Consider the following 144,179-nt stretch of genomic DNA (forward strand, 5'->3'; position numbering starts at 1 on the left):
TTTTTTCTTTCAATATTTTTACACCATTGTTTTATTTAGTTGCTTTTTTTTTTTTAGATTTTTTTGTAAAGTCACAGCAAACAGAGCTTTTTTCCTTTTTTTAATTTTAGATAGCAAACATTTTTAAACCAGGTGAATAATATAATTGCATTCCAAGAAATTCTTACCCATAGCTGCTTTTAGTGTTTTGTTCAATTAAGTGAAAAGATGAAAGCTTACAGTTTCTTACAAGTGTAAACATTATACTTTTTCCTTTTCTAATAAATCCAGACCAACAAAATTACTGTTTCTCTCAAAACATCATTACTGAGCAAGAACCCCTTGTGACAGATGAACAAAGAGAAGCACATGACAGAAATGTCCTAAATGCACAGCAAGTGCTCTTTGGAGCTGACTTGCTTGTGGTGGGAGGGATTGAAAATGTAATTAACAAATTGATTAAATCTTAGTAAATGAGTACCAGAACTCTCCTAAAATGCAGAAGCTATCACAGACAATTAAAAAACCCCATTCATATACACAGTTAGCTCCATTCACCACAGTATGTAAGATAATAAAAAAATCAAAAGTTAATTCTATGAAAGATGGGGTGAAAAGTAGAGGTCAATGAAGTCAGGCCCACCACAGGTCTTTGAAAAAGCATGCAAGAGAGGCCCTGTCCAAGTTCAGGAGTGGGGTGTGATCTCTAAAGTTAATTCTTCATTGAATTTCATGAAGCAGTATAGTAATAGCATAAAGATCATGACTGGCAATGCTGTTACGGGTAATACCATCATTTAAATGGAGTGTCCTTTACACTCAGATATTGAATCTTTATAATAATCAATAACAAACCATTCTCCTAGAAATCTGTGCTGATCAACAGCATTCATCGTTAATGTACATGGTACATTTTTGATGACTGTTACTAAACTAATTGTATAGTATTATGATTAGCACAGTTACATTAGTTCCACAGGCAGGAAAGACATTAAGGGCAAGAGGAGCTAATGGAGGAGTTCATTGCTGTGTTACACCCAGGCGTGATTACCATTTAAAAGGGAATGGATGGAACATGCATTACAATACCTCAGAATAGCCAGACTGGGTTTTTAATATTCCTGTAGCAGCAAAAAATGAATGAACATTTTAAGATCAGCTGTAACTGCCTAATTGTTATTAAAGTAAAACAAATGCTTGAGCCATCACAAACTTACTTGGGGAGATTTAAGGCTTGATTCTAATTTCATTTAGAGTAGAACCAAATGACTGTAACTTCCCTGACTGCAGTGAAATTGCTCCTGATTCACAAAAGTGGCATAAGTTAGATTAGTCTCAGGACCACTGCTGTACTTAGATTTTTCTACCAAAGCAGAGGTACAAACCATTTCAGATATTGTCAGAAAATCAGAAAATCTGTTCCCATCCACTCAAAAAAATTGAAATTTGACCTCTATAAGAAAGTAGACAAAGCAGAATTGTAGAAATAGTACAGCTATTCTGCCAAACATTTTTCCTATAACTTTCAAGACTATGTATTTCAAAAGCAATTTTAAATGAATGACTATGAGCCCAGCAAACATGCTTGTTTTCACAATACATTTCCATCTGCCTTTTCTGCCATAGTCATTCTGAGTTATTCTTAATGACTTAAAAGGTATAGTAATAAATAAAACAGCATTGCTACAGATAGATACCTAAAAAAAAGAAGACATTAGACATAAATCAAAAACTCCAACAATTGACAAACAGCATTAAATAGGCCTCAGGAGCCCACATTTAAAGGGCCCTAAAGCAGTATAAATACCACCCTCATAAAAATTAGGAGTGAAAACATATACCTATTAAACAAAAATATCCTAACAATGTAAAATTGAAATAAATTATAAGAAAAGAAAGTAAAATGAGGTCATAGTTCACTACATTGTGAAACTTAATACCAGACATAATGGTGAATCATACAGACCAGCACATATTTTCATTTTGGTGGCCTTTACACCTTCTTTAAATTCAGATTTGCAAACCTTTACAATGTAACAAGATTTTTTTTTTATTGGGATAAAACTTCTGAGACAAAAAATCCAAACTGTCTTAAATGACAGAAGTGTTGTTCTGCTGCAAGTAGTCTAGAGAAGGAAAGGAAGGGGGAAAGGAAGAGAGAGAGGAAGGAGGAAAGGAAAGAAGGAAAGGAAAGGGAAGGGACTTATTTTAGCTTATTGCTTATTCTATCTTTTTTCAAGATCTTGTGAGGATTGAGAATGTAGGTTACACCCTTGTAAATATTAGGCAATCAACATTTAAAATCCCATTTTCTGTCATAATCAATAGGTTAATTTTACCACCAGGGTGCCCCTCCCCCCCACCCCCAAAAAGGTATTGTCAGTTGACTATTTTCAATAAATCTTACCTCAATATCCATTCTCACTAGAACCTTAAACAACATTATTAATTTATCTTACAAAACTACTAAAAAAATTTCCTTCACCTGAAAAAATTTTCTTTGCATTTTCCTGTAAATGAAAACTTTTGTTAAATATCTATTAAAAGTTCACACAGCACTAAAAAAAAAAAGGTTTCTGTACATTTGTTCCCATATTTACTCTTAAATTAAACAAATGAAGTAATGTAAGACAAAGGAAGGTTGAATACTGTACAGACTCGCAGGTAACCTTTTTCATCATCCTGAATGTTTCCCTGCTTTGCCACTCTGATACTGGACACCACTTCAATCTTGCTTCCACAGTACAAAAGACGCTTTCAAAAAAAAATGCTCATCTTGCCTTGTTGAGCTGCCCTGGTGCATCAATGAATTGTTCACAGAACTAACATATGTAATTCATAGCACCAAGCCATTTGACAAGTCAGATAGGTTTCTAGTACCACATATGCACGCTCACAATTCTTTACTGGTGTAACTATGATCCTACACAGATGTTTTATAAATTTGCTGTTTCAACATTAAAAAACAAGTGCATCAAGTTTCTTTGTACATTCAAGTCACTTTCTAAGGCAAACTGTCTACTGTATGTACTCCCAACTGCTTTGGTATTTTGCTTCAGTTAATTGACAGTGGATATGGGTGTTTAAGCATGTGGACTGGTCAGTTCTGACTGGAGTGAGTGGATTTTTACTGGGAGCATGCCTTAGACCAACAGTTCTGTGTGTTGAAAGAAAGGTTTTAGAATTCTGAATGGGGTTCAGACTATGAGCATATTTGGCCTACAATTGTTATGGTATGTCAGTATGCAGAGTTCGGACATTGTACATCCCTTCCTAGCCACATTCTGCTTCTTATTTTCCAGCTAACTTAATTCTGTAAAGTAAGGACCTCCTTTGCGATAGCTCAGATGATTAATACAAATTTAAAACCTCCTTTTCATGTGAGTGCATAAACAGACTGCAGTAAGCAATACAGCTATTGCCATGAGACTACTGGAGATCTAATTATTTATTATCTTCTCCTCCTATCCCCCCTCTCTCTTTGTATTTCTTTAGAGGGCAAATACCTCTATCTGGCAGAAGTCAGTTGGGGTTGCTAGTACATGATTTCCAAACGTTCAGCAGAGATGAAGCTGGATCTGTATTTTCGCAGTAATTTGAACCCTACTATGGGAATGACTGAAAAATATTAGTGACTTGCATTAATGTGATACAGTATAGCATTTTGCAGGTATACAGTTCAGCAGTTGAAATAGATGGGTTGAATTTTTAAAAAAGGTGTTTTCAAACTGAAGAATTTCTGGAAACAAAGTTAAATCTTGTGGTGCATGGTCTCGTTCTTACAGTTCAATCTTGCATGCGGGAAAAGATTCATCTTGCATAACAACAGTGCTGCTGCTTGCCAAAACCATGATGTTGAGGTCCTGCTGTTTCTCATGGGTCTCTTGGTACCATTCCCTCATCACTTCAGAGTCATGAGTTGGGATTAAGGTCACCTGCAACACAAAACAGGAGAACTCCTGAGGAATGGCCAACAGAAACAACTGATAAGAAAAATGTCTTTGTAAGAAGTCCTGGCCAACAAGTATGATTCCCTTTTGGAAAGAGTGGATCTTTATGCAATAAATACTTAAATAAATGGATGGATAAAAGGAAATAAATAAACATATAGATAAGATGACTGTAAAGAAGCAGTTTATCAAAATAAAACCTCGGTTCTCTAAGGTGCTGAGATGCAACTTTACAGAGAAGTAGCAGTCTGTAGTCTGCACTGATAGCTCTTCAGATTATGGCCAAATATTTTGTTTACTTATTTATTGTGTTGGAAAGGCACATGAAGTTTCAAAGTGTATGTGATTACCATATAAACCATGAAATATTCACTTTTCCTTCCTACTTATAAACTGCAAGATTTCCAAACTTGGATCATATATGGTATAGCAACAAGATGAAATAGCCAAATGGCCCTGTAAACCAGTTCCCAACTGTTTTATTCTCCAGAGGTAGGTCAGAAGGGCCAGAAATGGGGGAGCAGCTGAGTATGGTGCATATCTGTGCTTCACTTGGGTGCCCTCTCACATCACTGGTGAAACAAGGTACCCAGGCTGGGAGCTCCTGTCCCCAGCAGTCGTCGCCCACTCCAGAGATGCTCTGGCTTCCTGTAGTTGCTTTCCAGAGAAGATTAAATTTCCAGGTAGAAATACTAGTGAAGAGCCTACCTGCATGTTACTCTCCCACTGGGCCTTGCCCTCCAGTAGGGAGTCCAGAACAGACCTGCTTGGCTCCTCAGCTGCAGAATCATTCCCGCTCACCACATAGTAGGATGACCGCACCCTCTTGAAAAACTCAACATCAACATTCTTGCAATTGCTGTGGTTGGGAATGTACACCAGATCCAAATACACTGGAGGTCCTGGAGGCACTGATGTAGATTTTGCTGACTTACTATTCCCAGGTCCTTTGGAAATCAAACAACAAAAGAATATATCACAGGCTGATTAAAAACATGCATTTATTAATTACCATTATAACCACTGAGATGATATTCTTAAAATTGCTAGTATTGGTTAAGCATTACATAGCTACAATTGTACTTCTGTGTCCCCTGAAACAATTATGGCATTACACTCTTACATCTAATGACACATTCCAGCTTTGTTGTATGCCAATTATGATTGTACTAGGGGGAAAAAAATGGAATAAAAGTAACTTACTATATAATACAATAAAAACTTGCTACCACATAACCAACATTTGACTGAATCTTTCCCAGTAATATACTACTATTATCCAACAATTACTATGCAGGGCTTTGATTACTGAATTGCCATTCAATAAAAGCAGTATTATTTTCCAAGCTAAGAAGTAAAGCTTTTCAAAAGTCTCAGGTATGCATGATTTTAAAAGCTAGGGTCACATAGGGAGCTCTGCAGAAGTGGTCTTGAGATTTGGAGTATCAGCACATACCAAGCCATAGTAGCTGTTGATATGCTCAGACTGTCTTGCAGGTGCATCAGGAAGCTACTATGTGAGCAGAAAGAGGGGCAAAGAGGAACTTGGGAGAAAAGAGAAACTTCCTAAAGCAATTACTTCAGGAAACAGAACAACTGTTTGTTTGCCTGCTTGATACTTATTTGCATATACAAACTAGCCACTTATCACAAAAAGTAAAGGGAAGCATGTTTTTGCTGCTATACATAGTGTAGTATTAAATCTGGCATGGGAAATCAAGGACAACAAGAAGGGCTTCTTCAAGTACATCAGCAGCAAAAGAAAGACTAGGGAAAATGTGGGCCTGCTGCTGAGTGAGGTGGGTGCCCTGGTGATGGAGGATATGGAGAAGGTGGAGTTACTGAATGCCTTCTTTGCTTCAGTCTTTACTGATAAGGCTGGCCGCCTATGAGGACATGACTGGCTGGGTAGATGAGGGGAGAGCAGTAGATGTTGTCTACCTTGACTTCAGCAAGGCTTTTGACACTGTCTCCCACAACATCCTCATAGGGAAGATCAGGGGGTGTGGCTTAGATGAGTGGACAGTGAGGTGGACTGAGAACTGGCTGAACGACAGAGCCCAGAGGGTTGTGATCAGCGGTGCTGAGTCTAGTTGGAGGCCTGTGGCTAGTGGTGTTCCCCCAGGGGTCAGTACTGGGTCCAGTCCTGTTTAACTTATTCATCAATGATCTGGATGAAGGGACAGAGTGCACCCTCGGCAAGTTTGCTGATGACACAAAACTGGGAGGAGTGGCCGATACACCAGAAGGCTGTGCTGCCATTCAGTGAGACCTGGACAGGCTGGAGAGCTGGGCAGAGAGGACCCTCATGAAGTTCAACAAAGGCAAGTGTAGGGTCCTGCACCTAGGGAGGAATAACCCCATGTACCAGTACAGGTTGGGGGTTGACCGGCTGGAAAGCAGCTCTGCAGAGAAGGACCTGGGAGTTCTGGTGGACAAGTTCACCATGAGCCAGCAATGTGCCCTTGTGGCCAGGAAGGCCAATGGTATCCTGGGGTGCATTAGGAAGAATGTGGCCAACAGGTCAAGGGAGGTTCTCCTGCCCCTCTACACGGCCCTAGTGAGGCCACAGCTGGAGTAACTGTGTGCAGTTCTGGGCCCCCCAGTTCAAGAAAGACAAGGAACAACTGGAGAGAGTCCAGCAGAGGGGTACAAAGATGATCAGAGGACTGGAGCATCTCTCTTATGAGGAGAGGCTGAGGGAGCTGGGTCTGTTTAGCCTGGAGAAGAGAAGACTGAGAGGGGATCTTATCAATACTTACAAATACCTTAAGGGCAGGTGTCAAGAGGAGGGGGCCAGATTCTTCTCAGTGGTGCCCAGTGACAGGACAAGGGGCAACGGGCACAAACTGAAACACGGGAAGTTCCATCTGAATATGAGGAGGAACTTCTTTACTTTGAGAGTGACAGAGCCCTGGCACAGGCTGCCCAGGGAGGGGGGGAGTCTCCTTCTCTGGAGATATTCAAAACCCACCTGGATATGACCCTGTGCAACATGCTCTAGGTGAACCTGCTTTGGCAGGGGGTTGGACTAGATGATCTCCAGAGGTCCCTTCCAACCCCAACCAGTCTGGGATTCTGTGATCTGTTCTAAGAAGAGGTTCAGTCAAAAGGAAGTTCAAAGTTTAAACACTCACATTAAAAATACTACCAAAAAAACCTGCTTTTGCTACATACTGGATCACGGTGTGAACTGACAATCAGGATTCAACCAGTAATTGCATCCAGATGATCACCATTTATGTTTTATTGGCCTTCTCATGATGTTACAGAGGATGAAGTTTGGTAAACTAAATTATCTGAGCAATGCACTCTATTTAGGATCACATATTGTAAAGCCAGAAAAGTCCAATACAATTGTCTAATGTGACCTGCCGTTCATCATAGGGCAATATGCCGAATAAGCATCATAATATAAGATTTCCTGAATTAGAGATTTTTTAACTATTGGGTATGTTACAAAATCTTTTATCATCTTTCATCATAAAAAAATCTGTGATACATCTTTCTGAATTGTGGATACCAACACTGGATAAAATATTATACATTACATTTTACACTTAAGTGTCATTATCAAATAAAGCCTTGTCTTCAGCTCTATTGTATACTTGAGAAGTATGCTTCAATGAAGAAGACTCTAATATAAAGCTAAAGTGCTAGAGAAATGTACAGCATGAGGAACAGTATTGCTGCTTTGAAAAGCATCTACTAAAAGAAAGGAACAGTGGATCACTTAAACTGGGGAAGCTAGAGATAGCTGAATGCTGGTTTGCTTGTACTGAATCCTAGACCTGCTCCTTGTAAAAAGCTTTCAATACAACATTATTCATGACAATAGCAAAATCGAAGTATCCCCAAAACACTCTCTAACAAGATCTGCTGGAAACAACATATTAGCACAATGTCTCCTTCAGTAATCTAATTCATATTTTACTACTACTTAGAATATGCAACAGTCATTCAAAATGACATTAATTTGCTGTATGTTTAGTTATCACTGATGGCATAAGACTTTAACTGGATTATGTGATATACATGCTCAGCTCACTGAAAGTGCTCTTACTACTGTTATCATTTTTTTAAAATACTCTTTTTAAAAGTAATCCAGCAAAGTAATAAAAGCATCCAATGTCTGATAGTACCTTTGCCTCTCACAATATTCAATTGCAGTATTTTATGTTAAGAGCATTATGCCTATATAATTCTTACAATGAATAAAGTGGTTCACTTTACTACTGATTTCACTTCACCTACAAAAGTGGTACTTTTAATTCTATTAGCTGATTAACAATTCAGACAGGTAATATTAAGTTCTTTATATTTGATGTACTCTCTAAGTCTTTACATCTGAGCAAACTGACACCTAAAGTTTCTCAGATTGCAGAAGTTAATTCAGTGAATTTCTTTCATTTAAATGTTGCCTTAACATGCCAGATTTATATTTAAAACATGGACTTTCTTTGGGGGTTTACTACAAACCACATGCTCAGCTGATATAAAGGCAACCTAACTTCACTGCAACAACTAAGAAAAATCTTAACGTTAGGGAACTCCTATCTGTCTTTACCTGTGGTTGCAGTCTTTGTTGACTTGGATGTTGTTGTATTTGCTGCATTCTTGGTGCCCTTATCTTTGTCTTCCACGCGAGACTTTACTTCTGGATTAGAGATATTTTTGTTTGCCTTCTCCACAGACGACTCCTTTTTTGGAGAAGCTGTTTTGGAAATTTTGTCTAAAGATTCTTTTACAGATGGCTTTAGTGAAGCCACTTGTTTTGATTTACCATCACTTTTTTTAACAGGAGAAGATGACTTGGTCTTAGTACCCTGCTTTTTTGTCTTTGTCTTTTCTTTGAGGTCCTTCTTCAAAGGTTTACCCAAATTCTGATCAATGGGCAAAGTCTCAGGATCAACCATGGAGACATCAGAGTGCCTAGGGGAAGGGCTGTGATCCTGTATCGGGACAGGTGGTGGGTCAATTTGTTTGTACGTAATTGTCTTGTCTGTCGGAATGGTTTCTGACTCATCTTCTGAGTCAATGTTAGCATCTGCAGTGATGGAAGGGCATTCCTCAGTCTCTGGGGGAACATCTGAATCAGTCTGAGATGGGGCAGACTCACTCACGGATGTGGGAGGGGTTTCATCACACTGCGGCCCTTGCTGCTTTCCCCCAGAAGGTGGCTGGGCTCCCCCAGATTGAGTTAATGGCTTCTCTTGATCTTGAGACTGTTCATCACTTGCAAACCACTCAAGGGGATTTGGGTTGATAAATGAGGGTGAAAGTTCAGTTTTAGGATGTTTATATTCGCAGGAGGACACAAGACATAAGTCGACATCTTGACGGGATTCTGCTAACGATTTTCCTGGAGTAAAATGTGCACTTGCTTCATAGGAATAGCTAGTAGCTTTGGATGACCTGGTGGTTTTCCCAGTTGTCTCAAATGAGTAATCTGTGGTTTCAGGTGAGCTGGTGGCTTTCCCTGTTGTCTCATAGGAGTAATCCATAGCATCAGGTGATCTGGTAGCTTTCCCAATTCTCTCATAAGAATAATCTGTGACCTCAAATGATTTGGTGGTTTTCCCAATTATCTCACAGGAATAATCTGTGACTCCTGGTGACCTTGTGGTTTTCCCTGTCATCTCATAAGAATAATCTGTGGCCCTAGGTGACCTAGTAGCTTTCCCTGTTATCTCATAGGAATAATCTGTGGCCTGAGGTGATCTAGATTTTGCAACTGCCTCATAGGAGTAGCTAATATCCTCTGGTGACCTAGTAGTTTTCTCTGTGACCTTGTAAGAATAACTAAGTTCTTCTGGTGACCTGCTGCTTTTCTCTGAATCTTCTATTTCTGGGCTGATTAAAGGTTCTGGACTGTGCTTTGTTAGGGGTTCCTGGTAACCAAATGCTTTGACAGAGGACACTTGCAGCGACAATGATGATGTGTGACTAGCTGACACCACTTCTGTGATTGCAGGAGGTGAATGTGGAAAACTAGGAGAGTACAGAGGAGAAGATTTCCTTGGAGTTAATGGAGATGATAGGTCAGACTTTGGTGACAGCTTTTCTCCTAGGCTCTGCACCTTTTCTGAGGTAAAAGAAGAATGTAGTGACATATCTCTGTGTGGAACAGCACCTGAAAAAGTTTCTTCTGGCAGTGGCGAAGTTAACTGTGAAGGTGTATGAGCTGATGAAGTTGAGGATGAAGCTTCAATTTGAGAAATTGAAATAATTTCTGAAATATCCTTCTCCTGAGAGTAAGATGACTGCTCCACAGGGAAAATCTTCTGTGCAAAAGTAGGCTCCTGTATATCTGAAGGGCTATAATCTACTTCTGTCGGTCCATTTTCAGATATATGGTGTATACTAGTGCCTACAGTAGGATAGTCTGGAGATTGCCTACTAAAGTCCATTGCTAAAGACTGCTCAGGGGACTCCTGACCAAATTCTATTGACATAGTTGACTGCTCAGGAGATCTGTGATCGTGTACTGGGGTTCTTGATTTTGTGGTTTTAGGTGAGAAATCTGGTGGAGAAATTGACATGGGCCTTGGGCACTCTTCCTTAGATGGAGACATGTCTGTTTCCTGAAATGTTGTTGGTGTTTGTACAACTGACACTGAAAGGGAATCATCAACTTCAGTAGAGTGGGGGGATCCAACCTCAGCATGCAAAGAAGGAGATACATCATCAGCAGTTGGTTCTGGAAATGAACTAGTAGCAACAGATGCTGTAGAGACAGAAGCTACTCCTTCTATATGGGAATAGGTATCTTCTGCTACAACCTCATCAACTGGAGTTGCAGACTTGTCAGAAACAGTGCCTTCAGAAATTGACATTTTGGTGTCTTCTTTTAAGGAACTGAACTGACCAATATCTATTTGAGTAGGTGAGAGATCACCTGCTAACTTCCGCTCATCCAAGACCAATGAAGACTGGGAGCTGCTGGGTTCTGTATCCTCCATTTTCCTTTCTAGGCTGAAGCCTTCCTTAATTACCATAAACTCCATGCTTTTTTCATCTTGTTTTTCTTGGAAAAGGCCCACAGAGCTGGCTTCAGAAGCTGGGCTCATCTGAACAGGTGATTTTTCTTTTTCAGGTTTCCCCTCAGAAGGACTTCCATAATCTCTGGTGGGAGACTTTACATCAGCACTCAAAAATGTATCATAAGTGGTCTCTGAACCTATCAGTGGTGGACTCCGTAGAGGCGAGAGAACCTTTTCAATAGGAGATTCTGAATCTGGCACAGGCTCGTCCATAGGGCTTATTCTGGGTTTTGCAGACTCATATTTGACTTCACTGAGTTCAAAGCTAACAGGAGCTTCTGTTGACTTTTCACTGGTTTCAGAGGGAAGCTGACTGGATTTTTCATCAGTGGGAGACTGATAATAAGGTGTGTGGCCAGCACTACCAGCAGCAGACTGTGAGGGAAATACTACTTCTAACGTTTTATCTTCAGGGCTTGCACAGTGCTCTTCGGCAACTTCTTGATGTACATCAGGCAATGTAGCAATGGAGACAGGCTCAGCCGAGACCTTGATCTCATTGGGAGTGAGCAAAAAGTTCACACTACGTTCACTCAGTGGTGTTTTGGCAAGGGGTGATGGAGGGGACAAACTCTCAGCTCGACTCTTGGCTGGACTATGTTTTCCACCATCTTCTGGATAGGGTTCTTTGATTTCTAATTTGGCAGTGTCTTGGATTTCACTTCCTTTTTGCCAATATACATCTTGGAATGCAGGTTTGCAGAATTTGTCTTCCTCTAATGAAGAAGGTGGTGAGATGGTAGAAGCTGAGGCGCTATAGTCTTTACCTTCTGTGGCCTCTGTTTTGGATCCTTCTGATAATCCATTAAAGGCATCTGGAAGTGGAGAAAGTTTAGGTCTAGCAAATTCTTGAGAGTACAGTGATGTCTCATACTTGGTAATGTTCATATACTCCTGAGAAGGTGACTCACTTTCATCATTGTTAGTTTCATCACTCATGACATCCCGGGGTGTAGACATTTCATCCATTGGAGTTGGTTCACTGGATATTTCGATGGTAGACTGTGTATAACCTGAAGTAGCAGTGAATTCCTCAGGTTGATCTTCTCTATCTTCATCAGAAACAGTGGCTTCACTTTCTGAACCACCAGGTACTGTTTCATCATGGATAGAAGAAGCCGGTTCAACTGCTGGAGACTGAGGCTCTGAGCATTTTGTTGGTGTAATTATGAGTAGGCCATATTTATCTTCAACTTCACCAGCTTCTGCATCTTTGTCTACCACAGCCATCACATAATCTTCAGCTTCTATTTTTTCAGTCTCCTCTTCATCTCTGATGTCTTCTGCTTTGTCTTCCTCCTCTTCTTCAGTCTCTTCAGTTTCTGCCTTTTCTACTGCTTCTTCCCTGTCTTCCTCAGCCCGTTCATCTGATGCCTCATCATCTGCCTTTTCAATATATTTTTCAGCTTTAATGTTAGCATCTGCTTCAGCCATTATTTCTTCTGAACTCTCTTTCATTTTTCTTGCTTCCTCCAGATATGGTTTTGTGGTGTCCAGTGGTGTCTTTTCTTCCTCATCTTCACCTTGTTCTTCAGCTGCTTCTGTCTCTGCCTTTTCCTCATGATCTGCTTCATATGATTCTTCCAAGCCAGTTCCCTCATCTTCAAACTTTTCATTGTCATCAACCGTGTGCTTTTCCACAGGTTCCAATTCTTCGGGTGTTTGTTCACACTCACCCTCAGCCTCTGTGGTAATTATGCCTTCATCAGAGGACTCGGCAGGTCCTTCATTATCTAATTTTTCTTTTTGGACTTCAAAGGCCTCTTTTTGTTCTGTGCTAGTGAGTTTCAGTTCATCTTCTATAAGTGCAACTTGAGGTTTTGTTTCTTTTATTGTTTCTACTTCTTCAGCTTTTAATTCCTCAAAATCCTTTGTTAAATCCTCTGGTGAAGACATAAGGGATCTCTCCACTTCAAGTTCTTTTCCACTATCTGTAATTTCTGGAGCTGCTACAGTTGTGGCAGTGGCTCCAACTGCTGCACGGGCAGCCTGCGCTCCACTGACTTTGATCTTCACAGTCTTAATTTTTCCTTTTTCCCTTGGCTTTCCAGCAGGTACTGCTTCTTTTTTAGCAGGTTCCTCCTTTCGTAGTTTAGGCTTTGCTGCTGGATTTTTGACTTCAGTTGAAGGAGCAGCTGTCTTCTTTGTTTCTTTAGGAATCTTTTTGATGTCCTTTTTGACTTCTTTTTCTTCCTTCTTAATTTCCTTCTTCTCTTCTTTTTTACCTTCTTTTTTAGCTTCCTTTGGTGGAGCTTCTTTCTTTACTTCCTTCTTAGTTTCCTTCTTCTCTTCCTTTTTCACCTCTTTTTTAACTTCTTGCTTGATCTCTTCTTTTTTGGGTTTTTCCTCTTTTTTGATGGGTGCTTTCTCCTCTTTTTTAGAAACCTCTTTCTTTGTTTTTTCTTTTTCCTCTTTCTTTTCTTCAGGTTTTGCTTTGACTTCCTTTTTCACTGGCTTCTCCTTTACCACTTTTGGTTTTACATCTGTAGCTTGTTTTTCAGGAGCTTCAGTTTTTATTAATTGCTCTTCTTTACTTGTTATGTCTTTTTCTGCCACTATAGGTTTGGTCTCCACTTTTGCTGGTTTCTCTTTTTTAACCTGAACTTCTTCTTTGCTTTCCAGTTTCCAAAGCTTTTCCAGTGCTGGACTAGGCTTTGCAGGCTCTGGTGTTTCTTCTTTAGATTCCTTTCTGACAGGCTTGCTTGGTGGTGTCTTTGCAGCAGGCTTCAGACTCTCCTTGCTGTCTGTTCGTTGTTTTAACTTTGCTTGTTTCACAGCTGGACTAGCAATGTTCCCAGTTAGGTCTTTTTGTGTAACCATTGGTTGTTTAAGGAAGTCTAAGTGTTTGAGTTTTTCTAGTCCTTCTAAAATATTATATTGGGTGCTATTTCCAGGAAACAGAACTCGGATTATTTTTTCTGCAGGATTAGCTGGATGCCACACGATCAGGGATGAGACAGAGGTGAAATAGGATAATGGAATATCTAGTTCTTGGCCATTTGGTAGCAGGAATTCAGCTTTATCTTTGCTAGTACCACTCCACTGTTGCATAAAATATTGTATCTCTTTGCTATTTTTGACAGGATTAAGCACATACATCTCAAGTTTGCCAACTCCCATTTTCTGAAATAAAATGATGGGGTCAATGTTATTTCCTGCATTTCTGAAAAGAGGTTCTGGTTTCATAGACAATTTATTTAAATACTGGAGAGTAATACAAGCTTCTTCTACACTCCTTTTTACTCTAAAGTTAGGATCCAGGTTCTTCAGGTTCTCAGGTACATTAAGGAATACAACTCCTAAATCAGGTGAGATCAGATTTTTCATCCAGTCGCTGTTGGTAGTAGACCCTTGGGACTGTTCCTCTTCTAATTCAGCTATCTTTCGCTGAAGCATGCTATTGATTCCTGGAAGGTTATCATCTCCGATGTGAGTGAGTAGAATGGAATCTACCCTGTCCAAGTGCCGGATAAGTTTCCAAAAGCAAGATTTTCTTTCGGATCCTCCATTTATAAGCATGTTGAATCCATTTACTGCAAACAACGCAGAGTCCCCTCTTCCACCTGGGAAAATATAACAGCAGGGTTTGGAGAGTTTCAAAAAGCCTCCTGAAGTTGGAGGCTCCAAAATGTCAAAGGGTGATGGCACTTCTACTGATTCTGACAGATACTCTGTGAATTCAGACAGTCCTTCCATTTCAGGCAATATGGAAGCTGAGTTGAGTTTAATGTTAATAAAGTCTTGAAGGTTGTGTCTGTCAAGGTTGGAATTTTTCCAGTCTCCTTCCTCAAGGCAGAAGAGAGTTAAGCTGGCTTTGTTGGCAGGGTGTGTGGTGCTCAATAATTCACCAATCTATGGTTGTAAAGCAAAAACACAAAAAGATGCATGTAAATTCATTTTTAAATGACAATTAATGTCAGAACATCATATTTCCTGATCAGATAGGCAGATCAGATTAGCAGGTCGAGGGAAGTTATCCTCCCCCTCTACACGGCCCTAGTGAGGCCACAGCTGGAGTACTGTGTGCAGTTCTGGACCCCCCAGTTCAAGAAAGACAAGGAACTACTGGAGAGAGTCCAGCGAAGGGCTACAAAGATGATCAGAAGTCTGGAGCATCTCTCTCATGAGGAGAGGCTGAGGGAGCTGGGGCTGTTTAGCCTGGAGAAGAGAAGCTTGAGAGGGGATCTTATCAGTACTTACAAATACCTTAGGGGCAGGTGTCAAGAGGAGGGGGCCAGACTCTTCTCAGTGGTGCCCAGTGACAGGACAAGGGGCAACGGGCACAAACTGAAACATGGGAAGTTCCATCTGAATATGAGGAAAAACTTCTTTACTTTGAGGGTGACAGAGCCCTGGCACAGGCTGCCCAGGGAGATTGTGAAGTCTCCTTCTCTGGAGATATTCAAAACCCACCTGGACACGACCCTGTGCAACATGCTCTAGGTGAACCTGCTTTGGCAGGGGGTTGGACTAGATGATCTCCAGAGGTCCCTTCCAACCCCAACCATTCTGTGATTCTGTGATAGATAAAACCTTTTTCATTTGCTTCTGCACTTGTGAATACCTGTCCCAGAAGCTAAAGGAACCTGTTAGCACAACTAGTTTACTGCTGTATTTTTTTAAATACAAAGGAGTAGCTTATGAGGAAAGGTCCCTTCCTCATTGCCCAAAGAAGAAAAGTACCCCAAGGTTCCCCCTTCCCTCCTCTACCCTTTATAGGACAGTACAAGCTTTTATATTTAGAGGGGATGAGGACTACGAGGCTAACGCTGCCAGAGCTGCCACTATCTCTGCCATTGGCTCATGAGTCTCCCTGCTGTCCCTGCCCATCCAGAAGAGCCAGACAAATATCTAAGGGAAACAGCACATCCTCTTAACAGGCAGAGAATAACTGCAGCACAGAGGAGGCCAGTATCCTTCTGGGGCAGCTTCCTTCCTCACCCCCTCTTCACACAGGATGTATTCCATGATACCATCATTACTACAGTTCTTTCTGCAGGCTGGCTCCTGACTCCCAGATTAGCATGAGTGACTGCAGGACAGTTTTCCAGAACACTAAGAAATGATTTATTGCATCAAAAAATCCAAACAGTTGCAAGTTTTGTATTTGTGAGATTGTGAGGTACATATATTTATATATGTTATATTGTGCTGGTTTTGGCTGGGATAGAGTTAAATTTCTTCATAGTAGCTGGTATGGGGAATTGTTTTGGATTTGTGCTGAAAAGTGTTGATGATACAAGGATGTTTTAGTTACTGCTGAGCAGTGCTTACACAGTCAAGACCTTTTCTGCTCCTCACACCACCCTACCAGCAAGTAGGCTGGGGGTGCACAAGAAGTTGGGAGGGGACACAGCTGGGACAGCTGACCCCAACTGACCACAGGGATATTCCATAATATATGACATCATGCTCAGCATATAAAGCTGGGGGAAGAAGGAGGAAGGGGGGGGACATTCAGAGTGATGGCATTTGCCTTCCCAAGTCACCATTACGCGTGATGGAGCCCTGCTTTCCTGGAGATGGCTGAACACCTGCCTGCCCATGGGAAGCAGTGAATGAATTCCTGGGTTTGCTTTGCTTGCACGCGTGGCTTTTGCTTTCCCTATTAAACTGTCTTTATCTCAACCCCTGAGTTTTCTCACTTTTACCCTTCTGATTCTCTCCCCCATCCCAAGCAGGGCAGTGAGTGAGTGGCTGTGTGGTGCTTAGTTGCCAGCTGGGGTTAAACCACAACAAATATATATAAAAATACATATTATATCATATTATGCAATATATTATATATTTATAATGCTTTTTATATATATATTTTATAAATAAAAATATAAACTCAGGGCCAAAGAGCCAGAAAAAATAATGTTAAAATTGTGTGTGTTAAAAATGCTCTTGTCATTATTTTGTTTTTAAACTCATGGACCACAAAAGTGAAAAATCTGGAATAACTCCATTAAGTTTGACAGTGTTTGATAACATGCTAGTACTAAAACCAGCTACTGAAATAAAGACACAGAAAACAAAAAGTTCTGTGTAATAGCATGAAGAGCTACTGTTCTGTTCCAATCTGAACTAAAACCCAATATTTGGTGGTTCCAGATTAGTACACAAACAAACATGAAAAAGTATGATATATTTTATACCTTCTCCCAGTTCCACGGACACTTTCATTGGATTTTTTTTTTTAACAGGAAATTATGTTAAATGTAGCCCATTTCTGTTCTATTTGCTCTTAACAAAGAGACTATGGAATTATGTAAACTTTAAAGAAGTAAAATTCAGACATAAAAGGTCAGTGTAAAATATGCCGACACAGTATCATGCAAAATACCACAACCTTCTTTGCAGAGACTCAATTGTTAGTTCAAGTTATAGGAACAGTTTTCATAAAGATGATGTAGATTAGGCTACAGCTGAATAATTTGGAAGTCTTGGACCACAAGTCGAATCAGCAGAAGAAATGGATATATAAAAAATTAATGATGTTTGATTGCAGTAGATCTCTGTGCGCCTCTGTGTGTGTATGTATCGCTTTCTTTCTTTGTGTTACATAATTCATTTTCAGCATTTACCAAAAATAAAATGCAACAAAGATTCAAGTGCTATTATATAAACAAAAATAATCCAGTCAATACCTAAATAAAGCAGAAAATACATATTTTCTATCTTTCTTTGATGGCCTTACTTTGTATTCAAACCATTTCACAGAATCACAGAATCACAGAATGTTCGGGATTGGAAGGGACCTCGAAAGATCATCTAGTCCAATCCCCCTGCCGGAGCAGGATTGCCTAGACCATATCACACAGGAACGCATCCAGGCGGGTTTTGAATGTCTCCAGAGAAGGAGACTCCACAACCTCTCTGGGCAGCCTGTGCCAGTGTTCGGTCACCCTCACCGTAAAGAAGTTTTTCCTCGTATTTATGTGGAACCTCCTGTGTTCCAGCTTGCACCCATTGCCCCTTGTCCTGTCAAGGGATGTCACTGAGAAGAGCCTGGCTCCATCCTCATGACACTTGCCCTTTACATATTTATAAACATTAATGAGGTCACCCCTCAGTCTCCTCTTCTCTAAGCTAAAGAGACCCAGCTCCCTCAGCCTCTCCTCATAAGGGAGATGTTCCACCCCCTTAATCATCTTCGTGGCTCTGCGCTGGACTCTCTCTAGCAGTTCCCTGTCCTTCTTGAACTGAGGGGCCCAGAACTGGACACAATATTCCAGATGCGGCCTCACCAGGGCAGAGTAGAGGGGGAGGAGAACCTCTCTCGACCTGCTGACCACACCCCTTCTAATACACCCCAGGATGCCATTGGCCTTCTTGGCCACAAGGCACACTGCTGGCTCATGGTCATCCTGCTGTCCACTAGGACCCCCAGGTCCCTTTCCCCTACGCTGGTCTCCAACAGGTCTGTCCCCAACTTGTACTGGTACATGGGGTTGTTCTTGCCCAGATGCAGGACTCTACACTTGCCCTTGTTATATTTCATTAAATTTCTCCCCGCCCAACTCTCCAGCCTGTCCAGGTCTCTCTGAATGGCTGCGCAGCCTTCCGGCATCTCAGCCACTCCTCCCAGTTTGGTGTCATCAGCGAACTTGCTGACAGCGCACTCTATTCCCTCATCCAAGTCATTAATGAATATATTGAATAGAACTGGTCCCAGTACCGACCCTTGAGGGACTCCACTAGACACAGGCCTCCAACTGGACTCTGTCCCATTGACCACCACTCTCTGGCTTCTTTCCTTCAGCCAGTTCACAATCCACCTCACTACCCGATCATCCAGCCCACACTTCCCCAGTTTAGCTGCGAGGATGCTGTGGGAGACCGTGTCAAACGCTTTACTGAAATCGAGATAGACCACATCCACAGCTTTACCATCATCTAGCCACCGGGTTACGTCCTCATAAAAGGCTATCAAGTTGGTTGAGCATGACTTCCCCTTGGTGAAGCCATGCTGAGTGCCCCTAATGATCCCCCTATCTTTGATGTGCCTAGAGACAGCACCAAGGACAAGTTGTTCCATCACCTTTCCGGGGATGGAGGTGAGGCTGACCGGTCTATAGTTACCCGGGTCCTCCTTCTTGCCCTTTTTGAAGACTGGAGTGACATTCGCTTTCCTCCCGTCCTCAGGCACCTCTCCCGTTGCCCACGACTTAGCAAAGATGATGGAGAGTGGCCTAGCAATGACTTCCGCCAGCTCCCTCAGCACCCGCGGGTGCATCCCATCAGGGCCCATGGATTTACGGACGTCCAGATTGCTTAATTGGTCCCTGACCCAGCCCTCATCAACCAAGACAGATTCCTCCTCTATCCTGACTTCTTCTGGGGCCTCAGGGGTCCGGGGCTCCTCAGGACAGCCTCCAGCAGTATAGACAGAGGCAAAGAAGGCATTCAGTAACTCCGCCTTCTTTTTATCCTCTGTCTCCAGGGCCCCCACCTCATTCATCAGTGGGCCTACATTGCCTCTAGTGTTGGCTTTACCTGCAATGTATTTGAAGAAGCCCTTTCTGTTGTCCTTGACCTCTCTTGCAAGGTTTAATTCCAAGGAGGCCTTAGCTTTCCTAGTTGCCTCCCTACATCCTCTGACAACAGACTTATATTCCTCCCAAGTGGCCAGCCCCTCCTTCCATGATCTGTACACTCTCTTCTTCCACTTGAGTTTGCCCAGCAGTTCCCTGTTTAACCATGCAGGTCTCCTGGTACCCTTCCTTGACTTCCTACCTGCTGGGATGCTCTGATCTTGAGCTCGGAAGAAGCAGTCCTTGAATGCTAACCATCTTGGGCCCCCTTACCTTCTAGTACCCTGTCCCATGGGATTTCCCCTAGCAATTGCTTGAAAAGGCCAAAGTTGGCCCTCCTGAAGTCCAGGGTTGTGATTCTGCTAGCTATTCTGTTCCTGCCACATGAGATCCTGAACTCTACCATCTCATGGTCACTACAACCAAGGCTGCCCTCAACCTTCACCTCTTCAACCAGACCCTCCTTGTTAGTGAGGACAAGATCCAGCAGCGCTCCTCTCCTAGTTGGCTCATCCACCATTTGCATCAGAAAGTTATCATCAATGCACTGGAGGAACCTCCTGGACTGAGGATGGCTGGCTGAGTAGGCCTCCCAGCAAATATCAGGGTAGTTGAAATCCCCCACAACAACCAGGCCCTGTAATTGAGAGACTGCTCTCAGCTGCCTGTAGAAGGCCTCATCACCCTCCTCATCCTGATCCGGTGGCCTGTAATAGACACCCACAACAGTATCACCCCTGCCAGCCTGCCCCTTAATTCGCACCCACAAACTCTCAACTTGCTCCTGATCCGCCCCTGGACAGAACTCAATACATTCTAGCTGCCCACTCACATAAAGAGCAACTCCACCACCTCTCCTTAGCGGCCTGTCTTTCCTGAACAGGACATAGCCATCCATGACCACATTCCAGTCATGCGAGGCATCCCACCAAGTCTCTGTGATTGCCACTAGATCATAGCCCCCCGACCGAACACGGATTTCCAACTCCTCCTGTTTATTCCCCATGCTGCGTGCATTGGTGTACAGGCATGTCAGGGAGCGAGCTGGGCACACTGATTTCACCCCAGGGGGATGGGAGGCCTCCTGGTCTGCCTCAACACTAGAGTGTTGCCCCAGTGGTGCAAGCCCAGCTACTACCCCATCCCCCTTCGAATCTAGTTTAAAGCTCTCCGAATGAGCCCTGCTAATTCCTGTCCCAGAACCCTTTTGCCCCTACGACATAAACCTTTCCCATGTATTACCGTCAGGTCTGGTGAAGGGTCTGGAGGGTCTGACCTACGAGGAACGGCTGAGGGAGCTGGGGTTGTTTAGCCTGGAGAAGAGGAGGCTCAGAGGTGACCTTAGTGCAGTCTCCAACTACCTGAAGGGAGGTTGTAGTGAAGTGGGAGTCGGCCTCTTCTCCCGTGCAACTAGCGATAGGACAAGAGGACACAGCCTCAAGCTTCACCAGGGGAGGTTCAGGTTGGACATTAGGAAGAATTTCTTCTCAGAAAGGGTCATTAGCCATTGGAAGGGGCTGCCCAGGGAGGTGGTGGAGTCACCATCTCTGGATGTGTTTAAGAAAAGACTGGACATGGCACTTAGTGCCCTGGTCTAGTTGACATGGTGGTGTCAGGGCAATGGTTGGACTCGATGATCCCTGAGGTCTCTTCCAACCTGATTGATTCTGTGATTCTGTGTGATTGATATTGCAAATGCATGTTTCTCTATTCCTTTGGCAGTGGAGTGTGGGCAACAGTTTGCCTTCACCTGGAGGGGCATCCAGTACATGTGAAATTGATTGCCCCAGGGGTGGAAACATAGCCCCACCATTTGCGATGGACTGGTCCAGACTGCACTGCAGAAGGGTGGAGCTCCAGAACACCTGCAGTACATTGATGACATCATTGTATGGGGTGATACAGCAGGAGAAGTTTTTGAGAAAGGGGAAAAAGTCATTCGAATCCTTCTAGAAGCTGGTTTTGCCACCAAATGCAGAAAGGTCAAAAGATCTGCAAGAGATCCAGTTTTTAGGGATCAAGTGGCAAGATGGCCACCGTCAGATCCCAATGAATGTGATCAACAAAATAACAGCCATGTCTCTGCCAACTAACAAAAAGGAGACACAAGCTTTCCTAGGCGTAGTAGGCTTCTGGAGGATGCACATTCCCCATTACAGTCAGGTTGTGAGCCCTCTCTATGAAGTAACTCGAAAGAAGAATGACTTTAAATGGGGCCCTGAGCAACAACAGGCTTTTGAGCAAATTAAACAAGAGATAGTCCATGCAGTGGCCCTTGGACAAGTCCAGATGGGACCAGAAGTAAAGAATGTCCTCTATACCGCAGCCGGGGAGAACGGTCCTACCTGGAGCCTCTGGCAAAAGGCACCGGGGGAGACTCGAGGTCGACCCCTGGGGTTTTGGAGCCGGAGGATACAGAGGATCAGAGGACCGTTATACTCCAACAGACAAAGATACTGGCAGCCTATGAAGGAGTTCCACCTGCCTCAGAAGTAATTGGCACTGAGGCACAGCTCCTCCTGGCACCCAGATTGCCAGTGTTGAACTGGATGTTTAAAGGACAGACCCCCTCTACACATCATGCAACTGATGCTATGTGGAGTAAGTGGGTTGCATTGATTACTCAGCGGGCCCAAATAGGGAACCTCAATCACCCAGGAATTTTGGAAGTAATCATGGACTGGCTGGAAAGCAAAGATTTTGGAATGGTGCCAGAGGAGGAGGTCATGTGCGCTGAAGAGGCCCCACCATACAATAGACTATCAGAGAATGAGAAGCATCATGCCTTGTTCACTGATGGACCACTGAGGAACAGCAAAACAACCAGCAGGTGGATCAAGCTGCGAAGATCAAAATGTCCCAAGTAGATCTGGACTGGCAGCATAAAGGTGAACTATTTTTAGCTTGGTGCGCCCATAATCATAGAATCATTGAATGGTTTTGGTAGGAAGGGACCTTAAAGATCATCTAGTTCCAACCGCCCTGCTACAGGCAGAGACACCTTTCCACTAGACCAGGTTGCTCAAAGCCTCCTCCAATCTGGCCTTAAACACTGCCAGGGAGGGGGCAGCCACAGCTTCTCTGGGTAACCTGTTCCAGTGTCTCACTACCCTCATGGTAAAGAATAATACATTGGGCCATCAAGTCAGTGGTGCAACATATAGATGGGCCTGTGACCGAGGGGTGGATTTGACCATGGACACCATCGCACAGGTCATCCACGTATGTGAAACTTGTGCTGCAATTAAACAAGCCAAATGGCTGAAACCCCTGTGGTATGGAGGACGATGGCTGAAATGTAAGTATAGGGAGGCCTGGCAGATGGATTGCATCTCGCTTCCACGAACCCACCAAGGCAAGTGCCATGTGCTCACGATGGTGGAAGCAAGTACCGGCTGGTTGGAAACATACCCCGTGCCTCACGCCACTGCCCGTAACACTATTGTGGGCCTTGAAAAGCAGATTTTGTGGCGACGTGGCACTGCGGAAAGAATAGAGTCAGACAATGGGACTCATTTCCGAAATAGCCTCATAGACACCTGGGGTAAAGAGCCTGGTATTGAAGGGATCTATCACATCCCCTACCATGCACCAGCCGCCGGGAAAGTGGAACGATGTAATGGGCTGTTGAAGACTACCCTGAAAGCAATGGGTGATGGGACTTTCATAAACTGGGATGAGCACTTAGCAAAGGCCACCTGGTTAGTTAATACCAGGGGATCTGTCAACAGGGCTGGTCCTGCTCAATCCGAGCTGTTGAGCACTGCAGAGGGGAAGAAAGTCCCTGTGGTTCATGTGAGAAATATGTTGGGGAAAACAGTTTGGATTACTCCTGCCTCAAGCAAAGGCAAACCTGTGTGTGGAATTGCTTTTGCTCAAGGGCCTGGATGCACCTGGTGGATGATGCAGGAGGATGGGGAAGTTAAAAGTGTCTTTTATTATAGTAAGAATCACCCCAGACCCTGAACATGGGCTGCAGCAGGTACATGCACTGCAAGATCAAGACGTGATACACCATCCTGCTGTGCCCAGCTTCAACAGTCCATGACACCGTATTAAGGCCTGGTGCCGATCTGCCAACTGAGTGAATCCCGCAACAATGTTTTTTCCTGCCCTGAGAAATATTATGAGAAATAAAACCCATGGATTTGGACTGAATTGATTCAATGGACTTCTTGGAGAGATGGTCCATGGACTGGAGAGAATATCTGTGTGTGGATGTGTATGTATGTTGAGGGATGGGGAAAATAGTAGTGACTTGATGTATATCATGTAGAACAAGGGGTGGAATCCTGTCCTGGTTTCATTGGGATTTAGTTTCAGTTTGTGGCCAGCCATGGTGATCAGGGCCCTCAGCAGTTAAATCCAGGGCAGCTGACCCTGGCTGGCCCACAGGTGTATTCTAGATCATTAATAATCAAGTTCACTATAAATGGAGGGCTTGCTGGGGAGAGACAGGGCTCTTTCTGCTCTCCTTGCCTTTCTTTCACCCTCATTTCCCGTGATTATGATTCCTGGAGCAACTTGTTGGTGCTCTGTGGATAAGTATAGTTTTGTCTGTTTTGTGTTGTCATTTATATTGATTTCTTTATTTCATTAAATCTGTTTAACTTCAAGGTACAAGTCTCCCTCCTTTTCCCAATTCCCTTCCTCATTTGGGGAAGGGACATTGGGTGATAGAAAAACTGTTTATTGCTTAGCCCTGGGTGCAGGCTAAACATAGCCAATATTTTAAACACAACAGTATCTCCTTCCATTGTCAAAATGTTCCTTGGTTTTCCATTTCTCAAAGGTACAATTTAATTCCCCAAATTAAATTATAATTCCTTTGTTAAGCAATTTATATCATAACTAAAGTAAATTAAATAAACATCTTGAAAGAAAGCTATAATGAAGAATAAAGAGCATCAGCATTAGTTAGCCAATGGTAACTCTAACAGCACAGAGGGTCATTTTTAGTCTTCTGAAAACCTGTGCCGTCACATGACAACGTATGGAAGAATTTTCTGAACACACCTCTTGATCTGTGAAGATCTCAATGAAGTTCTGGAAGGAGAAGGTCCCTGACTGAAGAATGAGTTCTCCTGTGTTTTCAAAGCACTGTCCAGTAAGTACAAGGAGCTTGTGTCTTGCAGCATCTGTGATCATTAAGCGCACCTAGAGTGAAGGAGAGAAACACATCAATAATGGGAGTTACTACATGTTTGTACATTCCTCTGAGAACATACAGTTTACCTCGTCTAATTTAAAACATTTTGCACCAGAGTCTCCCAGGACTGTCAAAACATTTTAAAGTTATAGTGCTGTTTACAAAAGACAAGAAGAAAGGAGCAAAAGGGGAAAAAAGCAGCACAAGAAGAGATTAAACAGAAAAACTGATGAATAAGCTAAACTAATGACACGAGAGAAAAAAGAGCAAGGAGCAGAAGAGAACAAAATTTGAATGAAAAAATTTTTTCAATGAACAAATACATTTCTTGTATAACTCTTGTTGAATTTTAAAAGCACTGTGTCAGGACAGCCTTGGCCAACTGTGTCCCACATGCTAATGAGGGACAACTACATGTATCAGACTGTTTTTGGAAGGCCGATCTTCTTTTCCCAGTGTACAGCATTACTTGTCATTCAGTTGCAAAAATGTCACTAAAAAGTAACAGCCATAAATCACTCATAAAAGTGGCATATTTAGACTGTCATTCTGTTGTAACTTGAATCATCTACAAAGTTAAAGGATGTTGCTGTTTCACCATAATCATAATCAAGCACTCAGATACAGTCACATGCACCATTTACATCTCATGATGTCACTATGGACACTGTAACTTTAAGTGTGCCAGCACAAGACCTTTTTTAATACACAGTAATAAATTATGTAGATGCCTGATGTCTCAAAGCAGCTTGCTACTGAGAAATAAACTTCTGCATTTTGAAATAAATTAACTATTTTAAACTAGATCCTCTTACTTTACTTCACCCTCACTACAGCTAGTAATAATTCCTGTTTCCCCCACAGGGGTAGATTTACTTGCATGCTAAGGAAAATCCATATATTCAGTATATTTCTGTTGGCTGAATTCAACTTAAATTGAAGAGCAAAACTAAAGAAAACCTTTGTAAGATTCTGTACTGTTGAGTAAACTTTTTGCAAATGTGGTGGGTTGACCTTGGTGCTCACCAAGCCACTCTCTCACTCCCCCTCCTCAGCAGAACAAGGGGGGAGAAAATAAGATGGAAAAAACTCATGGGTTGAGATACAGGCAGTTTAACAAAGAAAAGCAAAGGCTGTGCGCAGAAGCAAAGGAAAACAACAAAAAAAAAAAGATTAGTTCTCTGCTTCCTATCAGCAGGCAATGTCCAGCCAGTTCCTGGGAAGTAGGGCCTCAGTACACATAGCAGTTGCTTCAGAAGACAAGCACCTTAATAATAAATGCCCTCCCTCCTCCTCCGTTCTCTTAGCTTTAGCATGACATCATATGGTATGGAATATCCCTTTGGTCACTTTGGGTCAGCTGTCCTGGCTCTGTCCCCTCCCAACCTCTTGCCCACCCCCAGCCTACTGGCCTTTGGGGCGGGGGTTGGAGAGAGCCTTGATGCTGTGGGAGCACTGCTCAGCAGTAGCCAAAACACTGGGGTGTTATCAACACCTTTCTAGCTACAAAGCACAGCACTAGGAGGGCTGCTATGGGAAAAGTTAACTCCATCCCAGCCAGACCCAATACAGCAAATATTTCAAAAGTCTTGTCCAACACTGAAAAATCAATTCAAATTAATCTAAGTGCACTAATTCCTCTGTTCAGGGAGAATTAAGTTAAACCAGAATAGTGATTCCAGAATAAGGCTATCCACGTATTAAACTAAATGAGCAGAGTTCATCTGGAACAACTCCACATGTAGATATTGCATCCAAACTCCATCTCTATAGAGATGACATAATCACTTCAGCTGTCCTAGCAAGCTATTCTTTCAAATTTTTATACTGATTAAGCAATCAGTTGTTCTAAACAATTCCCACTCACACCAGGGAGGCTGAGGCAGGAAGGCTTGACCTAAAGCTCTGCTGAACAACTCATGTTTTCAGTACAAGTAGAAAAGAGCCACTGAAGAGTATCTATCTGAAAGAAGATCCCAACTCTACCACATCTTCTTTGTTATTTTATTAACTAAGTGGCCTTGACTTTGAGCAGCAGAAAGTTCCTTTAATTAAATGTAGGACTAATGCTGGTCTGTCAGTAATTGCACTAAATGATTATAAATTGAGCAATATCCTTGCTGGATCAAGTGTATTCATTTTTATTTCATACAAAAACATAGATAAGTGCAGCTGGCTGGCTGATGTGTGGCTGAAATAGTCTGGTTTAGTTGTATGCAAACTGTAAAAGAACTGGCTTCCTCTTCTATGTTTTCTCTCATTGCTGGCAGCAGTTCTCAGCAGTCTGTCAACTTACGTATAAACTCACCAGGTTTTCCAACAGCAAAATTATTTCCTGACTTATGAATCACTGATATGTAACTGTCACATAATTCCCCTTCAACCTATTTTATTAATTGATGGTGAAACAGGTTCTGCAGAGCTAGAAAACTATGGCAGGCAAAAAAAAAGTAAATAAAGGCTTGCAGATTACAGAGCATGATGTACAATACACATGAAAGAACTTTGACAGACACATAAATTCTGTGTCTGGGTATAATCAAGGCTTCCTGAGGGACCACCAGAATTTTATCTGCTGATTTCAAGACCACTACAGAAATATTGCAAGGTGATGATTCTGTTCAGCTTTACCCTTGGTTGAAGTCCCAAATTGTCTGAAGAAAGTCAACAACAATACTTAGCCTCAGTCAAAACAGAGTTAAAGATGGAGTGTGAACTGGGACAGGAGCATAAGCAGATCAGCAGTTTCCAAGACTTACAGTACAAACACAGGAGTGTTAGAGCAATGGAGTGGGATCTTCTAAGAAGGAAGTAACTGCTGGTGGGGTTTTCAGAAACTTGTTTTCTTTGGGCAACTGCAGTCTCTCTCCCTTTGGGCTTCTCTCTTTTGGTAGGTATTTGGCAGCTGACAGAACACAATAGGAGCTTTGGGCAGAACTATGCTCAGACTACCACCAGTATGGTTATTACCAGCCAGATTAGCAGGGATTTGTTTTAATATCTTTTGCCTTTGTTTTTCCTGAACTGATAAATTCAGTTTCCTCTTGTATTGAAAGTCAGAGCTCCATGGCATATCACTGTCTCCCCAGATGCAACCTGGAAATCTCTTGATATGTAGAACTAAGTTTTCTATTTGCCTTAATGGGCAAAGCATGTCTATTCCTACCTCCAATTTAATTCTTCTGCTTCTTTCTTATCATCTTGTTCTGGCTTTTGTCCAGTGAGAGTCTCGCTTAGCCAGCCAAGGTAAATCTCAGTTTGTAACTTCTGGCTGTGACCAGTCTGGCAAGATGAAAGCAAAGAGATTGCCTCTCACAGTCTAGCAAGAGGAAATAAACAGTAACATAGCCAAGCATCTTCCAGAGCCAAAGGAGTAAAGCCGGGGTCAGAATGCATTAATTGGCCTCAGACCATGTTCTTCCATGTGGTCATCCATCAAAGGAATGACAAGCAACAGTGACAGAAGCAGCATTTCCCTACTTTTGGCAATTCCTTCAGCTCTCCCCCCCCATCCTTTATAGCTTTTTACTTTGAAAGTCTGAGTATATTAAAGACAACCCTAAGAGCTGCTACCTAGCTGATACCCTTGTTCCTTACCAAGTACCTCTAATAAGAGATTTTCACATATAACTTCTTAGTGCATGAGTTGCCATTAACTAAGTTTACTTACTTTTTTTTTTAAACTTTTAACACTTAAGGTTGGTAACAAAATAGATTTTTCACAAAGTACTGCAAGCAGAGCCACTTCATTTCCCAAAGGAACTTGTTCTATGTCAGTGCTTCCCAGCACTGGCTAGCAATGTAGTTATCTCTATTTTTTACAACCTTCAGTCTCACTAGCTAAATTCATCAATTTTGTCTTTGAGCTACATGCTTAGTTCTTTGACTTGTTCATGAGGAATTGACAGTCCTCTTCTGGGGAACTCTCCAGAGTCCATTGATGATGTCATGTGCTTTTTGAAGGACAAATCACATAGATCAACCTAGAGTCACCACCGCATCAATGGTAATTCTTCTCGAAGACCTAAATTTATCTCAGGGCACCTGGTTTCTTTTCAGGCACTTTTTCATATGTAAAATAGGCATCCAGAGCTACCAAACAACAGAGGAGCAGAAGAAAAGCATATGCAGTTTCACCACAGCTGCCTTCACTTCATCAAGAAGGGAATTTGGTGTGTTATGAGGAAATGAGGGCTGGGATAAGTAGTGTGTTTCTGTCTTATACCTTTGACACTTTATTAGGAGTCTGGGAAACCAAGAAGAAAATCAAGGTATGGCTAATGTTTTTGATGATATTTGCTCCTAACATGTCCTTTCATCCACAGTTAGGAGCTGCTCTCAACCTGTCCACTTAATGGAGCTTTTATAACACATCCAGTGAAGTATTTCTGACTGACTTACCTCAGTACTAACTGCTTCATCTGAGGGATTGATCAGGACTACAGTTTCTAAGACATCACTTCTGTGGTGAAGAATCTTCTGACCTGCAAGCACAGAGAGAAGAAAAAAAAAAAACCCCACCAACATTAAATTCAATCAGCATGGTTTAAACGAGTGCTTTCCCTGAGCTAGTTATATATTCCACTGTGCAACAGCCCTGTGGTTACCCCAGTGTCTCCATTTAGCCCACACCCAGGGCTAAACAATAACAGTTATTCTCTCACCCAATGTCCCTTCCCCAACCGAGAAAGGGAATTAGGAAAAGGAGGGAAACTCATGGGTTAAAATTTATACAGTTTTAATAAAATAAGAAAAGCAATATCAATGCTAATACAAAACACACAAAATTATACTTAGCCCACAGAGTGGTAGCAAGTCCCTTGAGGAATAGCAATTGTTAAGAAGAGGGGAGAAGGAGAGAAAGAAGAAGAAAGCAGAGAAGAGAAGAAGAAGAAAAAAAAACAAAACAAAAAAAACAACACCAAACAAAACAAAACCTTTCCCACCAGCTTTCCCTTTTATAGTGAACCTGACATTAATGCTATAGAATACACCTGTGGGCCAGCCTGGGGCAGCTGCCCTGGGTTTAGCTGCTGAGGGCCTTGATCACCATGGCTGGCCACAAACTGAAACCAAATGTAACAGAAACTTGATTCTATAAATTTTATCCCTGCAAAACCAGGACACCAGGGCAGCACACACCAGCCACAGCAACTACTATGTTGGCTCATGTCTTCAGAAATACCTATGGCATGTGATCCTATGGGCCAGAAACACCACTCCAGAAAATTCAAGATAATGAAAAGAAACTGGCAACAGCACTGGGGCCTGTCTCTTCGCCCTGGCAGGAGGAGTCCCTGTTACTCACCTTGGTCTTACTGAGCTGGTGTGGATCAGGGACTGGAGTAACCGTCACCAGCTGAGTATCTGGCCTGAATTTTCATGGACATATCTACACCACAGATACAGCTGAAGTTACACAGTCCTGTAACATGCCTAGATAGTTTTAAATGAGCTTTTCCAGGAACTATTGGTAGCTTTGCTGCAGCAGGAGGAAAGTTAGCATGGGCTGCAAATTTCCCCTGCAAGAAGCAAAGTGAATACTTGGGCCATATGCTGGCACTGCCCATCACGGCTAACAAGCACATTTTGTGATACAAGCAAAGGAGCCCAGGGATGTCCCCGTTCCCCACCACCACCAGCACTGTCCTGCACAGCACACATGTGCTCCCCGTCACACACTGTGGGAGCGCTCTCAAGCCAGGCAGCACCTCACGCAGACCACAGGTCCATGGCTGCACCAAACGAATCAGGTGAAAGCTGGGACCCACCCTTCCAAAACTCCCCGTTCAGCCTTCTACTAATGTTGATTAACACTGGGGGGACACTGTGAGAAATTCCCTATCAGGATGGTCGAACACTTTCCATGCTGCCCTGCTTCATCTTTCTCCTGCTTGCAAAAACTATAGCAAGCAATGTTAGGCAACAAGAGTGAACAGACGTACAAAATATAGCTAGCTCCTGAACGAATAACGTCTGGGCAATTTTGGAGCAGCCTCACAGTCCATTGGCTTTCATACTTAGTAGTTAGTCTGTTCTCTGTATTTAATAGTGATCTGACTGGCAGTGGATGCCAGAAAAACACAACAGGACTCTTGATTTTTTTTCCTATGGTAATTAGCAAGTTCTTATCAGTGTCTCTTTCTGTAAGAACTGCAGTGAGATTAATTAAAGTTCTTGGTGCTGTCTCTAGGCACATCAAGGATAGGGGGATCATTAGGGGCACTCAGCATGGCTTCACCAACGGGAAGTCTTGCTCAACCAACTTGATAGCCTTTTATGAGGATGTTACCCGGTGGCTAGATGATGGTAAAGCTGTGGATGTGGTCTATCTCGATTTCAGTAAAGCGTTTGACACGGTCTCCCACAGCATCCTCGCAGCTAAACTGAGGAAGTGTGGTCTGGATGATCGGGTAGTGAGGTGGATTGTGAACTGGCTGAAGGAAAGAAGCCAGAGAGTAGTGGTCAGCGGGACAGAGTCCAGTTGGAGGTCTGTGTCTAGCGGAGTTCCGCAAGGGTCGGTTCTGGGACCAGTTCTATTCAATATATTCATTAATGACTTGGATGAGGGATTGGAGTGCGCTGTCAGCAAGTTCGCTGATGACACAAAACTGGGAGGAGTGGCTGAGATGCCGGAAGGCTGCGCAGCCATTCAGAGAGACCTGGACAGGCTGGAGAGTTGGGCGGGGAGAAATTTAATGAAATATAACAAGGGCAAGTGTAGAGTCCTGCATCTGGGCAAGAACAACCCCATGTACCAGTACAAGTTGGGGACAGAGCTGTTGGAGAGCAGTGTAGGGGAAAGGGACCTGGGGGTCCTAGTGGACAACAGGATGACCATGAGCCAGCAGTGTGCCCTTGTGGCCAAGAAGGCCAATGGCATCCTGGGGTGTATTAGAAGGGGTGTGGTTAGTAGGTCAAGAGAGGTTCTCCTCCCCCTCTACTCTGCCCTGGTGAGGCCGCATCTGGAGTATTGTGTCCAGTTCTGGGCCCCTCAGTTCAAGAAGGACAGGGAACTGCTAGAGAGAGTCCAGCGCAGAGCCACAAAGATGATTAAGGGGGTGGAACATCTCCCTTATGAGGAGAGGCTGAGGGAGCTGGGTCTCTTTAGCTTGGAGAAGAGGAGACTGAGGGGTGACCTCATTAATGTTTATAAATATGTAAAGGGCAAGTGTCATGAGGATGGAGCCAGGCTCTTCTCAGTGACATCCCTTGACAGGACAAGGGGCAATGGGTGCAAGCTGGAGCACAGGAGGTTCCACTTAAATTTGAGGAAAAACTTCTTTACTGTAAGGGTGACTGAACACTGGAACAGGCTGCCCAGAGAGGTTGTGGAGTCTCCTTCTCTGGAGACATTCAAAACCCGCCTGGACGCGTTCCTGTGTGATATGGTCTAGGCAATCCTGCCCCGGCAGGGGGATTGGACTAGATGATCTTTCGAGGTCCCTTCCAATCCCTAACATTCTGTGATTCTGTGATTCTGTGATTCTGTGATTCTGTAATTAGCAGTCATATTGTCATTCAAAAATCCAGACTGGTAATTAGTCGAAAAACCAGAAGAGCTGTCCTTCTGAGCAAACTATAATATTAATCAATTCAAATAATTAATTGCGCTTAAAAGGAAGTATGAGGGACACAAAACAAGTCACCTATTTGCCAACTTAGAAAAATTACCCTGTAAAGAGGTGAGGATGAGAATGGCAATGGTGAAAAGAGCTCTGCATTCCTGAAAACACAAGAGTTGCATGGAGGCAGTCTGGGAGGATGGGTAGCCAGCCTTTCCCACACTGCCCTGGCCTCCAGGCAGGCTTGCTGCTGCCCCAGGCCCTTCCCCAGGCAGCAGGCCCCAGGAAGCATAAGAGCTTTTAATCAAATGGTGGAAATTGAAGGAGAAGGAAAAAAAGAATATTCTCGGGTAAAATGAGAGATGGGGTTGTAGTTTACTCTCTTGTGCATGGAAATGCCTAGAGACTTGTGGATAATAATCTAATTCATTTGAAGAAACCTAGTTTTCTTAACACATATTCTTTTTGCTGTACTTACTTGAAAGAAGGAGACAGACTGTATATTATGAAAGGGAAGGAGGGCATGTCTCTCTCTGCAGCATTCAGTTCTGGCATTACCCTTTGTAATTCAATTTAATAGCTCTGCTTCCTTGCCTAACAGGAATGCATATATAAGACTACATTCAATAAAACATCCAGATGGCTCTGTTACCACAGACTCCTTCAGAAGATGCCCTGTGATCTGATATTTTAGTTATTCTGCAGGTTTCCCTCAAATGAAGACATTAGGCAGAGTTTATTGAATCTAGTCTTTAGCATTGGGAAGGAAACAAAAGAAATTATAATCCTTCAGTTGCCACAGAAATTTCTCGCTTAATAGTTGGTGACACAAAACACACACTTTGCTTCAGGTCAGACTAAGCCTCATATATGATTAGATATTAACACATTAAACAGAGATAGAAAAGAAATGCAATTATCCACATGCAAAGTTAGACAAAGATGCATAGTGTCCACCTGACTCAAAGCATCTACTTTGGACTTTACTGAAGCTGCTCCAAGTTGTGTAGCTGGGAGGGATTTGACCTGTGGAGTTACAACTCTCGCTGACCAGCACCAATGGTGGTTACTTACATCCTACGCTCCCGTGGCCAGATGCCCAGCTCCAGTGGTTGCATGGTTTCGTGCAACTTGAGATTGTTTTCCAGAGGCAAGTGTAGCAGTCTGTACCATGTGCACATGCCTGTTTAGAGCTGCATGTGTGACTGCCTCCCTCTTCAACTCCTTGGCATCAACAAGTGTTATTGCTTATCTTACAGAGCAGGGACCCAGCGCTGGTAGGGTGTGAGTCACTATGAGGGCTCCCATCCCATGTAAAACTTCAGAAGGGTCTCTACTTGCATGGTCCTATGTCAACTGCTTGAGAAACAAACAAAAAAAACCAACACACCCTCATTTATTAAAACTGTTGACAATTTTGTAAGAGCAACACAGGCTTACTGCTCAGGTTGATACTCAGGTCATCAGCTAGAATGAAGGAAAGTCTCCCACAGGAAGAGTTTTATCAAACAGAAATGAAGTATCACAGTGTGGGAGCAGAAAGCAGCAACAGCATTTTACAAACTGGCAAAAGACTTCAACTTAAACTACAGATGAAGTGGGAGAAGCTGAGATTTGTGTAGAAGATCTAGAGTTGCTCTAAATTAACTCTACCAGATTTTTACAGCATACCTCTATGCATTGGACAGAACATTTTTGTGACATGTCAGAGGAGGAAAGGAAGAAACTTCCAGGTTGCACAGAAGTGGTTGGGTAGATAGATTTTATCCACTTCTAGTTTCTGGAAAGTAGGTCAAAACCTATCTAAAGACTTCTGGAAATAAATATTTATCCTGTTTGGGAGAAATCTAAATATCTGCTCATCCTTGATTTTATTAAGTAAAACTTCAAATTAAAACCAGGTATGAATAAAGAGTCTTGGCAACTGCTTGATTCAGAATCGGTCCAATAGAGAGAAGTAAACACCATGTGACAGTTGCTTAAAGGGTGATTTCCACGTGCATCATCCTAGTTCCTATGGCCATAGAATCCCATTACTCACCTACTCAGGAAAATATTGATGACATTTATGGTAGAATTATTGACATTGGGATGGTGTCAGTAACATTTTCTAGAGAAGTGACTGAACAGGTTTCTAACTTACACAGTTGATCTTTCCAGGTCAATCAAGCAGCATGATCATGGGGTCCACTTTTATGGTGATTATATTGCAGTTAATTTTGTCCAAAAATGAAATGTAAATGAATAGCAAGGGAAAGAAAGCAAGCCCTGCTTCAAGTCTTGTTTAACCAAGGATCACTACTGACGCACTTCTCCTTACTGGGTATGCTTGTGCAACACCAGCCCATGGGGATGTATGCTGTAGGCAACAAGCTACTCAACAGAGGGATTCCCATCAGCCCTTCCTGCCACCCTGGATGGACACCAGTGCTCACTCGCTTCCCATCAATGCCATTCCCACACAAATTAAAATTCAGAATAACCTATCTGCAGAGGAAGCAGATGATGTGGTGTGATGTGATAATTCTGTCAGAAAGGGCGAAGGGAGAATACCTTCTCTCTGAAGACTGAAGGGGAAATTCAAACAACCTTCCTTTCTAATGGAAGACTAGCATTGGCCCTAATAGCACAGCTGAGCTCTGAAGATGAATTTTCCACATAAACATGCAGTTTACACATTTCAGAAATCCTGTCTGCTTCTGAGATCTCAATCCTTCTTTGCCAATGGGCCAGTCTAGGTGACTTGTCTAGGTCTCTACCAGATTGCCCTTCTTCCTTGAGGCTGCATCTCAGGATCTGAGTGGTAAGAATACATGTCCCTTTAAGGCAGATTAGATCAGAATTGTCTATTATGGGGCTTTAGTGGTTTTTTTTTTTGGTGGTGTTTGTTTTAGGTCAGACCATTGTCTGAGATGATAACCTGCCGAGGCAAATGAGAACTCACATAAACAGCTAGGAGAGTCCTGAGGGCTCTGTACATTTTTGAGTTCAATTCTTTTGTTTCAACATGGTGCCATATTGAAGCCATAAAAATAAATGCACTGCAATGGGGGAATACTCCAGCATAGGAATCATGATTACATATGGTAGCCCTCCATGGTATCTCATACCAGATGGAGTTGCCTGAACAATGGTGTGTGATCAACAAATGGTTAGGCAGTGTTCTCTTCTAATTTTCAAATTTTTCCTCTTCCTTTCATAGCCTTAATGATAAGCATCCAAATTTTGTATATCTCTTATCAAGGATATCCCCCTCCCCCCCCCCCGCTCCTCCCTCTCCCCACCCCAGCTTAACCTTGATGAAATGGTGTTGCTCCGAGCCTCCAATAAACTCTGGTAAGCATGAATTGCACATTTTACTGGGCTGTAACCTTAACTGTCAGTTGTATGGACCACACATAAATGCCACTGACAACTTCTTCACTGTGGCTGTTGATTATTTTTTTTTTAATTATTTTTTATTTTTTCAGAATCATGTTCCAAACATACCTATCCCAGAATCTCAAAGCCCTCCAACTCCAAGCCTTCAGATTCAGTAAAGATGCTGTTGTTTTTCTGGCTGGTGCCAAGGCCATTAGAACTTGTATGAGTCATCAATAGCTAGCAGGAGAGCATAAGCACCAGCTCAGTAGCTGGGTAAATAAGTGAAGGCCTGTTCCACTGACCTCATTGCCCATTTTTCATGTTTCAGCCCTTTGCCACTCTGAAGGCTGTGCCCATTTAGGGGAAGCTGCCACGGGGTTTCTGTTCTGCTGCACCCAGAGGAGCGAAGATATCCAGCTGTGGCCCCCGATGCAAGCAACTGCACATGGCCTTGCCACTGCACACTTCCAGAGCATTACCAGTGGGGTGGGGGACAGCAGGCAGAAGATTGGCTTTACCTGTGGTCTCCCTCCACAAATTACTTAATCCAGTGTTGGCTTCCACCTAAAACCCTGGGAAACTGCACAGTCTCCTAAATGGCACTCTCGGGTAGGCCTTGCTTGGCTTCAGGTCTGGGTGTGAAGAGACTTTTGCTAGGGGAATATCTGCAGCAATGACATACATACACAAGCAGTCTCATACCTATCCCATCTTCCTCCTGGAAAGCATGCTAAACCCTTCTCCTTGTCAGGGGCACTGGTGCAGAGCTCACCCTGCTCCGCTCTGAACACAAGATGCATGCTGAATATGCATTTCTTAAACTGAAAGCATCCTTTACATTGCTGGGAAACAATGCAGACATCGTAAGAACATGAGTGGTTAGGTTTTAGTGAATTGTTGAAATAAAAGCAAAATGGCTTTTTGCCTCTGTTTTGTAACATGCAATGTCCCGGCGCTGCTGTTGGGTCCCCGCTGCCAAACACTTCTGAGTTCTGGAATTCACCCAGTTCCCTTTCGGCTTCTGAAACACTTTGTGCAAGCACCTAGGATCCACTAAGGAGGACTGTGAGTTGCATGAGCAGTAAAGGTATGAAGAAAAGGACAGAAATGCTTTTAAAAGACTGAAAAGTCAATAATGAAATGCATTAGGGGAGCATCAAAATGTTCATTCCCAACGGGCCTTTGTTTTTATTTTGGTGAGGGTTTGAAATGTGCTTGGCCTTCCAAAGGAAAGTTGAGGTCCTCCAGAATAAACTTCTAATCACAGGCAGCTTATGGTTTTCCATCACTGCTTTCCTGATACAGCTGCAGTGAATTGCAAAGCATTTCACAGATGCCAAGCCCCTGTGATTCAACCCTTTTGCCTGACAGTCTTCAGACAAATACGTTCATTTTCAATAAAGGTCATAAGTTAAAGGGAAGCAGAAGAGCTATAAAATTAAAACGTATGCTATCTGAAACACTGTAACAGAAAAAAATATAGAGCAGATACTGGTAATGCAATGTAAACATTGGATGCAAGCCCAGTAACAAAGCTAGAAAAGCAGCATTTCAGTTAGCACAACTCTGAAAGAAGAACTGGAACTATGGGAAAGAGTTTTAAGCTTGTCAGCCTCTGTTTTGCCCCACTGGTTTGAAATTGCAGCATCAGGGGTTCTTGCTGAGAAAGGACATCTTTCATCTCCATGCTGCCAGGGACAGTGAAAGGCATCACACGCATATTTTTTTCCATGGACATTTTGAACAGTGAGGCAAATCAGAAGGGAAGGTGTAGCAAGGACCTTTGTGAAAGTAAGGGTGAAATGATGTGGGATAATAGGTAGTGAGCTGGAAATGGGCTTGCAGGCCACTCTGCGCAGAGCCAGACCTGCTTTCATTTGTTGCTGCTTTGTGCTGGAGGGCCATTTCTCTGGGGAAATGTCATGCGTGCGCGCATGTGTGTGTGTGTCTGACTATGGCCTTGCTTTTCTTACTCAGCTTTCCCAGGAGTAGCCCACAGACGACAGCTGAAAGCCCCTGGTGGAGATCCTGGTTAACAGCCCCAATTTTGATTGGGGATGCTCACTTGCCAAGTTTAGAGTTTATTTAAAGTTTATTCTAGAAGTTCTTTGCTACTTATTAAGGGTTAGGCACTATGATGGATTTGGGCTCAGTTGCAAAAGTTCAGTGTAGAATTATTAATTGTCCTTGGTTTGTTGGAAAATATTGGTAAATTTTCAATTTTATCTCTCCAAATGAATAGTAATTGTGTCTGCTGTGTTTTAGTTGGGATTTGTGCTTTCATCCAAAATAAATCTGAAATAGCTTCACTCTTTGGGTGCTTAAATGTTTGCCCAATTTCAGTAGTGTCAATTATTGTTCATATTTTGGATGAAAACAGAGCCTCCCCCTTGAAGGGGAAATTCAAATTGTAACTGCTCAGCAGTGGTAGTTTGTGACTGAGGAATGATCTGGCACAGAGTGCAAGAAGGCCCAACTGCAGAAGGGGTTAAACTGGCTGGAAGCGGGGATGCCAGAGACAGCAGGGCTCCCTTCAAGGGAGTGAAGTTTCCCTTGGTGATGAGATAAGGAAAAGCTGCAGCATTGTCTTGCAGCCATCCTGGAATGGGAGCTCTCAGGGGCCACCTTTGGGGCTGGGCTGAGGTGCCCCATGCAACTGCTCACAGGATTGGTGCTGGTGCAAGTGGGTATAAGGCATCAGCTCATGACACATCTTTGCAGACTCCTTGTAGAATCGCTTCTGGTGGTAGGACCCTGTCCAATGTAGTGTTCTTTTTTATATATATATATATATATATATTTTAAGCACAAATGTGTGTTTAATTCTCCTCAAGGGGTACCATAAAAATTCCACAACACCCTCTTCTTATTTTTGCACATTTATGTCTCTGAATTTGAGCTAGTGAGTGGTAAAGGTCAAAATGCCTGTTTTCTTGTGTTGCTCCTGAGGGCTGTGTTGATGATTATTTAAATGCCCTCTTATTAGCAAATGTCTTCTTATGTTGAGCAAGTAAACATCAGCTTTATTAAACAAAATTTCCTCTACAGATTTTGGCAATTAGAAAGTCATTAGAAAGCATAGACAGCAAAAAGTAAGTTAAAAAGCTCATTTAGCAGAATGGGAATATGAAAATTAAGGTGTAGATCATTAAAAAATGGGGAGAAGGAGGTTTGGTCAATTTTGAAAGTCCCTGATTCGTCACAAATGTTTTTATGCTCACATTCTCCCTACAGTAAGCATGCAAAGTAATAGATAGAGGTTGGAAAAGGCAGTGTAGACAGTATGTAGGGCCGTTAAAAAATGCATCTCGGAAGTGTCTAGTTAGGAAAAAGAAAAGGGGGAAGAGAGGAAAACAGCATTGAGAGAAACTGAAAGATGGATTGAACAAAGTAAAAATCAAGCATAGCAAGACAGAAGAAAGCAGCAGAGATGGGGAAGGTGGCATTTACAAACACAAAACCTGAGGCTTTTCTGCAGGCAGAGGACATCTAGGAGGCTGCTGGAGTAGGGGAGGGTATCCCTGCACTCTGTCACAGACCTCACCTACATATTTATATGCAAGCAGTAGACTCCGCTCCTCTCCTGTTGTTAAGCGATGAGCAGGGGATCCAGCTCCCACCGCTCACCCAAAACCCAGGACTGTTCTAGTATTGTGTTCCCTGTAGTCTTTTGGACCTTGGTATTTTTTCCCAGCCTGGCTTTTAAAGGAGATTTTTTTTTTTTTTTTTTTGTCATGGAGGAATACCTTGGGGAAAGAATAGTGTCAGGGGCAGGACATCCTTAATTGCTTATAGCTAACACAAAAAAAAGGAAGCAACATGTTTGTGGCCTCATAACTTGTGGGACCCTTGTGAAGCCAAAAGGGTGCTATGGAGGGTAAATTAGCAAAAATATAGATGGGACCAATTCTGAAATGAAATAACAAACATATGGGGCCTGAATTATTCAACTGTATGTTTTGCCTTCAAAAATCATAGCAAAGCATCATGTTTGCTTACAAAAAAACTAAAGCTATGAGCGCATGAACAGAGAGCTGAGATATGATGTGCTCTTGAAGTCAATTCACTTTCGCTGTGGATCAGTCCAGGCGATTGGAAGCAAGCCTAGGCTACTGCATTTGTCATTTGCAGGGCTGGGACACCCTAATATGTCTATGACTCTTCCTGCTCACTCATAAAAATTCCCCAACAAGATGATGACTGTTTCACACCTGAGCTGACTGTGGGAATATAACGGAGGATTGGTGAGGAGGACTGTAAACACGCTCAAGTGACTTGCACCTGGGGTGTCAAAAAACATGTATATCATACTAGTAACTGTTGTTTACGTTGTGTGCTGGACAAGCTGCGTTTAGATAACATAGGCCTGTGATAGACTCAGAAGCACCTTATTGAACATGCTTGAGATTCCTGCCCTGCTGTGTGAAAGATCAAAGCACAGTGGAAAACTACGCCTGCAAGAAACCCCCAATATACAGGCGAAAGCAGCAGGTTTGAAATCTCTCGCCCTCTCTCTATCAAGGACCGAGCTTTGTGGTGCCTATGTCCCCGCTTGTGTGCCTTTGCCCCAGGTGCTGCTTCGGAGGTCCCCCGGTTTGCGAGGTAACGGGAATAAATTTGCTCTTTGCATTTTATCCGAGGTCTTGTGGCTGTTCCTGCGTCCTGCCCGTGTCGGCTCACACATTTTGGCATAGTCGGCAAGATCCAGGAACAGCCACGCCAAGGCTGAAAAAGAAGTCGGGGACTGGGGAGGCCGTGACGGTGACTCCCCGCATTCCGGGATGGCCCAGTACTGAGGACTGGGCCCCCGTGGCCACTTTCCTGGCTACATTGACTCTGCTGGAATCATGGCCTGAAATAGATGATGGGGCAGTGATTACCCCCCAGGCAACTGAAACAGCTATGTGCGGGTTGCCATGGAAAGCAGCATCAGATTCTTCTCGTAAATTAGCGGGGAGACTGGGATGGTTGTTAGCTACTGGTCTTAGAGCTTCTCACCGTGAAAATGTTGCATTACGGAGTAGAGTGAGGGAATTAGAGAAGGAAGTCAGGACTTTACAGGATGCAAAGGTGATCACGCAATAACTAATTACTGCTCAAGCAGAGCGGTGCTGTGGGCTGCAAGATAATGTAGAGTGGTTGGTAGCGCGTATTGCTAATAAATGAAGGGATAAATATGGAAAAAGTAAGGTTTCAATTTCTCAAGTTCGTGCTCTCACCACAAAACAGTCATGGGATCCCGAGGAGTGGGATGGAAATATTCAGAATGAATCCTTGGACTCTGAGATTGAGTTTGAATTTGATCCGGACTTAAAAGGCAGGGAGGTGGTGGAAGCACAACCCCTCATACAAATGATGGGGCAGCAGGAACAAGCGGACGGGGGAGTGCAGGTCACACGTACTTACACTCCGAAAGAGTTAAGGGAATTTTTAGACATCTATCAGCAGAAGAGCGGGGAAGGCATACTGGCATGGATTTTGTGAGCTTGGGACAGTGGAGCTGCATCTATTCATTTATTAGCAGGTGAAAAAGATTTATTGAGCCCTATAGCCCATGATGATCAGATGCAGCGGGGATGTGCTCAGTTGCAAAGTGTCAGGGGCCCTGATGGGCGAACCATTATTGCACCTCCGCTGTATCAGTGGTTGTGTGCAGCAGTTTTAACAGCACGTGCAGAACCTGCTGAATTAGTGTCATCCCTTGTAAGCTGGTGCACATGGGAAGAAGGTATTAATTTGGTGTGGCAGATGGGGATGGCTCAGGCGTTGGTTGCAGGATCCAATGCGGACAGTGCACCCGTAACGAGAAGTATCAAAATGCCGTTTTTGAGAGGAGCGCCTGCCTCACTAAAGCCCCTCGTTATATCATCAGTGACAAATGCTACGAGTAATACAGGCGCCCTAGCAGATACCTGAAGGGAAATTGGGGCTGTAATTTCAGGGCCATCTATTCGGGTGGTGAATAAAGGAAAGCCGGCAAAAGCAAAGGGGGGTTACAGCGTGGGTGACAAGAAAACAAATGGGGAATGATCTTATACAAGCCGGTATCCCACGATCAGAAATAGACGGGATCACAACATCAGAAATGTTTCGCCGATGGCAAAAGTTAGTGTTTACGTGAAAAAGCCGACCACCCCCAGCCCCACCACCAACTCCGCGCCCACCCTCCGCCCCGCCTGCCACCGCAATGCAAGACACTACCTGGCAAATGCCAAAACAGCAGAACTGAAGGTTTGGCAGGTCCCCCAAAATCACCGCCACTGCAGCCTCTCACCATGAGGGGGACCAACACCCTTCTGTTCCTTTAACTACAGAGTGGCGGTCTGGGGGTGGGGTTTACATGTATTAGCTCTGGTGGATACTGGAGCTGAAGTTACTGTATTGCATAGTAATATTCATAATAAAGATGCCACATCACAGATCTGTGGACTGGGGGAAATCCAGTCCCTGCCCTCCAAGATAAGGTGACCTTAACAATAGGAAATGCTAGACCATTTACTGGGACAGTGTTAATTGCCCCAATTACAGAATATATCTTGGGTATTGATGTGCTGGCAGGACGAACAGTTGAAACTTTAAATGGTCACTTCTGCTTCGGAACTTCGCAAGCATGATTTGCTATTCGATCTATAACTGTCTTGCGCGGATTCCCGAAGTGGGATCCTGTTGTGCTGCCTGTGCCTGCCAAAGTGATAACAGTAAAAACAGTATCGTATCCCGGGGGGGAGGAGGAAATTACTCAAACCATTCAGGCACTTCAACAAGCAGGAATCGTTAGGGAAACTATGACTGCTTTTAATAATCCTATTTGGCCTGTTCGAAAACCAGACGGCACTTGGAGAATGACCGTAGATTATAGAGAACTAAATAAAGTCGTGTCCCCCCCGCCTTGCAGTTACGGTACCAGACATGGTTACTCTTATAGAAAAAATCAGCAAAGATTTACAGCCCTGGAAGGTGGTGATAGATCTTGCTAATGCTTTCTTTTCAATAGCCATTGCCTCAGAAAGCCAAGACCAGTTTGCCTTTACCTGGCAACAAAAGCAATATACTTTCCAGGTCTTGCCTCAGGGATACAAACACAGTCCCTCCATCTGCCACCAAATGATAGCAGCTGATGTTGCCCTATGGTCGGGCACTGTTACTGTTTATCATTATATTGATAATCTATTGATTATGGCAGAGTCACAACAAGAAATTGCAGCAGCTGCTGAATCGCTGAAAATACACCCACAGGACCGAGGCTGGGCAATTAATCCAAAGAAAATACAGGGTCCTAGTACTACCGTACAATTTTTGGGATAGTTTGGCATGGACAGGTTAGAGAAATACCAGATAAAGTACAGCAAACAGTTGAGCGATTTCCTGTACCAACCACAGTGAAACAGTTACAGACCTTTTTGGGACTTTTAGGGTACTGGAGAACTTTTATCCCACATCTGTCAGTGTTAGTGAGCCCTCTGCAGAAATTAACTAAGAAGAAAGTTGTTTGGCAAAGGACCAAGCAGCAACAAGAAGCCTTTGATGCCTGCAAAAAATGCTTTGATTGAGCATGCACAATTATACACTCCTAGGCGAGGATATCCTTTTGAATTAGAAGTAACAATCCTAGATGATATAGTCTCGTGGGGATTGTGGCAGATGACAGGGCCAAAAAATCAGAAAGAACCTGTAGGATTTGGGTCCAAAGCATTACAAGGCTCCGCTATACATTATACCCCAATGGAAAAACAAATTTTAGCTGTAGTTTGGGCACTACAAGAATCTGACAGAATCACAGGCCAAGAGAGTGTAACTGTACACACGCCTATACCTATCCATGGCTGGGTCACTGATGATTCTGTTAGGGCCCATGCAGGTGTAGCGCAGGCAGCCACACATTGGAAACGGAAGCATTATTTACAGCAACGATTTCTACCAGGAAAACCACATGTAACCACTCCACACACCACCCTTCTGGGAACTGTATCATTTAATCATATGGCCACACTAGGGGAAACTCTCCCCCTTGGAGATATCCCCACATCTCCTGTGGAAGAGGCTCCCCCTTATGACGAGTTAATAGAAGAGCACAGAAAAGATGCCTGGTTTACCGACGGCAGGGCAACATACACAGCAACTGGACAAAGACAATGGAGAGCAGTTGCATATGCCCCGCTACCAGGAATTATATTATGGCAAACAGGCGTACAGGCATCTAGTCAGTGGGCTGAACTGATTGCAGCATCTCTTGCTATCCTGGAAGGGAAGGCACATTACCTATACACTGACAGTTGGGTTGTATACAAAAGTCTCACAATGTGGTTACCCCGCTGGGCCCAGGAAGATTGGCATGTACAAAGATACCCTATATGGGGGGCAGATATCTGGCAACAAATTTGGCAATATGTACAAATGAATCCTTTAAAAGTAAGGCATGTCCCAGCTCATCAGAAGGATGACTCACTTGAGTCGCAAAATAATAATGAAGTGGATGAGATGACCTCCGCCGAAGTACATGCTCAAGCTGTAAATGCACATATAGCTTGTGGACATCTATCGGCACACACTGCACGTGCATGGGACATTGCTCACAATCAAACCCCTTTGCCATTACATATTTACAAAGCATGTGCACATAATTGTACTACTTGTACGCAGTTACATTTAAGGGCATTACATAGGCCATGGGGAAGCATAAAACGGGGTCAATAGGCCTTGAATACCTGGCAGGTCGATTACATAGGTCCCCTGCCCCTGTCAAGGGGGTGGCAATATGTCTTTACTGCTGTGGATACAGTGTCAGGACTGCTTTTTGCTAAGCCCACCAAATATGCTAATCAACATAACACAATTGAAGCATTAGAACAACTCATCCATCAATACGGACCTCCTCACCAAATACAAAGTGACCAAGGAACACACTTTAGTGGCCATAGTGTCCAAGATTGGGCTCAAGGGCTAGGCATAGATTGGATATTCCACACTGCCTACCATCCCCAGGCTAACGGCTTGATTGAAAGAATGAATGGGATGCTGAAGGAACAATTAAAAAAGCTAACGGGTACTAAAACTTTACAACATTGGAGTTCACATCTTACTAAAGCAGTTTTTTTGTTAAACAGCCGCAATATCCATAATCAAACACCCTATGAGCGTATCACAACACCTCCAGTAAAAAATGTGGTGAGGATTGAGATTCTTCCAGATGGTATCTCTCCCAAAATATTAACTACGGGTGAAATGGAATTGTTCACACCAATGGATTGCGTGGTGGGGCCACAACCTATTAGCCTAGATGTGAAGATTCATGTAATAACCCCTGAGAATACCGTATGGTTTTGCACCCCAACTTCTCCTCTTATTTTACATCCTTTGTTGATATCAGATTCTTGAGTTCTTCTGTTTCAGGTATCTTCAATGAATACCTGTGCCTTATCTAGAGGAGACAGCATTGGAACAGTGTTATTGGTGTTGCAAACCCAATATCAAATTGAAGTTCAATCTTAAAAAGCACAAGCCATAGCCCTCCAATCTGTGTGGGCAATTACCCCACATCAGGTTATCAAACCCAGAATAATATTAGCTGAAGGAGCTGGAGCAATGGCATATGTATTACTGGAAGGAGATGACACTCCTGTTTTCCTCCCCTATCACAAGTTGGATCGTCGTGCTTTATAGTCTTACACCACAAGCACATGCCCTGGATACATTTCTGCAAGACCAACACGTAAATACTTAGATTTGGTCAGCCTCCACTGTAACTAACTCATCTGCTTTTTACATTAAGGGAAGATTAACAGCTGCAGATCTTCTGACAACGTGTTTCATTGGCATGCCAACCCCAGTAGCTGTATTACACAATTATGATAAGTGATTTTGATATTAATGTTTCTCATTGCTATTTTTTCTGAGTAGGTAACGGCTGTACGCCAATGAACGTTACAACATTGATTGACGGTGGACTATTTCCTCCTTTGACACCATAAATGCTGCTTTGATTTTGAAGGCATATGTTGCTTCAACATAACTGATGAATCAGCCAGTGTAGAGGACAACATTCAACATTTCCAGGACTTCATGCATCAAATGGAACAATCTACTGATGGTGCCTGGCTGGCTGAGTGGTTTCATTCCCTGATGGGATGAATGGGATACCTGATTCAAAGTATTATTGTAGAGATATGTTTATTCCCTTTTCTATATGTATTTATTGCGTGCCTCTGTAAATTAAATTGTGATACACCCCACAAGCCCAAATAGACACCTCCAGCTTTGCCCTCCCCAGCAGAAGTGGTCTCTTGAGCGAGGGGGTGGAATATGGAAATATAACGGAAGATTGGCGAGGAGGATTATAAACACGCTCAAGTGACTTGCACCTGGGGTGTCAAAAAACACATATATCATACTAGTAACTGTTGTTTAGTCGTGTGTGCTGGACAAGTAGAGCATCTGCATTCAGATAACATAGGCCTGTGATAAGACTCAGAGCACCTAATTGTTTATGCCTGAGATTCCTGCCCTGCTGTGAGAAAGATCAAAGCACAGTGGAAAACTGCCGCCTGCAAGAAACCCCTGATATACAGGCGAAAGCAGAAGGTTCGAAATCTCTCACCCTGTCTCTAGCAAGAACCAAGCTCCATGGTGTCTGCGTCCCTGCTTGCGTGCCTTTGCCCCAGGTGCTGCTTCAGAGATCCCCTGGTTTGCGAGGTAACGGGAATAAATTTACTCTTGGCTTCTTCAAGTACATCAGCAGCAAAAGGAAGACTAGGGAAAATGTGGGCCCACTGCTGACTGAGGAGGGTGCCCTGGTGATGTAGGATACAGAGAAAGCCGGAGTTACTGAATGCCACCTTTGCCGCAGTCTTTACTGCTAAGGCTGTCGTTCAGGAATCCCAGACCCTGGAGGTATGAGAGAAAGTCTGGAGAAAGGAAGACTTTCCCTTGGTCGAGGAGGATCAAGTTAGGGATCATTTAGACAAACTGGACACCCACAAATCCATGGGCGGTGATGGAACAGCTCATTCCGGATGCCATCTCTAAGCATGTGGAGGAAAAGGAAGTTATCAGGAGTAGTCAACATGGATTCACCAAGGGGAAATCATGCTTGACCAATCTGATGGCCTTCTATGAGGACATGACTGGCTGGGTAGATGAGGGGAGAGCAGTGGATGTTGTCTACCTTGACTTCAGCAAGGCTTTTGACACTGTCTCCCACAACATCCTCATAGGGAAGATCAGGGGGTGTGGCTTAGATGACTGGACAGTGAGGTGGATTGAGAACTGGCTGGATGGCAGAGCTCAGAGGGTTGTGATCAGCGGTGCTGAGTCTAGTTGGAGGCCTGTGGCTAGTGGTGTTCCCCAGGGGTCAGTACTGGGTCCAGTCCTGTTCAATTTATTCATCAATGACCTGGATGAAGGGACAGAGTGCACCCTCGGCAAGTTTTCTGATGACACAAAACTGGGAGGAGTGGCCGATACACCAGAAGGTTGTGCTGCCATTCAGTGAGACCTGGACAGGCTGGACAGTCGGGCAGAGAGGACCCTCATGCAGCTCTGCAGAGAAGGACCTGGGAGTCCTGGTGGACAAGTTCACCATGAGCCAATAATGTGTCTTTGTGACCAGGAAGGCCAATGGTATCCTGGGGTGCATTAGGAAGAGTGTGGCCAGAAGGTCAAGGGAGGTTCTCCTCCCCCTCTGCACTGCCCTAGTGAGGCCACACCTGGAGTACTGTGTCCAGTTCTGGGCCCTCCAGTTCAAGAAAGACAAGGAACTGCTGGAGAGAGTCCAGCAGAGGGGTACAAAGACGATTACCAGGCAGTCTGGTGAAGTTCCCAACGACTGGAAAAGGGGAAACATAACCCCCATCTTCAAGAAGGGGAAAAAGGAAGACCCGGGGAACTACAGGCCAGTCAGTCTCAGCTCTGTGCCTGGCAAGATCATGGAGCAGATCCTCCTGGAAACTATACTGAGGCACACAGAAATCAAGGGGGTGATTGGTGACAGCCAACATGGCTTCACTAAGGGCAAATCATGCCTGACAAATTTGGTGGCCTTCTACGACAGGGTTAGAGTACTGGTGGATAGGGGACGAGCAACTGATGTCATCTACGTGGACTTGTGCAAAGCATTTGACGCTGTCCTGCATGACATCCTTGTCTCTAGATTGGAGAGACATGGACTTGACGGATGGACCACTCGGTGGATAAGGAATTGGCTGGATGGTCACACTCAAAGAGTTATGGTCAACGGCTCAATGTCCAAGTGGACACCAGTGACGAGTGGCGTTCCTCAGGGGTCGGTATTGGGACCGGTCCCGTTTAACATCTTTATTGGCGACATGGAGAGTGGGATTGAGTGCACCCTCAGCAAGTTTGCCGACGACACCAAGCTGTGTGGTGTGGTCGACACGCTGGAGGGAAGGGATGCCACCCAGAGGGATCTGGACAGTCTGGAGAGCTGGGCCTGTGCAAACCGCATGAAGTTCAACAAGGCCAAGTGCAAGGTCCTGCATGGAGGTCGGGGCAATCCCAAGCAGAAATACAGGCTGGGCAGAGAATGGATTGAGAGCAGCCCTGAGGAGAAGGACTTGGGGGTGATGGTTGATGAGAAGCTCAACATGAGCCGGCAATGTGCATGCTTGCAGTCCAGAAAGCCAACCGCATCCTGGGCTGCATCCCCAGCAGCGTGGCCAGCAGGTTGAGGGAGGTGATTCTGCCCCTTTACTACGCTCTCGTGAGACCCCACCTGGAGTACTGCGTTCAGCTCCAGGGCCCCCAACATAAGAAGGACATGGAACTGTTGGAGTGAGTCCAGGGGAGGCCACGAAGATGATCAGAGGGCTGGAGCCCCTCTGCTATGGAGACAGGCTGAGAGAGTTGGGGCTCTTCAGCCTGGAGAAGAGAAGGCTCCGGGGAGACCTTCTAGCACCTTCCAGTGCCTGAAGGGGCTACAGGAAAGCGGGAGAGGGGCTTTTTACAAGGACAAGTAGTGACAGGATGAGGGGGAATGGTTTTAAACTGAAAGAGGGGAGATTTAGATTAGATATTAGGAAGGAATTCTTTACTGTGAGGGTGGTGAGAGCCTGGCCCAGGTTGCCCAGAGCAGCTGTGGCTGCCCCCTCCCTGGCAGTGCTCAAGGCCAGGTTGGATGGGGCTGGGAGCAACCTGATCTAGTGGAAGGTGTCCCTGCCTGTGGTAGGGGGGTTGGAAATAGATGATCTTTAAGGTCCCTTCCAACCCAAACCATTCGATGATTCTGTGATTCTATGATTAACACACTAATTGTATCAACTTTTCACATTAACTATTGATTTATTGCACAATTTGCCAACTTCACGTGAAATCTAATTTGCTGTGATACTACAGCCGTTTATCAATCAGAAGCAAACTGCTGGTCTTTCACTGCTATCTTTTAGTGTCAGGGCAAAATACTACCCTCAGCTTTCATTCCTCACCTTCAGAAACAGTATTTTTCACATAATTCTTCATGTTTTACAATTTCATGGCTCTATGAATGACTGCTAAAGCACTAAAAATCTCTTCTGAACAAATTAGTACTACAAAAAGTACTCCTGAAAAAAAATTGAAGCAAATCAGTCTAAAGCACAACAACAATAAAAGTTTATATATCATATTTTTAATGCCTACTAAAATAAGTTTATCTGCCAAAAAGGGGATATGCCACAGAAACTAAACCAAGTCCCCTAGGGATTTCATTATTGATTTCACTGAGATTCTGGACAGCAGTGAAATTTAAAACCAAGATTGCTGAAGACCTCAATAAAATCAGAGTCAAACAGAACAAGAATACACCTCCTGTTTGTATACTGTACTTGCAACAGTAGTGGAATCCAGTGCTCCTGATAAATGGGTTCACCCTTGACTTTGCTTAAGGAAAAATATATCCAGTAGTCAGTCAACAGTACCAATCTGTTCAATGAGTTCAGCTGCAAGTTATTGCTATCTAGCATTAAAATTCGCTACCGACATGAAAAAAGACAAGTCTCTTCCTGAAGAAAGCAGCTTTTCTTTTGTCATTTTTTTTTAAATCAATATTTTTGGCAAAGAACATTTAAGTATTTTAAGGAGCAACTGAAGACAAAGAGGTTGCTCAGAGGGTATGTGACTGTCTTTAATTATTGGAATACTTCTTTGATTATGAAACCAAACATTCCTTATCATCCTAGGATAACCAATTATTCCCAATACCTAAGATTTCATATTTCCTGGGGAACTACCCAATATACCAACCAGTTGTTGCAGAGATAGCAGGTTTCTGGCAGCAGTCTTTACTTTCTCATTTGATGCCTAATTGTTGCTGTAGTCAGGCATGGCTGTCTCTGAACTCTGACACTTCTATTCTTTCATTGACCTGAGTCATTCACAATCCACATGGTGGATAAAGCTCAAATCCTGGAAGCCTTGTCTATGACTATTTGGCAGCGCTGTAAATTCAGTGAGAGGATGGCAAGCAAAGGATGTAAATATGAACTGGCACAGCTGGAATTATGCTTTTCAAACAGGTGAGTGCAGCTTCATGCCTACTCCAAATTATCTCCTGTAATTTTAGGAAGGAAAAAAAAAAAGAGCAGGGCAATTTCATATCTGGGCAGAGAGGGAAGAGTGATGGCTGTTTACCAGAGGGCTATGCAATGTCCCTAGTCACAAGAACTGCCTTGTGCAATAGTATGATTGTAATCAGTATAGCTTTAAGAAGCCAACACCCCATCCCATCCCAAGTTTCCGACATGGGCTTTCACTAACAATTCATGTTCCTTAAGTCACCATCTCCCTCAGGAATCACCCTTCCAACCTTGAAAGGAGAGGTTTCAGAGACAGCTAGAAGACTGCAGCACTCACCAACATGGAAATCTTCATATGCATCTTTATGTCTTATTCTTCAATTGTTTTGCCCTTAAAGCCTTTTTATATAAATTGCATAGTCTTTTCCATTATTTTCAAGACAATAGGTAGCACTTATTAATGCTCCATATAAACAAAACTTAGGCTTTTCCTCCAAAATATTCACAGTTCAGAGTGGCTTCCTGAAATGCATATTTTAATCTTGTTTAGGAATATTTCCACATATTGGTTTTGTAGATTAGAATTTTAGAGACACTGTGATCTCTGAACAACTACTTTCACAATTAATTTTATCATCTTTAGAACACATCTGATAGGTGTGAAAGGATTTTAAGCCCATAAAATAGAGATAAGTAAAAAATTTCCAAGGTCATACAGAAACAGAACCCTGAATCTTTAGAAGCCAAGCAGAGTACTGTAGCTACACAACCCTTTTGGTTCTGCTAGGTACATCACTATGTTGTGCATTAGAAAATACTGAATACTTAGAAATCTATGGATAATGGATTATTTTTTATGAAAGGACTCCCTAAGTCACCTTTAACTACTTTCCATGGTTGAAATTCCATAAACTACTCACCTGACTATTAAGATATCTATTTTATTTAAGAAATAATAATTTTATCACTCCAGACCTTGAAACTAGCTACAAATGACAACAGAAAAGAGAAACCAGCACCCACTGGAGTTAGCGAGAAATTTGTCCGGGACTATCTAGCATAAGCAAAACAATCTTTTCCTCTCTTATTTTTTGTATTTCATAAATTTGAAGCAGACAGGTAGACAAATGTGAGATTCTCTGTAAGCAGTTGTCTTGAGTTATACATCTCCATTACAAGTAATCATCTTAAAAAGCTGTTAATAGCAAGTTAATAAATTAATGTCACATATACTATGGTCAGCCCTATATTTTTCGGCTGTAATCCTTCCATTGTCACATGCTAATCTCTCTCCTGCACTTAAATCTTAAATGCATAGAAAATGGCAAGGGCAACTCTACAATACGCTGCAGAACTGATCCGTGGATCTGGAGTTTTAGTTTTCAGCTGCACAACACATTGCCCTAGTACTGCATAGATATTGGCAGCCAACATGCATCATGATAGGAGATTACAGTGATGCAGAGCTGACTCATCAGTCCTGAAGGTCACTGAAAGTCCTCCTCTGAGCCTGCATTTGGGAGTATTACTAACCAGGAAAAAGAAAGAGAACTGCACAACATCAAGGCTAAGTGCTGGGTCCTGCACTTGGGACACATGCAACGCTACAGGCTTGGGGAAGAGTGCCTGGAAAGCTGCCTATCGGAAAAGGACCTGGGGGTGTTGGTCAATGGCCAGCTGAATATGAGCCAGCAGTGTGCCCAGGTGGCCAAGGTGGCCAACAGCATCCTGGCTTGTATCAGCAATACAGTGGCCAGTAGGACTAGGGAAGTGATTGTCCCCCTGTACTCGGCACTGGTGAGGCCGCACCTCAAATACTGTGTTCAGTTTGGGGCCCCTCACTACAAGACAGACATTGAGGTGCTGGAGAGAGTCCAGAGAAGGGCAACGAAGCTGGTGAAGGGTCTAGAGAACAAGTCTTATGAGGAGCGTCTGAGGGAACTGGGGTAGTTTAGTCTGGAGAAAAGGAGGCTGAGGGGAGACCTTATCGCTCTCTACAACTACATGAAAGGAGGTTGTAGCGAGGTGGGTGTCGGTCTCTTCTCCCAAGTAAGAAGTGATAGGACAAGAGGAAATGGCCTCAAGTTGTGCCAGGGGAGGTTTAGATTGGATATCAGGAAAAAATTCTTCATGAAAGGATTATCAAACATTGGAAGAAGCTACCCAGGGAAGTGGTTGAATCACCATCCCTGGAGGTATTTAGAAGACATGTAGATGTGTTGCTTAGGGACATGGTTTAGTGGTGGCCTTGGCAGTGTTAGGTTTATGGTTGGACTCAATGATCTTAAGGGTCTTTTCCAACCTAAATGATTCTATGATTCTATGATCAACCTCTTCCAGAAACAATCTTCTCTGTCTAGAAAGAAGGAAATTTCTTCTTTTACCACCAGAAAACATATCGGACCCAGAAACTAAAATAATAACAAGCAAAGCAGTCCATTTCCCAGTATATATATTTCTTTGCAATAGTCCCAACAATGTGATATTTTAACATTGCTCAGTTATTCAGAAAAGGAATCTCTCTTTCACATCCCAACTTGGTGTTAACCGTCAAATAGCCAAACACAATCTTATTTGGAAAAAATACTTCTTTCTCAATACCTCTGTGGCTCATTACCTCACATTCCAGTGTTTACGGAACGGCACTATATACCATAATTCACAGGAATGGTTAGAAGTGTAAGTATTCTTTTGTTATCTCAAGCGCCCGGTATATTCACAACATTACAAGCAAAACCATTTACCAGGCTGTTAAAGATGCTAAGCAAATCAAAGGAAAAGCACTTGGGACTTTTTCCAAGGGTTGCTTTTTATGGAAAAGAAACATCAGATTTATTTTAACGACTTCTTATAACAAAGCACAAATGTGCCAATCTGCATTAAATAACATAGTGTCTAACTCAAATCCAAGTTAACTTCATAGGAAAATTGTCACTGAGCTCAATGAGGACTGGAAAAGATTCTCAGATTATAAATATCTGCTGCTGAAAACAAGACAGGAAATGTCAGCTGTATTCTTTTCCTTAATGGAATTTAAACAAGCAGCTAAGATCCTTCCTGTATTTTCAAAAAAAAAAAAATCTATTAAATGTACTTTATCTCTCTTCTAATGTTGTCATTGCTAAAACCTCTTTTTAACATCTTTCCAATTTACCTCCCTGTGTTGCAGTGCCTGGCTGTGCCATTCTGCCCTCACCATCAACTTCCAGGGAAGGGAAGTTTCTTCAGAATTTTTCCTTTTCCCTGCAGCACTCTTTGCAGATCCTTCCTTGCATGTCACTGCAACTCCCACCTTCATATGGAAAATGGAGCACAGTAGCATCAGGGAATTCCCCAACCTGGTGAAGGCCACAGACTACTACCCCCTGCTGATCTTCCAGACAGGTGGGGAAGAAGCTGCATCCCGTAGTCTGAGGGGGATGAAGAAAGACTTCAAGGCCCTAGGACGGTTGGTGAAAGAGTCTGGGGCACAAGTTGTTTTCTCCTCCCTCCTTCCATTTTCAGGTGATGACGTGGGATGGAATAGTAGGATTCTCTCTATTAATGCCTGGCTACGAGACTGGTGCTACAGGCAGGGCTTTGGGTTCTTTGATAATGGCTGGTTTTATAAGACACCAGGCGTGACGGTAATACATGGGAAAGGTTTATGTCGTAGGGGCAAAAGGGTTCTGGGACAGGAATTAGCAGGGCTCATTCGGAGAGCTTTAAACTAGATCCGAAGGGGGATGGGGTAGTAGCTGGGCTTGCACCACTGGGGCAACACTCTAGTGTTGAGGCAGACCAGGAGGCCTCCCATCCCCCTGGGGTGAAATCGGTGTGCCCAGCTCGCTCCCTGACATGCCTGTACACCAATGCACGCAGCATGGGGAATAAACAGGAGGAGTTGGAAATCCGTGTTCGGTCGGGGGGCTATGATCTAGTGGCAATCACAGAGACTTGGTGGGATGCCTCGCATGACTGGAATGTGGTCATGGATGGCTGTCCTGTTCAGGAAAGACAGGCCGCTAAGGAGAGGTGGTGGAGTTGCTCTTTATGTGAGTGAGCAGCTAGAATGTATTGAGTTCTGTCCAGGGGCGGATCAGGAGCGAGTTGAGAGTTTGTGGGTGCGAATTAAGGGGCAGGCTGGCAGGGGTGATACTGTTGTGGGTGTCTATTACAGGCCACCGGATCAGGATGAGGAGGGTGATGAGGCCTTCTACAGGCAGCTGAGAGCAGTCTCGCAATTACAGGGCCTGGTTGTTGTGGGGGATTTCAACTACCCTGATATTTGCTGGGAGGCCTACTCAGCCAGCCATCCTCAGTCCAGGAGGTTCCTCCAGTGCATTGATGATAACTTTCTGATGCAAATGGTGGATGAGCCAACTAGGAGAGGAGCGCTGCTGGATCTTGTCCTCACTAACAAGGAGGGTCTGGTTGAAGAGGTGAAGGTTGAGGGCAGCCTTGGTTGTAGCGACCATGAGATGGTAGAGTTCAGGATCTCATGTGGCAGGAACAGAATAGCTAGCAGAATCACAACCCTGGACTTCAGGAGGGCCAACTTTGGCCTTTTCAAGCAATTGCTAGGGGAAATCCCATGGGACAGGGTACTAGAAGGTAAGGGGGCCCAAGATAGTTGGTTAGCATTCAAGGACTGCTTCTTCTGCTGGAGAGAGTCCAAAGAAGGGCAACGAAGCTGGTGAAGGGTCTAGAGAACAAGTCTTATGAGGAGCGTCTGAGGGAACTGGGGTAGTTTAGGCTAGAGAAAAGGAGGCTCAGGAGAGACCTTATTGTTCTCTACAAGTACCTGAAAGGAGGTTGTAGCGAGGAGGGTGTTTCAGAATCACAGAATCAACCAGGTTGGAAGAGACCTCTGGGATCATCGAGTCCAACCATTGCCCTGACACCACCATGGCAACTAGACCAGGGCACTAAGTGCCATGTCCAGGCTTTTCTTAAACCCCTCCAGAGATGGTGACTCCACCACCTCCCTGGGCAGCCCGTTCCAATGGCTAATGACCCTTTCTGAGAAGAAATTCTTCCTAATGTCCAACCTGAACCTCCCCTGGCGAAACTTGAGGCTGTGTCCTCTTGTCCTATCGCTAGTTGCCTGGGAGAAGAGGCCGACTCCCACTCCGCTACAACCTCCCTTCAGGTAGTTATAGACTGCAATAAGGTCACCTCCAGACAGCGTTCCCCTGCAAGACCTACTCGGGAGAGTCAGTACACATCACGAGGCACCCTGTGGCTTTTTCTGCGTGACCATGGAGAAGACATGAGGAAATGGGATGGAAAACCTACCTCGGCTTGACAGACGTGCATACGTAAGTTGCAAGGTGAACCAATTAGGAACAGGGGCTTCTTCCAGGAAACTTGTTGCTCCAGTTTCCAATGGGAAGCTCTCCAGACAGCATAGATGGGCTTCGGATCCCTATTTACCAGACATGAATAATGGGGATCAAATCTACATGAGCCGCTCGAACCAAGATGTCGATAACGAACACTCTGTTCAGGATTAGAGGGGCCCTGCCTCCAGCCAGGGGGAGGATAGGGACAACCGTGTGTTTTGGACTGTGTGGGTTCGATGGCCTGGCACATCAGAGATACAGCACTATAGCGCTCTAGTGGACACTGGTGCACAATGCACCATAATACCATCAAACTATAAAGGGACAGAATCCATTTGTATCTCTGGTGTGACAGGGGGCTCCCAAGAGCTGACTGTACTGGAAGCTGAAGTGAGTCTGACTGGGACTGAGTGGCAGATGCACCCTATTGTGACTGGCCCAGATGCCCCATCCATTCTTGGTATAGATTACCTGAGAAGAGGGTATTTCAAGGACCCAAGAGGGTACCGGTGGGCATTTGATGTAGCGGCTGTGGAGACGAAAGAAATTAAAGCGACTCACCTTGCCCGGTGTATCAGAGGACCCTTCTATTGTGGGGCTGCTGAGGGTTGAGGAGCAAAAAGTGCCTATTGCCACTACAACGGTCCACCGACGACAATATCAGACTAATAGAGACTCACTGATCCCCATCCATGAGCTGATCCGTCAACTGGAGAGCCAAGGAGTGATCAGCAAAACGCGCTCCCCCTTCAACAGTCCCATATGGCCACTGTGAAAGGCTAATGGGGAATGGAGACTAACTGTGGACTATTGTGGCCTGAACGAAGTCACACCACCACTGAGTGCTGCTGTGCCGGACATGTTAGAACTCCATTATGAACTGGAGTCAAAGGCAGCCAAGTGGTATGCCACGATTGACATTACAAATGTGTTTTTCTCCATTCCTTTGGCAGTGGAGTGTAGGCAACAATTTGCCTTCACCTTGAGGGGCATCCAGTACATATGGAATCGACTGCCCCAGGGGTGGAAACATAGCCCCACCATTTGCCATGGACTGGTCCAGACTGCACTGGAGAAGGGTGGAGCTCCAGAACACCTGCAGTGCATTCATGACATCATTGTATGGGGTGATACAGCAGGAGAAGTTTTTGAGAAAGGGGAGAAAGTAATTTGAGTCCTTCTGGAAGCTGGTTTTGCCATCAAACACGCTAAGGTCGAGAGACCTGTAAAAGAGATCCAGTTTTTAGGGATCAAGTGGCAGGATGGCTGCTGTCAGATGCCAATGGATGTGATCAACAAAATGACAGCCATGTCTCCGCCAACTAACAAAAAGGAGACACAAGCTTTCCTAGATGCAGTAGGCTTCTGGAGAATGCACATTCCCCATTACAGTCAGGTTGTGAGCCCTCTCTATGAAGTGACTCGAAAGAAGAATGACTTTAAATGGGGCCAAGAGCAACAACAGGCTTTTGAGCAAATTAAACAAGAGATAGTCCATGCAGTGGCCCTTGGACCAGTCTGGACAGGACCAGAAGTAAAGAATGTCCTCTATACCACAGCTGGGGAGAATGGTCCTACCTGGAGCCTCTGGCAAAAGGCACCAGGGGAGACTCGAGGTTGACCCCTGGGGTTTTGGAGCCGGGGATACAGAGGATCAGAGGACCATTATACTCCAACAGAAAAAGAGATATTGGCAGCCTATGAAGGAGTTCCAGCTGCCTCAGAAGTAATTGGCACTGAGGCACAGCTCCTCCTGGCACCCCGATTGCCAGTGTTGAACTGGATGTTTAAAGGGCAGACCCCTTCTACTCATCATGCAACTGATGCTACATGGAGTAAGTGGGTTGCATTGATTACTCAGCGGGCCCAAATAGGGAACCTCAATCGCCCAGGAATTCTGGAAGTGATCACGGACTGGCCGGAAGGCAAAGATTTTGGAATGTCGCCAGAGGAGGAGGTCACGTGTGCTGAAGAGGCCCCACCATACAATAGACTATCAGTGTCCTGGTTTGGCTCAAACCAGGCCAAATAGTCTTAGAGAACCCAAGGTCACTGCTTACGAGTAAAGAGCCGAAGGGGGTTGTACCTGCAGGGAGGAGTGGACGGGGCAGGTGACCCAGAATTGACCAACAAGGTATTCCATCCCATACATGTCATTCTCACTTTCCTGTTTATCACTAACCCACTGCCTCCTGGAGGTGGGGCCCAGGAGGGAGGGGCCCTCCTGTCTCCCACTGATTGGTACCAGCTTTGCCAAATCTCCAGTTAAAAGCCTGCAGGTGTGATGGCAGTGGAGCTATTGCATTTTCCCCTCTGCCCGTGCTGGGGGGGAGCTACTGCATTTTCCCCTCTGCCTGTGCTGGGGGGAGCAACTCTGCCTGAGAAGGATTTCCAAGCTCTCAGTCTTGGTCTTGTATATATTTGTATATATTTGATTATTTCTATTATTATTGTTATTATACTCTTTTTCATTATTATAGTTTATTAAAACTGTTTTAACTTTCCAACCCATAAGTCTCTCTCCCTTTTCCCTTTTCCCTTTCCCTTGGGGGGGGGGGAGAGGGTTAACAGAGAGCATCTGCCACCTGGTTAATAGCTGGCCCAGCTTTAAACCGTGACAATCAGAGAATGAGAAGCATCATGCCTTGTTCACTGATGGATCTTGTCATATTGTAGGCAAACAGCGAAGGTGGAAAGCTGCTGTGTGGAGTCCTACATGATGAGTGGCAGAAGCGGCTGAGGGAGAAGGTGAGTCGAGTCAGTTTGCAGAGGTAAAAGCCATCCAGCTGGCTCTAGATATTGCTGAGTGAGAAAAATGGCCAGTATTCTACCTGTATACTGACTTCTGGATGGTGGGAAATGCCCTGTGGGGATGGCTGAAGCACTAGAAGAAAAACAACTGGCAGTGCAGAGGCAAACCCATCTGGGCAGCTGAATTATGGCAGGATGTTGCTACCCCCTTAGAGAAGCTGGTTGTGAAGGTATGTCACATAGATGCTCACGTACCCAAGAACAGAGACACTGAGGAACAGCAAAACAACCAGCAGGTGGATCAAGCTGCTAAGATCAAAGTGGCTCAAGTAGACCTGGACTGGCAGCATAAAGGTGAACTATTTTTAGCTTGGTGGGCCCATAATATATCAGGCCATCAAGGCAGAGATGCCACATACAGATGGGCCTGTGACCGAGGGGTGGATTTGACCATGGACACCATCGCACAGGTCATCCACGTATGTGAAACGTGCTGCAATTAAACAGGCCAAATGGCTGAAACCCCTGTGGTATGGAGGACGATGGCTGAAATGTAAGTATAGGGAGGCCTGGCAGATGGATTGCATCTCGCTTCCACAAACCCGCCAAGGCAAGTGCCATGTGCTCACGATGGTGGAAGCAAGTACCGGCTGGTTGGAAACATACCCCGTGCCTCACGCCACTGCCCGTAACACTATTGTGGGCCTTGAAAAGCAGATTTTGTGGCGACGTGGCACTGCGGAAAGAATAGAGTCAGACAATGGGACTCATTTCCGAAATAGCCTCATAGACACCTGGGGTAAAGAGCCTGGTATTGAAGGGATCTATCACATCCCCTACCATGCACCAGCCGCCGGGAAAGTGGAACGATGTAATGGGCTGTTGAGGATGACACTGAAAGCAATGGGTGATGGGACTTTCATAAACTGGGATGAGCACTTAGCAAAGGCCACCTGGTTAGTTAATACCAGGGGATCTGTCAACTGGGCTGGTCCTGCTCAATCCGAGCTGTTGAGCACTGTAGAGGGGGAGAAAGTCCCTGTGGTTCATGGGAGAAATATGTTGGGGAAAACAGTTTGGATTACTCCTGCCTCGAGCAAAGGCAAACCTGTGTGTGGAATTGCTTTTGCTCAAGGACCTGGGTGCATGTGGTGGATGATGCAGGAGGATGGGAAAGTTAAATGTGTACCCCAAGGAGATTTAATTCTGGGTGAGAATAGCCAATAACTGTATGATGCTGAGTGTCATTTATCACAGTAAGAATCACCCCAGACCCTGAACATGGGCTGCAGCAGGTACATGCACTGCAAGATCAAGATGCGATACACCATCCTGCTGTGCCCAGCTTCAACAGTCCATAACACCATATTAAGGCCTGGTGCCGATCTGCCAACTGAGTGAATCCCGCAACAATGTTTTTTCCTGCCCTGAGAAATATTCTGAGAAATGAAACCCACACGTTTGGACTGAATTGATTCAATGGACTTCTTGGAGAGATGGTCCATGGACTGGAGAGAATATCTGTGTGTATATGTGGATGTGTATGTATGTTGAGGGATGGGGAAAATAGTAGTGACTTGATGTAAATGATATAGAATAAGGGGTGGAATCCTGTCCTGGTTTCACTGGGATTTGGTTTCAGTTTGTGGCCAGCCATGGTGATCAAGGCCCTCAGCAGTTAAATCCAGGGCAGCTGCCCCAGGCTGGCCCACAGGTGTATTCTATAGCATTGGCATCAAGCTCACTATAAAAGGGAGGGCTTGCTAGAGAGAGATGGTGTGCCCTTTCTCCCTCCTTCTCTCTCCCCCCCTCATTGTGATTGCTGGAGCAACTTGCCAGTGATGGGTGGATAAGTATATTCTTTTGTCTGTTTTGTGTTGTTATTTATATTGGTTTCTTTATTTCATTAAATTTGGTGAACTTCATCCTACAAGTCTCCCTCTCTTTTTCCCACTTCCCTTCCTCATTTGGGGAAGGGACATGGTTTGAGAGAAAAACTGCTATTGTTTAGCCCTGGGTCCAGGCTAAAGAAAGACACAACCCAACTATAAAGAAATGAATGCAATACTGAATTATCTTGACCCTTTAATATTATTACACTGATGACTGGTGTGTACAGGCTGTCTGACTATTGAAGAGCCACAGAGCTGGTAAAATTTTAAAGGTGTAAGCTTTATAAAAATTCTCCTTCAGTACTGATTAACCTGAAAATTATGTTTGGAAAGTACATGTAATATGGAGTATGTACAATAGTATTTTTTTTTTTTCATGGGAACACAAAAGCAATTTCCAGGTCTGATTTTCAGTATAGGCTATTAGTAATTATTGCCTCCAGGGAAAAAACTGTATTATTTTGCAAATAGCAAAATTTCCCTTGGGCTGATAAAAGGGCTTTTTTTAAGGTCTAGATTCAAGACCTGTTTTTTTAAATAACAGTAAAATGAAGACAATATTAGTTACATTGCGGTTTGATATAACTAACAAAACATTTTCCCTAGTAAGGAACAAAGCCTGCTCAGTGAGTCTGAGTAATACTCAGGAAAAGAAAGAAATGAATCCAAGAAATGAATCCAAGTCCAGATTATTAATATAACATCCAGAGTTATTCTGGAGCTCTTTATTCACAGCCTTACCTAGACAATATTCAATCAGAAAATGCAGAAAAGTAGTAGGCAAACTTTGCTCCTGTTTTTAAGATCTGGTTCAACTCTGGCTTCTGTGATCTGTACTTACCACTAAATGAGCAAGAAGGTAGCTGTGAAAACTGAGTGGTATCTGGCCAAACACATTTTAGAATCATAGAATGGTTTGGTTTGGAAGAGACCTTAAAGATCATCTAGTTCCAACCCCCTGCCACAGCAGACACACCTTTCCCCTAGACCAGGTTGCTCCCAGCCCCATCCAACCTGGCCTTGAACACTGCCAGGGAGGGGGCAGCCACAGCTGCTCTGGGCAACCTGGGCCAGGCTCTCACCACCCTCACAGCAAAGAATTTCTTCCTAAGATCTAATCTCAATCTCCCCTCTGTCAGTTTAAAACCATTCCCCCTCGTCCTGTCACTACTTACCTGTGGGGTTCCCACGGGACAGTGGTCACGTATTGAACGAGCTATGTCCAGGGGGTGGTAATGGGGTGGTGATGAACTGACCAATTATAATACAGAACAAGGGCCTTGGCTATGAGAAAAATAAGATATGGGGAAGTTGAAAAATAAGAAAGAATGCTGCACCTGCGAGATATAGCTTTTTAGCATAAGCCAATCAGAACTAATATAGAGGCGTGTGAACAAAGCATACTAACCAATCATAATAGAAATGACACGTACACGGAGTGTGCACAAAAATAGAATAGTATAAATGTACTCTCAGATACGTAAATAAACGAGATCTGCTTAATGATCATATTGGTCTGCGTGCAGTTACTCCAAGCCCTCTCACGAACACAGACACTTACCCTTGTAAAAAGTCCCTCTCCAGCTTTCCTGCAGGCCCCCTTCAGGTACTGGAAGGTGCTAGAAGGTCTCCCCAGAGCCTTCTCTTCTCCAGGCTCAAGAGCCCCAACTCTCTCAGCCTGTCTCCATAGCAGAGGGGCTCCAGCCCTCTGAGCATCTTTGTGGCCCTCCCCTGGACTCACTCCAACAGTTCCATGTCCTTCTTATGTTGGGGGCCCCAGAGCTGGATGCAGTACTCCAGGTGGGGTCTCATGAGAGTGGAGTAAAGGGGCAGAATCACCTCCCTTGACCTGCTGGCCACGCTGCTTTTGATGCAGCCCAGGATATGGTTGGCCTTCTGGGCTGCAAGTGCCCATTGCCAGCTCATGGTGAGCTTCTCATCACCCATCACCCCCAAGTCCTTCTCCTCAGGGCTGCTCTCAATCCATTCTCTGCCCAGCCTGTATTTCTGCTTGGGATTGCCCCCACCCACATGCAGGACCTTGCTCTTGGCCTTGTTGAACTTCATGCAGTTCACACAGGCCCAGCTCTCAAGCCTGTCCAGATCCCTCTGGATGGCATCCCTTCCCTCCAGCGTGTTGACCACACCACACAGCTTGGTGTCGTCGGCAAACTTGCTGCGGGCGCACTCAATCCCACTGTCCATGTTGCCACCAAAGATGTTAAACAGGACCAGTCCCAATACAGACCCCTGAGGAACACCACTCATCACTGGTGTCCACTTGGACATTGAGCCGTTGACCATAACTCTTTGAGTGCGACCATCCAGCCAATTCCTTATCCACTGAGTGGTCCATCCGTCAAGTCCATGTCTCTCCAATTTAGAGACAAGGATGTCATGCAGGAAAGCATCAAATGCTTTGTACAAGTCCAGGTAGATGACTTCAGTCACTCTTCCCATATCCACCAATGCTGTCACCCTGTCGTAGAAGGCCACCAAATTTGTCAGGCATGATTTGCCCTTAGTGAAGCCATGTTGTCTGTCACTAATCACCTCCTTCTTTTCCACATGCCTTAGCATATTTTCCAGGAGGATCTGCTCCATGATCTTGCCAGGCACAGAGCTGAGACTGATTGGCCTGTAGTTCCCTGGGTCTTCCTTTGTTCCCTTCTTGAAGATGGGGGTGATGTTTCCCCTTTTCCAGTCAGTGGGAACTTCACCAGGCTGCCACGACCTCTCAAAAATGATGGATAGCGGCTTAGCAACTTCATTCGTCAGTTCCCTCAGGACCCGTGGATGCGCCTCATCAGGTCCCATGGACTTGTGCACCTTCAGGTTCATTAGATGGTCTCAAACCTGATCTTCTCCTACAGTGGATCAGTTCATCATCTGGCAGACAATGCTCTCAGGCAATTCCATTAGCAATATTCATCTCAAAGACAAAGTACATCTTTTATGTGCCTGGTTTCCAATCACATAGAAGTAAGTGTTGTGCTGGGCCCCTTTTCTTTGACAACGGAAATCATGACCCAGTTCAAGTTGTGTTTATTACCCATTTTATTTCAATCAGTTGGGTTGACAGAGGTTTTGCCTAAAGAATGGCCTGTATCCTTTGGTGACAAGAACCCTGCTTTGGTTGAACTAAGAAAATTAGTAACAAATATTCAGTTTTCCACAAAAGGAAAAAAAAAGGTGCTTGTAAAGTATGCACCTAAAATATTGATTTGACTTTGAAATCTGAAGCTGTACATTAAAAGATGAATGTTTCAAAATTAGGTGGAGAATATTGGGAAAGGACTCTTACAAGCTATTGGAGCTCTGCCCTTAACTTTACATTGTAATTGTTGTTTAAATAAGAAAAGTAATCCAGTGAAAATTAAATGAGCAATTTTCATGTGAATGTCTCCAGGCATTATTAAGATTTGCAGTACTAGGTGTCATGCTGTTTCATAATAAATTGATGTGAACAAGGTAGTAAATACCAGCTGCCTTTATAATGGAGAAAACATTTTTCATTACCAATGTTTCTGAAACAGGATGGCTGAACTGATTTTTTTCTCTAAATACATAGCTACAGGTTAAATGCTCCAGCATTTTCTACTGGCAGCATCTATCCTATACTTTGGCAACAGGCAAAATAACCCTCATTAAATTAATCAATGTCTCCAGCTACTGTATGTGATCATTATCAACCCTCCAACATTGTATGTTCTTAAGGGCAATAATTGTAGGCATTGGTTCATTAGCAAGTATGATCAATATGGGTTATCAAAAGCATTTCTCATGCATAACAAATAGAACAAATTACTAAAACAATAAAATAAGTATCTAATATATATAACAGGTCAATCTACACGATGTAATATTTCATTGACATAATTAGAAGCACATTTATAACAACTTAATTTTCCACCTTTTTTTGTCTAAAGGAGACCAGAGATGCTCTACTGCTGCTTGCAGAAAGCTTGTGCCCTGGGCGGCAAAATGTCATGTGAAATTAGATTATGCAATGCAGAAAATGTTATTTTTAGATGTGATACACTCCCTTTAGAAATCTTGCTGATTACACACAGACTGTGTAATTATAGTCACTCATGAATTATACTTCATTAGAATGACAAAGTGTCGGCGTTGGTGAGAAATTTAACACATCCAGTATTAAATTAATACAACTCAAGTACACTTTTAGGATCATCACCCGTTGACTGGGTCCAGTCCTGTTTAACTTATTCATCAATGACCTGGACGAAGGGACAGAGTGTACCCTCAGCAAGTTTGCTGATGGCACAAAACTGGGAGGAATGTCCGATACACCAGAAAACTGCGCTGCCATTCAGCGAGACCTGGACAGGCTGGAGAGCTGGGCAGAGAGGACCCTCATGAAGTTCAACAAAGGCAAGTGTAGGGTCCTGCACCTTGGGAGGAATAACCCCATGTACCAGTACATGTTGGGGTTGACCTGCTGGAAAGCAGCTCTGCAGAGAAGGACCTGGGAGTTCTGGTGGACAAGCTCACCATGAACCAGCAATGTGCCCTTGTGGCCAAGAAGGCCAATGGTATCCTGGGGTACATGAGGAAGAGTGTGGCCAACAGGTCAAGGGAGGTTATCCTGCCCCTCTACACGGCCCTGGTGAGGCCACACCTGGAGTACTGTGTGCAGTTCTGGCCCCCCAGTTCAAGAAAGACAAGGAACTACTGGAGAGAGTCCAGCAGAGGGCTACAAAGATGATCAGAGGTCTGGAGCATCTCTCTTATGAGGAGAGTCTGAGGGAGCTGGGTCTGTTTAGCCTGGAGAAGAGAAGACTGAGGGGGATCTTATCAATGCTTACAAATACCTTAGGGGCGGGTTTCAAGAGGATGGGGCCAGACTCTTCTCAGTGGTGCCCAGCAACAGGACAAGGGGCAACGGGCACAAACTGAAACATGAGAAGTTGCATCTCAATATGAGGAAAAACTTCTTTTCTTTGAGGGTGGTAGAGCACTGAAACAGGCTGCCCAGGGAGGTTGTGGAGTTTCCTTCTCTGAGATATTCAGAACCCACCTGGACATGACCCTGTGCAACGTGCTCTAGGTGAACTTGCTTTGGCAGGGGGTTGGACTAGATGATCTCCAGAGGTCCCTTCCAACCCTAACCATTCTATGATTCTATGACACTTGGCCTTGTTGAACCTCACACAGTTGGCCTCGGCCCATCCATCCAGCCTGTCCAGGTCCCTCTGCAGAGCCTTCCTACCCTCAAGCAGATCAACACTCCCACCCAACTTGGTGTCATCTGCAAACTTACTGAGGGTGCACTCGATCCCCTCATCCAGATCACTGATAAAGATATTGAACAGAACTGGCCCCAGTACTGAGCCCCGGGGAACACCACTTGTGACCGGCCACCAACTGGATTTAACTCCATTCACCACAGCTCTTTGGGCTCGGCCATCCAGCCAGTTTTTTACCCAGTGAAGAGTATGCCCGTCCAAGCCATGAGCAGCCAGTTTCTCCAGGAGAATGCTGTGGGAGACAGTGTCAAAGGCTTTACTAAAGTCCAGGTACACAACATCCACAGCCTTTCCCTCAGTCACTAAACAGGTCATCTTGTCATAGAAGGAGATCACGTTAGTCAAGCAGGACCTGCCTTTCATAAACCCATGCTGACTGGGCCTCATCACCTGGGTGTCCTGTATGTGATGCGTGATGGTGCTCAAGATGATCTGCTCCATAACCTTCCCTGGCACTGAGGTCAGACTGACAGGCCTGTAGTTCCCTGGATCGTCCTTCCTGCCCTTCTTGTAGATGGGCATCACATTTGCTAACCTCCAGTCCTGGTTAGCCAGGACTGCTGATAGATGACTCCACTCAATAGCTATGCCAGCTATCACAGTCTCTAATAGCTGTAGAATCTTATTTATAGGTTGCCTGTAAATGTGCATACCAGACTACTTCGAGTTTTTAAGCTGAATTAATTCCTAGGCACTTAGTGATGGTGCTCAGATACCATTTGAGAAATCCAGCCTTGACTTCATAGCTCTTTTTTTGTGTCTTTCATTTTAAGTGATGTTTTGCTCAAGTACCTATGCCCTCTTACTTGACAGATTTTGATTAACTGCCATTTTCAGTAAGTTAGCACTAAAACCATGCCCTTTAGGATTTTATCAGTGACTCAATGAGCTGATATTGCAAGCTACTAGGCATGATATTAACTGGGTGTAGATCTGCTTTGACAAAAGCAATAGGATTAATACAGCATTTCAGCAAACTATGGAGTTATGTGTATTGATGACCAAAATTCCCAGATACTAATAATCCTTAATTGTATCTTTTGAAATGGTAACTTTCAGAATGAAAGCTGTTAAGGCTTTTTGGGGTAATGACAGTTTCAAAGAACAACAGCCTTCTCCAGGAAGCCCAAAGGAGGCAAGCCCACTGCCGCTGATGAGGCAAGCAGCTGCCGAGGGGACACCAAACATGTCTTGCACTTTGCCAAGGTCCTCCCTGGCCACATGCAGGCTGGATGAAAATAAAGTCTTGGGCACAGGTAAAGAAGGACTCACTTAAGCCAGTGCAATCACCAACCTCTGACTTATGGGCAACAGAAGACCTTCTGGTACGGGTCAGATAGGAAACGTGCCTTCTACAGATACATGTTCTTCATAACAACAGGACAAAATACAAAGTAGCCACAGTGCATTGCTCGAGCACTATTTCTTAGAAGATTTGGGGTGACTAGCTACTGCACAGCTATTGAAATAAAACAGATTTTAATCTAGACAAGGACTTGAATACACACCAATGAAACAGTCAAGTGTCCCGAGGTGGAAGCTGAGGGACAAAATGGCAGGTGTGGAAGTCTTGCAGAAGGGCCCTCAAGGGCTTCATCCACACACAAAATCTTTTTACTTGGTCTTCTGTGAAGCATGATATTCAGCTTTATGCAGCTGAAACTTTTTTTTTAAAATTCATGTTGGTAGCAACAGCTGTAATTTCAACAGAGCTCTTTCCAAGACTCTCCACTTGCTCTGCCTCACTACCAGATGCACAGTTCCTTTTCCAGCATGTACATGTTACAACTCATTGTTCAAATTTTTTGTCCTTGTGAAGTTAACATAAGATGGAGGTTATCATCAGTACATGACAGAGAAAACAGAGGCAAGCACTGGAGTACCCATTTTAAGTCATGTTGCCTGTTGTCTTGGCAACCAGTTAATAAGCTCTGTTACTCATTTTTCACCAGCACCTGACAACAAACTCTCTGCAAGATTTAGTATTATTAAGGAGTCTGCTAACTCACCTGCTTTACAAGGTATCAGAAAAGATCTGCTGGCATTTCCATTCTGAATCCTATTTTTCAGGGAATCATAAATTATCCATAAATTGCCCAGCAGTTGAATATACAATGCACAAATACCACTGTGACAATCCATTCCCTTGATAAGGGCACAAAAAGAGTGTTGGGATTCGGTCATGCTCCCTGCAATATCAATATGTACATTGCTATTCACTACACATGGAGAAGGATTAGACCTCAAATTCCTCAAGTGAAAACACGCAAATGCTTTGACAGACATTCTCTTGCATGTCTCTTCTTTGACAGTGCAGGCATATGGCATGGGGACAGGGTTGACCCTGTTTCCTCCAAGCTTCCTTTTGAGAAAGAGTCCTACCCTTTACATTGCTGCTGCGTGTATCCTCAAGCTGTTTTGAGAAGCATACAAGCATGTACTGAATTGGCACTGCAATTACCATAATTAAACATTACAATCCAAAAGGCTTCAGCCAGTAGTCAGACCTCACTATACTAAGAGCTGTGCAGACACACTAAATGACTCTACCCTTCCTCAAGAGTAAACTATCCCTATGTTTGAGTTGCACAAAGAGTTCAGTCTCAAAAGACTGAAAAAAAGGCTATTTAATTAAATCCCACAGCCTATTCCATCATCTTGGATGAATACTTTCCTTGAACAAGAGGTCACCTAGTTACCCAAATTCCAGAGAATTTCTGAGTTTGGGACCATAAGAGAATATGTACTTACAATCATCTCTTTAGTATAAATGTTGCCAGTTTCCCTGGTTAAACACTCAAAATTCAACATTTGTTGAACAGAAATCAAACATTCTGAAATTTTATTAACAAATGGCAAGAAAAAACCCTCCTTCCTATCAAACAGTAGAGAAGACACAAAGGAGCCTCATGTAGATTCAACATCAGAGAACCACAGAGAGACTAGAGACTAAAATATTGTCCTCTGATCTGTGCAGTGGGATTCTGAAGGTGTCAATGGGCTTCTCCTCAAAATTTGAGAAATGAAATTGGTCAAGAGGGCTAGCTTTATTCCTGGATGTTCCCTCTTTCCTGGTTTCAGGCTCCCTTAATGATCTTTCAACATAGATTTTGGCAGCTTATTGTTTAAAGATTGAACAGTGCTGAAAAACACATTCATTACTGCTTGTCATAGAGATGTTGATGAATTCCAGTCACATGCAACTAAGCTGCAATTCAACACAATGACAGACTAAATAGGCAAGTTTAGACAAACAAGAAAAAAACAAGAAAAAAAATACAATTCCTAGAGAAAAATTCCTAGAGGATTCTATAATCTTTCTGTTGAAAAAAAGAGATGCACAATCTTATTTCATTTATCATATGAAAGCAGAGTATTTACCAAGGGGAAATCATGCTTGACTAACCTGATAGCATTCTATGATGTCGTGACTGAATGGGTAGATGCAGGGAGACCAGTGGATGTAGTCTACCTTGACCTTAGCAAGGCGTTTGACACAGTTTTCCATAACATCCTCGTGAGCAAGCTCAGGAAGCGTGAGGTAGAAGAACAGACATGCGAGCAGCGGAGGAACAACACACAGACAACTCATTATGAGTGATAAAGCATGCGTCACTTTATTAGCCCAGACAGCATCTATTTATACAGTGGATTTTAATTATGCCTACTAGTCAACTATTGATTGGCTGAAGCTCTACAAGTTACTTTTGCATATCCCTCCTACTTGCGGTTAGCCAGCTGTGCTTCTTTCTCATTCTCACGGCTCTCACTCCCCCTTTAGTTAGTTGTTTACGATCCCTGTCAAGGTCTCAGTATCCTTGCCGTTCTGCTATCATCAGCATGAATTGCAGTTTCGGCCAGGGCCTGAGGCCTAGTCTTGCTCGCCTCAGAATCTGCTCTGCTCGTACAGTTGTTCCAATGAGCCATGACCTTTGTCATGCAGCCAATCCCCAACACAGACAGTGAGATGGATTAAGGACTGGCTACACAATAGAGCCCAAAGAGTGGTAATCAATGGTGCCAAGTCCATCTGGAGACCTGTAACTAGTGGAGTCCCCCAAGGATCAGTGCTGGGTCCAGTCCTGTTCAACATCTTCATCAACGACCTTGATGAAGGCACAGAGCGTCTTCTCAGCAAGTTTGCTGATGATACGAAGCTGGGAGGTTTGGCTGATACACCTGAAGGCCGTGCGGCCATTCAGCGTGATTTGGACAGACTGGAGAGCTGGGCAAAGAGGAACCTAATGAGGTTTAACGAGAATAAGTGCAGAGTCCTGCACCTGGGAAGGAGTAATAAAATGCACCAATACAGGTTAGGAGGCGGTCTGCTAGAGAGCAGCTCCGTGGAGAAGGACCTTGGAGTCCTGGTGGACAACAAGTTATCCATGGGACAGCAATGTGCCCTTGTGGCCAAGAAGGCCAATGGGATCCTGGGGTGCATTAAGAAGAGTGTGTCCAGCAGATCGAGGGAGGTCCTCCTCCCCCTCTACTCTACCCTGGTGAGACCTCACCTGGAGTATTGCGTTCAGTTCTGGGCTCCCCAGTTCAAGGGGGACAGAGATCTACTGGAGAGAGTCCAACGGAGGGCTACGAGGATGATTAAGGGACTGGAACACCTGCCTGATGAGGAAAGGTTGAGAGACCTGGGGCTTTTTAGTCTGGAGAAGACTGAGAGGGGATCTGATTAATGTGTATAAATATATGAGGGCTGGGTGTCAAGAGGAAAGGGGCAACCTCTTTTCACTTGTGCCCTGCGATAGGACAAGGGGCAATGGATGCAAGCTGGAGCACAGGAAGTTCAACCTCAACATGAGGAAGAACTTCTTTACTGTAAGGGTTACAGAGCACTGGAACAGGCTCCCCAGAGAGGTTGTGGAGTCTCCTTCTCTGGAAACTTTCCAGACCCGTCTGGATGCGTTCCTGTGTGACCTGCCCTAGATTGGTCCTGCTCTGGCAGGGGGGTTGGACTCGATCTCCAGAGGTCCCTTCCAATCCCTAACATTCTATGATTCTAGGATTTGCTTTATTTTAATTCATGCAATAATATCAAGAATTATCATCTAAACAAGACAGCAAAAAAAAAAAAAAACAAACCTAGACACACTGGAATATTTTTTGCTAAACAAGAAGCACAAGATCTTTTTTTTTCCTTAAGTTTTAAAATAAAATAAATACATGTTAAAAATGAGGTGCACTGCATATTGCATTCCTTAAAGATAAATTCTGCTAATTTCACTTATCAGAATACCCTCTCTGTAAAACAAGGCAACTGATGTCACTGAGAAGTTGAATTGGCTTCATGACATTTAAATTGAAATGAAAGATACGTATTCTAGGCCTGAGTTTACTTCTATGTAATTCAGGAACTACATGCCTTGACCCTAAATCTTCACACTGAGTATTCTTGTATTGGTTCTGTTGTTTTACAAACTGGGGAAGAATCATAGAGGTATATTTTTTTCTTAAATCTGGCAATGTTTTACTCTATAGATATGGGGAGATATGGCAAAATTCTGCTATAATCTGTGCTGCAAGAGGAAGAATTGGTTACACAAGACATTTTGATACATTATTCAAGACCATCAGGTCAATGCTGTTATGCTAGCAAGACATCAAGATCTTTGTCAACAGTGTATAGCAACTGACCCTAGAAATGTGATGCAGTAGTATGATACAACATTTCATAGCCCTTTTCACCATACTTAAGAGATGTTCCTGAAGCCAGAATTTATAACATTCATCAATACTAGGTTGTACTAGTCAATGTGCACATGGCCACAACAATTTCACCAATGAAAGCAACCTATACTCCTTGGAGAAGGCTATATATTTTTATATGAAAACCAAGATTAATTTCACACATACTCACTCAGCATTTGTGTTAAAGTAATGAGATGTTAGAAAACTTACCAAACACTTGATTCCCATGCACTCAGAATAAAATCAAATTTTACACTCCACAAAATTGTTGTGTGTTTTTTTTTTTTTTTTAATTTTATGAATCCTCTAAAGGAAGGACAGGCCTGAAGAAAAGGCAGCAGAAGAGAAGATGTAGTCTCATGAGCCCTGTAAAATTCTAATTTCTTCATACAAGCCAAAGAAAGTTCCTGTGAGACAAGGTAGACCCTCCACCCCTCAGCTTTTTCATACCTAGAAAGAGAAAAGTTCAAGCCCTTTGGGGACAAACATGGGGCTTGAGCCACACTCATACAACAGCCGTGACACCATTTCTGGCTCTATCAAACTGTACAGCTAACCTTTCAGGTTATTTTCTGTATGTGCTCTACCTACCACACTGAGGAACAACTTCAGTCTCCAGGACTACTAATTGGTGCTACATGAACAAACCGTTCAGTCAAAAAGTGAGTTTCACTTAACTTTAATGGGGCCCTAAAACTAACATCTACTGCCAAAGTAATCATGGTGAGATACATGAAGCTAACCTAAAAGGCTGATTATTTTAAAGTTTCAAACATCTCCTGTTATCAGAAAGTTAAAACAAATTATAATTTTCAAGCCATATTTTAAAAGAAAGAAAAAAGTATTCATTGTAAAGAATCACAAACGAAAGTGGGCCATCCAATACCTGAGTGTATTTATTAATTCTGCTCTTAAAAGAAACATACAAAACAAAACTTTATCAAACACTTCCAAAAACTCACCTCGAATTTCAGGAGAGAATCGAGCTGAATGGCGAGACACAAAAAGTTTCAGTTCTTGATCCAAGTTGCATTCAATCAAGTTTGTCCCCCATGATCGGATTCCTAAAATTAAAAATGCAAAACACATCTAGCTTGATATATGAGCACTGGAAGTTTTAATTGATTATTTCTCCATTTACATTCATGTTATTTGCATATTTCTAAATTCCAAAACCAGCCTCTCTTCCTTTCAAGTCATGAAGCTATCCTTTGCAAAGTGCTGAGTGCTCAGAAGCAGCACTCTGGACAGGGATCAGTCACAAGCAAGAGGAAATCAGCCTTTCAGTTATTGAAAACTGCCAGTCATTGATGTCCCAGAATTTACTTTAAAATAGCAATACACTGATTTATAAAACTGAAGAGAGTGAATCACCCAGGGGATACATTAGCCCTATTGCAAGACCATTGTATTTGTCCTCCCGAGAAAAAAAAAAATACAACATCACCTAGCACGTTGCAAATTAATATTTAAATACAAAGTATTAAATTACCACTGCTGTTGTTTCACATGGGCACCAGTGATACAGCTAGAAGTAGTCTGAGGAGTATCAAGGAGAACTACAGAGCCCTGGGAGCAGCGGTAAAGGACTCTGGGGCCCAGGTAGTTTTCTCATCGATCCTCCTGGTCAAAGGGAAGGGGACTAAAAGGGACAGTCAGATTAGGCAAATCAACACATGGCTACAGGACTGGTGCCACAGCCAGGGGTTTGGCTACTTGGACCACGGGACTCGTTTTGAGAAACCCGGTCTTCTGGCAGCCAACAGGGTCCATCTGTCAGAGAAGGGGAAGAGTGTCTTGGGTCATAGGCTAGCCAAGCTGGTAAAGAGGGCTTTAAACTAGAGTTGCTAGGGGAGGAGAACCTCAGTCCATCCCAATTCAGCCAGTCCGATGCCAGGGCCAGTAATAGGTGCCCAGAGACTGGAGAAGGATGGCAGGTTGGCAGGAGAGCACTGGAAGAGCAGCAGAAAGGAATTCCAGCCAGTAAGCTTCGTCAGGGGCCCAGCTTAAATGCCTCTATGCAAACACACGTAGCATGGGGAATAAACAAGAGGAGCTAGAGACGTGCACATACCTGCAAGGGTACAACCTTATCACAACCTTATTGGCATCACAGAGACATGGTGGGATGGCTCCTATGACTGGAGTGTTGGAATGGAAGGACAGGCAGGGGAGACGAAGAGGGGGTGTTGCCCTCTATGTCAATGACCAGTTCGAGTGCATGGAGCTCTGCCTGGGGATGGAGGAGGAGCTGACCAAGAGCTTATGGGTCAGGATTAAAGGGAGGGCAGGGACTGTAAACATCATAATAGGTGTCTGCTACAGGCCACCTGACCAGGAAGACTGAGAGGATGAGGCCCTCTATAGACAGAGAGACTTCAACCACCCCGATATCTGTTGGAGGGACAACACAGCAGGGCATAAGCAATCCAGGAGGTTCCTGGAATGTGTGGATGACAACTTCCTTCTCCAAGTGACAGAGGAGCTGACGAGGAGAGGTGCCATGCTGGACCTTGTTCTCACCTGACCTGGTTTCATTGGGATTTGGTTTCAGTTTGTGGCCAGCCATGGTGATCAAGGCCCTCAGCAGTTAAATCCAGGGCAGCTGACCCAGGCTGGCCCACAGGTGTGTTCTAGATCATTGACATCAAGCTCACTATAAAAGAGAGGGTTTGGTGGGAAGAGGTGGGGGTTTTTTTGCTCTCCTACTTTCTCCCTCCTCTTTGTTGTGATTCCTAGAACAACTTGCCAGTGCTCTGTGGATGAGTATACTTTTGTCTGTTTTGTGTTGTCATTTATATAGATTTCTTTATTTCATTAAATCTGGTTAACTTCATCCTACAAGTCTCCCTCTCCTTTTCCCAATTCCCTTTCTCATTTGGGGAAGGGACACTGGGTGAGAGAAAAACTGCTATTGTTTAGCCCCAGGTGTGGGCTAAATGAAGACAACATTATAGTGATTTTTGTTTTTTTCCCTAAAGGAATATTACACAAGTTAGACTTACACAAATTAGCTGGCAAATGCAGAAGGAACTGCAGGTGAGGAAGTGTCTAGTGGCCCCTCCCCACATGCCTGATCATGTCTTTGCATGAAATTGTTGAGTTAAAGCACTTTGGGGTTTGGTACCTTTGGGGTGGAGGAGATGCCTGAAGAGGTGTGTTGTCAACCCCTTACTGTGAGACTAGCACTAACACTTCTGCTGGTAACTCTGTCAGGATTTCAGGCTGTGATCTTTACTGTCAATACTGCCTCTCATGTTTTATTCTCTTTCAAAGCAGCAGAAATGTCAAGCCTCACAGTGGCAGAAGCCATGTTGTAGGGCTGAAGGATGAGGAGAAAGAGGGAGAAGAACAAAGAAACCAGATCTGTGCTGCCAGTCTCCCATTGCAGCTCTGGGTAGGTTCTCCATACAAATATGAACATCTGCATTTCAAGAGCCTGAATCCTCTTCAGGGAGAATTCATCCAGGGCTTTTCCTTGTCAGCATCCCAGTCAAGGTAGGAGCATGCTTCTTACTGGGATATGCTACCAGCTATTAAGTAGCTGCCATTTGAAATTAAATATGTTTGGAAATACAATATTGCCTGTGTGTTTCATAACCACTCAAGAGAAAAATAACTGAACTATAACCAGCCACCTCCACATCATTGTTCAGAGGCATAAGCAGTAAGTCTCTAAGTCTCCTTATTTTCATTTCTCAAAAATCTTTTGGCCATATGGTACATTTCTGGAGCATAGTTTTGGCAGACAAATACAGCTCAGCAGGCTTTAACTTTTTCCAGGTGTTGGACTTGGTAGTGTTAGGTTAATGGTTGGACTCAATGATCTTAAAGGTCCTTTCCAACCAAAACAATTCTATGATTCTATAAATATTTGAGAGCAAGAAAGTAAAGATGATATAAAACCACACATGTACAGCAGATATGAAAACTATGACTAGCAAACTGACATTGATCACAAAGCTGAAGTACGTTGAATGAATGAGTGCTGAACTTCAAGAAGCTAGAAGATAAATAGCTCGCTGGCCTCTGACAACAAGCTTGTGTGGGGAGACTACAAAGCTTTCTGGAGGTCAATTAAGCAATATGGATTATGATTCAGCAATGCTGCTAATGACAGGATGTCCACCATCCATCCCTAGCTGCATTTTTCATTAATTCAAATTTGAGGTAGGGATAAGATTCTGATTAAGCATAGTCAGACTACTGAACCATGCAATGTCCAAAATACAGGACTCAACGTGAAATAAATAACCAAAAAAACCTAAAGTCTAGACATACCACACACACAGTAGTCCTAGAAGCTGAAGTTGGGATTTGGATAGAATATCCCAAATCTGCAGGTGCATGATTCAGCATTCTGGATGCAAAAATTATGCATATACATTATAATGTAGTATAATGTATTATACATTATATAACCAAATCGGGTTTGGGTAGAACAGAGGTAATTCTGGAACTAAAATCCAAGGTCAACCCAATGATGTATATCATTAACAGCATAGAAGTAACTACTGGAAATATGACTGAACTGGAGTTATTTCTTTCTGCAGGCTTAGGAGTACAATGCCCCTAAGACACAGGACTTATCAGATAGCAGACAGGGCACACCCAGTGGCATCTGCCAAATCAGTGGAAAAATCTTGAAGCTTTCTCTTCATTCCCTCCTCCTTTTTTGGTGGACAGTGGGATGAAGGATTGCCCTCTTAGCAAAGTGACATCCTAAATGTAATTATTGAAAATGCAGCTTGCCACACCATTCCTTCATGATATATTAAGAAATGACTCTGCATTCCACCAGGTTGCATAGCATCACGCCACTGATGTGTTATCAGCAGATGTTTTCTTTGACACATTGTGCTGCAGTTCAACACATGAATCCACACTTTTTGGTGATGGTACTTAGGAGATGTACCAGAGAAAACAGTGAGGCAGACTTATCAGGAACCCTAAACACATTTAAGGCTCTGTTGAGAATAAAGGTTGAAAGAAGCCGTTTTTTCCAGACTACAGCATACTTTCCAATGATAAAGAGATTAGTCAAGGCAGATTGAAGCTCTATCTGTATGAAGCTCTGACTCCCAGCATACTCATCCAGAACAATGCACTTCAAAATTTGATCAAGGTTTTTTCCTAGCAGGCAAAATCCCAATCAGATCATCTGACACCAGGAGTAGTGAGGTGACTTCTAATCCAAAATGATGAATAAAAAGGCCAAAGCATGCCCTCTGAACATTTAAAACTGTAAGTGGGTGTTATGCTTAGTGACAACAGAGCTATGCAGCAGTAACTATATAATAGAAGCTTTAAGAAGAGACTGAAGAGCATTTCTTCAGAGGGAGGATGACATCAAATGTCTTGAGGGCATAAGTTTTATCCATTTGCTCTATAAATTTTTATAATTTAATTAAATGCAGCCAATTTACTTCTGACACAACCAAAAATTAGATAGCATTAGGAAAGTGCAATGCTGAAGAGGCTCTGAATGACAAAGCATCTGCCTCAGCAGTTCTCCCTAGGAGACAATGGTAGCAATAAAGATGAACAGGTCACAGTGAAGCTGGTTAGCTGTGATGAGGCAGCCCTTTACCACAAACAGTCATTAAAAAAGAATCGAGAAATAGCCAACTAAAGCAACAATAGTTGAGAAAACAATAGAGACAAATGAAGCCCTAGCTGAACTGAACCACACCTACATGGCAAGGCTGCTACCAATTCCTCTTTCCAAGGTCTCTTTCTCCCTTCTAACAATGGCAGGTTTCTGATATTTCTGCCTTCACCAGCCCAGAACAAAAATATGTTACAAAATCATGTATCAATTGAGTTTAACAAACTATAGGGCCGAGCAATAATTTTCTTTGTGCTTCATACCACTATTATGGCAACGGGGCGTTTTTCCCCTCTCCATGTACACTGCAATCTATTGTATCAGAAACCACATTGAGAACTTATAAAACTGCCATTTCACTTGCAATACCTTCCTGTATTGCTGTCTTAAGAAAAGGACAAACACACGGTGAGTCACACAATAAGCACAGCTGCATTCCTGCTCAGGGAGTCTTTGCCACTGAGAGGAAAAACTCCCTGAATCCCACTGGTTTGGTTTCGCGGTGGGGGACAGGGGTTTGCTGGGGAACCGAGAGAAACGCCGAACAGCCGCCATGCAGCCCGGCCACCCCAGCCGCAAACGCGGGTTTTTTACGGCGGCGCGGACGCCCTTTGTCCGCTCCGGGCTGCCATAGGGACCGCAGTGCGGACTGTGCCACGCCCATCCGACGCTGTCTCCGGGCAGACGGGCTCGGCGGCGTCACGGGCGTTCGGCTCCTGCCGTAGCCCCAGCCCCTCTGCCCCAACAATGGGGCTTGCCCCCTTCGCCCGCTGCTAGCGGCGGGGTAGACGCTCCTGGGGATGGACAGCGGGGCGCGGTAGGCGCCGAGCCGACTGCGGATCTTTGTGCGGGCGGCAGCAGGGAGCCGCCGCCGGACGCCGCACGGGGCCCGGCCCGCAGCCGCTGACCGCCGCGGGCGGCTCCCCGGCGCCCGCACCCGACGGGGGAGCTCCGAGTCCGGTTGGGCGGGAGGGGCGTGCGCGCAGACGGGACGATGAGTCCCTTGTGAAATAAAAAGAATAAACCAGAGACCACGACTTCGCAGCTCATGTGTCTGTGCCGTGTGTGTGTGTCGCCCCGACCACGAGCAAGGGGCGGCCGGGTCACCCACCCCGCCGGCCGAGCCCGGGCAGCGCCCCCCGCTCGCCCCACGCGGAAGGGGAAGAAAATGGGGAGCGGCTGTCTGCCCTCCGCGACGCCCCGCCGGGCCGGGGGCCCCGCCGCGGCCGCTTCCGAGGGGAAGGCGTCGCCGGGGTGGGGGCTCCGGGGGACTGCGGCGCTGCCTGCGGCGGCCCCGCTCCCCGCCGTCTCACCTCGCTCGATGTTGGCGATAGCCTGCCGCAGGTGCTCCTCGGTCACCAGCTCGCCGATGACCACCAGCATGTAAAATTTGCTGTCCAGGAAGCGGTGCGAGAGGGAGGTGGGGTTGAGGATGCTAGAGGAGGGCTCCGAGTCCACTTCCACCACCACCACGGTGGCCATCGCGTGCGCCCCGCTCCGCCCCGCGGTTACGGGGTGCTGGGGGGGAGAAGAGCCGCTCAGCGGCAGCTCCGCAAGAGGCAGGGAGTGAGAGCGGGCAGTGAGGCGGCGGCGCTTTTATATGGAGACGGTGCAGGGCAGGGACCTGACGAGGAGGAGGCGGAGGAGGAGGAGGAGAAGAAGAAGAAGAAGAAGAAGAAGAAGAAGGGGGGGGGGGGGGCGGCGCATCTCCGCACCTCCACTTTTCCAGCATTCACAGCTGATGTCATCTGCGGCAAATCCTCCCCGCGGCAACCCCCGGAAGCAGGAAGGACGCGGGATGCGAACAATGCCCCGATGGGCCGCCAGGAGGGCGGACGCGGGGTGCACCGGCCCGCCGCGTGACCCATCTGCCCGTGCTGCCCCGACCGGCGCAGGTCCCGCGTCCATCACACCCACCCCCTTCCCCTGTGCCCTCCTGCTGTCTTATCCTGCTGGTTTGGTCATCTCATGTCCCTTGTTCCCCCAGGGCCTCACTCTGCTGGCTTGGCCATTTTCTGCTCCCCGAGGCCCTCCCAGGGTCTCAGCCTTGAAGCATGGTGGCTGTGCTATGAGGAGCCACAGGTGATGCCCTGGCAGACCTGGTGAACTCATCTGGGAAAGCCAGCATCAGGGCTCCAGCTGCACCCCTGATGCTGGATGAAAAAAGCAGCTCCACTGTCCAAGGCCAAGAGTCCAGTCTCCTGCGTCTCGCTGTAGCACTGCAGCAAAATTTGAGCCATATTTCCCCCCTCCCAACTGGCAATCTAAATATTCTTGTTACCTTTTTTTTTGTTTGAAAGCAGTTCACTTAATAAGATACTTCAAACATAGGCTTTCTGCACATATTCAAGGCCCATGGATATATGACTTACCCAAGAAAAGCACTGTTTCTGGACAAGCTGCTAAAACCCATAGTCTGAAGGCTCCAGAAGTTCAAAGGGCTTTTGGGTAACTATTTTTGACCTGACTCAAGCAACTCCGGGGAGCAATGGTATCAGAAAACATCTACAATTACCAAAACAAAGACTTGATTCCTCTCGATTACCACATAAAAGTTAGACGTCTGCTCCACACTACTTAGAGACCTACTCAAGAGAGAAATTCAATCACCTCCTAAAAGTGTTTTATCCTTCCCTAAAATGGGATAGAGCAGTCTGAGATAAATCAGCCTAACATGTTCCTCTCACTTTACTGACAGAAGCCAAGCACTGTTTTACACTAAGCATCTTGTTTATATGGCTAAAGTGATGTGGGAGAAATCTCACTGTGACCTAGGAAAGGATATAAACTTTTATAGCCTGTTTTTTAAGATAACCTCTGGTCTCTGACTGAGAAGACACTTCCTCTGTGTGCAGCTCCTTCCAGTACTGACTGCTCAAATTCCCTGTCTGCTCCTCAGAAACACAGAGTACTTGCCTGGATGAACCAATACATCAGTCCTGTTTTCTTAGTGTCCTGGTTTGGCCTAAACCAGGCCGATTTTCCTTTCAGTGATTTTTACTTTCAGCTAAGTCTCCTCTAAATAACTGCACTTTCTGAAACTAACTGCATGTTTTTGCAGACAGTGTCTGCTTCCAGGACTGATAACGCTCGAAGTTTGTAGTTATCGCTGAGGCACCGGTAGGGATGTTGTGCAGAAAGGCTCTTGCTGTACTTTTTTCTTAGAGAAACCAAGGTCACCGCTGAATTCCTCACTGCTTACAAGTGAAAAGCCGAAGGGGGGTCGCAGCTGCAGGGGGGAGCAGACAGGGCAGGTGACCCAAAATTGACCAACGAGGGTATTCCATCCCATACACGTCATTCTCAGTATAAAGCAGGGGGATCACGAGGGTCTGGGGCTTCTTGCTCGCTCTTGCTCTTTCTGCTATGGCCGGTGTCCAAGGAGGACTCTGTCTGTTTTCCTGCTGCCCCCGATCCCGATCTGTGCATCCCTGAATCCAGCTCTCGACCGTCGCTGGGCCCAGCCTGGGCCTTCCCGGAGCCTGCCCTGCAGTGCCGGTAGTGACGTTGCCGACATCGGGGGAGCTCGATCTTGGTTTTGTATATATATTTGTATATATTTGATTATTCCAATATTATTATTATACTCTTTTTCATTATTATAGGTTTATTAAAACTGTTTTAACTTTCCAACCCGTAAGTCTCTCTCCCTTTTCCCTTTCCCTTTCCCTTCGGGTGGGGGGGGAGGGTTAACAGAGAGCGTCTGCTGCAGGTTTAATCGCCAGCCCAGCTTTAAACCATGACACTTAGAATATGTACTTTGTTTCAGGGCACACTGGACTCGCTATAATTAACATGTCTTATTTGCCTAAAGGAACCCACAAAGATTGAAACCCTGTTGTTGTAGGTTCTGACAAATGTTATATAATGTTATATGTTATATCTGCCTATAGCACCCAGTGTTTTTAATATGAATAGTTCCTCTGCATAAATACAGCATTGAGAGCCTTGACTAATATGGTGTGATGTGTTTGGATGTTGCATCCAAAGTAGACTATTTTTCTGAGCTGCCATTACACTGAAGGTTGTAGACCGTGGACAAGCATTTTTACAGACAGGTCAGGTGGCTGAGATCACACAGTGATAAAGAGCAGCGGTGCTCATTCTTCACTAGAGCGGGCACTGCTAATAGAACAAATACAATGGCATAGATGCAGAAGAACTAGTAGCAGTTCTAAAGTTGGCGAGGTATTAATGGGTACAATGTTGCTCTTCGGGTACCCCCATTTGTCTGAGCCCATCTGTGACTTTGGTGTATCTTCACTGAGCCTGGCAGTTTCCATGAGATAGTGTAGATGTCTACTTAGAAATAATGTCCACTCCTCTGTGGCCGTGTCCTATATGACCCCCACCCTATCAGTCTGTATTCTAATTATAGATACCCTCAAGACTTGCCACATGGTGCCCACTGGAGGAAGCCAGCTTCTGGCTTTTCCCACTGCAATACATAGCTTTGGGATATGCCTTTATTTAAATCACCAAGACCATCCGTTCTCTGGAGTGTGGAAGGGGCTTCCCAAGGGGATTTGCTAACTGGTTGCAGAATAGACTGGTAGTGATTTCTGGACATAAAGGTAAAACAATTACTTGCTTCATAAGCACAGCAGGTTAAATGCATTACTCTGAGAAATGCATGCCAGTATACAAAATGCATTATATGTGCTTTTTAGCACTTCCTTATTTTAAGAAAAAAATGCATACATACATAACTGGAAAATTGCCTGTGAATTTGAAAAGTAAAATGTGAAATGAACATATTGTGTCAAAGAAGAAAACACTTACATACAGATAGGTAATACAGATGATATACTTGAAATAGCCTGCTGAGGTAGTCCTCTATTTTATATTGCTCCATAAAAGAATATGCAGCTAGAACATGGTAAGATAAAAGGTGAACTGTTACAATCAAACTGTATTGTGATGGTAGATGTTTCACACATTAAAACCCTAAGGACAAGAGGGTGCCTTTGGAAGAAAATGGTCTTGTGCTAAACTCTTTAAGGGATGCCAACCTCTGCCCTCATGTATTCACAAGCATATGCTGCTTCATCTGAGATGGAAGTCAGACAAGAAAAGATGCTTTAACCTCATGGATATGAGGTTCCACCCCTTATTCCATACCATTCACGTCATACTCAGATCACCGCTACCTTTTCATTTTCAAATATATACAGATATCACTAGTTTATGATTCATCTCTATACAAAAAGTTCGTTAAGTTCATTTAGTTCAGGATTGTGGGTTTCCATCTGGCTAGCAGTCTCTCAGGGCAGGAGACATGGTATGAGTTTTGTCACGGTTCGTGCCCATGGGTTGCAGGTTAAAGATGTCAGTCTCGAGGAGGTTACTGGAGGCCACTTGCAGCTAGCTCTGGTCTCATCACCACTGACTGAACCTGAAAGACACTTACGAACACTGTTAGTATTATGTTAGTATTGAGCTGACAGAGGCGGCAGCAGCGACAGCAGCGGCAGCGACTGAGGTGAGTGCGGGGGTGAGGGCGACATCGGGCTGCAACCGGGTGGTTTTCATACTCTGGGCCCCCCCGAGCAGCAGCCCTGAGCTGCTTCCCCCCCCACCCCGGACCCGGGAGTTCCCGGCAACGAATCAGGAGAGGAGGGGGCGTAGCACCACCCCCTGTGATCGGGTGATAAAGAGCCTCTGGGAGGGGAGGGACTAGTCCCTACCCAGAGGGGAGAGGGGGAGTCAGCAGTGACTGTGTGAGTCAGCAGTGACTGGGTGTGTCCCAGGGCGGGAGAGGCCACAGCCGTTTGCAGCTCGTTGGGGAGGGTGCTGACTCCCTCCCAGTGCACAAGGCGAGGAAGGTGCCAAGGAGCTGTGATCTAGGGGTGTCACCAACAGGTATTTCCCAGCTCAGTGAAAGAACAATGGTATCTACCCGGCAGAAGAAGACCAAAATGGATGTGGGAACCCAGACAGAGTTCCCACAGAAGGAGGCGATGGTGCAGGTCCCAGGCTGCAGGGAATGCTACAGCGTCTCTGTGGTGTCAGGGGGCTGTGTGCGCTGTGAGCAGGTAGATGATCTGCTCGGCCGAGCGGCACAGCTGCAAAGCCAGGTTGAAAGGCTTCAAGCCGAAGTAGAAAGGCTTAGGAGCATTAGGGAGGCTGAAATTGAGATAGACTGGTGGAGCCAGCTCTGCCTTCCCTGCAACAAAAATGGGAGCACCTGCCGGAGAGCTCCCAGGATCGAGGGACCCCTGTACTCTGCCCCTCTCAGGTGGAAAACAATAACCTAGAGGAGAGGAGTGAGTGGAGGCAAGTCTATGGCCGTGGCAAAAGGCGAGTGTCCTCCTTGCCTACCTTGCCTCCAAGGTGCCTCTGAGCAATAGATATGAAGCCCTAGTGGAATACAGCCGGTCCAATGGGGATGTGGTGGAGAGGCAACCTATATCAGAGGTCCCACCACAGTCAGAAAAACCTGACAGGCGTATAGCTACCTCCTCCACAAGGAAGAAGAGAAGAGTTTTAGTGGTTGGAGACTCCTTCCTAAAGGGATCTGAGGGCCCAATATGCAGAGCTGACCCCCATCACAGGGAGGTCTGCAGCCTGCCTGGAGCCCGAATCAGGGATATCACCAGGCAACTCCCCAACCTGGTGAAGGCCACAGACTACTACCCCCTGCTGATCTTCCAGACAGGTGGGGAAGAAGCTGCATCCCGTAGTCTGAGGGGGATGAAGAAAGACTACAAGGCCCTAGGACGGTTGGTGAAAGAGTCTGGGGCACAAGTTGTTTTCTCCTCCCTCCTTCCATTTTCAGGTGATGACGTGGGATGGAATAGTAGGATTCTCTCTATTAATGCCTGGCTACGAGACTGGTGCTACAGGCAGGGCTTTGGGTTCTTTGATAATGGCTGGTTTTATAAGACACCAGGCGTGACGGTAATACATGGGAAAGGTTTATGTCGTAGGGGCAAAAGGGTTCTGGGACAGGAATTAGCAGGGCTCATTCGGAGAGCTTTAAACTAGATCCGAAGGGGGATGGGGTAGTAGCTGGGCTTGCACCACTGGGGCAACGCTCTAGTGTTGAGGCAGACCAGGAGGCCTCCCATCCCCCTGGGGTGAAATCGGTGTGCCCAGCTCGCTCCCTGACATGCCTGTACACCAATGCACGCAGCATGGGGAATAAACAGGAGGAGTTGGAAATCCGTGTTCGGTCGGGGGGCTATGATCTAGTGGCAATCACAGAGACTTGGTGGGACGCCTCGCATGACTGGAATGTGGTCATGGATGGCTATGTCCTGTTCAGGAAAGACAGGCCGCTAAGGAGAGGTGGTGGAGTTGCTCTTTATGTGAGTGGGCAGCTAGAATGTATTGAGTTCTGTCCAGGGGCGGATCAGGAGCGAGTTGAGAGTTTGTGGGTGCGAATTAAGGGGCAGGCTGGCAGGGGTGATACTGTTGTGGGTGTCTATTACAGGCCACCGGATCAGGATGAGGAGGGTGATGAGGCCTTCTACAGGCAGCTGAGAGCAGTCTCGCAATTACAGGGCCTGGTTGTTGTGGGGGATTTCAACTACCCTGATATTTGCTGGGAGGCCTACTCAGCCAGCCATCCCCAGTCCAGGAGGTTCCTCCAGTGCATTGATGATAACTTTCTGATGCAAATGGTGGATGAGCCAACTAGGAGAGGAGCGTTGCTGGATCTTATCCTCACTAACAAGGAGGGTCTGGTTGAAGCGGTGAAGGTTGAGGGCAGCCTTGCTTGTAGTGACCATGAGATGGTAGAGTTCAGGATCTCATGTGGCAGGAACAGAATAGCTAGCAGAATCACAACCCTGGACTTCAGGAGGGCCAACTTTGGCCTTTTCAAGCAATTGCTAGGGGAAATCCCATGGGACAGGGTACTAGAAGGTAAGGGGGCCCAAGATAGTTGGTTAGCATTCAAGGACTGCTTCTTCCGAGCTCAAGATCAGAGCATCCCAACAGGTAGGAAGTCAAGGAAGGGTACCAGGAGACCTGCATGGTTAAACAGGGAACTGCTGGGCAAACTCAAGTGGAAGAAGAGGGTGTACAGATCATGGAAGGAGGGGCTGGCCACTTGGGAGGGATAGAAGTCTGTTGTCAGAGGATGTAGGGAGGCAACTAGGAAAGCTAAGGCCTCCTTGGAATTAAACCTTGCAAGAGAGGTCAAGGACAACAGAAAGGGCTTCTTCAAATACATTGCAGGTAAAGCCAACACTAGAGGCAATGTAGGCCCACTGATGAATGAGGTGGGGGCCCTGGAGACAGAGGATAAAAAGAAGGCGGAGTTACTGAATGCCTTCTTTGCCTCTGTCTATACTGCTGGAGGCTGTCCTGAGGAGCCCCGGACCCCTGCGGCCCCAGAAGAAGTCAGGATAGAGGAGGAATCTGTCTTGGTTGATGAGGGCTGGGTCAGGGACCAATTAAGCAATCTGGACGTCCGTAAATCCATGGGCCCTGATGGGATGCACCCGCGGGTGCTGAGGGAGCTGGCGGAAGTCATTGCTAGGCCACTCTCCATCATCTTTGCTAAGTCGTGGGCAACGGGAGAGGTGCCTGAGGACTGGAGGAAAGCGAATGTCACTCCAGTCTTCAAAAAGGGCAAGAAGGAGGACCCGGGGAACTATAGACCGGTCAGCCTCACCTCCATCCCCGGAAAGGTGATGGAACAACTTGTTCTTGATGCTGTCTCTAGGCACATCAAGGATAGGGGGATCATTAGGGGCACTCAGCATGGCTTCACCAAGGGGAAGTCATGCTCAACCAACTTGATAGCCTTTTATGAGGACGTAACCCGGTGGCTAGATGATGGTAAAGCTGTGGATGTGGTCTATCTCGATTTCAGTAAAGCGTTTGACACGGTCTCCCACAGCATCCTCGCAGCTAAACTGAGGAAGTGTGGGCTGGATGATCGGGTAGTGAGGTGGATTGTGAACTGGCTGAAGGAAAGAAGCCAGAGGGTGGTGGTCAGTGGGACAGAGTCCAGTTGGAGGCCTGTGTCTGGGCAAGAACAACCCCATGTATGAGTACAAGTTGGGGGCAGAGCTGTTGGAGACCAGAGTAGGGGAAAGGGACCTGGGGGTCCTAGTGGACAACAGGATGACCATGAGCCAGCAGTGTGCCCTTGTGGCCAAGAAGGCCAATGGCATCCTGGGGTGTATTAGAAGGGGTGTGGTTAGCAGGTCAAGAGAGGTTCTCCTCCCCCTCTACTCTGCCCTGGTGAGGCCACATCTGGAATATTGTGTCCAGTTCTGGGCCCCTCAGTTCAAGAAGGACAGGGAACTGCTAGAGAGAGTCCAGCGCAGAGCCACGAAGATGATGAAGGGAGTGGAACATCTCCCTTATGAGGAGAGGCTGAGGGAGCTGGGTCTCTTTAGCTTGGAGAAGAGGAGACTGAGGGGGGACCTCATTAATGTTTATAAATATGTAAAGGGCAAGTGTCATGAGGATGGAGCCAGGCTCTTCTCAGTGACATCCCTTGACAGGACAAGGGGCAATGGGTGCAAGCTGGAACACAGGAGGTTCCACATAAATATGAGGAAAAACTTCTTTACGGTGAGGGTGACTGAACACTGGCACAGGCTGCCCAGAGAGGTTGTGGAGTCTCCTTCTCTGGAGACATTCAAAACCCACCTGGATGCGTTCCTGTGTGATATGATCTAGGTAATCCTGCTCCGGCAGGGGGATTGGACTAGATGATCTTTCGAGGTCCCTTCCAATCCCTAACATTCTGTGATTCTGTGATGCAGCAGTTATCATAGAATCACAGCATCAACCAGGTTGGAAGAGACCTCTGGGATCATCGAGTCCAACCGTTGCCCTGACACCACCATGGCAACTAGACCATGGCACTAAGTGCCATGTCCAGTCTTTTCTTAAACACCTCCAGAGATGGTGACTCCACCACCTCCCTGGGCAGCCCATTCCAATGGCTAATGACCCTTTCGGAAAAGAAATTCTTCCTAATGTCCAACCTGAACCTCCCCTGGCGAAGCTAGAGGCTGTGTCCTCTTGTCCTATCGCTAGTTGCCTGGGAGAAGAGGCCAACTCCCACTTCACTACAACCTCCCTTCAGGTAGTTGTAGACTGCACTAAGGTCACCTCTGAGCCTCCTCTTCTCCAGGCTAAACAACCCCAGCTCCCTCAGCCGTTCCTCGTAGGTCAGACCCTCCAGACCCTTCACCAGCTTGGTCGCCCTCCTCTGGACTCGCTCCAACACCTCAACATCTTTCTTGAAGTGCGGGGCCCAGAACTGGACACAGGATTCAAGGTGCGGCCTCACCAGTGCCGAGTACAGAGGGACGATCACTTCCCTAGACCGGCTGGCTACACTGTTCCTAATAGAGGCCAGGATGCCTTTGGCCTTCTTGGCCACCTGGGCACACTGCTGGCTCATGTTTAGCCGGCTGTCAATCAGCACCCCCAGGTCTCTTTCCGCCGGGCCGCTTTCTAACCACTCTTCCCCCAGCCTGTAGCGCTGCATGGGGTTGTTGTGGCCGAAGTGTAAGACCTGGCACTTGTTCTTGTTGAACCTCATGCCGTTGGTCTCGGCCCATCTATCTAACCTGTCCAGATCCCTCTGTAGGGCCTTTGTACCCTCCAGCAGATCAACACTCCCACCCAGCTTGGTGTCATCTGCAAATTTGCTGAGGGTGCACTCAATCCCTACGTCTAGATCATCTATAAAGATATTGAACAGCACCGGCCCCAGAACTGAGCCCTGGGGAACACCGCTAGTGACCGGCCGCCAGCTGGACTTTGCCCCATTCCCCACCACTCTCTGGGCTCGGCCATCCAGCCAGTTTTTAACCCATTTAAGAGTCCACCCATCCAAGCCCTGGGCAGCCAGTTTGTCTAGGAGGATGCTGTGGGAGACAGTGTGGAATGCCTTACTGAAGTCTAGATAGATACAGCCACAGCCCTGCCCTCATCTACTAAGTGGGTCACTTGGTCATAGAAGGAGACCAGGTTGGTCAAGCAGGACCTGCCTTTCATGAATCCATGTTGGCTGGCCCCGATGCCCCGATTGTCCTGCGTGTGCCATATAATGGCACTCAGGATGATCTGTTCCATCACCTTGCCTGGCACCGAGGTCAGGCTGACAGGCCTATAGTTCCCTGGATCATCCTTCCGGCCCTTCTTGTAGATGGGCGTTACATTTGCTAATTTCCAGTCAGCTGGAACTTCTCCAGTTAACCAGGACTGCTGGTAGATAATCGAGAGTGGTTTGGCAAGTTCACTTGCCAGTTCCTTCATTACTCTGGGGTGAATCCCATCCGGGCCCATAGCCTTGTGGGTGTCCAACTGGCACAGCAGGTCACTAACCGTCTCCTCCTGGATTACGGGGGGTTCACACAGCCCCCCCGTCCCTAACTTCAGGCTCTGGGGGCTGAGTCTCCTGAGGACAACCTGTCCTGACACTAAAGACCGAGGCAAAGAAGGCATTGAGCAGCTCTGCCTTTTCCTCATCCCCTGACACTACACTACCCTCCTCATTCAGCAAGTGGTGGAGGCTCTCCTTGACCCTCCTTTTGCTGCTGATGTATTTGTAAAAGCTTTTTTTGTTATCTTTGACTGTAGCAGCCAAATCAAGCTCTAATTGAGCTTTGGCCCTTCTAATCTTCTCCCTACACGACCTGGCTACATCCCTATAGACCTCCCAAGTTACCCGACCCTTCTTCCAGAGTAAGTAGGCTCTCTTTTTTTCCTTAAGTTCTAGCCTAAGTTCTCTGTTTAACCAGGCCGGTCTTTTTCCCCGACGGCTTGTCTTCCTACACACCGGGACAGCCTGCTCCTGAATATTTAGCAATTCCCTTTTGAAGCATGTCCAGCCTTCCTGGACTCCTTTGCCCTTCAGGACCGACTCCCAAGGGACTCTGTCCACCAGCCTCTTAAACAGGCTAAAGTCTGCCCGCTGGAAATCTAAGGCAGTGTTGCCGCTTGTCTGCAGCAAGCTCCGTTCGGTTGCTGGCTGGCCTGAGGCTATCCGCACCCCAGGGCCATTGAGCACTGACACCAATGTGAGGATGCAACAAATGGCGTTTATTTAACTGCGCAACAGCCTTATATAGTCGTCTTGTCCCGTACGAACTCGCACGATAATGACACATCCTGCTCCTTTCGCCACGCCTACCTTCCGTTACAGCCCGAGATTTTCCGGTCGCCGTACCCTAATCTACCTACATTTCCCCCTCCCCATGCTTCAAGTCATGCGAAGTAAAGCGTATCGCTGATTCTGGAGCCTTGCGTCAAAGCGTAAGCGTAGCTGGCGGATACAACATCCCGAGCCCAGGTTCTCCAGTAAGATTCCCCTGCAACTCCTGAGATGCAAAGCAAAAGCAAGCTAATCATAAGCGCATTGTTCAAAGCTTTAGTTTCACTCAGCAACGGCCGCCGTTCCTCATCTTTCTTGGCGCCCCGCCGCTTTACCAGACTCTCTGTACTGTCATGACTCCTCACGTCTGAAGGTCGAGGCTGGTGCTGTTTCGGCTTCCCCCACAGGTACTCCTGCAAAACATAAAGCTCGGACAGCGTACATATTACTTCGGGTTAGGATTTTGTTTTAAATCAGGGCGCAAACAGCGTGTAGGGACCCACTGTATAACATCATCCCGTTTGATGGCGGCATACCCCCTCCCGTGATGTAGCAGCTCCCAACCTGTTTCCCACTCCGCTGTCCCAGGGAACCGAACCTTGACTGGGGGGCCCACTTCTGGCACCCCTGGACCCCAACGTCGCTCAATTGGGGCACGCTCTTGGTCTCCCCGGGCAAAATGATTTAACGAATAAAGAGGGTGATGTAAAGTGTGAGATTGGTAGTTGACAGGAATTACATCTGGGAATCCTTCCCCCTCCCCAAGAATCTTAATTCTGTGTTTTTGTTTCTTACTCAAACCTGGTTCCCTGTGTCTCGCAGAGCCCAGTCAGAGAATCCCAGCCTTGGTTACCCATAAATCCTGCTCTCTGTTGTTGAGCCACAAAGGTTGTATTGACCATTCGTTGCACAGTTTTCTGCAAACATGCAAACAAACAGGGTAACACAAGTAGGATAATGCCTATTATAAACATTCCCATAAGCAGACTCTATCTACAAAACATGCAGTTTACTTCAGAACATACTGTTATTCTCTATTATTCTAGCTGAAAGGATAAATTACTGACAGGAAAGCTGATTCTGTTTAAAGGTAACACAGAGCAGGCCTTTTAGAGCCTACTCTGAGGCCTACTCTTGCTAAACCGTTGCTAAACCATCCGGTATCAATTTCCCCCTTTGGAAGTAGTTAGATTTATTATCTCACTACTTCCATATACTATTCTCAATGATTGTCTTAACACAACCCACGCAGATCCCTATGATAACTATAATCACAACTACATAAACTATTCCCTCTAACAATGTGGCTAACCATCCTTTTAGAGACAATCCACCGTACTCCTGCGCCTGTAGAGACAGAAGCATAACCTCGACCCATTAGTAATAGTTCCCCTGGTCCCAACCACTCGGTAGTACCTGGTTCCCTATACCACACTTTGCCTTTGTTTTGCACATAGCTTGCTCCCTGTCGAACTGCCTCCCAATGTATTACAACTGGGGGTCGCTCCTTATCTCCTGCTAAAGTTAAATGGTTAAGTACATAAACAGCTTTTGCAAGTCTCTCAGAAGGTTCAGTTTCCTCTCCCCCTTTTTGTTTTTGCAGAAGCTGTTTCAATGTACTATGAGCACGTTCCACAATCGCCTGACCCATAGGCGAATGAGGAATCCCGGTGACATGTGTAATATCCCATAGTTGACAAAATTGATGAAAAATCTATGAACAGTATGCTGGTCCATTATCAGTCTTAAGTTGTTGTGGAACCCCAAGACTTGCAAAGCAAGCAAGTAAATGTCATTTGACATGACGACCTGTTTCCCCAGTTTGTGCTGTTGCCCATATTACATGTGAAAACGTATCAACAGATACATGAACATATTTGAGCCTTACAAATTCTGCAATGTGAGTAACGTCCATTTGCCACAGTTGCAACGCACTCAACTCTCGAGGATTTACCCCTATTCCGATTCCCATGCCAATTTTCTGACAACTAGGACAAGCACTAACTAATTCACGTGCTTGTGCCATGGTGAGGTGAAATTGTTTCGCTAACATTTTCGCTGATTGATGAAAGAATTGATGGGATAGGTGTACTTGTTCAAATAAATTTGGTGATATTTGCGTATAGGACACAAGTGTGTCTGCTTTATTATTTCCAATGCTCAAACCTTGATTGATATCTATGAATGTGGGTGACAAAATAAGGTATCTCTCTGAGGTTTATTGCTTGATGCAACTGTAGCAAAATGGTGTAAAGTCGCATATTTCTTATTGGTCGTATAAAAGCTCTTTCAATTCGATTTACAATGCCTGCTGCATAAAGAGAGTCTGTTACAATATTGACAGGTAAATCCTTCCATTTTACAAAAACCTGATATATCGCAAAAAATTCAAGTGTCTGCAATGAGTCCTCAGTTTGCCCTGAGAATTTACAATGTTTCCATTGTCCATCCTCTTGCCAGGTAATAACTGCTGAATGTGATCGCTTTCCTGCATCAGTAAAAACAGTTAGTCCAGTCACAGGTATCTCTGATCTGATAGGTTTTTCTTCCCAATCCTGTTTGCAAATAAACTGTAGCTTTTTATCTTTTGGCAAATGCGTTAACAATTGTCCAGTAAAGTCCTGTAAGGCCATTTGAAAAAGAGTTGACTGATTTGTTAACCACTGTAGATATTCCTTTCTGACAGGTAAATAGATAACATCTGAGTCTAGTCCGGTAATGTCTGTAATTCCTTTGTGCACTTTGACAAGCAATTGTGCTATTGCTTCCACTCTGGTACAAATTGTTGTTTTAGGATGAAAAGGTGGAAAAACCCATTCTATGATTTGCTGTTTAATGTCCGGCACCTGCACAGTCATTGCAGTAGAATTTGTAAGGTCAGAAACCAAAGAGTCCACTCGAGCATTGCCTTCTGCAATAAACCCAGGCAAATTAGTATGACTTCTTACATGTAAAACATAAAACAATGCAGTTCGGATTTGAATTTCTTGCCACAGAGCTCGCAGCAATTCAAAAACACACTGATTACATATATGCTCTATAACAGATCTATCCAATTGCTTTATAATGCCAGCTACATATGCTGAATCAGCAATCAAATTAAAGGGAATGGGAAAATTCTGAAATATTTTTAATACAGCTCGTAATTCCACCACCTGAGGTGAACCCTTTTGTTGTACTACCATAGATTCCCACTTGCCATCAGAACACCAGACAAGGCCCGCCTTGCCTCTGTTCCCAGATCCATCCGTAAAAATGGTAGTTCCATCCACAGGAGTGTCTGCGCACCACACTCCTGTGGCAATTGGAAGTTCCACACTCAATTTTATAACAGGATGGGAGGGCAAGTGGTAAACAACCTGTCCCGAGAAATTCTCCATGGCTGTTTGCAAAGCAAAGCTATTAGCCACACACCACTCAAAGTATTGAGCTGCAATAGGAACGGTTAGTGATGCAGGGATCTCTGGCCACAAGCTCCCGACATCGCATCCGTCCTTTGATGATAATCTGTGCCAATAGCTCTGTAACGAATCTGATCATTCTGAATTCCATTGACCAATTATTGCATACGGAATTTGCCTATCAAACAAAGTGATAATTTGTATTTCCTGATTCAAATCAATACGATGTACAAATTTGGAATGTAGCCTGCTTTCTATTTCTGTAATCAGTTGCTGTACCTCTGCAGTAGTGTGTCGTGGTGCTGTTAAAGTTGTGTCCCCTGCTAACAATTGGAATAGAGGCTGCAATTGTGACGACGTAAGCCCCAAGTACGGCCGCAGCCATAACTTGAGCCTTATGTTCCACAGTACCCACTTTTGCACATGCCTTTATCATAGCATTCAAATCTGTTTTTCCAGGTAAAGCTTCAATGATCTTTTGACAATCAGCATTAGCATTATCCCTGTTTGCCACAGGTCCAAGGCTTGGCAGCCGCACAGGTTAACCCCTTGTGGAAACACCAGTCCTGCGCTCCCTGCGGTTCGGGCTGCGAGTTAACTGCTTAGGCCTGGAACTGGTTGGGAAGATTCATTTGTGTCAGCACACAGTTCCCCCCCCCCGTGTTCTTTCTCCAGTTTCCCTGCATTCTGCAGCTGGTTGTTATCAGCTGACCTTGAGCATTATACTGAGACCTGCACAGCTTCACAAAATGCCCTAGCTTCCCACAGCAATGACACATCAAAACAGAGTTATCTCTCCCACTCAGCTTCAACTTCTTAAGGCAGTTTTTCTTAAAGTGACCTTCCTGCTCGCATGTATAACAACGATGAACTACCTTAACTGCCGCCGCAAAAGTTTTTGCTAAATGCTCCATCTGAGATGTGGTGGTTCCTACTTTCTCACAAGCATCCATTAGCTCAGTTAAGGTGGGGTTACGATTTGCCATCCCTGCAACAACTTTTCTGCAGTCCTCACCTGTGTTGTCCTTCGCTAACTATAGTGGTAATGCTTCTTTTACAATTTTCCAATCTAACAGTTGCCAAATATTTCTCCCCTCAGGACCCGCACCCACAATCACCGGATATGCCCGTGGAATTATAACTCCTTCTAATAACGCATCTCGAATGACCCCTTTCCATTTCACTCCTCCCTCACCTCCCCCCTCTTCCCCTGTATACGCGGGCGGAAGCTGACCCTCTCCCTCACCTCCCACATTACCAGATGGACGCAAACCTCCCCCCCCGCCCTGATCTAAAGGTGGAGTAGGGAATTGCAAAGGAGGTTGAGGTGGCCCTAATACTTGTCCCGAACACAGAGGGGGGTTTTTGGGGGAGACATAGTCACGTGTCCCGAGGCGTTGGCTGAACGATGCTGCTGCAATTCCGCCTTTAATTCTTCCAGTCGTCTACCAAGCTCTGTCATGTCAAGTTCGTGTCCATTTCGTGATGGTAACAGTCCTTTAAGTCCTTGTGACTCTGGTACTGCTGACTCTGTAAATGGCGAATCCGGTAAAGGTGGGTACAAAGCATGTTTACCCTCCTTCTTGTCCTCCTGCTCAGCCTCATCCGTAGAGAGATCAATGAGAGGGAGGGGGTTCGGAGGGGGTTTCTGCCAAGTCTCCTGTTCAGTGTCTGAATCAATTAGTCCAAATCGAGCTCGTGTTTTAGGGCGCACTACCGGTTCTAATGGATCTGTATCTATTTTTCTCGCTCCCCGCTCCTCAGCTTTTTTCGGAGCCGTCCGTACCCACGGTGATAAAGGAGCTGCCACCGGTACAGCCACCGGGGCCGTGGGAGGTGTTGGTCCCGCAAACAGTGAGGGGGTAGTAGGCGCCTGTGGTCCTAAAGCCATAAAAGCTGTATGTGTGACTTCTCTCTCTGCTTTTATTCCTTTTAACGCTTCGCTAACCAGCCTCCATATAGCAGACAATTTAAAGGCTTCCTTATCACCACTTGACACCGCATCCCAGAGAGAGTCACCAATCTTCTCCCATACAGGCACTTCAAAGACATCATTAAAGGTTGTAAAATGTCCTTTATCTTTTGCCCAGAACAGTAACTGCTTTAACGCAGCTTCGTCATATTTAATTCCTCTCTCAGAGAGTATATGTTGGAGGAGTTTCACCACTGCCACTTCTGTCTTGGTCAGGGTAGACCCCATGTAAACACGCCCGAGCCGCATCCCATGTCGCCCGGTCCTCCCGCGCAGCCCGTAGCAGCCACAAGATAACTCCCCATGTTTTTAATTCTTTGGCAGAACCCGCTGCCATAGCTCGCTCAGCGAGCTGCATCGAGCACCGCTCCCAGGTATTCGGCTGTAAACAATCAGCCGGTCCTGCCACCGCCCCCCCCTTTAACGAGACGGTCCACACACTGGGCTACGTCTTTCGATTTCACAGAAATCTTAAATTCCCCGCCCAGTAACGAGATCACCTTTATCAAGGTTTCCATGGTTCGCGAACCCACTCCGACCGCCTGCGGTCCGCCAGCCCAGCAATCACGTCGGGGTCACCACTTGTTGCCGCTTGTCTGCGGCAAGCTCCGTTCGGTTGCTGGCTGGCCTGAGGCTATCCGCACCCCAGGGCCATTGAGCACTGACACCAATGTGAGGATGCAACAAATGGCGTTTATTTAACTGCGCAACAGCCTTATATAGTCGTCTTGTCCCGTACGAACTCGCACGATAATGACACATCCTGCTCCTTTCGCCACGCCTACCTTCCGTTACAGCCCGAGATTTTCCGGTTGCCGTACCCTAATCTACCTACACCCTTTGTCAAAAATTTCTCCTGCTGTATCACCCCACACAATGATGTCATCAATGTATTGCAAATGTTCTGGTGCTCCACCCTCTTCTAGTGCAGTCTGGATCAGTCCATGGCAAATAGTAGGACTGTGTTTCCACCCCTGGGGCAGTCGATTCCAGGTGTACTGGATACCTCTCCAGGTAAAAGCAAACTGCGGCCTGCACTTTGGTGCCAAGGGAATAGAGAAAAACGCGTTAGCAATGTCTATGGTGGCGTACCACTGGGCTGCCTTTGACTCCAGTTCGTATTGAAGTTCTAGCATGTCTGGCACGGCAGCACTCAGCGGTGGCATAACTTCATTTAGGCCACAATAGTCCACAGTTAATCTCCATTCTCCATTAGACTTTCGCACTGGCCATATAGGGCTGTTAAAGGGTGAGCGAGTCTTGCTAATTACTCCTTGATTTTCTAATTGTCTAATCAGTTTATGAATGGGGATCAGGGAGTCTCGATTGGTGCGATATTGTCGTCGGTGCACCGTGGCAGTAGCAATTGGCACCTGTTGTTCTTCAACTTTCAGCAGCCCCACAACAGAAGGATCCTCTGAGAGGCCAGGCAAGGTAGACAGCTGTTTAATGTCCTCAGTCTCTACAGCTGCTACACCAAAGGCCCATCTATACCCTTTTGGGTCCTTAAAATACCCTCTCTTGAGGTAGTCTATGCCAAGGATGCACGGAGCATCTGGGCCAGTCACAATGGGGTGCTTTTTCCATTTATTCCTAGTTAGGCTCACTTCGGCCTCCAATACAGATAACTCTTGAGATCCTCCTGTTACTCCTGAAATACTGACAGATTCTGTCCCTTTATGATCCGATGGCATGAGGGTGCACTGTGCACCAGTGTCTACCAAGGCTTGATACCTTTGTGGTTTTGATGTGCCAGGCCATCGAATCCACACAGTCCAATAAACTCAGTTGTCCCTCTCCTCCACCTGGCTGGAGGCAGGGCCCCTCTAATTAAAGACTGGATTCATGCAGCTCACGGGGATTGGACCTTCATTTCCCCTATTCATATTTGGGAAATAGGGACCTGAGGCCCATCTACCCTGACCGGAGTCCTGCTCACTGGTAACTGGAGCAGCCATCCTCCTAGGAAAATTCTCTCTGGTATTTCTTTTAGCTTGCAACTCACGTACTCGTGCCTGTAGGGTACTGGTAGGTTGTCCATGCCATCTGCTCATGTTCTCCCCATAATCACGCAGGGCAAACCACAGGATACCTCGTGACGTGTTCCGTTTCCTTTGAGCCGGTCCTGTAGGAGGGCATTTTCTCCTAAAGGCTGGAACGCGGGCCTGTGTAGGTAGAGAGTCAAGTTTATTCTCTATCCTGGACAGTTTGTCTGACAGTTGTTTAAATGAGCCCTTGTTTTCCTTAGTCAGTTTTTCCACAGCTGAGACACGGGCCTGCAGTGGGGAAGGAATGCTATCTTCATACTGTCGCATACAGTTAGCCATTTCGCCCACACTAGGTCATGCCATAGCATCTTCTCCCCAGACCAATACTGACAATGTATGGGTATGTGTCGGTGGAGCACTCCTCACAACCTTCCGGAACATGGATCGGTTGCATTCCACTTCATCAGGATCTACAGGATCTACAACTTCCCGTGGGTGTCTATAAATGATCTCTTGCACAGCCAGTTCTCTAAGGTAGTTAATACCTTTTTCTATAGTGGTCCATTTGCTTAGGTGACTCATAACATCATCTTTATAGGGATACCTGCTCTTTACAGCTGACAAGAGTCGCCTCCAGAGACTGACAGTGTTTGACTTTCTTGCAAGCGCCTTATCAATACCACCATCTCTGGACAGGGATCCCAACTGTGTGGCTTCTCTACCATCCAGTTCCATGCTATCCGCCCCATTATCCCTGCATCGGGGCAAACAGGTAATAATTGGCTCACGGTCATGATGGCTGAAGTCTTTCCTTATATTTCCCAGGTCCTTCAGGGATAAGGAGTGGTAGGTTACCTCTACGTCCGAGTCCTCCTGTGATGGTTCTGCTTTAGAAGGACCTTTCTTCTGTGATGGGTCTGCTTTAAAAAGACGATCAAGGAGACCCTCATCTCTGTCAGGCCCTGACTCTGCCTGAGAAGGGCCCTCACCTGGGTCATGTGATGGCTCTGCCTTAGAAGGCTCTGAGTCATCATCTTTCTCTTCACGAGCTGATTTCTTTTGGTGTTTCTTCCTGGTTATGGGGGCGGTTGGTACCGGCACAGATCGGATAGATGCTGGGGTTTGAGTAGATGCAGTGGCTGTTGTGGGAGTGCTGAGACTCGCTAGAGTCTGAGTAGCTGCAGTGGCCATCTTGGGTGTAGCCTGTGTAGCTGCAGTGGCCATGTTGGGTGTAGTCTGAGTAGCTGCAGTGGCCACCTTAAGTGTAGTCTGAGTAGCTGCAGTGGCCATCTTGGGGCATGCAGCGGCTGCGGCGTAGGCTGCCGAGGTTTGAGTAGATGCAGCTGCTGTCTTGGGGGGTGTAGGAGCTGCGGTGCGAGCTGTTGAGGTTTCAGTGGATTTAGTGGCTGTAGCGGCAGCACGCGCTGTAGGATCTGAGGTGGCTGCATAACACCTACACCTGTCCCTGCACCGATACTTAATCTTATCCCACATCAGAAACACATTCAGGACAACCGAAAATAAAAACATGCCACCTAGACAGCACCATCCGAATTTTGCAAAATCTAGTGGAATCAGCTTGGCAGAAAAGGAGAAGGTACTATTTCCCGAAGTAAAATTGGAAGTATAATCATTAACAAAATCAGCAAAAGGACGCCCGGAGTGTGCAGATGAAGTCGCTGCTACTGATTCACGATTAAAGCTGCCCATCATTGTGTCATAGAGATAAGAGATCGGAATAGTAACGGCCCATTTTCCCACAACATAAACATGTATCAAACCCCATAGCAAAACAAAACGTTTCAAGCAGCTCCCACTGTTAAACCGCATGTAAACATTAAGAAGCATCAAGCAATAACACAGTGCCCATAGCAGGTAAGGCAGCATTGCAATACTCAGCTGTGAAAGAAACTCTATAAAGAGACGAGAACACAGCATTCAAAAATGACATCACCATTTTCACTATCTGTTTTAATTTCCAACCCCTCGTAAATCTCAAAGGAAGAAATCTGATACTCTCTCAGCTGAGCTCTCCGGGTCTCCTCCCGCCGGAGCTGGGATTCTACTTATCAGAGCAACCTGTCGGAGCTTCTCTTGTGCCCCACGTTGGGCGCCAATAAATCTGTCATGGTTTAAAGCTGGGCCGGCTATTAAACCTGTGGCAGACGCTCTCTGTTAACCCTCCCCCCCACCCGAAGGGAAAGGGAAAAGGGAGAGAGACTTACGGGTTGGAAAGTTAAAGCAGTTTTAATAAATCATAATAATGAAAAAGAGTATAATAATAATATTGGAATAATCAAATATATACAAATATATACAAAACCAAGATCAAGCTCCCCCAATGTCGGCCACGTCACCACCGGCACTGCAGGGCAGGCTCCGGGAAGGCCCAGGCTGGGCCCAGCGACAGTCGAGAACTGGATTCAGGGATGCACGGATCAGGGTCGGGGGCAGCAGGAAAATGGACAGAGTCCACTTGGGACGCCAGCCATAGCAGAAGGGGCGAGCCCCTCGTGATCCCCCCACTTTATACTGAGAATGACGTGTATGGGATGGAATACCCTCGTTGGTCAATTTTGGGTCACCTGCCCTGTCCGCTCCTCCCTGCAGGTGCGACCCCCCTGCGGCTCTTCACTCGTAAGCAGTGAGGAATTCAGCAGTGACCTTGGTTTCTCTAAGACTAAGTACAGCAAGAGCCTTTCTGCACAACATCCCTACCGGTGCCTCAGTGATAACTACAAACTTCGAGCGTTATCAGTCCTGGAAGCAGACACTGTCTGCAAACATGCAGTTAGTTTCAGAAAGTGCAGTTACTTAGAGGAGACTTAGGTGAAAGTAAAAATCACTGAAAGGAAAATTGGCCTGGTTTAGGCCAAACCAGGACACACACTCAAGCAAAGTAAAACAAGGAATTCATTCACTACTTGCCATGGGCAGGCAGGTGTTCAGCGATCTCCAGGAAAGCAGGGCTCCATCACACGTAAGGGTTACTTGGGAAGACAAATGCTAGAACTCCCAACATCCCCCCCCTTCTTTCTTCCCCCAGATTTTATTGCTGAGCATGATGTCATATAGTGTGGAATATCCCTTTGGTCAGTTGGGGTCAGCTGTCCCAGCTGTGTCCCCTCCCAACTTCTTGGGCACCCCAAGCCTACTTGCTGGTGGGGGGGTGTGAGGAGCAGAAAAGGCCTTGACTGTGTAAGCACTGCTCAGCAATAAGTAAAACATCTCTGCATTGTCAACACTGTTTCCAGCACAAATCCAAAACAATGCCCCATACCAGCTACTATGAAGAAAATTAACACTATCCTAGCCAAAACCAGCACAACAGGATATTGGGAACTTAATTATCACCTAGGATTCACCTAAATGCATTTACCTTAAGAGCTCATTTCACAGGAGGGGATATGTGATTTTTATATGTAGGTGGATTTTAGGTTGGTTCCTGCATGATAAATATAGTGCAAATAAAGGGGCTAGGACACAATGGTAATCTGTAGTTTATCAAATATATTTTTCAAGACTACAAAACCAGTAATTCATTCTATTGTACCACAGAGAAAGGCTGAAGCTTGACTTCTTGTTTCACCTTTCAGGCCATAAGTGAATGCTGACAGTAATTAGTAGACAGTAGGTGGTTTCTGAGCATGCCTAGTGGGGAGGCTTGCTTTTTCCAAAGCACAGTTTCTATCTTGAGGAGAGAAGGAGGGAACTGAGTTGTGCTGAATCACTCTCCTTGCAATCTGTTCTGGCACAACTCCCTGTGCTATGCGAGGAGGTTCAGCCATCCTCCAGCATTGACTTCTGTCTTCATTTACCCACACCCGGGGCTAAACAATAACAGTTGTTCTCTCACCCAATGTCCCTTCCCCAAAGGAGGAAGGGAATTGGGAAAAGAAAGGAGACTCACGGGTTAAAGTTAAACAGATTTAATAAAATAAAGAAACCAAAATCAATGATAATACAGAACACACAAAATTATACTTAGCTACAGAATTGCAGCAAGTTGCTCTAGGAATAGCAATTATTGTGAACAAGAAAGAGGAAGGAAAGCAAAAAAAAAAAAAGCCCCCCTCCCTAGCAAGCCCTTCCTTTAATAGTGAACTTGATGTTAATGATATAAAATACACCTGTGGGCCAGCCTGGGTCAGCTGCCCTTGATTACCATGGCTGGCCACAAACTGAAACAAAATCTAACAGAAACTTGCTTCTATAAATTTTATCCCATGAAACCAGGACAACTTCAGTTAGGACTAATGAAGACTGAGGACTGAAAGCACTACAGTAGAAAGGGGTGAAAATATCATAATGTTTTTAGGAGGTGAGGGATGAAAATATTGTAATATATAGCCCCTTGTTTTGTACGAGGAATGAAATACTAACCTATTTTCATGGCAAGATACATGTGAGAAGCCTCAACATTCCCCATTTTGCTGGTCCTGATAAAATGTGAGAAAAGCAAACAATACAAAGGAAGTCTTAAGTGCTACTGTTTGAGACAAGCAATTTTCCTTGCTTACACTGAAGAGATTACTCTTCGTGTAGCTTAGCTGATTGTAACCTTTGCTTTATCATCACTGCTGAGCCTCCAGTTGGATGGGATCCTAGAGTTAAAAGCCTGAAATTTCCAGAGAAGGAGCACATTTGGCAGCAGTTATTGATGGTATAGCACCTTTCAGGGCAGCTTGCTTCTGAGCAATCAAACTGGAAATTTCTTCAGAGCCTGGTGGTTCAGATTGTGCTTGTCTTCTGCAGCCATCTGTAGAGCTCTGGTTTTAAACCAGCTTTTGAGCTCATGATACTACCAAGGAGAGTAGCACAGTGGGAAAATCTTAATTTGTCTTCTTTTTTCACTCCTTTCCCCCTTTATACTTTATGGAAAACTCCATGGATGGCATTTTCCATTGGGCTTATAATAGCAAATTAAAACTTAAAGCAGGGTTTGCCGTGTTTGTCTGTGCTCTCCAGTGTTACACTGCATGCTGAACATTTTGATAACAAGAAGCAGAAGCCATGTTAGACTGGCAGCAGTATAGTCACAGGCCATGTTTCTTCTAAGCTGCTAGGGAAGCAAAAGGCAGCATAGCTATTCAGGGCAGGGCCAAAGCTGGGAAAAGGAAAGCTATGATAGCTCCACTTATCTTGTTTAGCTTGGCTCTTGGAAACATAGTTCCCAAGCCTCTGGTGACAGTGTTACTATAGAGACAATGCCCTGTGCCACTCAAGGTTTTATTGTAGTCAGCAACTTGCATGAATAAACTCTGCCAAAAGATTTCTGCTGTTTTCTCTAAGATGAAGGGTTTGTATGACATGTAAATATACATTCAGATGCTCTCCTTATTAATCTTTATGTAGAAATTTTGCAGGTTCCTGATTTCTCAAAGCAGAATTTCAGCTCTGCTTGAAGTTTTTCCTTCATGAGATTGATTTAAATGACAGGTTAATACTGTACTCCCCCAACCTGTGTATGGGCTCACAACTCTGCCTGCAGCACTTATCTATTTTTACTACAGCCCAATTATTGATCAGTATTATGCTGATTTTTTAAATTTTTTTGGTAATTTTTTTACTAAATGCTACATCAAGTACAATACAAGCAAACCAACAGACCAGATAGATAGTCACGGGTGAGAAATCAAATGACATCTTCTGTCCCCAGATGGTCCCTCTGCTGCATTTCACCTGACTAAGGTATATGCAGGAACAAGCCATTAGATGGCCACCTAAACTGGTCTGTTGCTGAGCCAGGAAACCAAAATTACCATTACATGTTACAAATTCCCTTCTGTTTTACAGCAAACTGCAGAGACTCGTGGAATTTGATCTGTGTTTCCAGCTGGGTTTTGAAGAGCATGGGACTGGTGTAATCAAGGTGTCTGTCTGTTGGCTTACCTCCTTTCTCCTCCTTGTGACTTCTGGACTTATGGACAGGTTTCAACCAAGTTTGAAAGAGAGGAAGATGTTGCAAATACATTTAAGTTCTTGCATATAATATGAACAATAGCGGCAGGGTAGAGAGAGCCAAAATAGCACCCCCTGTTTCAGAGAAAGTCAGTAAAATATGGTTCTTATACACCGTTTGGCAGTAATCTGTGGCTAGTCCAGTTTTATCCCGCTCAGCTGTTTGTATAACACTTGGCTAGACTCAGTAGGTGCACTCAGGTGGCAGCACTGCAGAAAACATAGGGAGGGAAAGCTGGGCTCATTGTAGCAGGATCAAAATAAAGGCGGCAAAAGGTGCCAACAGGAACTGAAAAAGTTCTTAGGATATTTAGCTTTTTTTTTTAAAGGAAAGTGCCTGCTCCTGGAATCCTGTGAATATGAGACTCTCTGCTTTCATTTAACAACAGTTTCTAGCTTGCATGTTTTTTGAGAAAAGCTTGGAAACAAGACATTAATTTCAAAAGGCAAATTAAAAAAAAACAAACCTTTACAATTTTATTTTTTAAAATATCAAAATATTGGAAAAAAATCTCATGATCTGGGGTGAGAAGACAGAACTTATTCCTAATGCACTAAATATACTTGTTTTAACTTCATAAGACAGGATCTTTATCTAATGCTCTGCTGAGTATGGTAATGCATCTGCAACCAAACTATTTGTCTATTTACTCCCTTGAGCTGAAATCTGCTATCTTGTGTGTTCACAGATATTAACAGTGTTCATGGCTAAGCAAATAGCTGCAACTCAGCTTCTTCTATCTACAATGTTATCCCTTCAGAAACCCTGTCATGCTGTTTTCCCATTTTTATGCTAAGTACTAAATGAGAACACTGATCATCCTTACCTAGGAAGCCCGCGCTGGAGCAGGCTCCTGGCAGGAACTGCGGACTGTGGAGAGGAGCTCATACTGGAGCAGGTTTGCTGGCAGGACTTGTGACCCACACTGGAGCGCTCTGTTCCTGAAGGACTGTACCCTGTGGAAAGGACCCACATTGGAGCAGTTCATGAAGGACTGTTCATGCTGGAGCAGGGGAAGAGTGTGAGAAGGAAGGAGGGGCAGAAAGGAATTGTTATGAACTGACCGGTTCATAACAGTCATTAGGTTGGACATCAGGAAGAATTTCTTTACAGAAAGGGTTATTAGACATTGGAATGGGCTGCCCAGGGAGGTGGTGGAGTCACCATCTCTGGATGTGTTTAAGAAAAGCCTGGACATGGCACTTAGTGCTATGGTCTAGTTGACAGGGTGGTGTCAGGGCAGCGGTTGGACTCGATGATCCCTGAGGTCTCTTCCAACCTGGTTGATTCTGTGATTCTGTGATTCTGTGATTCTGTGACCGCAACCACCATTCCCCATTCCCCTGCGCTGCTCAGGGAGAGGAGGTAGAGAATTTGTGAGTGAAGATGAGCCTGGAAAGAAGGGAGGGGTGGGGGGGAGGTGTTTTTAGATTTGTTCTTATTCTCATTTTCCTGCTCTGTTTAATTAGCAATTAGTTAAATTAATGTTCCCCAAGTCGAGTCTGTTTTGCCCATGATGGTAATTGCTGAGTGATCTCCCTGTCCTTATCTCGACCCATAAGCCTTTCATTGTATTTTCTCCCCCTGTCCTGTTGAGGAGGAGGAGTAATAGAGCAGCTTGGTGGGTACCTGGTGGCCAGCCAAGGTCAACCCACCACAGAAGCATCAGTGAACAGAGAGGGAACGAGTTTGTGTCCATGGGTTTTGTGCACCTGCAGTGTTTTGGGAATATGACTCAACTGTCTTCAAGATATTAATAAGAACTTAACACTTCAACTGTACTGTCAGCAGAGATAATGAATAGTATACTTGGTTCCTGCTGGTAGCAATGCTTTCCCTATAATATTGTTCCTTAGTTTGATGTGGTTTTCTAAATCTGAATTGCATGATAAATTTTGTTCTTCTAGTAAAACAATTTTAAGTAGCAAAATGCAGAGGAAATACCACTGAAAAATGAATGCTATAAAGGAAATTATACTACTCTACTCTGCCCTGATGAGGCCGCACCTGGAATATTGTGTCCAGTTCTGGGCCCCTCAGTTCAAGAAGGACAGGGAACTGCTAGAGAGAGTCCAGCGCAGAGCCACGAAGATGATGAAGGGGGTGGAACATCTCCCTTATGAGGAGAGGCTGAGGGAGCTGGGTCTCTTTAGCTTAGAGAAGAGGAGACTGAGGGGGGACCTCATTAATGTTTATAAATATGTAAAGGGCAAGTGTCATGAGGATGGAGCCAGGCTCTTCTCAGTGACATCCCTTGACAGGACAAGGGGCAATGGGTGCAAGCTGGAACACAGGAGGTTCCACTTAAATATGAGGAAAAACTTCTTTACGGTGAGGGTGACCGAACACTGGCACAGGCTGCCCAGAGAGGTTGTGGAGTCTCCTTCTCTGGAGACATTCAAAACCCGCCTGGACGCGTTCCTGTGTGATATGGTCTAGGCAATCCTGCTCCGGCAGGGGGATTGGACTAGATGATCTTTCGAGGTCCCTTCTAATCCCTAACGTTCTGTGATTCTGTGATTCTGTGAAATTCCTTTTTTTCACTGCTTTAAACTTATATGTACTTTGCTTTTATCAGTGATGGCTTTCTATTTCTAAGTGTACATAAACACTGTAAACAAGTCATACCATTTTCAGCACCTTCAGTCTTCAGATAACACACTGTGAAAGCTAGAAGGATTTTTAAAATTTGTAACTTAAAAGCAGCTCACATGCAAGCAAAATATTGTTTCCAAACATGACGTTACCTGAATCTTAAATCTAGCAAAATAGTTTCTATCTTTAGAGCCAAAATTGCTAATGTTTTAGTTCATTATTACATCTATATACAGTATTTGTTAACCATAAGCATTATCCCAATATTTTATATATAAGGTTTATTGACTTGCTTTCCCACCAACTCATTAAACTGATTATTTTTTTTTTTTAGAACCACATTGTCTGAAAAACAAGCTCACTACTTGCTTTAAATTTTTCATCCCATATGATCAGCTCCTTGGATATGAATTATTCTACCTGTAGAGCACCACAAATATCCAAATAATGGCATTATTAAAGATTTTGTACTATGACTCACTGGTTCATTGTACAGATCTGGAGAGAGCTGAAAGCTTATTAAAGTCCCATCAAGCTTTTTTCACTGAGAAAGTAAAAACACATGGCACAATCTCCTCCTCTTCTGGGACTGGGATAACTTTGTCTTTCATGCTCCAAGGCAAGGATTTTTAGAAATCCAGCATAATTTGTATACTTCTCAGTACATATTCACTGTAGGCATTTATATCAGAGACTTCAGTTAGAAGGCTTGTCTTTCCTACCTTCCATTATAGTGAACGTGGTGGAGGGCAGGGGAACCCTTGCAGAGTTCAGTTCAACTCCCTGACCGCCTCAACTGCAAATAAGACTTAAGTAACCTTTCTTGCTACTCTGGTTGTCCTATGCAACATAGAGTGGTGGTGCAGATCCCACCTTGAAAACAGGAAGAACTAAACTGCATTGCTGGTATGTCTGGCGGAAAGAATTTTTATTGAACAGATATTAATGCACAAATGAATTATTCAGTCATTGTTTACACATTTGAGGTACCTTCCATTATTTCATTAAATTTCACTTTTGATACCAGTGAAACATTTCACAGAATCATATCATAGAATCGTAGAATCATAGAATGTTAGGGGTTGGAAGGGAGCTCTGGAGATCATCGAGTCCAACCCCCTGCCAGAGCAGGACCAATCTAGGGCAGGTCACACAGGAACGCATCCAGACGGGTCTTGAAAGTCTCCAGAGAAGGAGACTCCACAACCTCTCTGGGGAGCCTGTTCCAGTGCTCTGTAACCCTCACAGTAAAGAAGTTCTTCCTCATGTTGAGGTTGAACTTCCTGTGCTCTAGATTGCATCCATTGCCCCTTGTCCTATCGCAGGGCACAAGTGAAATGAGGTTGCCCCTTTCCTCTTGACACCCAGCCCTCATCTATTTATACCCATTAATCAGATCCCCTCTCAGTCTTCTCTTCTCCAGACTAAAAAGCCCCAGGTCTCTCAACCTTTCCTCATCAGGCAGGTGTTCCAGTCCCTTAATCATCCTCGTAGCCCTCCGTTGGACTCTCTCCAGTAGATCTCTGTCCCCCTTGAACTGGGGAGCCCAGAACTGAACGCAATACTCCAGGTGAGGTCTCACCAGGGTAGAGTAGAGGGGGAGGAGGACCTCCCTCGATCTGCTGGACACACTCTTCTTAATGCACCCCAGGATTCCATTGGCCTTCTTGGCCACAAGGGCACATTGCTGTCCCATGGATAACTTGTTGTCCACCAGGACTCCAAGGTCCTTCTCCACAGAGCTGCTCTCTAGCAGACCGCCTCCTAACCTGTATTGGTGCATTTTATTACTCCTTCCCAGGTGCAGGACTCTGCACTTATTCTCGTTAAACCTCATTAGGTTCCTCTTTGCCCAGCTCTCCAGTCTGTCCAAATCACGCTGAATGGCCGCACGGCCTTCAGGTGTATCAGCCAAACCTCCCAGCTTCGTATCATCAGCAAACTTGCTGAGAAGACGCTCTGTGCCTTCATCAAGGTCGTTGATGAAGATGTTGAACAGGACTGGACCCAGCACTGATCCTTGGGGGACTCCACTAGTTACAGGTCTCCAGATGGACTTGGCACCATTGATTACCACTCTTTGGGCTCTATTGTGTAGCCAGTCCTTAATCCATCTCACTGTCTGCTCTTCTACCTCACACTTCCTGAGCTTGCTCACGAGGATGTTATGGAAAACTGTGTCAAACGCCTTGCTAAGGTCAAGGTAGACTACATCCACTGGTCTCCCTGCATCTACCCATTCAGTCACGACATCATAGAATGCTATCAGGTTAGTCAAGCATGATTTCCCCTTGGTAAATCCATGCTGACTACTCCTGATAACCTTCTTCTCTTCCATGTGCTTAGAGATGATCTCCAGAATGAGCCGCTCCATAATTTTTCCAGGGATGGAGGTGAGGCTGACTGGTCTGTAGTTTTCTGGATCTTCCTTCTTGCCTTTTTTGAAGACTGGAGTGACACTGGCCTTCCTCCATTCCTCAGGCACCTCTCCTGTTTGCCACGATCTTGCGAAAAAGATGGAGAGTGGTAGAGCAACAACATCAGCCAGTTCTCTCAACACTCTTGTGTGCATCTCATCAAGGCCCATGGACTTGTGTGAATTCAATTGCCGTAACTGATCACTAACCCAGTCTTCACTGACTAGTGGAGAGTCTTCCCTCCTCCAGGCTTCTTCTCCTACATCCAGGGTCTGGAGATCACACGGGCTGGTAGAACAACAGAATATCTCAAGTTGGAAGGGACCCATAAGGATCATCAAGTCCAACTTCCAACTCCCTGCTCCTCACAGGACTGCCTAACACTAAACCATATGACTAAGAGTGTTGTCCAGACACTCCTGGAACTCTGACAGGCATGGTGCCGCAACTGCTTCCCTGGGGAGCCTGTTCCAGTGACCGACCACCCTCTCAGTGAAGAACCTTTTCCTAATGTCCAGTCTGAACTTCCCCTGATGCAGCTTCATGCCATTTCCTCCTGTCCTGTCACTGGTCACCAGAGAGAGGAGATCAGCACCTTCCCCTCTGCTGCCCCCCTTGAGGAAGTTGTAGACTGCAATGAGGTCACCCCTCAGCCTTCTCTTCTCCAAGCTGAACAAGCCAAGTGACTGCAGCTGCTCCTCCTAAGTCTTGCCCTCGAGGCCTTTCACCATCTTGGTCGCCCTCCTCTGGACACACTCTAATAGTTTGATGTCCTTCCTATATTGAGGCACCCAAAACTGAACACAGTACTCGAGGTGGGGCCACACCAGTGCAGCGTAGAGTGGGACAATCACCTCCCTCAACCGGCTAGCTACGCTGTGCTTGATGCACCCCAGGACATGGTTGGCCCTTTTGGCTGCCAGGGCACACTGTTGACTCATATTCAATGTGCCATCAACCCAAACCCCCAGATCTCTTTCCACAGGGCTGCTCTCCAGCCTCTCGTCCCCCAATTTGTACGTATACCCAGGATTACCCCATCCCAGGTGCAGAATCCAGCACTTGCTCTTGTTAAATTTCATATGGTTGGTGATTGCCCAGCTCTCTAGTCTATCCAGATCTCTGTAAGGCCTCTCTACCCTCGAGGGAGGCCACAGCTCCTCCTACTTTAGTATCATCAGCAAACTTACTTAATGTACATTCGATTCCTGCATCCAGATCATTTATAAAAACATTGAAGAGCACTGGCCCTAAAATTGAGCCCTGGGAAACCCCACTTGGTGACTGGCCGCCAGCCTGATGTAACCCCATTTACTAGAACTCTTTGAGCCCGACTAGTCAGCCAATTGCTCACCCAACGTATTATGGACTTGTCTAGCTGTATGATGGACATCTTGTCCAGAAGGATACTGTGAGAGACAGTATCAAAAGCTTTGCTAAAATCCAAAAAAGATCCCATATCTACTGGCTTCCCTTGGTCAACTAGATGGGTGACCCATCACTGCTTAGGGATATGGTTTAGTGGTGGACTTGGCAGTATTAGGTTTACGGTTGGACTCGATGATCTTAAAGGTCGTTTCCAACCAAAACAATTCTATGATTCTATAAAGGGAAATTAAGTTGGTTAAGCAGGACTTTCCCTTCGTGAACCTGTGCTGGCTATGGCCAATGACTGCGTTGTCTCTCAAGTGTTTTTCAGTAACTCCCAGAATGACCTTCTCCATAATTTTACCAGGCACTGAAGTGAGACTGACAGACCTGTAATTACCAGGGTCTTCCTTCTTGACATGTATCAATATTTCTTTGTAGACTGATACCTGTGCTGGTAAATGGTATGAAATATTCAGAGATTGATATTATTCTGTTGAAGGTAAGCATTGATTTCTTTTATACATAGTAAGAATATATGGTTAGCTTCTCACTTGTAAATCAGAATGATTGAGCTGGTAGGCCAGATCTGGTCTGCCACCTGTTCAATGGAGATTTAGCTTTCTGGGGCAAGGTGTGCTGCTCCAAAAACTAAATGCGACTGCTGCTATGTTTGTTGGAAAATAATCTGTGGGCTTTCCTGCTTTGCCCCTGTCCCCTCCCACCCAACTTTGGCAGAGCTGGGATACTTTTACCCATGAATTACTGCAGCAACGCAGCCTAAAAAATGTTCAGAATTAATTCTAATGCCCTTCTAGGTTGAACTACACAGCTTTTTCCATCACAACATTTTAGAATGTGTCTGTACTAGGATTTCTCTATCACTTCTTCCTTCTAATTCATTCCCATCAAGAGTAATTTCTTAACAAGAAGGATACTTTGTGCTTTTGTGTGAGCTTACCTCTCTTGCTTCTATTTTCCTGTCATTTTTCTGGTAAATACTGTAGCAGAATGCAGGAACAATGGCCGCTAGCCCAGCTGAAGTGCATTTACACCAATGCACGCAGTATGGGCAACAAACAGGAAGAGCTAGAAGCCACTGGACAGCAGGAAGGTTATGATGTGGTTGCCACCACAGAAACGTGGTGGGATGACTCTCATGACTGGAGTGCTGCTATGGATGGCTATAAGCCCTTTAAGAGGGACAGGCGAAGCAGGAGAGGCGGTGGGGTAGCGCTGTATGTTAGGGAGTGCTCGGATTGTGTCGAAATTGAGGAAGATGGTGAGGATGACAAGGTTGAATGTCTATGGGTAAAGATCAGGGGGAAGGTTGGCAGGACAGACATTCCGGTGGGAGTCTGTTATAGACCACCCAACCAGGATGAGCAGGCGGACGAGGCGTTGTACTTGTGGGTGACTTCAACTTGCCGGATGTCTGCTGGAAATACAACATGGCAGAGACGAAGCAATCTAGGAGATTCCTCGAATGTGTGGAGGACAACTTCCTCATGCAAGTGGTGAATGAGCCCACTAGAGGAGGGGCCCTGCTTGACCTGTTGTTTGTGAACAGAGAAGGACTAGTGGGAGATGTGAGGGTTGGTGGCCATCTTGGGAATAGTGACCACGAAATGTTAGAGCTTTCGATAGTGGGAGAAGTAAGGAGGGGCAAGAGCAGAACTTCTGCCTTAGATTTCCGGCGGGCAGACTGTAGCCTGTTTAAGAGGCTGGTGGACAGAGTCCCTTGGGAGTCAATCCTGAAGGGCAAAGGAGTCCAGGAAGGCTGGACATGCTTCAAAAGGGAATTGCTAAATATTCAGGAGCAGGCTGTCCCGGTGTGTAGGAAGACAAGCCGTCGGGGAAAAAGACCGGCCTGGTTAAACAGAGAACTTAGGCTAGAACTTAAGGAGAAAAAGAGAGCCTACTTGCTCTGGAAGAAGGGTCGGGTAACTTGGGAGGTCTATAGGGACGTTGCCAGGTCATGTAGGGAGAAGATTAGAAGGGCCAAAGCTCAATTAGAGCTTGATTTGGCTGCTACAGTCAAAGATAACAAAAAAAGCTTTTACAAATACATCAACAGCAAAAGGAGGGTCAAGGAGAGCCTCCACCACTTGCTGAATGAGGAGGGTAGTGTAGTGTCAGGGGATGAGGAAAAGGCAGAGCTGCTCAATGCCTTCTTTGCCTCGGTCTTTAATGTCAGGACAGGTTGTCCTCAGGAGACTCGGCCCCCAGAGCCTGAAGTTAGGGTCGGGGGGCTGTGTGAACCTCCCGTAATCCAGGAGGAGACGGTTAGTGACCTGCTGTGCCAGTTGGACACCCACAAGGCTATGGGCCCGGATGGGATTCACCCCAGAGTAATGAAGGAACTGGCAAATGAACTTGCCAAACCACTCTCGATTATCTACCGGCAGTCCTGGTTAACTGGAGAAGTTCCAGCTGACTGGAAATTAGCAAATGTAACGCCCATCTACAAGAAGGGCCGGAAGGATGATCCAGGGAACTATAGGCCTGTCAGCCTGACCTCGGTGCCAGGCAAGGTGATGGAACAGATCATCCTGAGTGCCATTACATGGCACATGCAGGACAATCGGGGCATCGGGGCCAGCCAACATGGATTCATGAAAGGCAGGTCCTGCTTGACCAACCTGGTCTCCTTCTATGACCAAGTGACCCGCTTAGTAGATGAGGGCAGGGCTGTGGCTGTATCTATCTAGACTTCAGTAAGGCATTCCACACTGTCTCCCACAGCATCCTCCTAGACAAACTGGCTGCCCGGGGCTTGGATGGGTGGACTCTTAAATGGGTTAAAAACTGGCTGGATGGCCGAGCCCAGAGAGTGGTGGTGAATGGGGCAAAGTCCAGCTGGCGGCCCGTCACTAGCAGGGTTCCCCAGGGCTCAGTTCTGGGGACGGTGCTGTTCAATATCTTTATAGATGATCTAGACGTAGGGATTGAGTGCACCCTCAGCAAATTTGCAGATGACACCAAGCTGGGTGGGAGTGTCGATCTGCTGGAGGGTAGGAAGGCCCTACAGAGGGATCTGGACAGGTTGGATAGATGGGCCGAGACCAACGGCATGAGGTTCAACAAGAACAAGTGCCAGGTCTTACACTTGGGCCACAACAACCCCATGCAGCGCTACAGGCTGGGGGAAGAGTGGTTAGACAGCGGCCCGGCGGAAAGAGACCTGGGGGTGCTGATCGACAGCTGGCTAAATGAGGAGAAGGAACACGCCTCCACAAAATCCAATGTGAATCAAAGTGAAGACATTTATTAAGCATAAGCTGTCCCTTTTATACATTTTGTACTGTCCCTGGCTGTAAGCATGTGCATTGCTATTCGTTAATATTACTAAACATACTCTTCTTTGATGTGTTGATTGGTCACTGCTCTGCCACTGGTCCTTCCTTAATTGGCTCCATCAGTTCTTGTTTCTTCTCCTCCGTGTTTGGTTCCCACCGGCTACTCCCTCAATTCTTGTTTGCTCAGCTGCTTTTTTTCCTCATCTCTCCAAGGTCGGCTTGTTGACACTAGCTACATGATTCTTGTCACGCAGCTAGGCCTTCACTCCATACTCTCATACTTCTGGCTCATTACATGACCATTCTGCTCCAAAAACCCCTCTACAATTCCCCCTTTCTTTTCTTGAGCCAGAAAGGCCGTGTTTAATCATCCGCTGCAGGGCCCTTTGCAAGCAGGAGAATAAACACGGTAATACAAGGATGATAATACAAATCACGAACAATCCCATCAATAGCATTTTAATCAATCCGACCAGCCACCCTCCAATTCCCAGATTACCCAACCAGTCATCCAGGAACCCATGCTGTTCCCGTATTTTCTGTGTGGCATCCATGAGCTCTTTGATCTGCTTATGAATTGACCTGGAATGATCGTTCAGATCCATGCAACACATCCCATCAAACTCCTGACATCCGTGACCGTGCACTAATAATAAAAAATCTATAGCAGCTCTATTTTGTAAGGTAGCATGTCGGATACTATCTACATCATTGGCTAATGTTCCTAAAATTCTAGAAGTTTGATCAGCTCTTTTTGCAACCCAGCAAGCTAAATTTCGCAATTGTGTTAGTCCTTGTGCAGCAGCCACACCCGGTGCAAAAATAGAAGAAAGAACTACTTTGGTCCTAGACCATAGTTCTACCTCATCTTTACATTCTTTCCCTAAGGTAGTGACACTTCTTTTAATCTTGTGTAGGTTAGTGTGGTTTAATATGACCTTTCGTGTAGGCATTAGTACGCTTAATTTACCTATGGTACACGGACCTCCCAGTTTTTTACTGGGCAGCCCTGGCCAAGCCCTATCCCCACAAATTAGGAATAAACCTTCTGGTAATTTTCTAGGCATGGCCAAATCCGGTGCTGGCTCTGTTCGACTGCGCCCTACGTTTGCACACCAGATCGATTCATTTTGCCACAGTGGATTACTGGGTGTGACATTTTGTAATCTCTTTATGTCGTTCTGATAAATGTTTGATCCCTCTGTGTAATTGAAAAACACACAGGATTCTGCCTCTAAAGTTCCTAGGATGTCAAGTTCTTGGGGCTCTAAGGGACTGAGAGGCAAGCTATCGTCCCATAAATCCCAATGTTCGCCACATTTCATTGCATTCTCACAGAGGCTCTGTTTCAGCACACTCAACCCTGCCACTATCTCCTTACTTTCAGATCTGTTTAAGGGGACCCCCACTAGAAATGTATGACAGGGTTGTTCAGGCTGAGCTAAGGAGGCACAAAACTGCGTCTGGTTCAAGCTCCGCATCAGAGTCACCCAAACGTTGTGACTCCCCTTCCACGGTGTCGGTGGAAGGACTATCGGTTGATGACCTTTTGTCAGGTCCAGGATCCAAAGCAGGCTTAACACAGAAAAAACAACCCCTTGCTTCATCATGACTGCGCCTTTTGCTCCCTTTTCTATACCTCCCACGCAAACCTTTTTTCACACTTCCCGCAGTCAGGGCACTGGATCTCTCGAGAGGTCAGTGTTCCGAGGCAGATCCGGAGTTGGCTCCTGTAGTTCAGGTTGTTTTTGTAGCCACGGCTTCACCCACTTAGCTGGTACCCATTTGGCTCCTGTATCTGTAACGACACATGCATACCCTCAGCCCAACGTTATTAATTTCATTGGACCTTCCCACACACCAGTCACCCCATTTTTTACCATCACTTTGGCTTGTTCCTGTTCTTTCTGAAAAGCCTCCATACCTCCCTTTAACCCTGCACCACGTTTTACTGCTGGAGGTACAGAGTAGTCCTGTGGCAAGCGTAAAAAGTTTAGTACATAAAGCGCTTTACACAACCTGTCAGGAGGAGATAGCCCTGGCTCTCCCCCTTTTTGTTTTTGTAAAAGGTGTTTCAGAGTTTGATTCATGTGCTCCACAATAGCTTGTCCCGTTGGTGAATGTGGGACACCTGTTACATGTGTTATACCCCACAGTTGGAAAAAGTCCTGTGTGGCACGTGCCACATAGCCTGGGCCATTGTCCGTTTTAATCGTCTGTGGAATGCCCAGGGCTGCAATAGCAGAACGCCTGTGTCGTTGAACGTGTTTGCTGGATTCGCCTGTTTGTGCTGTAGCCCAGGTAGCAAGGGAGAAACAGTCAACACTCACGTGGACATATTTCAGCCGTCCAAATTCGGGGATGTGTGTTACATCCATTTGCCATATCTCCAACGGTCCAGTACCGCGGGGGTTGACACCAGGTGCTAAACCACCCCCAAGATGTTGACAGTCTGGACAGGACTGGACTATCCCACGTGCATCTGCACTGCGTAGCCCAAACTGACGCCGCAGTACCTTAGCAGATTGATGGAAAAAGGCATGGGATCGTTGTGCTTGAGCGAAGCGATCAATTGAAGGCGCAGCCCAGGCAGGTGCGACAAGTTTGTCTGCCCGAGCATTGCCTTCAGCTAAGCCTTCCAGGAGTCCTGTGTGACTACGGATATATGTGATGAAATATGGATGCAGTCGCTCTGTCAGCAAAAGCCATAATTCATGAAAAAGTTGGTATAGTTGTTCATTAGCTATCTCTTTGAGCAGAGCACGCTCCATCCTCTGGACAATCCCTACGACATATAAAGAGTCACATACCACATTAACAGGCGCTGTGTTCCATCGCCGGAAGACCTCCACCACAGCTCGCAATTCTAATTGTTGTGTAGACCCTTGAATGTCAGATAAAATTACATCATGCCACTTCCCATTGTCTAGCCATGTTAGTGCTGCTTTTTGAGCTTTGCCTCCAGCATCTGTAAAAACGGTGACACCACTGACCGGACGTTCTGACCTTTTTGGTAATTCTTCCCATTGACCCAATTGCAGCACAGAGAAGTATTTGTGAGGGGGTAGATGTGCCTTCAACTCGCCCCTATAATCCAATAACGCAACTTGTAATGGTATGGAATTTTGTAATGCCCATTGTAGATACTCCGCAACCAGTGGAATAACCAAAAAAGCAGGTTCGACGCCTGCTATCTCTACAACCCTCTGCCTTCCTTTCATTACAAGTTGTGCTATGGCCTCTACTTTCGTAGTGATGGTACGTTTTGGTTGCATAGGCAAAAAGATCCATTCCAGCACATGTAGAGGATCCTTGTCAGTCACCCACTGCATAATTAATGCCAGGGGGTGGCGATCGTGATTGATAACCAATACTCCAATACTGTAATCTGGGTCCCAACGGTGAGTGTATGCCATAGCTATTTTGGTCCTCAGGTGTTTCAATGCCTGCTCAGCTTCCTGTGTCAAAGTGCGGGGGGCATCTGCACCGCCTCCTCCCTTTAGCAGTTGCATCAAAGGTGCCAATTCAGCATTGGTGACACCACACAGGGTTCGCACCCAATTGAGGTCTCCCAACAGTTTTTGTACATCATTTAAAGTACTGATATTCACACGAATTTCTAGTTTTTGGGGTCTAACAGTTGTTTTGGTAATTTCCCACCCAAGGTACTTCCAATTTTCCTCCTGTTGTACCTTTTCTGGGGCTATTTGCAATCCACCTTTTGCTAGTTCAGTCTGCAGTGTATTAATCAGTTGTTTTTTATCCAATTGCTTCCCTGCTATTAGAATGTCATCCATATAACGGTATATAATCAAATTTGGAAAATTCCTTCGCACAGGAGCAAGTGCCCAGGCCACATACATTTGACACATTGTCGGTGAATTTTTCATTCCCTGTGGTAACACAACCCAATGATAGCGTTTCATAGGTGCAGCTTTGTTCACTGATGGCACCGAAAAAGCAAATTTCTGATAGTCATCAGGGTGCAGAGGGATGGTGGAGAAACAGTCTTTTAAGTCAATGATTAAAATGTCCCAATCTTTAGGGATCATATTGGAGGATGGGAGCCCCGGTTGTAGGGTTCCCATATCATCCATGACCTCATTGATTTTTCGAAGGTCATGTAACAAACGCCATTTGCCACTTTTTTTTCGGAATAGTAAATATTGGGGTGTTCCATGGGCTTGTTGTGGGCTCAATATGACCTTTTTCCAGTTGCTCCTGTACCAAGCTTTCAAGGTGGGCGATTTTTTTCTGCAGACAGCGGCCATTGATCAACCCAAACTGGGTTTTCCGTTTTCCAGGTTAGTTTTAGGATTGGTCGCCCTTCATCAATGGCCGCCACTAAAACCCTCACTGTTAGTTACCAAACGTGCCCCTAATTGACTTAATGCATCTCTCCCCAGTAAACAAATGGGGACAGGCATCACATATGGTCTTACTGTACAGGTACTCCCATCCTGCAATTTGCAACAAATCACATTTGTACTGATTTTAGTGGTCTCTATTCCCCCGACCCCCAAAATGGGCGTAGGGGGGATCTCCAATGGCCACGAATGAGGCCACGCTGCTTGACTGATTATTGTAACGTCTGCTCCAGTATCAATCAGCATAATGACCACGCAAGTTTTCCCACCGGGTTCTTTTAGTGTTACCCGTTCTGTTGGTTTTGCCTTGCTGATATCCATTGCCAGATAAATGTCAGCCTGGCCTGTTGATCCAAAACCCCCAGCCCCTCTTATCTGATTCCCAGCTGTGGGCACAGCTGATTTAAAGGGGACCAGTTGTCCAATTTTTTCTCCTTTGGGTATATGAATTGGTGGCAGGGGGGTCCATACCATAATAGATATGACCCCTGTAAAATCGGCATCGATTATACCGGGTAAAACGAAAAGACCTTTTCGGGTCGTAGAGGATCGCCCGATAAGTAAGGCACTCAACCCGTGACCCAGTGGGCCTTTCATATCGGTGGGTATACATTGCACTTGCGGGTCTATCAGAGTCACCTCTACTGCTGTGGCAATGTCCACCCCAGCACTCCCTCTTGTGCCGGCGGCGACGCCATCCAGGCAGCCCGGGTGGAAGACCTGTTTTGTGTCATCGCGCTGGGTCTCCTCGCGCTCGCCCCCCCGTTTCCCAGCCGAGTTCCCTGCTTAGTGAATCTAGATCGGCATTCATCTGCACGGTGACCGTATTTCCGGCAGCGATTGCAGGTCCCTGCAAACTCGTGACTTTTTACTCGGCATTGAGCCTTAAGGTGTCCCGGTTTGCCACAGTTGTAACATTTTGGTCCCTGATCGCCTCTCCCTGATCGTACTAGAGGTTTCACTGCAGCCGCAAAGGCTGACGCCATGTATCCTGCTGTTTCTTCCGTTGTTCCTACGCGCTCACACGCATCCATCATTTCTGCCAGGCTAGAATTTTTGGGTAATGTCTGTAAAATGCGCTTACAAGTAGGATTAGCTTTGTCGACTGCCAACGACATTAGCAACGCCTCTCGAGCTACATCGGTCAGCGATGCCCTTTCCAATGCTTCACGCAATCTTTCTAAAAATGTCATATAAGGCTCAGATGGACCTTGCCTTATTTTTGTATAGGCAGGAATTACTTTCCCATCTTCTGGGAGGGTTTTAAAAGCCTCTCGGGCTAAGGCGGCAGTAAGTGCCAAGGCTTCTGGTCTAAGTCGTGCCTGTCGTTGTGGATCACTAAACTGCCCTTCTCCCACCAGTTGGTCAAATGTTATCCCTAAAAGTGGATCATTATCTCCCCTCCCCAGGTTTTCCACCGCTGCAGCCTGTGCTGCGTCATGCCACCTCGTCCGCCACAAGAGTTCCTGCATCGGGGTTAAAATCATCGCCATCAATTGCTTAAAATCAAAAGGTGTTAAAAGCGTAGACATAAAGATACTATTTATAAATGCTTGGGTATAAGGTGCATGCAACCCATTTTGTTGTACCGCTTTCCGTGCCTCCTTAACAATCTCCCACTGTAACCCTACCCAGCGCGGTGGTTCTCTCCGATTTCCCAAAATAACTGGGAAAGCTGTGGGCAGAATCTCCCCCTCCACTAGCGCATTCTGTATAACTCCTCGCCACCGTAATCGCGGATCGTCTCCTCCCCCGTCCCCCATGACAGAGTGCATACCAACATTCCCATCCATGTTTCTCATGCGGCTAGTCCCAGCCGCCTCAGCACCCCCCCCGGCCCCCCCCGCCCCCCCCGCATAGGCGTTCCCTTTCTTCTTCTCTCCTCTGCTCCTCCTTATGTTGTCGCTCAGTTAAGGTTGTCTGTCTTTCCAGGTCTTGTAATTTTGCTAACAATTTTTCCGCCCAAGCCACCGGATCCTTAAATTTACCTGGACCGCCGGCAGGCGATGGGGGAGACGACGGGGGCAGAGGGGGATATTCGTATTCGGCGCGATTTGCGAGATTGGCGGCTCGCGGAGGCTTGAAGGGTGGGGGGGTGGGCTCGGGCTGATGCTCATCAACCTCCATTTCCTCCGGCTTAGGGGGCTCCCCTGTTGGTTTAGGGGGTATTTCAATTTTCTCCTGCTCTTGTGGTGGTGCGGAGGGGTTTGAAAAAACCGGTATTGGCGGCTGACCAAAAACACGAAGACCTCTCGCCCCAGGGTTAACCTCTGTTGGACGCAGAGCCGTAAAAGCCCCTGCTGCAACAGCCCTCTCTGCTTTCATTTCTTGAAGAGCAGTAAGAACAGCCCTCCATGCAGTTGCCAGTTCTATTGCCTCCTTTTCCCCACTGCTTATCGCGTCCCATAAACCCTTTCCAATATCTTCCCAAGTGTCCACCTTAAAAGCGCTCTGGGGGTCCGAAGGGAACCCATGCTCTCGACACCAAACTAACAGTCTCCGGAGCAAATGCTCATCATGTTTCACTCCTCTCTTAGAGAGGATATGTAGGAGAAGCCTTACTATCGCACTTTCTTCTTTAGAAATATTTTGGCCCATCTCCTTTTTCCCCCGGCTGCTCACCTCACTAAGTGTCCCGTTGCAACGTTCTTTTCTTTTCTTGCGAGTCGTCCTCCGTCTCGCCCCGGTCTTCAGTCCCGCTGAGCCGTACTCCAGCCGGTGTACCTCCTTCTGGGCTATTCCCCGAACTTGCCATTGATCAGCGTCTCATCAGGGTCACCATCTGAGGAGAAGGAACACGCCTCCACAAAATCCAATGTGAATCAAAGTGAAGACATTTATTAAGCATAAGCTGTCCCTTTTATACATTTTGTACTGTCCCTGGCTGTAAGCATGTGCATTGCTATTCGTTAATATTACTAAACATACTCTTCTTTGATGTGTTGATTGGTCACTGCTCTGCCACTGGTCCTTCCTTAATTGGCTCCATCAGTTCTTGTTTCTTCTCCTCCGTGTTTGGCTCCCACCGGCTACTCCCTCAATTCTTGTTTGCTCAGCTGCTGTTTTTCCTCATCTCTCGAAGGTCGGCTTGTTGACACTAGCTACATGAATCTTCTCACGCAGCTAGGCCCTCACTCCATACTCTCATACTTCTGGCTCATTACATGACCATTCTGCTCCAAAAACCCCTCTACAGCTAAACATGAGCCAGCAGTGTGCCCAGGTGGCCAAGCAGGCCAAAGGCATCCTGGCCTCTATTAGGAATAGTGTAGCCAGCTGGTCTAGGGAAGTGATCGTCCCTCTGTACTCGGCACTGGTGAGGCCGCACCTTGAATCCTGTGTCCAGTTCTGGGCCCTGCACTTCAAGAGAGATGTTGAGGTGTTGGAGCGAGTCCAGAGGAGGGCGACCAAGCTGGTGAAGGGTCTGGAGGTTATGACCTATGAGGAACGGGGTTGTTTAGCCTGGAGAAGAGGAGGCTCAGAGGTGACCTTAGTGCAGTCTACAACTACCTGAAGGGAGGTTGTAGTGGAGTGGGAGTCGGCCTCTTCTCCCAGGCAACCAGCGATAGGACAAGAGGATCCAGCCTCTAGCTTCGCCAGGGGAGGTTCAGGTTGGACATTAGGAAGAATTTCTTCTCAGAAAGGGTCATTAGCCATTGGAAGGGGCTGCCCAGGGAGGTGGTGGAGTCACCATCTCTGGATGTGTTTAAAAAAAGACTGGACGTGGCCCTTAGTGCCCTGGTCTAGTTGACATGGTGGTGTCAGGGCAATGGTTGGACTCGATGATCCCTGAGGTCTCTTCCAACCTGATTGATTCTGTGAACTAGATGGGTGACTGTGTCATAAAAGGAAATTAAGTTGGTTAAGCAGGACTTTCCCTTCGTGAACCTGTGCTGGCTATGACCAATGACTGTGTTGTCTCTCAAGTGTTTTTCAGTAACTCCCAGAATAACCTTCTCCATAATTTTATCAGGTACTGAAGCAAGACGGACAGGCCTGTAATTACCAGGGTCTTCCTTCTTACCCTTCTTGAAAATTGGGACAACATTTGCCAGATTCCAGTCAACTGGGACCTCTCCAGACTCCCAAGACCATTGAAAAATAATGGAGTGAGGTCCTGCGATAACATTTTATATCATGGCATGATATCATGATTTGATAGAAAACAAACCTTTTATAGAATGACCTGCATCACAAAATGGCTGTGACCTGTGTGTGTTGCTAGAGAACCTGGTGATATTCAGTGAGAACAAACCCAAGTCAAAATTATAGGATGAGGTTATGGATCAGCATCTACCAATATGATATGGAGGCAGAGGAAAAAAGGCAAAATAAATGAGCTTCCTTTCATCTAAAGTATACATCAATGTTGTTTTCCCTCTGGGAAGCCTGGTGGTCAATGAGTATTTCAAGAAGCAAAATCAAGAGGTCCATCTCCAGTCACGTCATTAGCTACCATTTTATTTGGGCATTTAAGTTTAGATGAAACTCAGCAATGAGTCCACTGAACAAGTGACAAAGCGGTCATTCACTTCAGCAGGGCTTCATACTCCACCTTTACACACCAACAATGGTGAATATTCAGTATCTTCTAAGAATCAATGCCCTTTTGACTTGTCATCAGCTGAACATCCAAAACTAGCCTTCATACAAAATTGGTAACTCAGTCACTTTCCATACACAATATAAAATTTTAACATTATAATCTTAAATTACCACAGTTAGTTAGTTTTTTAGGCATCTAATCTAATGGCCTGAATTGAAAGGTTCATCTTCCTCAGTCCCCACTGCAATGAGCGGAGGAAAAGCAGCACTCCTGTAGAGTGCTGTTCACAGCACCCTAGTTAGGCTCCTGCTCTGAATGCCATCTTGTCCTCTCCTGACAATACAGGGAGCAGACAGATTTCCTTCCTAACCTGGAAACCCAAGTTTCATGTCTGTCTTAGAGAGAATGACTGTTCCAAATATTCACAGTGCAGTTTTGCACTGATGATGAGCAGACCCCTCAGGCTAGGAGACAGCAAAAGGGAAAGCAAAAGGAGAATGACCATCCTCTCATGTTATGAAATCTCGCCTTTACTCATTTGCTTTTTAAATCAATGACATCAAGAGCATAAATGCTTAAGGTAAAAAAAAAAACAACAACTGAGTAACATTAGGACAAAATTCCTTAAAAGCAAAATATACATGTAGGAAATTGAGTAGAAGAAAACAAATGTAAACAAAAATCCAGAGAAGAAATACCTCTGGTTTTGCTGTTCTCTAAGAACTTAATATCTTCTGGTAGAACATGGCCAAATATGTCTTATAATTTGAAAAATTATTAATCTTTGTTATATTTACCTTTTCTCCCACATATTTCAAACAGCTTTCCAAAGCTGAGCAAGTACTACTAACTGCAGTTTATAAATGAGAAAACCAGAGAATAATGAAGGTCAAATACGTGATTTAATATAAGTACATTTATGTGACAAACATAAAATACATTGTTTCCCTTGGCAGATTGGCTCCTCTCATTACCTAAGCTTACTTTACTCACTAAAATGAGATTTTTTTATTAATTTTTACTGCCATTAGCAGTAGAGAACAAATTCAGCTCTTGGAAGATGAGCTGGATTTTATTCTGGTTTATTTATCATCAAAAGAACTGTTAATTAAATTCTCAGTGCAAAATATCACTGTAGATGCCTCAACCCAAAATAACCTAGCTTGCCTTTCAGTGTTTATTAGATTCTAGAGTATGTTTTCCTGCTCATGCTCAGGAAAAAAAATAACAAAACAAAACCAAACCCTAAAAAAAGCTTTTAAATGGAAATTTGTCTAGAAGCCACTGGAAAACAATTCTTATGGAATGAAACTTTTAGTGGCTATCCCTAGTCAGACAGAAAGGCAACGCCAATTTGGAGATAGGTTAGATGCTCCTGATTAGTCCTTGTACACTTGTTGCTGGTGCAATAGTGGATGGACAGGCCAAGCCATCAGTGGCATGATGCAGAGAGAGAGGGAGACAGGGGTCTGCAAGCAATCTTGAGAAATTTCTCCCCAAAGGAGTGGAGTTCAGATAGATCCCAGTACACTCAGTCTGGAAAATGCTTACTCATGAGAGCAGCCCATTAGCTTTCAGACTTGGAGCCAGAGTATGTTGGCACTGCTTGAAAAGAAGCTGAAGAGCAACACACTGTATAGCAGTCCTGTGATGTGATGCTGTGCTCCTGCTTTAGACAAACAGTCCCATTGATTACAGCACGTTTTTTTTAGTGTGGTCTGTAGGTCCATGGAAATCTGTAGGTGCCCTCTCAGGGGCTGTGGAAGGCAACTCAGAAAATCTAGTCTGTCATCAATAGGTTTAAATTCTCAGTGTGGTAATCTGCATCTCCACAGGACAGTCCATACATTTGATAAAAGCTGAAATTGCATTAAAATCATAAGGAGCTGTTTGATCAGTGTTAAAATCCTGGAGGCAGTTAATGAGCGCAGTCCTTACTGGTCACCTTTCATAAGTGCCCAGAGGGGAAAATGAGAGCTGTTGCGGGGATCCTGAGAGTCAGGAGCTCACGGAGGTGCTGACTGCATGGCTGGTGCTCTGCTCCATGGGGAAAGCAGACGATCGCTGCTGCAAGAAATCATTCTGCTTTTCTGAGGGGATGAAGTGACTCTTTTAGCCAGTGCCCACCTTGATTTACCTTTTGTGCAGTCCCTTGGATTTTGCAGGGTTGAGGCAGAAGGGGAATTGTGCCAGAATCAACCCTCTCCCTTTTTTTCCCCAAATGATGAATTCCCATCCTGCATCTGGGACACTGATTCTCCTGAGGAAAGAGCATGGGAAGAGAAGTGATAAACTTTAATGTTTGTTTAGATTCCTACTACATCTGTCCAAATCTCTTTCTACAGCTTCCCATCCTTTATTTATGCAATTACTTTCCAAATTCCATTCACAATGCCATGGCACTCTTGCTATTCGCCTCTATTCCCCCAGTGCCCACAGCCTGAGAGCAGGTACTACTAGCTATTATCTGGGCATCTTTATCAGCCAAACTAAACATGGCTCTTTCTTGATTTCATGTTGTTCTTAGTCAGAAACTTTTCCTCTTAATAATATTTCACAATCCTTCGTGTTTACCCCTCTTCTGTGCTGACAGAACATGGGCTTTGCCAGTCAGCAATGACTTTCAGAGACAGACCAGCATGCTAGCCACCTAACTTGACCTTCTGAAAAGACAATAGCAAAAAAGCTTATCAACCCTGATCATGCTTGGATCATAAAACCAAAACCCAAACTTCAGAGAACTTTTCTGAGGGAGAAAATAGCTCTTTGTCCATTTTGTTATAACTTCACCAATGTCCTTTGCATTTCATCTCCAAATATTTTCTTCTTATATTCATGACTCTTCTCAGTACTTTGAACTGTAAGCTGGTTTTAGCAGTTTTCTTCTCGATATAGTTTTACCGGTCCTTCTACCATGGTCTTAATTTAGTTTTCCATAAAAATGACCATGGGCAGCTGATTAATACTCCCCACTGAGTTTGTTACTATCAAGCCATATTGAGATACTAATTGAACCTGAGGAAAATGTTGTGGTCAAACTGGAAGCCTGAACCTAGAGCTTTGAGATGTTGTAAAATGAAAAGGTAGTCAGAGACTCCTCTGGAAATAAGCAAAGCTTTTTGTTGAATGAATTCTCTAAAATTATTTTAACACTGTTAAAAATAGAATGGGAGAATGCAGGAATGTAACAATGAACTATTTCATGGCTCATAAGGAATTGTTTGGGTGCCTTTTCTTGATTATGACAAAAGCTACTGTGACTGAACTTACCTAGTACAAATCCTCCAAAGAAAACATGCAGCGCTTGTGGTAAGGATGTCCAAATAAATAACAGTGTTCCCTTAATTTATTAGTAAAACTATTTCCTATTAGAGAGTTGACATATTATGGTTTGCAGAACTGGGATTTTCTCAGCGATATGTGAAAACACAGCTCTGACCATGTGTTGCTAAAATCCAGAACCTTTGTATTACCCGAAAATGGGGGTTACATTGTGCCTGTGCAATGTAATTCTATGATTTTGCTTAGAAAGGATATATTTCTTAACGTCTTTTCACAAAACTGAGTGCAACTGCAGCATACTGTATTTTATCCCAGAAATTACAGCATCTCAGTGCTCGACAAAATTATTCCTGTATGTAGAAAGTTGTAGTTGCAAAATTACTGGGAAGAGAAGGTGGCTTCACATATATCATGTGCATCATATGTACAAATACATATTATTGTGCCACATAATAGCTGCTATCTCAAAAGTGTGTATATAGGGTGACTGCAGTAAAATACATCAGATCTGGCTAATATAAATCTTGTCTTCCTTGAGTTTTGAAGACTAAACTATGACCTTTTAAATGTGGAATTTAAAAAGATGTAGGAACAAGCATAAACAAGTTGGAAAAAAAAAAAACACAAAAAGTTCAAGCTATCGGGTAAAATTGTATGAAATATTTGGAAGAGAACATGAAAATAATGCTCCTTATCTGCATTTGTGGAGCTATATTTTTGTATTGGAAATCATACTTTTCATCAATGGCTCTAACATTGACACTCTACTGCATTTGCAAAAAAAAAGAACAAAACTTTCCATAATGCCCTCATTTAGCCTACACCCAGGGCTAAACAATAAACACTTTTTCTATCACACAATGCCCCTTCCCCAAATGAGGAAGGGAATAGGAGGGAGACTTGTAGAATGAAGTTAAACAGATTCAAGAAAATAAAGAAATCAACATAAATGACAAAACAGACAAAACTATATTTATTAAGGAAAGAGTGAAGACCCCATATCTTTCTATGAAGCCCACTCTTTTATAGTGAACTTCATGTTAATGCTATAGAACACACCTGTGGGCCAGCCTGGGTCAGCTGCTCTGGGTTTAGCTGCTGAGGGCCCTGATCACCATGGCTGGCCACAAACTGAAACCAAATCCCAATGAAACCAGGACAGGATTCCACCCCTTATTCTATATCATTTACATCAAGTCACTACTATTTTCCCCATCCCTCAACATACATACACATCCACATATACACACAGATATTCTCTCCAGTCCATGGACCATCTCTCCAAGAAGTCCATTGAATCAATTCAGTCCAAATCCATGGGTTCCATTTCTCAGAATATTTCTCAGGGCAGGAAAAAACATTGTTGCGGGATTCACTCAGTTGGCAGATCGGCACCAGGCCTTAATATGGTGTTATGGACTGTTGAAGCTGGGCACAGCAGGATGGTGTATCGCATCTTGATCTTGCAGTGCATGTACCTGCTGCAGCCCATGTTCAGGGTCTGGGGTGATTCTTACTGTGATAAATGACACTCAGCATCATACAGTTATTGGCTATTCTCACCCAGAATTAAATCTCCTTGGGGTACACATTTAACTTTCCCATCCTCCTGCATCATCCACCAGGTGCACCCAGGTCCTTGAGCAAAAGCACTTCCACACACAGGTTTGCCTTTGCTCAATGCAGGAGTAATCCAAACTGTTTTTCCCCAAGATATTTCTCCCATGAACCACAGGGACTTTATCCCCCTCTACAGTGCTCAACAGCTCGGATTGAGCAGGACCAGCCCAGTTGACAGATCCCCTGGTATTAACTAACCAGGTGACTTTTCCTAAGTGCTCATCCCAGTTTATGAAAGTCCCATCACCCATTGCTTTCAGCATCATCCTCAACAGCCCATTACATCGTTCCACTTTCCCGGCGGCTGGTGCATGGTAGGGGATGTGATAGATCCCTTCAATACCAGGCTCTTTACCCCAGGTGTCTATGAGGCTATTTCGGAAATGAGTCCCATTGTCTGACTCTATTCTTTCCGCAGTGCCACGTCGCCACAAAATCTGCTTTTCAAGGCCCACAATAGTGTTACGGGCAGTGGCGTGAGGCACAGGGCATGTTTCCAACCAGCCGGTACTTGCTTCCACCATCGTGGAACACCCCATGTTCCAACAACCCCATGTACCAGTACAAGTTGGGGGCAGAGCTGTTGGAGACCAGCGTAGGGGAAAGGGACCTGGGGGTCCTAGTGGACAACAGGATGACCATGAGCCAGCAGTGTGCCCTTGTGGCCAAGAAGGCCAATGGCATCCTGGGGTGTATTAGAAGGGGTGTGGTCAGCAGGTCGAGAGAGGTTCTCCTCCCCCTCTACTCTGCCCTGGTGAGGCCGCATCTGGAGTATTGTGTCCAGTTCTGGGCCCCTCAGTTCAAGAAGGACAGGGAACTGCTAGAGAGAGTCCAGCGCAGAGCCACGAAGATGATGAAGGGGGTGGAACATCTCCCTTATGAGGAGAGGCTGAGGGAGCTGGGTCTCTTTAGCTTGGAGAAGAGGAGACTGAGGGGTGACCTCATTAATGTTTATAAATATGTAAAGGGCAAGTGTCAAGAGGATGGAGCCAGGCTCTTCTCAGTGACATCCCTTGACAGGACAAGGGGCAATGGGTGCAAGCTGGAACACAGGAGGTTCCACTTAATTTGAGGAAAAACTTCTTTACGGTGAGGGTGACTGAACACTGGAACAGGCTGCCCAGAGAGGTTGTGGAGTCTCCTTCTCTGGAGACATTCAAAACCCGCCTGGATGCGTTCCTGTGTGATATGGTCTAGGCAATCCTGCCCCGGCAGGGGGATTGGACTAGATGATCTTTCGAGGTCCCTTCCAATCCCTAACATTCTGTGATTCTGTGATTCTGTGATCGTGAGCACATGGCACTTGCCTTGGTGGGTTCGTGGAAGCGAGATGTAATCAATCTGCCAGGCCTCCCCATACTTATATTTCAGCCATCGTCCTCCATACCACAGGGGTTTCAGTCGTTTGGCTTGTTTAATTGCAGTGCATGTTTCACATACGTGGATGACCCGTGTGATGGTGTCCATGGTCAAATCCACCCCTCGGTCACAGGCCCATCTGTATGTGTGGCATCTCTGCCTTGATGACCCGATGTATTATGGGCCCACCGAGCTAAAAATAATTCACCTTTATGCTGCCAGGCCAGATCTACTTGAGGCACTTTGATCTTTGCAGCTTGATCCACCTGCTGGTTGTTTTGTTGTTCTTCAGTGGCTCTGCTCTTTGGTACATGAGCATCTACATGACGTACCTTCAGCTGCCGAGATGGGTTTGCCTCTGTGCTGCCAGTTGTTTTTCTTCCAGTGCTTCAGCCATCCCCACAGGACATTTGCTACCATCCACGAGTCAGTGTACAGGTAGAGTACTGGCCATTTTTCTCACTCAGCAATATCTAGAGCCAGCTGGATGGCTTTTACCTCTGCAAACTGACTCGACTCACCTTCTCCCTCAGCCGCTTCTGCCACTCGTCATGTAGGACTCCACACAGCAGCTTTCCACCTTTGCTGTTTGCCTACAATACGACAAGATCCATCAGTGAACAAGGCATGATGCTTCTCATTCTCTGATAGTCTATTGCATGGTGGGTCCTCTTCAGCACACGTGACCTCCTCCTCTGGCACCATTCCAAAATCTTGGCTTTCAGGCCAGTCCATAATTATTTCCAAAATCCCTGCGTGACTGAGGTTCTCTATTTGGGCCCACTGAGTAATCAATGCAACCCACTTACTCCAGAGAGATTCAGTTGCATGATGAGTAGAGGGGGTCTGTCCTTTAAACATCCAGTTCAACACTGGCAATCGGGGTGCCAGGAGGAGCTGTGCCTCAGTGCCAATTACTTCTGAGGCAGGTGGAACTCCTTCATAGGCTGCCAGTATCTCTTTTTCTGTTGGAGCCCATAGAGAGGGCTCACAATGTGATTGTAATGGGGAATGTGCACCCTCCAGAAGCCTACTGCATCTAGGAAAGCTTGTGTCTCCTTTTTCTAGTTGGCTGAGACATGGCTGTTATTTTGTTGATCACATCCATTGGGATCTGATGGCGGCCATCTTGCCACTTGATCCGTAAAAACTGGACCTCTTTTGCAGGTCCCTTGACCTTTCCGCATTTGATGGCAAAACCAGCTTCTAGAAGGATTCAAATGACTTTTTCCCCTTTCTCAAAAACTTCTCCTGCTGTATCACCCCATACAATGTTGTCATGAATGCACTGCAGGTGTTCTGGAGCTCCACCCTTCTCCAGTGCAGTCTGGACCAGTCCATGGCAAATGGTGAGGCTATGTTTCCACCCCTGGGGCAATAGATTCCAGGTGTATTGGATGCCCCTCCAGGTGAAGGCAAATTGTTGCCTACACTCCACTGCCAAAGGAATGGAGAAAAACGCATTTGCGATGTCAGTCATGGCATACCACTTGGCTGCCTTTGACTCCAGTTCATAATGGAGTTCTAACATGTCCGGCACAGCAGCACTCAGTGGTGGTGTGACTTCGTTCAGGCCACGATAGTCCACAGTTAGTCTCCATTCCCCATTAGACTTTCGCACTGGCCATATGGGACTGTTGGAGGGGGAGCGCGTTTTGCTGATCACACCTTGGTTCTACAGTTGACGGATCAGCTCATGGATGGGGATCAGTGAGTCTCTGTTAGTACGATATTGTCGTCAGTGGACCATTCTAGTAGCAATGGGCACCTTTTGCTCCTCAACCCTCAGCAGCCCCACAATAGAAGGCTCCTCTGATACACCGGGCAGGGTAGACAGCTGCTTAATTTCTTCCCTCTCCACAGCCGCTACACCAAATACCCACCGGTACCCCCTCGGGTCCTTGAAATACCCTCTCCTCAGGTAATCTATACCAAGAATGCATGGGGCATCTGGGCCAGTCACAATAGGGTGCCTCTGCCACTCAGTCCCAGTCAGACTCACTTCAGCTTCCAGTACAGTCAGCTCTTGGGAGCCCCCTGTCACACCAGAGATACAAATGGATTCTGTCCCTTTATAGCTTGATGGTATTATGGTGCACTGTGCACCAGTGTCCACTAGAGCCCTATAGTGCTGTATCTCTGATGTGCCAGGCCATCGAACCCACACAGTCCAAAACACACGGTTGTCCCTATCCTCCCCCTGGCTGGAGGCAGGGCCCCTCTAATCCTGAACAGAGTGTTCGTTATCGACATCTTGGTTCGAGCGGCTCATGTAGATTTGATCCCCATTATTCATGTCTGGTAAATAGGGATCCGAAGCCCATCTATGCTGTCTGGAGAGCTTCCCATTGGAAACTGGAGCAACAAGTTTCCTGAAAGAAGCCCCTGTTCCTAATTGGTTCACCTTGCAACTTACGTATGCATGTCTGTCAAGCCGAGGTAGGTTTTCCATCCCATTTCCTCATGTCTTCTCCATGGTCATGCAGAAAAAGCCACAGGGTGCCTCGTGATGTGTACTGACTCTCCCGAGTAGGTCTTGCAGGGAAACGCTGTCTCCTGATGGCTGAGATATTCTTCGGTGCAGGTGGGGAACAGGGTCTGTCCTCCATCTGTGACAATTTTTCCAACACCTCACCAAGCAGTTCTGTTGATTTTTCAGACAGTTTTTCCACAGCTGAGACACTGGCCGATGTTGAGAGAATGAGATTGTCTGCATATTGCTGCATCCGATTATCTATGTCGCCCGCTGTTGGTGCCTCGGCATCTGCCCAGCTAAATAATGCTAACGTGCTGGCATACGACAGTGGAGTGCTCAGTACCCACTTGGGTATGCCACATGCATCCAGTAACTCTGAGTGCATCTGGATCTACTGGTGTCTGTGGGTCATCCAGGTCAGCAAAAATCAGCTCCCACACAGCTATTTCCCTGAGATTCTTAACCCCTCTCTCAGTGGTTGTCCACTTGCCTGGGTGGTATATGACATCATCCCTAAAGGGATACCTGTTCCTTACGCTTTGCAGGAGTCACCACCAGAGAATGAGGGGCTCTGCACCACTTGCAAGACCCCTATCAATACCTGCTTCTCTAGCCATTGGTCCCAGCTGCTTGGCTTCTCTACCCTCTAACTCAAAACCATCGGCTCCATTATCCCAGCAGCAGAGCAGCCAAGTAACAAGTTGCTCGCCTTCATGACGGCTATAATCTCTACGTATATCTTGCAGCTTACTCAGGAATAGGGATCAAGTGGTCACCTCTGGCTCATCCTCCTTTGATGTCCCTGGTAGGCCATCATGACCTGCTCTTTTTGTGGTTTTCGTCTTCTGTACAGGGGCGACTGATACCAGCACTGGTTAAGTCCCTAGGTTAGCCACATCCCCCATCACTGGGGGCTGATTAGCTGCAGCCCTTGTTACCAAAGTCTGGGTCATCACAGCAAGTGCTGCCTGGAGTTGGTTAATCACAGTGCCCAGTGCAGAGATCTGAATAGCCTCTGGGGTAGCTGGGATGTCTGCTGTAGGGACTGGCAGGGTCTGAGTATCTGCAATTCCAGCTGTGAGTGCTGGGGCAACTGCAGTGTCTGTTACACTGGATGCAGCAGCTGTGCTGTATCCACCCTTATACCGATGTTTCAGAAATATGACAGCAGCACTCTGGCATTATCCAAAGAAGTTGTCATGCAGCATCTGGCAAACGGGATACCTGACAAAAATCAGGACAATTCTTAGGGAGAAATTGTGGAGGACCCTTGCCCATCCCCTGGCACAGTTCCAGCTCCCCAAGGTCTCCTGGGGCACTGCTGTGGCAGGACCAGCAGAGACTCCCATGGGCACAAGGCAAACACTGACTGTGACCCCCTGTATATCAGAATGCACAGTGGTGGTCTCTGCCCACTCCCAAAATAGGAACCCTTGAGTAAAATGCTCTTCTTGCTGCTCTCTCTGGGCAGACCTGCTGCACACCTTCTACTCAGGCCATTGACTAAATTCTGCAGTGTGACCCTTAGTCAGCAAATCCCAACCTACTGCAAAATAATGATGACTAGAAATGAATTATTAAATTAAAGAATAGATAAAGTAGAAAGAAAGAAAAGAACAGAGAAAAAACATCCTTAAATCATCTTTACTTTGTATGAGCCTATTGGAGTACATGGACTAGACAGATAAATAGACAGAAACCAAAGGGAAGTCAAAACCAAAGAGAAGCCAAAACCAAGCCAAAATGATGCTGATACCAGATGGTTTAGTAAAACTAGGCCTCAGAGTAGGCCCAAAAAGGCCTACTCTGTGTAACCTTTAGACAGAATCAACTTTCCTTTCAGTAATTTTCCTTTCAGCAATTTTCCTTTCAGCAATTTTCCTTTCAGCTAAAATAACTGCACTTTCTGAAACTGCATGTTTTGCAGACAGTGTCTGCTTCTAGGACTGATAACGCTTGAAGTTATAGCTATCACTGACTCTTGGTTGCGCTTAATTCTTCGAGAATCCAAGGTCTCTGTTAAATTCCTCACTAATTACAAAGAAGGGCCAGAGATAAGCAAGACTGTGAACAACATCTTTGTAGTGTCTTAAAAGACTTGATTCACAGCTCTGACACCAGGAGAAGAGATAAATCCTGTAAGAAACAGAACAGGATCTTCTCCTTGGAGTCACCTGCATGTGTCAACAAAAAGGCCTCGACCACGCTTGCACAGAAGCGGGGTTATACAGCAGACAGCATCACTATGGGGGGGTTACGGCCACTAGAGACCACCAGAGCCCACCCAAGACCTCTTCCCCAATTTAGTATGCATGCGCAAAGACATTACATAATGTATTAGCATATGCATAAGTTTCTTGGAATAGGTGGGCTTTTCTCGGGAATTGTATGAATATTCATTTTTCTATGATGTGTATAATGAGTGTCCTTTTGTGCCTCGGTGGACATGTTAGGTGGAGCGATCCCCCATGTCCCTCGGCCAAAGTAATGCCTGCTCGTTAATGCTAAAACCCGGCGTTAAGGAGTTTTATTCCCGATTTCGGTGACAATGCTGCAAAATTGTACTGATAGTAATGTTGCTATTAAGCTACAATAGAAAGTGCAAGAAGGTGGAAAGGAAGCAGATGGTGAGTCTTGCAGGTGGTCTGAATGAGCAACTCTGGTGCTTTGTTTTGAGAGACATGTAAAAGGAAGTTAACCATTTCTCCTCTTTATGCTGTAAGCATATCAAGTTCTATGGAAAAAGTATGAGGGTTTTTTTAGTTGAAACGGTTAAAGAACCAGATTATTGTGGTAGCAAGACTAAAGGGTACATTTGTAGAATGACTAAAACCTGTTTAGGCAATATGAGTCACAAATTATTCTCATAGGAATAGGCCACATTTCATTGTAACTTGCTACACATCTTTAGGTAAAATCCAGAGTTGCTGAAAGAGAACTTGAATGAAAGGCCACATCAAGACCCTTGCATGAATGTAATTTGCATGCATACAAGGGGTAACGGTTTTAAACTGAAAGAGGGTAGATTTAGATTAGATATTAGGAAGAAATTCTTTACTGTGAGGGTACTGAGACACTGGAACAGGTTGCCCAGAGAAGTTGTGGATGCCTGTCACGGCACGAGAGAAGCTCCGACAGGTTGCTCTGATAAGTTGAATCCCAGCTCCGGTGGGAGGAGGCCTGGCTAGCTCAGTTGGTAGAGCATGAGACTCTTAACAGGGGTTCGGGCCCCACGTTGGGTGCCAATAAATCTGTCACGGTTTAAAGCTGGGCCGGCTATTAATCCTATGGCAGACGCTCTCTGTTAACCCTCCCCCCCCACCCCGAAGGGAAAGGGAAAGGGAAAAGGGAGAGAGACTTATGGGTTGGAAAGTTAAAACAGTTTTAATAAACTATAATAATGAAAAAGAGTATAATAACAATAATAGAAATAATCAAATATATACAAATATATACAAAACCAAGATCAAGCTCCCCTGAAGTCAGCTACGTCACCACCGGCACTGCAGGGCAGGCTCCAGGAAGGCCCAGGCTGGGCCCAGCGACGGACGGGAACTGGATTCAGGGATGCACGGATCGGGATCGGGAGCAGCAGGAAAATGGACAGAGTCCTCTTCGGACACCGGCCATAGCAGAAAGAGAGCGAGACCCTCGTGATCCCCCCGCTTTATACTGAGAATGACGTGTATGGGGTGGAATACCTTCGTTGGTCAATTTTTGGATCACCTGCCCTGTCCGCTCCTCCCTGCAGGTGCGACCCCCCCTTCGGCTCTTCACTCGTAAGCAGTGAGGAATTTAGCAGTGACCTTGGTTTCTCTAAGACTAAGTACAGCAAGAGCCTTTCTGCACAACATCCCTACCGGTGCCTCAGCGATAACTACAAACTTCGAGTGTTATCAGTCCTGGAAGCAGACACTGTCTGCAAAACATGCAGTTACTTTCAGAAAGTGCAGTTACTTAGAGGAGACTTAGCTGAAAGTAAAAATCACTGAAAGGAAAATTGGCCTGGTTTAGGCCAAACCAGGACATTGCCCCGTCCCTGGCAGTGTTTAAGGCCAGATTGGATGAGGCTTTGAGCAACCTGGTCTAGTGGAAGGTGTCCCTGCCCATGGCAGGGGGGTTGGAACTAGGTGATCTTTAATGTCCCTTCTAACCGAAACCATTCTATGATGCTATGATAAAAAGTCCTGGGCAAGGGTGCAGAATAATGCACTACTCTGGTTGCAGCTACGGTTTATGTGAAATCGCTGTGGCCTTGAAGAACTGGGATGTTCCTAGTGTGGGACCATGATCTGCTGGACCTGTGCAGTAGGAAGATCCAGCAGTTGCCCAGTTCCCATGTTCACAAACCTGTCAGTGCACTCTATGAAATAGTGCTTGCCTGGTTTTCTTTCTTCCTATTCTTTATGCAGTAGCAACATGGCATTTCTATTGTAGTGTGATCAAGACAACATGAGTTTTAAATCCTACAGAACTAGTAGAGCTAGGCAACCATTGCAAAGTCTTTTAAGGCAGGTCTTAAAGCTAGATGAGAATATCATGTAAAATATCTACTTGCTGTTGGGTTCCCAGAAGCATCTTTAGATCACAGAATCAAAGAATCAACTAGTTTGGAAGATGTAGAGGGGTTTCTGGAGGAGAATGGTCATGTGATGAGCCAGAAGTATGAGAGTATGGAGTGAGGGCCTAGCTGCGTGACAAGAGTCATGCAGTTAGTGTCAACAAGCCCACCTTGGAGAGAAGAGATGAGGAAAAACAGCAGTTGAGCAAACAAGAATTGAGGGAGTAGCCGAGGGGAGCCGAACATGGAGGAGAAGAAACAAGAACTAATGGAGCCAATTAAGAAAGGACCAGTGGCAGAGCAGTGACCAATCAACACATCAAAGAAGAGTATGCTTGAAGCGTGGACAGTAATATTAACCAGTAGCAATGCACATGCTTACAGCCAGGGAAAGTACAAAATGTATAAAAGGGACAGCTTATGTTAATAAAGCATCTTCACTTTGATTCACATTGGATTGTGGGGAGGCGTGTTCCTTCTCCTCAGGAAGAGACCTCTGGGATCATCGAGTCCAACCTTTGACCTAACACCACTGTGTCAACTAGACCAGGGCACTAAATGAAACATCTAGTCTATTTTTAAACACCTCCAGAGATGGTGACTCCACCACCTCCCTGGGCAGCCCATTCCAATGCCTAATAAGCCTTTCTGTGAAGAAATTTTTTCATAATGTCTAACCTGAACCTCCCCTGGTGCAGCTTGAGGCTGTGTCCTCTAGTCCTGTTGCTAGTTGCCTGGAAGAAGAGGCCAACCCCCACCCCACTACAACCTCCTTTCATGTAGTTGTAGAGAGCGATAAGGTCTCCCCTCAGCTTCCTTTTCTCCAGACTAAACAATCCCAGTTCTCCCAGCCACTCCTCATAGGACATACCCTCCAGACCCTTCACCAGCTTTGTTGCCCTCCTCTGGACTCGGTCCAGCACCTCAATGTCTTTCCTGAAGTGAGGGGCCCAGAACTGGACACAGTACTTGAGGTGCGGCCTCACCAGTGCTGAGTACAGGGGGACAATTACTTCCCTAGTCCTGCTGGCCACACTATTCCTGATACATGCCAGGATGCTGTTGGCCTTCTTGGCCACCTGGGCACACTGCTGGTTCATGTTCAGTCGGCTGTCCACCAATAACCCGAGGTCCTTTTCCACTGTGCCGCTTTCCAACCACTCTTCCCCCAGCCTGTAGCACTATATGGAGTTGTTATGGCTAAAGTGGAGGACCTGGCACTTGGCCTTGTTGAACTTCATACCATTGGTCTCAGCCCATCAATCTCACAGAATCACAGAATCACAGAACGTTAGGGATTGGAAGGGACCTCGAAAGATCATCTAGTCCAATCCCCCTGCTGGAGCAGGATTGCCTAGACCATATCACACAGGAACGCGTCCAGGCGGGTTTTGAATGTCTCCAGAGAAGGAGACTCCACAACCTCTCTGGGCAGCCTGTGCCAGTGTTCGGTCACCCTCACCGTAAAGAAGTTTTTCCTCGTATTTATGTGGAACCTCCTGTGTTCCAGCTTGCACCCATTGCCCCTTGTCCTGTCAAGGGATGTCACTGAGAAGAGCCTGGCTCCATCCTCATGACACTTGCCCTTTACATATTTATAAACATTAATGAGGTCACCCCTCAGTCTCCTCTTCTCCAAGCTAAAGAGACCCAGCTCCCTCAGCCTCTCCTCATAAGGGAGATGTTCCACTCCCTTAATCATCTTCCTGGCTCTGCGCTGGACTCTCTCTAGCAGTTCCCTGTCCTTCTTGAACTGAGGGGCCCAGAACTGGACACAATACTCCAGATGCGGCCTCACCAGGGCAGAGTAGAGGGGGAGGAGAACCTCTCTTGACCTGCTAACCACACCCCTTCTAATACACCCCAGGATGCCATTGGCCTTCTTGGCCACAAGGGCACACTGCTGGCTCATGGTCATCCTGTTGTCCACTAGGACCCCCAGGTCCCTTTCCCCTACGCTGGTCTCCAACAGCTCTGCCCCCAACTTGTACTGGTACATGGGGTTGTTCTTGCCCAGATGCAGGACTCTACACTTGCCCTTGTTATATTTCATTAAATTTCTCCCCGCCCAACTCTCCAGCCTGTCCAGGTCTCTCTGAATGGCTGCGCAGCCTTCCGCTGTGTCAGCCACTCCTCCCAGTTTGGTGTCATCAGCGAACTTGCTGACAGTGCACTCTATTCCCTCATCCAAGTCATTAATGAATATATTGAATAGTACTGGTCCCAGTACCGACCCTTGAGGGACTCCGCTAGACACAGGCCTCCAACTGGACTCTGTCCCACTGACCACCACTCTCTGGCTTCTTTCCTTCAGCCAGTTCACAATCCACCTCACTACCCGATCATCCAGACCACACTTCCTCAGTTTAGCTGCGAGGATGCTGTGGGAGACCGTGTCAAACGCTTTACTGAAATCGAGATAGACCACATCCACAGCTTTACCATCATCTAGCCACCGGGTTACGTCCTCATAAAAGGCTATCAAGTTGGTTGAGCATGACTTCCCCTTGGTGAAGCCATGCTGAGTGCCCCTAATGATCCCCCTATCCTTGATGTGCCTAGAGACAGCATCAAGAACAAGTTGTTCCATCACCTTTCCGGGGATGGAGGTGAGGCTGACTGGTCTATAGTTCCCCGGGTCCTCCTTCTTGCCCTTTTTGAAGACTGGAGTGACATTCGCTTTCCTCCAGTCCTCAGGCACCTCTCCCGTTGCCCACGACTTAGCAAAGATGATGGAGAGTGGCCTAGCAATGACTTCCGCCAGCTCCCTCAGCACCCGCGGGTGCATCCCATCAGGGCCCATGGATTTACGGACGTCCAGATTGCTTAATTGGTCCCTGACCCAGCCCTCATCAACCAAGACAGATTCCTCCTCTATCCTGACTTCTTCTGGGGCCTCAGGGGTCCGGGGCTCCTCAGGACAGCCTCCAGCAGTATAGACAGAGGCAAAGAAGGCATTCAGTAACTCCGCCTTCTTTTATCCTCTGTCTCCAGGGCCCCCACCTCATTCATCAGTGGGCCTACATTGCCTCTAGTGTTGGCTTTACCTGCAATGTATTTGAAGAAGCCCTTTCTGTTGTCCTTGACCTCTCTTGCAAGGTTTAATTCCAAGGAGGCCTTAGCTTTCCTAGTTGCCTCCCTACATCCTCTGACAACAGACTTCTATCCCTCCCAAGTGGCCAGCCCCTCCTTCCATGATCTGTACACCCTCTTCTTCCACTTGAGTTTGCCCAGCAGTTCCCTGTTTAACCATGCAGGTCTCCTGGTACCCTTCCTTGACTTCCTACCTGTTGGGATGCTCTGATCTTGAGCTCGGAAGAAGCAGTCCTTGAATGCTAACCAACTATCTTGGGCCCCCTTACCTTCTAGTACCCTGTCCCATGGGATTTCCCCTAGCAATTGCTTGAAAAGGCCAAAGTTGGCCCTCCTGAAGTCCAGGGTTGTGATTCTGCTAGCTATTCTGTTCCTGCCACATGAGATCCTGAACTCTACCATCTCATGGTCACTACAAGCAAGGCTGCCCTCAACCTTCACCTCTTCAACCAGACCCTCCTTGTTAGTGAGGATAAGATCCAGCAACGCTCCTCTCCTAGTTGGCTCATCCACCATTTGCATCAGAAAGTTATCATCAATGCACTGGAGGAACCTCCTGGACTGGGGATGGCTGGCTGAGTAGGCCTCCCAGCAAATATCAGGGTAGTTGAAATCCCCCACAACAACCAGGCCCTGTAATTGAGAGACTGCTCTCAGCTGCCTGTAGAAGGCCTCATCACCCTCCTCATCCTGATCCGGTGGCCTGTAATAGACACCCACAACAGTATCACCCCTGCCAGCCTGCCCCTTAATTCGCACCCACAAACTCTCAACTCGCTCCTGATCCGCCCCTGGACAGAACTCAATACATTCTAGCTGCCCACTCACATAAAGAGCAACTCCACCACCTCTCCTTAGCGGCCTGTCTTTCCTGAACAGGACATAGCCATCCATGACCACATTCCAGTCATGCGAGGCATCCCACCAAGTCTCTGTGATTGCCACTAGATCATAGCCCCCCGACCGAACACGGATTTCCAACTCCTCCTGTTTATTCCCCATGCTGCGTGCATTGGTGTACAGGCATGTCAGGGAGCGAGCTGGGCACACCGATTTCACCCCAGGGGGATGGGAGGCCTCCTGGTCTGCCTCAACACTAGAGCGTTGCCCCAGTGGTGCAAGCCCAGCTACTACCCCATCCCCCTTCGGATCTAGTTTAAAGCTCTCCGAATGAGCCCTGCTAATTCCTGTCCCAGAACCCTTTTGCCCCTACGACATAAACCTTTCCCATGTATTACCGTCACGCCTGGTGTCTTATAAAACCAGCCATTATCAAAGAACCCAAAGCCCTGCCTGTAGCACCAGTCTCGTAGCCAGGCATTAATAGAGAGAATCCTACTATTCCATCCCACGTCATCACCTGAAAATGGAAGGAGGGAGGAGAAAACAACTTGTGCCCCAGACTCTTTCACCAACCGTCCTAGGGCCTTGTAGTCTTTCTTCATCCCCCTCAGACTACGGGATGCAGCTTCTTCCCCACCTGTCTGGAAGATCAGCAGGGGGTAGTAGTCTGTGGCCTTCACCAGGTTGGGGAGTTGCCTGGTGATATCCCTGATTCGGGCTCCAGGCAGGCTGCAGACCTCCCTGTGATGGGGGTCAGCTCTGCATATTGGGCCCTCAGATCCCTTTAGGAAGGAGTCTCCAACCACTAAAACTCTTCTCTTCTTCCTTGTGGAGGAGGTAGCTATACGCCTGTCAGGTTTTTCTGACTGTGGTGGGACCTCTGATATAGGTTGCCTCTCCACCACATCCCCATTGGACCGGCTGTATTCCACTAGGGCTTCATATCTATTGCTCAGAGGCACCTGTGGAGGCAAGGTAGGCAAGGAGGGCACTCGCCTTTTGCCACGGCCATAGACTTGCCTCCACTCACTCCTCTCCTCTAGGTTATTGTTTTCCACCTGAGAGGGGCAGAGTACAGGGGTCCCTCGATCCTGGGAGCTCTCCGGCAGGTGCTCCCATTTTTGTTGCAGGGAAGGCAGAGCCTGGCTAACCTGTCCAGATCCCTCTGCAGGGCCTTCGTACCCTCAGGCAGATCAACACTCCCACCTAATTTAGTGTCATCCGTGAATTTACTGAGGGTGCACTCGATACCCTCATCCAGATCATCAATAAAGATATTTAACAGGACTGGGCCCAGCACTGAGCCCTGGGGGACACCACTAGTGACCGGACGCCAACTGGATGCAGTACCATTCACCACCGCGCTCTGGGCCTGGCCATCCAGCCAGTTCTAAACCCAGTGAAGAGTGCACCTGTCCAAGCCATGGGCTGCCAGATTATCCAGGAGAATGCCATGGGAGACAGTGTCAAAGGCTTTGCTGAGGTCCAAGTATACTACATCCACAGCCTTTCCCTCATCCACTAGGTGGGTCACCTGGTCATAAAAAGAGATCAGGTTGGTCAGGAAGGACCTGCCTTTCCTAAACCCATGCTGACTGGGCCTGATCCCCTGGTTGTCCTCTAGGTGCTGTGTAATCGCACTCAAGATGATCTGTTCCATGACCTTGCCGGGCACCGAGGTCAGGCTGACAGGCCTGTAGTTCCCAGGATCCTCCTTCTGGCCCTTCTTGTGGATGGGCATTATGTTGGCCAGCCTTCAGTCATCTGGGACCTCCCCAGTTAGCCAGGACTAATAATAAATAATGGAGAGCGGCTTAGCAAGCTCTTCTGCCAGCTCCCTCAGTACCCTTGGGTGGATACCGTCCGGTCCCATAGACTTGTGAGCATCCAAGTGGCACAGCAAGTCGCTAACTACTTCCTCCTGAATTGCAGGGGGTCTATTCTGCTCCCCGTCCCTGTCTACTGGCTCAGGGGGGCAGTTGCCCTGGGGATAACTGTTCTTACCATGAAAGACTGAGGCAAAAAAGGTATTAAGGACCACAGCCTTTTCCTCATCCCTGGTCACAGTGTTCCCCCCTGTGTCCAATAAAGATTGGAGATATTCCCTTGATCTCCTTTTGTTGTTTATGTATTTAGGAAAGCACTTTTTATTATCTTTTACTGCAGCGGCTAGACTGAGTTCTAGTTGAGCTTTCGCCTTTCTAATTTTCCTTCTACATGACCTAGCAACATTCTTGTACTCTTCCTGAGTTGCCTGCCCCTTTTTCCAAAGATCATAAATCTTTTTTTCCCTAAGTTCCTGCGAAAGCTCCCTGTTCAAGCAAGCTGGACTTCTTCCCCCACAGCTCGTCTTCCGGCTCATGGGGATGGCCTGCTCCTGCGCCTTTAAGATTTCTTTCTTAAAGTATGTCCAGCCTTCCTGGACCCCTTTGTTATCAAGAACTATTTCCCATGGGACTCTCTGAACCAGTGTCCTAAATAGGCCAAAGTCCACCCTCCGGAAGCCCAAGGTAGAGGTTTTGTTGACCCCCTTCCTTCTTTCCCCAAGAAGCAAAAACTCTATCATTTTGTGGTCGCTGTGCCCAAGACAGCCTCCAAACACCACATCTCCCACCAGACCTTCTCTGTTTGTATATAGTAGGTCTAGCGGAGCACCTTCCCTGGTGGGCTCACTAACCAGTTGTGTTAGGAAGTTATCCTCCACACACTCCAAGAACCTCCTAGACTGCCTCCTTTCCGCTGAGTTGAGTTTCCAGCAGACATCCGGCAAATTAAAGTCTCTTCCTAGAACAAGGGCTAGCGACCTTGAAACATCAGCCAGCTGCTTGTAGAATAGTTCATCTGCCTCTTCATCCTGGTTGGGTGATTCCCACCAGGATATCTGCCTTGCTGGCCTTCCCCCTGATTCTTACCCATAGGCACTCAACCTTATCATCACTGTCCTTAAGCTCTATAGAGTCAAAACACTCCCTAACGTAAAGAGCCACCCCACCGCCTCTCTTTCCTCTCCTGTCCCTTCTGAAAAGCTTGTGGCCATCATGTAGATGATTCAGCCTGGGAGGAAAACCAAAAAAAAATACCCTTTGCTCTAGATCATCTCCATGCGCTTTTGCCACCCAAGTAGCTAGGTTACAGTAGCATGTGACCGAGAGCTCATAGATACTTTTCTCCTCTGTACCTGTAGTGAGTTACAAGAAAAACACCTGACATACAAGACAGCTGATGGTCTTCCATTGGTGCCATTGATAGGGAACGCTACAAGGGCAGATGGGTTTCAAGCAGCCTGTGCCCAGGCTGAATGTAGGCTGTATGGTGGCCAACACCACCTTGCAGGAACTCTCACCTTCCAGCTACCCCCAAAATTAAGCAGATGATAGTGTAAATGTAGCCATACAAAACCCATGGCTTGATTTGTCTCCCTCTTAAGTCGAGGGAGCTCTAAAACTCGCTTGAAAGGAAGCATATGTTGAGCCTCTGCACAGCAGTGCTCCTCAGGCTGGTGTGATAGGAGAGCAATTATATTTTTGTCCCTAGAAGCCAAATATAATTCTTTAACTTGTTGTCCTTCAAGAAGAATTAAAAAACAGCAGAACCCACTGCCTTAAAGCCAAATTATATCCCATATCAACAGACCATTATTCTCTCTCTTGTTCAGAAGGGTTCAAAACTGCTAAAAGGAAACTCAAAACTACTGCCTGATGCTGTTTCACAATCTCTTCACAGAATCACAGAATGTTCGGGATTGGAAGGGACCTCAAAAGATCATCTAGTCCAATCCCCCTGCCGGAGCAGGATTACCTAGATCATATCACACAGGAACGCATCCAGGCGGGTTTTGAATGTCTCCAGAGAAGGAGACTCCACAACCTCTCTGGGCAGCCTGTGCCAGTGTTCGGTCACCCTCACCGTAAAGAAGTTTTTCCTCATATTTATGTGGAACCTCCTGTGTTCCAGCTTGCACCCATTGCCCCTTGTCCTGTCAAGGGATGTCACTGAGAAGAGCCTGGCTCCATCCTCATGACACTTGCCCTTTACATATTTACAAACTTTAATGAGGTCCCCCCTCAGTCTCCTCTTCTCCAAGCTAAAGAGACCCAGCTCCCTCAGCCTCTCCTCATAAGGGAGATGTTCCACCCCCTTCATCATCTTCGTGGCTCTGCGCTGGACTCTCTCTAGCAGTTCCCTGTCCTTCTTGAACTGAGGGGCCCAGAACTGGACACAATACTCCAGATGCGGCCTCACCAGGGCAGAGTAGAGGGGGAGGAGAACCTCTCTTGACCTGCTAACCACACCCCTTCTAATACACCCCAGGATGCCATTGGCCTTCTTGGCCACAAGGGCACACTGCTGGCTCATGGTCATCCTGCTGTCCACTAGGACCCCCAGGTCCCTTTCCCCTACGCTGCTCTCCAACAGGTCTGTCCCCAACTTGTACTGGTACATGGGGTTGTTCTTGCCCAGATGCAGGACTCTACACTTGCCCTTGTTATATTTCATTAAATTTCTCCCCGTCCAACTCTCCAGTTGAGAAGTTCTCACCAAGCCACTTTCCAGCATTTGTCAGCAGTCCTGGTTAACTGGGGAGGTCCCGGTTGACCGGAGGTTAGCAAATGTGATGCCCATCTACAAGAAGGGTTGGAAGGAGGATCTGGGGAACTACAGGCCTGTCAGTCTGACCCCGGTGCCAGGGAAGATTATGGAGCAGATCATGAGTGCCATCATGTGGCACGTACAGGACAACCAGGCGATCAGGCCCAGTCATCATGGGTTTATGAAAGGCAGGTCCTGCTTGACTAACCTGATCTCCTTCTATGACAAGGTGACCCGCTTACTGGATGATGGAAAGGCTGTGGATGTTGTCTACCTAGAATTCAGTAAAGCTTTTGACACCATTTCTCACAGCATCCTCCTGGAGAAGCTGGCTGCTCATGGCTTGGATGGGTGTACTCTTTGCTGGGTAAAAAACTGGCTGGATGGCCGGGCCCAAAGAGCTGTGGTGAATGGAGTTAAATCCAGTGGGTGGCTGGTCACAAGTGGTGTTCCCCAGGGCTCAGTACTGGGGCCAGTTCTCTTTTATATCTTTATCAGTGATATGGATGAGGGGATCGAGTGCACCCTCAGTAAGTTTGCAGATGACACCAAGTTGGGTGGGAGTGTTGATCTGCTTGAGGGTAGGAAGGCTCTGCAGAGGGATCTGGACAGGCTGGATCGATGGGCCGAGGCCAACTGTATGAGGTTCAACAAGGCCAAGTGTTGGGTCCTGCACTTGGGGCACAACAACCCCATGCACCACTACAGGCTTGGGGAAGAGTGGCTGGAAAGCTGCCTGGTAGAAAAGGACCTGGGGTTGTTGGTTGATGGCTGTCTGAATATGAGCCAGCAGTGTGCCCAGGTGGCCAAGGTGGCCAACAGCATCCTGGCTTGTATCAGAAATAGTGTGGCCAGCAGGACTAGGGAAGTGATTGTCCCTCTGTACTCGGCCCTGTTGAGACCACACCTCGAATACTGTGTTCAGTTTTGGGCCCCTCACTACAAGAAAGACACTGAGGTGCTGGAGAGAGTCCAAAGAAGGGCAACGAAGGTGGTGAAGGGTCTGGAGAAGAAGTCTTATGAGGAGCAGCTGAGGGAACTGGGGTTGTTTAGTCTGGAGAAAAGGAGGCTGGGGGGAGACCTTATCGCTCTCTACAACGGAGGTTGTAGCAAGGAGGGTGTTGGTCTCTTCTCCCAGGTAACAAATGATAGGATGAGAGGAAACAGCCTCAAGTTTTGCCAGGGGAGGTTTCGATTGGATATCATGGAAAATTTCTTCACTGAAGAGTTGTCAAACATTGGAACAGGTTGCCCAGGGAAGTGGTTGAATCACCATCCCTGGAGGTATTTAAAAGATGTGTAGATGTGGTGCTTAGGGACATGGTTTAGTGGTGGACTTGGCAGTGCAAAGTTAACAGTTGGACTCGATGATCTTAAAGGTCCTTTCCAACCAAAACAATTCTATGACTCTATGTGCCATAAGACAATGAGTGATTGTTCCTCTCCCCACACGCCCATGACTCTCAGGACTCAACAGAGGCCTCTCACCTCCACCCTTGGTACAGCTCTTCTCCAAGGTAAAAAAACACTCATTCCTTGGGCAGAGGCTGAGCCTTGCCTCTGGTCATCCCCTGCCCTTTGCTGGGCATTTCTTATTTCTGCTCTATCTCCTTTGAGGCACAGAATCAGAGTTGCACAAACCATCCAGCAGATGGGCACACCAGGGATTTGCACAGTGTCAAATGTTTTCTTCTTCCTATCCCCTTTCCTAGTAATACAGTTTGCTTTCTGGACTGCTCTTGTTTTCTTA

The 144,179-nt window shown here is 45.7% G+C and overlaps 1 protein-coding gene across 1 annotated transcript; it reads right to left on the reverse strand.

Annotated features, from left to right (window-relative positions):
* Positions 1–3,758: 3,758 nt before the first annotated feature.
* On the reverse strand, positions 3,759–78,034 carry LOC137677107 (microtubule-associated protein 1B-like). The gene is made up of 7 exons (XM_068424294.1): positions 77,931–78,034; positions 71,972–72,073; positions 29,042–29,124; positions 24,508–24,648; positions 8,497–14,824; positions 4,638–4,876; positions 3,759–3,914 (listed from the first exon to the last, which is right to left on the reverse strand). The coding sequence occupies exons 1-7, from the start codon at positions 77,998–78,000 to the stop codon at positions 3,759–3,761; spliced, it is 7,119 nt and encodes a 2,372-aa protein (XP_068280395.1). The 5' UTR covers positions 78,001–78,034.
* Positions 78,035–144,179: the final 66,145 nt, after the last annotated feature.

Source organism: Nyctibius grandis (genome assembly GCF_013368605.1).
Source record: "Nyctibius grandis isolate bNycGra1 chromosome W unlocalized genomic scaffold, bNycGra1.pri SUPER_W_unloc_1, whole genome shotgun sequence".
NCBI lineage: Eukaryota > Metazoa > Chordata > Aves > Nyctibiiformes > Nyctibiidae > Nyctibius > Nyctibius grandis.

Coding starts and splice junctions, on each gene's coding strand:
- LOC137677107 (XM_068424294.1), bottom strand. CDS start 78,000: ATGCTGGTGGTCATCGGCGAGCTGGTGACCGAGGAGCACCTGCGGCAG. Junction 29,125..71,971: donor ATTCTCTCCTGAAATTCGAG/GTGAGTTTTTGG, acceptor CTGTGCTTGCAG/GTCAGAAGATTCTTCACCAC. Junction 14,825..24,507: donor AGATCTTCACAGATCAAGAG/GTGTGTTCAGAA, acceptor TTACAACCATAG/ATTGGTGAATTATTGAGCAC.